At 39.3% G+C, this 144,179-nt stretch overlaps 2 protein-coding genes across 8 annotated transcripts in view; both read right to left on the reverse strand.

Annotated features, from left to right (window-relative positions):
- The window catches only part of SYNJ2 (synaptojanin 2), a 71,374-nt gene extending 26,179 nt beyond the window's left edge, over window positions 1-45,195 (reverse strand). Inside the window, exons 1-11 of one of the 4 annotated variants that reach the window (XM_027634096.1) lie at window positions 44,636-45,195; window positions 33,990-34,076; window positions 22,667-22,937; window positions 19,995-20,220; window positions 11,799-11,882; window positions 8,682-8,743; window positions 5,771-5,867; window positions 2,626-2,798; window positions 2,140-2,221; window positions 1,776-1,925; window positions 1,513-1,678 (exon numbers count right to left, since the gene is read on the reverse strand). In XM_027634096.1, coding sequence (XP_027489897.1) covers window positions 1,513-1,678; window positions 1,776-1,925; window positions 2,140-2,221; window positions 2,626-2,798; window positions 5,771-5,867; window positions 8,682-8,743; window positions 11,799-11,882; window positions 19,995-20,220; window positions 22,667-22,937; window positions 33,990-34,076; window positions 44,636-44,756 — 1,519 coding nt within the window. In that variant the 5' untranslated portion in view covers window positions 44,757-45,195. Of the gene's footprint in view, window positions 1-1,512; window positions 1,679-1,775; window positions 1,926-2,139; window positions 2,222-2,625; window positions 2,799-5,770; window positions 5,868-8,681; window positions 8,744-11,798; window positions 11,883-12,007; window positions 12,678-19,994; window positions 20,221-22,666; window positions 22,938-33,989; window positions 34,077-44,635 lie in introns of those variants that run through there. The other 3 variants (XM_027634097.1, XM_027634098.1, XM_027634099.1) reach the window with 3 other exon arrangements.
- A 12,189-nt stretch (window positions 45,196-57,384) lies between these two features.
- On the reverse strand, window positions 57,385-116,527 carry SNX9 (sorting nexin 9). Of its 4 annotated transcripts, none has more exons than XM_027633861.1 (18): window positions 116,354-116,527; window positions 97,849-97,935; window positions 95,464-95,538; window positions 94,203-94,325; window positions 81,537-81,720; window positions 80,620-80,773; window positions 79,075-79,159; window positions 78,383-78,508; window positions 77,980-78,097; window positions 75,132-75,262; window positions 74,227-74,330; window positions 71,571-71,674; window positions 68,802-68,879; window positions 64,906-64,982; window positions 63,882-63,971; window positions 62,354-62,468; window positions 60,849-60,940; window positions 57,385-59,474 (listed from the first exon to the last, which is right to left on the reverse strand). In XM_027633861.1, the coding sequence occupies exons 1-18, from the start codon at window positions 116,363-116,365 to the stop codon at window positions 59,427-59,429; spliced, it is 1,803 nt and encodes a 600-aa protein (XP_027489662.1). In that variant the 5' UTR covers window positions 116,366-116,527; the 3' UTR covers window positions 57,385-59,426. The 4 variants fall into 4 exon arrangements, with proteins under 4 accessions (XP_027489662.1, XP_027489661.1, XP_027489658.1 ...); XM_027633860.1 differs by lacking the exon at window positions 116,354-116,527 and adding an exon at window positions 115,704-115,801 and having other exon boundaries at window positions 80,620-80,770; XM_027633857.1 differs by lacking the exon at window positions 116,354-116,527 and adding an exon at window positions 115,704-115,801.
- Window positions 116,528-144,179: the final 27,652 nt, after the last annotated feature.

Genomic DNA, 144,179 nt, shown 5'->3' on the forward strand with positions numbered 1-144,179 from the left:
TGGCAACTAGTGCTTAGTAGTGTTTATCCAAGCTGCTCACTGGTTCCCTGCCCCCGCAGTGAAATGGGGGAGAAAATCACAAGAGTAAAAGTGAGTTGAGATAAAGACTTCAGTGGGACAGAAAAGGGGGGAAAAATGATACTGATGATAAAATTAGAATACACAAAACAAGTGATGCACAATGCAATTGTTCACTGCTTCCCAACCAAAGCCCAGCCAGTTCCAAAGCAGTGGCCCCCAGTCAGCTTTCTCCCCCAGTTTATATACTAAGCATGACAGCACATGGTAAGGAATATTCCTTTGGCCAGTTGAAGTCAATTGTCCTGGCTGTGTCCACTCCCAACTTCTTGTAGCCCTCCAGCCTTCTGAATGGGAAAGCATGAGAAGCTGAAAATCCTTGACTTAGTATAAACACTACTTAGCAACAACTAAAAATGTCAGTGTGTTACCAACATGCCATGGTTTAAACCCAGCCAGCAACTAAGTACCACACACTCACTTGCTCGGTCATTAGTTTCATATTAAATCCCAAACACAACAGTATATCAGATAGTAGGAAGATAATGAGCTTTATTCTTGATAACAGGACAAGCAATCAAGAACATCACCAGTTATAAATTAAACTGAAGCCTTGAGAAGTTTAGAACACAGAAGGAAAGGCGGAGAACAGCCCAGAATCTCACCTCAGTCCAAATCTAGCACTATCATGGCTCTCTAGGCTGGTCAGACATCCTCTCAGGAAACTGCCATATTCACTTATTTTTGATGAGTATGGAAATTAGCAGTGTGCTTTTGTTGTGTAAGCAACCAAAGTAAACTACCTGATTTGCATTGGCAGTCAGGCACAGAAAAGCTATCTATATTTTCCTTGTGGTTTGCGTTATGGAACAAGCCCAGGATTGAAGTGGCGCTGAATGATGCTCTGAAAAAAACTGACCACCCAATACTGCTTGTGGGTGAAATTATCCTATGTTTTGCATGTAAATAACTCCTCAGAGAGAGCTGCATTTACTCTAGATTGGTGTAAACAAATGTGTCTATGTTGTGGACTATCAGGGACCTAGAGTAAAGCACGGAATGAATCAAAATACAACTGAAATGTGCTTCTAAAGATCCAAATGGCTAAAAGCATGTGCAAATAGCAAGGAGAAAAAAAAGGAGATAAAAATGCTGAACTCAAGAGACTTCCTCAAGACAAACTCAGGCAGGACCAGACTGGGAATATGGGTATATAGCCCTAAAATCCTTCCCCTCTGATCCAACTCTTCTAAACTGTCAGAGAATATAATCATCAAATAGCAAACAAACATACTCAAAAGTTCAAAAGAAAATATGACAAATAAGCACAGAGTTGTGCTATGGTCATAGTGTTGAAAGCAGTGTTTTAAACAATTGATTTGTGGGAAAGTAGCTTATTTATTGATTTTTTTTTTTCCAAAAGCATACAATTGCTTGTATCTGACAGCTAAAAGCAGACACAAAAGAAAAGTGAAGGATTTACACTGGCCTTACCCAGCAGTGCAGTCTGGTCCATGAGCATCTTGCCTCTGTCTGCATATTCCTCCCTGAAGAAGTCACCCATGAGTAGCAACTCAATAGCTTCCTGCTTTACTGCGTCAAAGAAATTGGACTGAATGGTGCGAGACACAGAGCGGGCACCATCCTTGAGCTTCCCGACCTACATCAGACAGGAATCATCAGTGCAAGTGACACTGAAGAGTAAATATGGCAAACCTGTTTATTCATAAGTAAAGAAAGTTGACTTTTTTCTTTACCTTGTTCTTCCCCTCAAGGGCACGACTGCCACTAAATACCCTGCTCAGATTATGACCATTGAGAGTCCACATCTCTTTGTAGGATTCCACGAAGCGCTCAATTATAGATTTAGAGTTCAAACGAAGGCTCTCTAATTGAGCAAGCAGTATCTGGATTAGGTGCAGGAGACAAAAAAAAAAAACCAAGCAATATTGTTCTTAAATGTGTTTTCGCTCTTTATGCCCAGCCAGCACCATTCTCTATCATAAAGCTGGCAAGACAGACTTGCACAACTTAGACTTAGGCACTCTTTCCTGTCTTTTCTGTGCAACAAACAATGCATGCAGTACAGGTATCCCACGGAAGGTCCTCTGACAAACTCACCTCTAGTGCAACGAAGGACTGTACACTATTAGTACGATCCAGGCAGTCCAAACAATTCATTCGAAAAGTACCTGTCTGCAGGCTTCCGTAACCAAACACAAGAGAAGGGAGGAAAAAATGGTATATTTTAAAATAACATCTAATCATGAGTTGATTGAAGAAGATCATCAAATGTTCAGCCTGAATATACCCACTCACATTTTGACGCTACGAGCATGTTGTGCGCAATGTATTTAACACATCTAATTACTTGACTACATCTACAACACTGTATTAGCAAGTCCGTGGACTGGTGAATTTGCAGATTTGAAACAATGGAGATGCAGTTAAGCCAAATAATCCATTTAGCACCAAGAGTACACTTTGTCTCAAAACTGTATTTCAAGATGGTCATTTACAGTCATGGTACAAACACAGTAAGAAACCTGGAAAGGCCAGGACAAACTGTGCCTGGCTATGCTGGGACAGAGGGGCAGTGACACTTACCGTGGATTTACATGCTCGCCCTTTGTGAAGATTCCAAAGTCTTCCCAATGCAACTTCAGCTGGGGCCCCAGCAAATTTTCCAATTTCTCAGCTTTCCCACCTTTTGCAAATTGGTGGTAGTCAAAGTTTATCATGGGAGTGTCTTCCGCATGGGAAGAAGCCCATAGCAGTTTCTGTTTAGATAAAGAATGAAGGAAACACATCCTGCTCAAGCCACATGTAAGGATTGATACCACCATGCTTTTTTCATTACTAAACCCTGCTAATTACACAATTCATAGGGAATTTTGAAAGGCCAGATGTGAAAAAAGCAATCAAAGTTCCCTGTTTGTTTTCTTCACAAAAGTGAACCTGACTGTTAGATCTCAACTTCTGCAGGGGAACTCAAACTGTAACTGCAAAGTATATATCAGAATTGCACCTTGGCTAGTGGCAGCCCCGCTGCTACCTCTGTGCATGAGGGTGTACAGCAACAGTAACACTCTAGGCAGGCTCAGGGAGAGGAAGTAAGATCGGAATTATGTCCCAGGAAATGTACTATAAAATGTTTGTGGTAAACTGCAAAAGTGAGAGAAGAGGCACAAATAGCCTCATTATTTCATCTCCAATTTCAATGACCTCACATGCATTTCTATAATCACCACAAATTTAATTAAGGTATCTGTAATAGATACAACAATAATGCATCCTGTTCTCCAAAACAAAGCCAGAGAGAACTATTAGATTAACTCTAACAAGCCTTCGTCTATTCCTTTCCCTTCTGCACATTCTCACCCCAAGAGATGGATGCTTTTTTCCACTTAGATTGTGACACACACCAGAAAAAGATAATCTGATACTACATTAAAAGTGTACATGCAGCAGCTACACCAGCATAATTGTATCAAGCAAGCCATTAGGCCTTCCTTGCAGAAGCAAATTTAAAGGTAGTGTTTGGAAACAGATGTGTTAAATGTATTTCATTACTGTTCTGTTGACACCTCAACTTGCCCTTACAGCTGCTGGCACTAGCAATGCACTTGAGGATGACATTTACCCACTGCCTTGGTGTAAATCATTGTCAGAGTATTTGCAACTCTACATTACAGCATTGCTTTTACTGTAAACATAATTACATTTGTTATAGAGAATGCTTATGGGAGGAACAGCGTTACTGGGAACAATATTGATTTTTGGTCTGGTAACAGCTGATTCAGGTAACAGATGCTGCATAAATGCATGGTAATGGTGCCATTCCGATCAGGAGAACCCAGCAGCAGTACTTACAAGAATATTTTTGAACCAATACTTTCAAGATTTACTAAGGTTGAAACAAGAGTTGAGAGAAGAGGAAGGAATAAAAGCAAAAGAAAGGTGGAGAAACAAAGAAATAAACTAATGACAGAAGATAAGCTTGCATTCCTAATCATATCCCTACAAAGAACTTTACTTTTAATTCAAGCCCTTTAAAATCAACAAAGCAAAAATTAACTCTATATTCTTTCCTAACATCAAATTCTTAAAACATGTAGGTAAAAAAATGACCAAGAGGGAGTAATTTTGAATGAGTACAAAACTTTGGTTTTCAGTGCTGTCAATCTAAATTCTTTCAGCTCACAGGGTACTTTCATTTATTTTTTAAACAAGCAAAAAGTTTAACAATTTAAACAAAACAGGTCCTTGTTTAAATTAAATTAACAAATGCAAGGTCTTTATTCTAGAGATGACCTATTTTTGACCTAATTTCTGGTTGCATGATACCGGCCAGAACATGATCTTCAAGAATGTGAGAGTTTGAGAAAATATCAGTATTAAATTTGCAAGAAATGTCGTATTTGCATCTTCCTTCAGAAGTGATTATCTCTTACCCTTCAATCTCAGTGTGTTTTGCAAAACAAGCTAGAAAAACTATTTTAAAGAGCGGGAAAACAAAACATTACAGAGGTTTGACTGCGTCAAGCAGAAATTCAGTAAGAGGCTGAAAACAGAAGCTAGGACCAGACTTCACTTCTGTACCTTTGTCATTGCCTTGCAAGCTTTAGTCATAATCACTTTCTCTTGCCATATTCTGTGTAGGAGGAAACTTTCACTTTGCCACTTTCCGCTGGGGAAGCAGACAGTCCTTCCCAGCTATTTTGCAGGAGGAGGAAATGGCCACACAGAAAAACTGACAAAAAACTTGACACTCCTTTTGTCTCAGGTACATTATTCCAAGAGAGAGGGAAAGAAATCAGGCCCCATTATTTAACTACAATTTTTATTTTGCTTATTTTCACACAGTAAACAATTCAACTCAGAACTATTGGTATCATTCTTTACCAATAATAAATACCCAGCACTTACTACAGGTGTGTACTTAAACCATATCTTATGATTAGTTTTAGGAACATATACTCCGAAGTATCTATGTCAGATTGCTAAAGCAACAGGTACTCAGGAGGCAGATTTCCATCAGAACCCAGCAGATTCAGGCAGCTATTGCACTGCTGCAAATCCCACTCAGTGTCAACCTGTGGCTTTAAGTTCATAACTGTTTTAAAAATCTAGTCATGAGAATAATACAGTAGAACTCAGCACAGCTTTTATTCTACAAGGCCAGACATCCTTGCTTTCAGGTATTAGATGTGCCTAGGGACAATCAGGGGCCAGGAAATTCTCTCTCCATACACCAAACTGTCTTCTGGTGCTCAGGCAGACAAATCCCAACACAGTCAGTGCAAGATAGCTACTTCCCATTACTGTCAGAGGAAGACAGCTTAGTGATGCTAAGTACCTATGCTCAGTGAGCAAGGCTCAGGGCCTGGCCCCCAAGCAGTTCTGGCAAATTCATGAGGCACCTGATTGCATAGGTGGCTACATACTCTGCCAAAGCTGACCAGGATTCATTTTTGCAAAGGTGAACTACTCTTAAGAGTATTAGGACAATTTTTTTTTAAAGTTTGGTTAAAGAGAACGTACATAAATATATGAAGAAGTAAGCAGAAAGGAAGGGCTGGAAATTAAGCCATAAGACTAAGAAGCACTATTCTCTCAGTCTGTAATGTAGTAAAGAGTTAACATAATTTCTTTAGATATAGTATTCATCACCTCCTGGGCCAGAAGGGAAACAGAAGAACATGGAGGCTCAAGGGAAATCAGTGGTTAAAAAGAAAATTATTGCTTTTACCTTAAAAGCTCTGTTGAGCACCTCCTCTCCTCCTCTGCTTCCCAACAGGTTAACGATCACTTGTTTTCCATACTGCTCTTTGAGAAGCATCATATGCCTACAGCAAAAGTAACCATAATAGGTACTAAACAAAACCATGTTATGTTGCCTACTACCATTTTCAAAATACACAAGTAGAGATCACTGGTTGTTTCATCCAGCAGATAATTTCAGCCACATCATCTACAGAAGTCTCCCTCAGTTTCCCTGCAATCAATTATTAAAGTATAAATGTTGAAAGTATGCAATTAAGGGATACAGTATTTTGTACTGTACATAGAGAAAGAAGCATCTTAGGAAAGAGGCCCCAGATCTTTTATGTCACTGTTAGCTTTGACATTGCCCTTTGTACGCTCCCACCTCTTGGATGTCAGCCCGGGAACTACATGGGAAAGACAAGGAGAGGAAACTGTATTACACTTCAATAGGAATTGCCGAGCATCTTGCAGGGCTGAGACTAAGAGTCAGCAGCAGCAATGGGGCCTAGGACTCCAGTGCCAAGGCCAGAGAGGCACAAACACACGTCATAGGTCAAACATCTCTGAGCTACTACAGCATTGAGACATTCACCTCGACTTAATTAAATCAAGCAGGAAGATTAGTAATCGTAAGAATTGCTGCACTGGATCAGACCAAAGATCCTTTTAGCCAAGTTGTGTGGCCCAGATTCTTCAGGAAAAACACAAAATAGGACAAGCAAAATATGGAGTGGTTTTTTAGTCTATGCCACCAAACTCTCAAAGCTGACATCTAGATACTTTAAAATCAAGAGCTTTTAGCCAGATGCAGAGACACCCCTTCTCCCCTCAATACATCATTTTCAAGTCTGCATGCATGTGCTACAAAAGCCATATGCCGGTCCACCAGGAAACAACTAGATCTTAAAGCCAACTTCCATCATGTACAAACAACACTGTAGTAGTACTTAAGAGGCAGTTGGATAGACAAGAAGAATAAAATAAACAGTCACACATACGAAAAGTTACTACATGCTGCAAAATTACGTGTAATGACAAAGTGTCAGAAAAACAGCAAGCACACATCTTTTGGCATGAACTTTTAAATCCTTTAACCAAAAATAAGTCCCACAGAAAACCATGGAAAGGAGAGAAAAGAAAGAAGTTATCAGCATTGCCTTCAAGAAATACAGCTAAACATATTTTCTGGCGCATTTATGTTCTTGGTTCTGCAACCGGTTCGCTGTATGCCAACTCTTCCCATACATTCGCATCCCTCTGATCCCAGCATCAAGATCCTACCTCTCTGCCAAAGTTGCTTCCTTACAAAGAAACTACTGAAGCTCAAGTCACCCATTTGGGTACTGTAAGCAAAGTTTCCTGAGGATTTTTCAGGGAGACAGGATGAAAAAATATCCACTAACAAGATTACCACTCGCTTCTCACAGAGCCTTCTCAACACAATAACCTATCAGATGGTTAAATGTAACAGGCTAAATCCACTCTAACACTCTCAGAAAAGCTGTAGCAGGTTGTTAAATTCCAGTGTATTTTTCCATATAAGCAGTCACTTATTCCTTGCCCATTTTCAAAGGACTATCTTTTGCAAATCAGTAAGCAGAGATATCTCTAACTTCATCTAATCTAAAGGCACAAGGGGAAGAAGGAATAAGCGCAAGTTGATCCTTATGTTCATGTTTCTGACAAGAAAGCTATTCACCAGTTGCATTAGGGTCAGGGCTAAATGGTCTTACGGAGTTGTTCCTTCCTGAGGTACTCTCAATTTCACAGGCAGTACAAGAGGATGATTGTTTTCTTCTTACATGAAATATCTCTGCTGTGGAATGCAAACCTCTAAGATGGAGCTTCAGGGACACTGGCAGGGCAAGTTATCATAGCACCAGATGGCCATGAGACTACGAGTCTCGAAGGCACTTGAAGTCACTAGAATTTAAGAGCTCTAAAAGCTTGGAAAATGTAGGCCAAGAACCTTTGAAAGAGGGACTGCTATGGTGCCCAGTCCCTTAAGATTCTAAACCCTGATTCAGAGTCTTCAGTGCTGCAAAACCAGTAACAGTCACTAATGTCCTGTTTGCTAACAGTTGCAGTAAATGAAATCAAGTAATTAAGAGGCCTTATTCAAAATCAACATACACTCTGATCTGCCAAAACCTAACCAAAACAGAAATTTATCACATGACATGGCACTTACAAGGTGAAAATTTCCCACAGCCCAAATTCTTCGTGTCCTTTTCAGGCACTGTTCCCATGGATTTCAGTGGAAATATGCCCTTAAAGGACAGCACTTCATAGTCAGACAGTCAAAGGAATCAAGGTAATGCATGTCTTTTTCTACAGTTTCCAGCTGACACAGAGTCTTAATGGCTTAAAAAGGTATACAAGCCAGTCCTTGTGTAAAATAGAAAAGCATCAGCATAACAGCATCACACAACACTGGTCATGAATAAGACAGTGCTATTTCTGTATAGGAGTAAAACAATGAGGAGAAAAACAAATCCAGAATGGAGTGGAAGCAGTGTTTACCCTTTAATTACCTGGGTTACAGTGGTAAAGCACACATGATATGTGTACCTTAAGTGTAAATTCACATTTGTTTGCTCACAAAGGGTTACAGAAACCTTTCTTTTGCATATCACTTAGTATTTCTAAGATTTTGCAGAAACAAGCCAGAAGATGAAATTAATTCAATTACCACTGAAAACAAGAAGGAAAAAGCACAAAAGAAAGTGACTAAATTAAATAAACCAATTTAATAATCTGCAAAACCAGGGGGATTGGCCACATCATCTGAAAGATGTTTCACATTATCTCAGGATTTTCTAGGAAGACAAAGCTGTGGAATCTTGGTTAAATACCAGGCTGCTGTGTTACTACCAAAGCAGAACAAAACCTACCTGTCAAAGGCAGGTGCATTAGCTTCCAGACCTCTGTTCAGCCTTAGATGACGAGAACCAACCTAAAATAAAATATTAGAAGAAAAAGAAATAATTTCTTAAACTGCTAGAGTCCTAAATCACTAGATGTCTCTGTTTTTCCTTCAGAGTAAAACATTTTTTTTAACAGCACCAGATACCTCTAGCTCCAACCACCTCCACACAAAATATCCTTAATATAAAAGCCCCAGCTTTTATTAGACAACATTTACAATTACAAGTGAAAACACAATTATCATTAAGCAAAGGGATACCTACACATCTTTTTATGGTCAAACAAATCCCATTTCTTTGCCACCTTAGCACACACTGCCTCACACGAGCGTACTGTGTGCCCATTCCTACTGCTCTTGCCTTGGTAGAAAAGGCTGAAATTACACCAGTTCCATGGGTTGTATGTCCTGACTTCTTTCAAAAGAATCAGAACAGTCATTCAAATATATGAAGGATGAAATCCTGTGCCATCAAACTAATAGGACATTTAATATGGATGTCAACAACAGTAGCCTCAAGATTCTTCTGAATTATAGCTATTGCTATTACAGTATTGTCATGGTTTGAGATTCTCCAAAATCCTAATTCCCTAGTTCTAGCCCCCTTCCCCATCTCAACCTAATGTGGGATGGGCTTTCCAGACAAAACGTGCCAGACTCAGAATGGGGAAAAGGGAATATATTACAATGACTGTACAAATAAATATCATAATACATTATGCACATGATCACAACTCTCTCTACCATGACATATAGTATTTACAATGGATCAGATCTCTTCTCCTCTCCAAATAAAAGCCCAGGAGGGAAGAAGAACAGATCCCTTCCAGTCTCAAAGCAGGAGTCTCTTCTAAGGCAGCAGGTTCTTCTCATCTGTCTTCCGTGCAGCAGTTGCAACTGGATTGTTGCAGCTGGATCCCTTTTCAATATACACAAGGGGGTCTCCAAGCCCCTCGTCTCTCCTTCGGTCCAAGCGAAGGCTTCACCTGTGGGCTGCCAGCAGGGACAAGACTCGCTTCACCACAGGTATATCACGAAATGCAGGGGCATCTTTGTGAAAGTCCCTTCCTCAGGGGTTCACCCCTGAGTCAGAACATCTTGGGCAGCATTCAGTTGCAAGCCTTTGCCTCAAGAGTTCTACCAGAGCTCCTGTGCTCCATCTCAGGCTGCCAGGCTTGTCAGTAGCAGGGGGGGGGGGGCAAGGTCAACTCCCCCCCCACATTCCTTCTCCGTCCCGGTCCAGCTCCAGGACGCCTTGGAGCTTCTTAGCTCCTCTCTCTCTCCAGTGCTGCATGTCCAAAACTCTTCTCCTTAATAGGAGTCCATGTCCCTCCTTTCCAAGAGGGGTCTCAAAGGAGTTTGGGGGTCTGGTACAGTTCTTACCCCAAAAACTCTGTCTCTCTGCTGCCGGCTCTCTATCACGGCTCGAGCAACTCTGAGTCTTCCTTGGTTGCATGCTGTTTACTGTTCCTTCAGTTATCTCTTGGCTCTTAGCCATAACCTCTGGACGCTGCCGCTTCTGCTTCTCTGTCTCTGTTCACTCACGGTGGAAAAACATCCCCCAGCTTAACTACAGACACTTAGTCCAGCTTAACACTGTTCCAAGTCTCTGCAGCCCCCAACTGGGGCTGGGGGGGGACAGAGGCCCCCCAAGAGGGCTCCTGCCCTCTCACCTTGTGGCTCCTACAACATGGCCACTTCTTCTTCTACTACCCAAACTACAACTCTTCTCTTCCGGTCAGCTTGTGGAATGTTTACATTTTGCAGGAGCGCCCATTGGACAAGACTTCAAAACTTCCAGGGGTTTCCACCCCTTGGGGTTTTACCATTTTTTAGCCTCTGGGGGAAAACAAGGTCCAAACCACTACAAGTATGCAGAGGGCTTCTTTCCTCTCCAGAAACTACACTACTAAGTATTTACAGGATCATGCATTGTTTCCTGTACTTCATCATCTTTCTTTGTTTTCATGAGGTTGGTTTCTGCAATTTTTTCTAACACCAGTACCAGTACATTCACATCCAAGGAGAAAGAATACATAATCTAACCCAGATTAGGCAAAAAATCAGACCTACTAAAAAGCTGAAAATTCTGTTTAACTAGAGATATTACCCACTAGCCAAAAATACTTGAGGAAAAGCTCAATGGTTTCATAACATACAGAAAAACAGTGCTGTATACAGCTACTTCATGGGCAGGATGTGCACAATCATACAGTCAGACTTGCTTTATAAAAAGAAATAAGTATTGCACTGGATGGTGCTAACACACAAGAACAATCCTTTAGTAATTTCCTTTTGTGCTAAATCCAGTAGCTCTGAATAGTACGGTGCTTAGATTTAATGATTTTTAAAAATGTATCAAATAACCTTTAAAGCATGTAAAAAAACCCAGCTACATGATGCCTTTTCTGTACTAACATAGATGTGCATACTCATTTCAGTTGCTTATCCCTCTGTTAAGAGAATGCAAAGAGTGATAGGATGATTCTTATTTGGGTTTATAACTGTGTATAAACTGCAAGTCACAGACCATTAAGTCTGACACAATAACCTCCCGATGAAATCCTACATCTCTGCCTTGCAGAAGATCAGGTTAGATCATTATCACCCTTTCGACTGAAATCAACACACCATCCAGATATTTAATTTTGTTTCAAGGCAGCATGCTTCTACAGAGCTCCTGGTATTGGTAGATACTTCAGTTTTATTGTGGGGGTCAGTATCATCAAGCCAAGCAGGCATTTCAGAAGAATAGGTTATTCCAAATCAAACTGAAAATGTTATAAAGATATTGCTGTAAGCTTCAGTTTATAACATTAGGACATAGTCCCTTACAAACAGTCCCCTGTAGAGGCACTCAAACACAGAAAAATATTAAACTTCAGTTACCTGTAGCCATTTGTCTGGTGTAGTTCTGTTTATCTAAACACACAAAACTTCCTAAAATGAAAAAGCTCAGCATTTTCACAGAATAAGCTTTGCAGTTCATTTAATGAAATATAAATAAATTAAATTTTATGTTAATTCTAAATTATAAGTAGCAAGAGAGAGATAAGCAAAGTAGGTTTTTTGATTATTTGTTTACCTGAAGCCCTGTTTGCTCCCAAAACAGTGGAACAGAACCTCTGATCTGCACAAAAGAAGAGACGTCATCATCCAAGTAAATTGTCTGCAAAAATAAAATAAAGGAGTTCTGCAGTTACATCTATCAGTCTGTGACCCCTTCATCAGGTGACAGACACTGAACTCAAAGGGTAAAAAAAGTAAACCATGTATCTCACTGTATCCACTTACTGCTCAGCCCCTTTTCCATAGTGTCACAGGCAGTGGAACAAAGCACAGTGTATTTGCTTTCATGTCATCACAGCAGATTCAATTCACTACTCACCAGAAACAAGAGAAAATTTAAAACATCATCACTGCCAAGAAGGAAGGAATCTTTCATCCACAATGAAGATGGATTTGATCTACTGGTGGAGATATTCAGACCAGCTGTATACTCTCCCGCTGTCTCTCTCACAAAACTTAACCGTGCAAAATGTCATTGCTCCTTGTGACTGATGATGGGTAACGTCAGGTGTGGGATAAGCTTATCTCCTGCTGTATTTACTATTTCTTATTTCACTGCGTGTTGTGCCTTGTCAGAGAGTCCAAATAAAACTCAAACCAGCAGCTTTGCCACTCCCACTCCAAGACACAGTGAACAGCATGCAATCTACTTCTTTTCCAGGAGGCTTACAGTAAGAGGCTCCAAACCCCCCATTTCCTTCCCTAACCAGACCTCAAATTCCCTCTTTACATATGTTCTTATGATCACTGTTAACAAGCTGATTTTGAGTCAAATCTATACGAAGTATTGACTTTTGCCTTCCCTCTCCACCAGCCCCCAATCAAAGCGTTACATTATATGTTAACCTAGCACAAAAGGTGCTATCTTCAGATTCAGTGTGACCACAGAGCAACTGTGCAAAGCCCAGCTCCCTCCCCTAGGCTATACTTAGCAGCGGAATCCTGGCTGTTTTCCACGGGGGATACATGATACACGATACACATCTCCGTTATCCCATGCATGACAATGAGTGTTCTGCAGCCCTTCAGAGGAATGGTATCCAGGTTATCCAGGTAGCTGCTCTCTAACCACATCATATCATTTAGCACAACTGCTGCCAGCTGCCTAGTAGCTCTGAAAATAGAACAGAACATGAAAATGGGTTCCTCTACAGCTTTAATGTGGTTTGTCCTTTTGGAATTTGCCACTAGATGTGGCTCAGGGAAAGTGCCTGACCTTGACCTCTCATCTTCATAAGCACTATCAATGTACAATTTTTAGAGCTACATGTGTGAAAAGAAGTAAAGCTGCACTAGAGAGGTAAGTGTTTAGATAAAACTGCTGACAGAATATTTAAGTAATATTTACCATATTTTTTGAAGAGCACTTAAAACTGTCTCCATTTCACTAAGATGAAAGATTTAAGTGGCTTTGTTATGGACACAATGTCAGTGTTGGAATGATAGCCAGCCCAGATTTGATTTTGATTATGTTTTGATTTTTTTAACCTCTCGCCAACAAACTAAGAACCCCTTCTCTGTTGCATTGCATCCCAGCACAATGTCCTGCAAGAGAGGGGAGTACTCAGAGAAGCTTTCTTGAAAGACCTGTCTCACAGTTTGAGTAATGTCGCTCTAACGTGCTCTCCCATTAAAGTTTTCTGAACATTGCTGGTACCTGAGTGCAGGAGCTAATTATGACGGCAACACATTGGTGCACCTTTTCTTTGCATTTTTATGATCAGAAGAGTTCAAGCCTCCTGCAGCTGGACTACAAGACAAATAAGCAGACCCACCTTCTTCCTCTTTATCACATTCTCTCTGAGACAGGTTGTGCCAAAATGAGCCAATGACTTCTACACACTGAATCATCTTTTCACTCACAGTCATGGGCCCAGAAGAGCTCATTCTAAGGTAAAGCAAATTAATAGCACTACAAATTAATAGACAGTCCCAGCATTATCCTGACTAATATTAAATGAAGATCAGGTCCTGAATCTATACGAAAAAGATTCAGGACTGGCTCACTTAAAAATTTGACAAAAATCATCACCTTAGCAGTGAATGAGTTGAAAGGAATCATCTAACGATGACAAATACAGAAAAAGCTTTACCTAAAGTACAATTTGTCCACTCAAACAGCTTGCTACAGAGGATCAATTTTCTTTACAATCTTCTGGAATGCCCTTGTTTCCACACCTAACTGCAAAACTGACAGCTCAAGTATCTCTTCGACCAGGTCTTCCAGACATCCAGCTGCAAATTCTCTAAACCCACTGATTAACAGATAATAATTCCAATTTAATACCTGCAGTTTGACATCTTCTTGAGCTACAGTTTTAATGGAAAGTATTTCATCAGTTACAGATCATGAATACATAACCTTCTTCATGCCAAATACAGAAGAAAAATACTGACCAAACATTTCTGCCTTTCTGCATTAACAGATGTTCTATTTCCACTTATTAGTGAGTTAACAGATGTTTGTTGCTACTATCACTCACATTTTCTGTTCAGTGGTTTTGACCCATTACCTCTTCTGTTTTCGTCTCTGTCAACCTGTCCATTCAGAACAAACATCAAAATATTCAAACTACTTGGGGATCATTCCTGTGAGCTAAGGAGGATGCCTAAATCTTTAGGCAATGGGTTGGGGGATCCTCTATTGAGCTGAGGTCTAATACATGCGGACCCCCATATGATGACAGAGCAATTCTCTGGGTTTTTGCAATCCTTTCACTCTCATGACCCAGAAGAATTCAACATTATTGTCTTCCAAGCTGCCAGCGAATTGGAAAAAGACCTAGTATTTTTTTAATGAGTGGGAGACTTAGTAAAATTACTTTTCTGCCAGTCATTCCTTCCTAAACAGACTGGAACCATTTCATTAAGCATTACGACTCTGCAAATCTTCCCCCACTACCCTTCATTCACCACTCCAAGGAACATGACCCCTGATCCTGACACTGCTTTTTAGCATGTCCCTTGACCTTACAATATTAGTGGTAACAGACTTCCTACTAGTAGACTTGTTAAGCAAGGAGGTTTAAAGACTGAGACTAAGAGGACTTTTCAGATTGGGAATGGACATAAATAATACCCATATACACTGTAATTTTAACTATTTGTTAAAATCTTAAAAAAGCACTGATAATACATTCAGGTTAAAATTTTACTAATAAATAACAGATTCCAACTTTGTCACTTATGCATGGACAAGTGCAGAATTTCTTTTCTCATATTCTTCACAGCTGTGATAATTTTTTGTGCACAATATCATGTTTTCTACAGCACATATCTGTCCCACTTTTTCGTCGTTCTATTTTTGACTTTATTACCCTGTCCTCTAGCAGATCCATCTCCCTTATTCTAAGGTACTAGACAAAAGATAAAAAGTTGTTTAAGAAAATAAACTTTAAAAAAAAAAATAAACAGCACTTTTTATCCAGAATTTTCCTGTCCTCTGTTTTCCTTAACTCATGGACAAGAAATACCCCAAGAAGATCATACTGGTTTTCCTCTAAAAGTTCAACAAAAACCAGTTACTTTTTCGACAATACTTTGTCATTAGGATTGATATATACTGCTAAATCTCTGTCTTTGGCTTCAAAAACTATTGTGGAGTCATATCTCTTGTCTTAGATCCAAAATGACAGCAAGTTGTTGCCTGCATGCCCCAGGGAGAATTTTCATTCCTATCAAAACCTCAAAACACTTGAAGACTAATTCATTAGTCTCAAAGAGTCTGGCCCGTAGTACAGTCCAATCCAGTCATATGCATGAATTTTCAGACAGGTCTCCTGAAGTGTCCCATCAGACATCATAGTAGCAACTGGATACTCAAACAGTGTGGAAGACCTCTTTGCCTTAATAATAGATTGCTTGTCCTGTGACCCCTGTGTCAGAATTTGTCATGTTTTTCTTTCAATTCCTGTTGTCTTTCTGGCCTCCTTCCCCAGCTCCAGTATCAAGGGTGATGGTACTGACAGTTCAGTAGGACATTTTTCAATTTTTCTCTTCTGTTGCATAGGGCCAGACGTTGCCCCTGTGATCTAAGGATCCTTCCTGGTAACACAACCTTCATACACAGGTACTGCTAGTAAGCTTCTGGGCAAGAAGCAAACATCTATGTCAACCAGTTGGTTCTAATCCCAGCATGCCATGCCCATTCATTGCTTGGAATAATTTATTCAGTAATCTCCATCACTCAGCTTTGTGAGAAAGAAATAATCATTCAATCAAAACTTCAAATGGCAAAATTCATTACAGACTCAGGGGGCACACAGAGACATAGTCCATGATGAAATGGATACTCAGATGGCTTATTCTGGGATCCCCAGCTTTGCCACACAATCCACAAAGAGCATGGACAACAGATGGCCTAAACATACCAATCTGTGTGTCCCTTTAGCTCACACCACAGGATCCAAGGATATACTTGCCAAAATAATTCTTTTTTTGCCTTGCCTGCGGTCATACTAATTTGATCCAGAAAATAAATTAACCACATGATTGCATCCATTCCTCTCTGGAAAGCTCTCCAAAACGATCTAGGAGTTATTGTGAAACGGGGATCATTTTCCTTGATCTATGCCTGACATTTTTTTCTTAAATTGGAAGAAAGGAAAGGTTAATCCAAATTCATGGTATTTCCTTTTAATGCTTTGTCAAGGTTTCCATTTTCTTTACTGAATAGTTCCATGAAGGGGAAAACAAGTGAAACCATTCATTTACCTTTGGTTAATTAGAATTGTTCCCTCTAAGTCACACACTAAGATACACTCTTAAGTGTAGCATGACTGTAGAATAACTGTGGGAGGAGCTGAAAAGTAAACAGTAACAGGCACACAAACTAAATGAAGAATGCATGCCAGTTTCTCAAAGCTATCAGCAGAAAAGAATTAAAAGAATGCAACACAGTCTCAACTTCAAAGGATTACTAGGAGGGGAAGAAAAGGGGAAGGGAAACATTTAAGCTACAGCTGAGAAACAAAGACTGAATTTAAAATTACTTGAGGATTAACTGCAAAGCTGCAATAGAAAGGGCTATCATCCCATTACAAAATACTGTCAGCAAATCTGGAAGTACACATTAGAGAGATTGCCGTCTTTTCCCTTTATTTTGCTTTTCCTTAAGTGTTTCCTCTAATTTTTGTTTTCTTCTTTCTCTGTAAAGACGCATGCCAAATGATCAAATATCTGAAAGACCTACTACTAGCTTTTCTTTTTTTTTTTTTTTAAGCAAAAGTGAAGTAAGATATTTAACTTTTCCCCTCTTCTTCTCAAACACTGTGAGTCACAGCAGTTTAGTGAGCCCACAAAAAAATGACTCATTGCAGAGCTAAAATGCCACAAGGCTAACTCAGTGGGAGACCAAAGCATACCATCTATGCATAAAAGAGCTGCCTGGAGATAAGACTAATTGTTTCTCCCTCTTCTAAAAACAGAAAAATGTTAGAAGCAATGCGAAAAAGTCCTGGGTTTTCAGAATCCTAGGGTGCTATTTATCCATGAAAGTACATAGCCGGCATGCCATTATACTGTACAGGCTGCAGCAAATGGAAACAAAATGTTATTCAGCCAAGATATTACCTCATAGGAGATTAGTCAGTAGTCTACTATGAAAGTAGGAGAGAGTTTATTCTAGGACTCTTCCTTCCTAATGTCAAGGGGATGCCAGCCTGAACTGGATCTCAGGCATCCCAGTGGTTAGCCCAGCTTTGCTTTCTTAGGACATGCAGCTTGGTAAAACTAGCATTTGGCACCAGTAGGAACAGCAACCTTCTTTACTTCTTCTAAAACAAAACCCAAAGAAAAACACACAATCCTTCAGAACTGCAAACCCTTGCTATAACTTAGAACCTACTTGAGCCTTTCATTCTGAAATCATTTCACTCTTTCACTTTTGCCAATCCAATTGAAAAAAACACCCCAAAGCTTTCAGTCCTGCACTTCAGCCTCTGACTGAACAGAAACAAAGCACAGCAGTTCCCATGAAGAGCTCAACCCAGCCCCAGCTAAGGGAAGTATTAGCAATCAAGTACTGTTTGAGGAGCCAAGCCTCATGTTCTCTGCTAGAATGGAAACACTATCTTATTTTTCATGCTAATCATTTGCAACATGATGTACTCCAGGAATATAATTAAATAGAATGAGTTACTTCCGACCCAAGTAGAGAGCAGGATAGCAGAAGTATCTCCCATAATTAGATAACTGCTAAGAGCAGCGCTACGAATGTGAGACTGATCTGAAAGAAAGCTGATAACCCTTTCTAACATTTTCTTTCCTTTGCATTTCAGCAAGAGAACATTCTTCAAATCCTGAGTAACGTGCTCTGCAATAATGCTCATGAGAAAATACTCAACTAAAATAGCAGAATGTACCAAGTTATTACTTAAAGTGGCATATCTCCCTTCTGTTCCCAAGTTCCAGGGGAAGATTTCTCTTTTCAGTAAGTAGTTCCATCTGCATCCCCCAATGCACTGACAGACTTTCTAGAAAGACGTAGATGCTGCAGGACTTGACTTGTAGTTAGTTTGGAGCAGAGGCGCAGAAGAGAATTATTAGCCAGAGAATTCAGAGGGTGGCATTAGAGAATCAAGCACTGCAGGGGAAGAGTTTGGCATCCAATAAGCAGAATTGGAAGCTGGAACACTAAGTGGAAAGCTGTCAGCCTTACTGAAAATGCAGGCAAACCAGGAAAACAAGGGACATGAGCAAAACATCATCCACATCCCCACGAGAACTCTGACCACTGAGCCGAAGTCACACATATAACACTGTCCATGCTTTGAGCATATCTCGGGAATCAAACGTCACAGCAGGTTGGGAAATACCAGTCTGCAGTTCCTCCAGGCATTCTCCTGAGGAACAAAGCACTGTCAAATCTAAGGGTAGCTCTACCTGTGCCTTTTGGCAGAACCAGGTGAAGAAGTTAAAGATGCAACATAAAGGGAACATCTTAGAGGAAATTTGGAAAGTACCCAACCATTGCTGCCTGTCTCATGCAGTGGGATAACAAAAAGGACCATACCAGGTGTGAGCTGCGATATTCATGCACTGCCGTGAGGAAATACTAGTAGCGATGAAGTATGGGCACATATGAGAGGGGATGCCATCCTCAGCTGTGAGGCACAGTCCTGCAGTGACACAGCTTTAACTCTTCTGGAACAAGCAATGACACTGCTTAAGTATCTCTATGCTATACTCACTGTGTCATGCTCCCCTTATGAGCATCACATAAGCAATCTACTTTCACTGTACTTGCACCTAGATACATAGACACATATATACACATATAAAACAATCTGTGCTACATGTGCAGTTGTGTAGATCTGCCCAGAAGATGCTGAAAACAACCAAATTTTAGGAGTAAATCCTTATCCTTTGTTGAAAACTACCAGCCATTTTTCTATTCTGTTTATAAAGTCATCCATTTCAATATGATGGTTCTGACTGCTAGTAATTACTACTTCTGTTCAAAAAGAAAAAGGTGATTGTAATTGAATAAGTAAGCACTCATTTCAGCTGGCACCAAAGGCTTCAGATTCTTCAGGGTCCAGTGCGTTTTACTGACTTTCAAGGTAGCAAGCTAAACCATGTGTAATAAAAACAACTGACTCTGTTATTTTGTTTGGCAGTGCCAATCAAGGGAGCCTGCTGAATGCATTTCACACACGTTTTGTCTCAGCATCAGCTTTTACCATATATGTATAAAACTGTCATACCACCTCACACTGGAGAGAATCCCCCACAAATCAAAGAGGAATATAAAGCAATCTCTTCCAAAACGAGTTGAACTGGAATTTGCTTGACTCTGAGATGATGCTATTTTTTCTACATTTTCTTTAATAGCAAAAGATGATTTGACAGTGAATTTTACTAGCCAAAGATGATTTTCCAGCAAACACAGCACCTTTGTTGGACAGTTTACTGAATAGTTTAAAACCTCATGTCTATACTTCACTACAGTATCAAATGGCCAGACTTTTGCATTCAGGGAAAAAATCAAAAGTATGTGAAAATCGTGTGAATGGAAAAGTTAGAAACACAGAAGAAGAGCGGATCACAATGAAATGCTTAATGGGCAAGAAAATAGATCTGCTGTGCAGTGATATTTTAAATATTCTTGGAAAAAACACTTGCTGAACTCCTTTAATTCTTGTTGGAAATTATGCTCCAATTAAACACGAGTGGACTAAATTATTCGAAGCCATTGGATACATCCACTTACCTGCTCTGTCTCAACAAAGTTAGACACATGTCCATCATCATTGACTCCTCGAACGTGGAACCGGACACCAGCTCGCTCACAGCTGATGCGAGAGATGAGGCAGGCTTTTGCCTTCTTGTGGGAGGCATAAACAGTGCGAATGTCCACTACACCACAGATCACTTTCAGCAACCAGTCAGAGCAGTTCACCTGGTAGTGTTTGAAGGGTACATGCAGTAGCTGGTTCCTGAAAGATTCAACAACATACAGACACATTACTGAATAAAATAAAAAGACAGGCATGGGTGCCTCCTTCCAACAATTACTAATTGAATCAATTAATGCTTTGTGACACCTTTTTTGTTGCACCTTTCCTTTATCCAAAACCAAGAAATATCAGGTAGAAACCCTAGTGAATTGCTACCGTGAACTGAACATGGCAAATTTTAACACCATGACTACCACCAAAGTGCTGCCTTTATATCTTGTACCTGTATTTTAAATTCAGATGCAAATGCCACCTCTTTCAGTTCCAGAAATACATTTCTATTTAGTAAGTTTTTTTAAAAATTACAGCGCTGTCAAGTTAATTATTTTTTTCGAACATTACTGCCTGGACCTTAGCACTCACTACAGGATGAAGAACCAGTTCAAAATCCACTGGGATTTTCAGACAAAAATTTCCAAGCAGAAACTGGAAGTCAATAGAGATACTGCAAAATGTGCTACTAAAATTAATAGGAACGTCTGTTCTAACCTTCAATTTATTTTAAGATCAACAACTCAAGAAACCTATCATGCCTGGTTAACAGTGACTAGTCTCTTCTATTATGATGTTTTTTCTCATTTCACTTTTCAAAATGTGCCTTTAGTCACATAAGAGGGCCAAGAAAATCCCATTTATGATCATTTATTTCTCAACAGCAGATCTGTACAAGAGTTATTACACCTAGCAAAACCTCTGAAGAATCATTCTTCTAAAGTACAGCATTTGTCTGAAAAAGGTGCAAGACATTCCTACATTTTTAATCCAAATATGTAACTGAAAAAGCAGCTCTAAAACAATTATTGCTCTTTCTTTCACCTGTTTCTCCTAGTTCTATTTACAAAGGAAGTCCTCACTCAGACAAATTCCAGCAGAATTTTTTTTGTTGCAGTTCATTTAACAAGCAGTTTGCGTTGCTTATAACTAAAATCCTCTGACACTTTTCATTGTGTTACTATTTTTCTCATTGTTTACTTTTCTCAAGAATCTATTGTTTGGTCTCAAATTTCCCATATCACCTAATTACCTCAAAATAAATTTTCGTTGGAAATCTTTTTGCCCTAAATGTGATGTTGTCACCATTCATCTCTGTTCTAAACACACAGGAGAATGGAACCTCTTCAAGGGCTACATCTAGATTAGCCAGAAGCAGCAAAGAATGAAAGTTCAAATATACTTATCTTCCAAGAGGAAAAGTTTCAAAAGACAGTACAAGGAAAAAAAGTTACTTTAAAGGTTGTTTCTTTGTTAAGGGATATTTCCAACTTAGGAGACTCATCATTGGAACACAGCTCATTTCTGCCATGTGAATGACTTGTCATGCTTGGTGAGATTTTTGAGATGGATGCATAATTATCATAGTTGAAAGCAAATATTATATTTCTCTCTTTGGAGTTAAATTCAAAACACTAGATGTTACCAGGCAAAAATCACATCACAGCTAGAAAGATTATTTAGCCTAACTGAACTGCTCTCTCATGTTAATTTATCATCCATTATGAACTTTTTTACTTATTTAATATTCACCTACTTTGGGCCACGTGACTTATTGCACATTCTAGCAGCACACCCACATTTAACCCTGCCAGTTATTTTCCACCTACATCAAAACCCTCATTTATTTCCATTACAGCTATGCCTCCCGTGTGACTTTTTGTTCAAAAAGAAATGAAAAAAAAAAGAAAAAAAAAGGATATAGAAATTCAAGTATTCTGCCAAAGCTTGTAAAGCAAACCAACCAAATTACATCAATTGCAAACCCACCTAGGGAAGACAAAACCCAGCACTGTGTTTTTTCCTTTCCCCTCAACCAATACTTACCACAATAAGAAATACTTTTTCTGTGCTTTAAAGGCACAAGAAAGTAAAAAGCACAGAACAGTGTACTACAGGACTTTCCTTCCGTGCAACATACACTTGCACTGAACTATAAACATATTAATATTGATGTTTGCAACATAAAAACTAGGGCACATTACTGAAACATTAAGCTACAGACTTTAAACACATAAGCTATTCAGAAATAGAAGATACTTCAGCACAGATTTATGGAAAGAGATTTAGGAAAAGGTCAAGCGCAGGTTTCTATTAGATAACTTTAAACTAAATTATTAGAAAGAACTGAAGGGGAAACTATTAATGACATGTTTCTGTAATGTGAGCAATAAATCTTGTGTTTCCTTCTTTGAAGCGTAAATTGTCATTTTATAATTGCTTTTCATTGTCAGAGTATTTTAATTAACAGAAGTTAATTGTTTGACCCAGGTTTACCACGAATTCACTAAGGCCACGTGCCCTTTAAAATGACACGTCAATGAAATGAAAGAAGGTGCACCTGAAATGCACGTTCGTTTTCCTCTGAAAGTGTCTGACCAGTAAGATAAAGGTGGGGACCACACAAAACACTGGTGTAACATGCAGTACTAACCAGAAGAACGAGTTACCAGATTCATAGTCGTTATCACCCTGCTTCTGAGCCCGCAGAGTCAGGTCAAAGTTTGAGCCTGCATTAGGCCATGAGAAATAGAACATCCCAGAGTTCAGTATTTTCTTCAAGGCAGTAACACGCTCATCTTCCTTAGTTTCTTCCTGGAGAGGACAGAAATCTGTTCCAGTAATTTTATAAACTTCAGTGTCCAGGATTTTTCCCACTGACGTACAGCCTGTCACCAGAACCAGAAAGTGCAGACGAGTGTTCCCTAGAAGGTGACAGATAGTTACAAAAGGGTTACATACAGGTGGACATAGTTTCTCATCAGTGCTGTCACATGCAATGCTGACAAGGCTCCAGCAGAGGCCAGCGTCTTTGCTTCACAAGATAAATATAAGAGACAGTCATGCACGCTGTGCTCTTTACATTTCTGAATTCCTCTTAACTGCGGGTGACTGCAATTGCACAATATTCCACACTACTTATCCATCCACATCCTTTGCTGCATTAGAGTGTTTTTCCCATTGACTTTATGAAAAGCATTTTTTGAAGCTTGCTGTTGGGACATTACTAAAAAAATCAAATGTCACCATCGTAGAAAACAAACAGCATTCAGATTCTCTACTGGCTTCAGCTGAAGCTGGACGTGTTCAGTCATTTAAAAAAATTCAGTATTATCAATTCTTAAGATTTTAGTTCTTATGTCACAAAAGAGTGTACACGATTAGATGACGTCAATTATCACAAAAAGAATTACAGCTGCCATGGCTGTGAAGCAAAACGTGAAATCATGAAGCAGCTGAACTTCAGGGCCCCAAAACTAAAAAGCTAAATTTTGAAGCTTCAGAACACCACTGTAATCTGATCTCTTGTACGCAATCTCTGCTCATTGTCTCTGAAATTATAATTAAGAAACTGTAAAACAAGTGTTCTGAGAACATTGCTTTTGCCAGGAAGAAATTGTTTGATTCACTTAAATTGGCCTGTAATGGAGACAATGTCATCCTGTTCACCCTAGTTAGTAAGAAAAGGTGGAAATTAGCCAAGATTTATTAATTTAGCATAGCACAACCAACATCTGACCTGACAAGAGCAAGTTAATCAGCTAATGGCACAGTGACAATCTGGGACAGTATGGCTTCAGACAGCAAAAGGGAACACATTTTTTAGGATCACTTTTCAACCCTCCAGGGTGACCCATCATCTCAAAACACAGAACAACATTCACACGACTATTTTTTTTCTGAAACACCAACAGAGGAGTCCTTGCTTTGAGATCACAGGCTGGCCACAGAAACTTGAGTTAGGGGTGGTTTTCAGCAGGGACAGAATATTTGTGTAGGCACATGGGACTGGCATGGCAGGACAAGGTGGGAGATTAGATCTTATTCATTCTGTTCTGCTGACTCCAGTTTTGCATAAAGGCCAGTGTAGGTGGTATTTACTAAAAAGCTCTGTTCATCACATTTCTTTCTGTAACAAGAGCATGCTGTGTTCTCCTTCTTGAGTGCTTTCAAGAAGTTCATCTTCTGTGCTTTTGACACTGCAGCAGAGTGCTAGAAATACATAAAACCTGACAGTTTATTCCTCCTTTGCACATGACTGTGCATAACTAAAAAGAATTAAGAATAGGAGACACATCAGCTATCATTATGTAGTTCATAACTGACTAAATACTGTCTTGCAGCCTCCAGAAAGGGTTAGGAGGAGTTAGCTGTCTCTCGGGATAGCAAATAGCTTCCATGACTTAGTTGAAACCGTGCAAAAGTGATCAACTCAAAGTAAACTTCAACCATGACAATTTGGGAGCAATGTAAAGAAACACTACTAATATACCTTACTATCAGTTAGCCTCGGGGACAAGAAAAACAGTAGTGACAGACTCGGAGAGCTGGTTGGTTGGGATGCTGAGACAAAGAGTACAAGTCCTTTCAATGCCTTCAACGAACTTAAAGTTTCCTAGACAGTTCAGAAGAGATCAAATGAGAAAGTCAACATTAAAATAGCCAAAGAGAACAAAAGTTTAATAAGTGAGCTTGGTATATGTGGTTCTGCCCTTTGAGAAGCATGCAACAGGTAGAAAATAACTGAATCTAAACAAAGCAATCCTTTAAGAAGACAATGAGTAGGAATAAGGCATGACAGAAAAGCCAATTAACAGTATAGTTTTGCCTTACCTAGAAACTTGCTATTGCTCAGCAAAGACTCTAGACTCTTTTTACTACCTCCTCCACTCAACCACTCACCCCCCAAATGGAATACACATCTGCATATTCAAAGGTCCAGCATCTCTACTCCCCCAGATCACTAGCTAATAAGTTCAAAAAGAGCAATCATAGCTAGGAAAATATTGAATTGTTCCTGAAGCGTCAGGAGATTGTTTTTTTGAAGCTGTAATACTTTTCTGCCACTGGGCAGTAACTCCACATGAAAGAGTTGGGGTTGTTCAGCCCGAAGAGAAAGGTTCTGAGAAGACCTTATTGCAACCTTTCAATATATAAAGGGAGGCCTATAAAGATGGAGAGAGGCTTTTTACAAGGGCAAGGGGCAACAGTTTAAAACTGAAAGAGGGTAGGTCTAGACTGGATGCAAGGAAAACGTCTTTTACAATGAGAGTGGCAAAACACTGGAACAGGTTGTCCAGAGAAGTTGTGGATGCTCCATCACTGGAAGTGTTCAAGGCCAGGTTGGATGGGGCTTTGAGTAACCTGGTCTAGTGGAAGGTGTCCCTGACTATAGTGGGGGGGGTGGAAGTAGATAGTCTTTAAAGGTCCCTTCCAACCCAAACCATTCTACAATTCTATGTATACACACAATAAGTCTCTTTACAGTACTCCAAATTATGGAGCAGCTGTCATGCACTTCTCATGATACCTTTGGACAGAGACAGGCTGGCAAGGGAGTTGACACTTACAGCCCAGAAAACTGGAGAAAAAGGATGAAAAGAAACAAATAGATTTAAGGTATGACAAAACTATCTTGCTTTGCCATTTTGCCCTCCGAGGTTGCTCTGTGAGCTGAGGTGGTCTTCAGATCAGCTCTAATAGCCTCTCTATTTGCTTAAATCACTCAGGATATGCTACAAAACCAGCCAGAATGCAGAAACCCTACAACATCACAGTCTCAGCTTAACAAAAATCTCTCTGAATCTGCACCTTGGAAAAAAGTCCCAAGCCCCATGCTCTAATATCACTTTCATTCTAGGTGGTATTTGGACAGAGTTCTTGGGAATCAGCTCTGGGCTATCACTGCACTGTCTGTGGGATCCTTACCTGATGCACATGCTGCTCTTGGCACAGGCTAATCACAATATCCCACTGACAGTGCTCAAGGCCTGTGTCCTGCCCCTTTTTATTCACAGCACAGATGTAGCCATGGGGTTCTGAGCAAAGGTAAAGCTCCTGTCAGCATTTCAACCTTTTTGAAACTCATAGAGCAGAATTAATGCTACCAAAACACTACTCCACTATTCAACGTTTAATCATGTCTGCATTAAGGTGTAAGAAATTCCTCAACGTTAAGCTATAGAGCTACACACAGAGAAAGCTTTCCCTTTTTTCTCTTCTTTACCAGCAACATCAGTTTATGCCTGGGAATCAATTCTTTCAATCCCAAACCTTTATTCTCACACTCCTTTCTCTGAACCCAGGCTGCCAATGTTTTTATATGTATTGATAAATACACTGAACAAATTTGTAATGGAAACTATAAATGCGCTATCTCCAATCATGCTTTCACTTAGGCATTTTTTCATATTGCAAATGTTATTTCAAGGAATAAAACAAAAGGGGATACTGAGCAAGTTTGCAGACAACACAAAAATCGGAGGAGCTGCTGACTCCTTCAAAGGCAAGGAGGCCCTGCAGAGAGACCTCAACAAATCAGAGGACTGGGCAATCACCAACCATACGAAGTTCAACAAGTAAAAGTGCTGGATTCTGCACCTGGGATGGGGCAATCCTGGATGCACGTACAGACTAGGGAAGGAGACACTGAAAAGCAGTGCCACAGAAAGGGACCTGGGGGTCCTGGTCGATGGTGAGTTGAATATGAGTCAGCAGTGCCCTGGCAGCCAGGAGGGCCAAACGTGTCCTGGGGGGCATCAGGCAAAGCATCGCCAGCCACTTGAGGGAGAGGATTGTCCCGCTCTGCTCTGCACTAGTACGGCCTCACCTTGAATATTGTGTGCAGGTTTGGGCACCACAATATAAGAAAGACATTAAGCTGTTAGAGAGTGTCCAAAGGAGGGCAACGAAGATGGTGAAGGGCCTTGAGGGGAAGCTGCATGAGGAGCAGCTGAGGTCACTTGGTCTGTTCAGCCTGGAGAAGGGGAGACTGAGGGGAGACCTCATTGCAGTTACAACTTCCTTGTGAGGGGAAGAGGAGGGGCAGGCAATGATCTCTTCTCTGTGGGGACCAGTGACAGGAATCAAGTGAATGACCTGAAGTTGTGTCAGGGGAGGTTTAGGTTGGATATTAGAAAAGGGTTCTTCACCCAGAGGGTGGTTGGGCACTGGAACAGGCTCTCCAGGGCAGTGGTCACAGCACCAAGCCTGAGAGAGTTCAAGAAGTGTTTGCATGATACCCTCAGGCACATGGTGTGACTCTTGGGGATGGTCCTATGCAGGACCAGGAGTTGGACTTGATGATCCTTGTTGATCCCTTCCAACTCAGCATATCCTCTGATTCTGTAATAAGGCAGAAACATAACATTCCCAGCCATAGGAACAATGTTTCTGCTTATTTGCCCATCTCTGAAAGTCTGATTATTATGAACTTACTAAAGAAAAAAAAAAGAAAGACAATAAAAAGAAAAAAATCCATTTATTTCTCAATTTAAACTTCAAAAAGTAATTGTGGTTTCTTTTCTGTTATGTAAGTGTCAACAATCCATAATCTTTCCTCTTGAAAATAGATATGCACATGAAAACTGCTGTAACAACCACAATCTAAATGCACTTAAATTTAAAAGTAGAAATTACTTAAATTGCTTCAATCAGGATGTATGCTGCTACTGGAACAAGTAATTTTTATAAAAAGCATAATTAAAATCAACTTTCTCTATCCTAAAAAATTCAAATACTACATTATTTGGCAACTGTTCAGTCATTGCATGGAAAATAACATTTTTAGCTGACAAGAACTTATTGAAAATTTCTTTTAGTTTCTAAAATACTAATTTTTATTATCCAAGTAAATTTCATAAAAGAATGCACAAAGTTGCACTCCTGGTTTGCACGCCACAAACAAACAAACAAACAATCCTGCTGTGAACACAACATGGAATTTCCTATGGTAAGCGGACTTGCGAGGCCATCATACAAGGAAGAGAAGATTTTTTAAATTGGTTTTGCTGCACAAACTGTTACAATATCACAACTTTAATGAAATATATCAAACTGAAACATCCAGATATTCCTTAAACCCAGAAGGTATTTCCCCTTAAAACAATCAAGACTATTCCTTTAATCCCTGTAGTCTTAACTTTTTAAAACTGCAGTTCACTACCATTTCCAATTCTATAATGAAATTAAAAATACTTCTCCTTTTAAGTTTCCAGTAAAATTGTTTTCTGCAAGTAGCATTTGAAGTACCAGACTAACACAAGAAAAAAACATCAGGTAGTCCAAGCCACCTGGCAGCATCATCAGGAAGCATACTATGGGGTTACAATTTTTAAAAGGAGTTAAACAGTATTCCAGATATTTATGGTTCTTCTGTTCAGAACATGAACAGCAACATTGAAAGAAAAGTGCTAAAGTTATGAAATGAGCAGTCATTCCTTACGTGCAAGCTCAAATAAGACCGAAAGTTGAGTTTTAAACACTGGCAGTACATCCTTGAGATCAAAGGGAGTATTAACACTAAATGAATTCCCTAAAGTTGGTGGCCCTGCCCGTACTACCACTGCAGCCAGTCTACAGAGGCTCCCGGCTCTCAGGAGCTCCCTGTATATCTGGAGCATGGGACAGGCCAAACTCATATCTTGAAACAGGAGCCCAACAGTTCTTACAAAAAAAAAAAGTAATTAATGGAAATACACTGGGTGGAAAATTTATGCTAATTTCCTCTTGATTTCATGTGCAACACAGTAGCAGAAAACATGTTACATTGACCTGAGAGCTTCAATGTGCATCTTGAATGGGACAAGCACTAAGGCCAATAAAACACAATAAAAAAAAAAAATGGAAATTTTTTTCCTGTCAAGTGATCAAGGCTCCAGGTCTGGCTCTTACATTTCATTTTGTACCAACCATCACATCAGCTGCAGACTACTTACTGTCCCCCATCTTGGAAAACAATTTTTTTTTTCCTTTAATTTATACAAACAGTTTTATGTACAATCCTGATTCATATTAATCTTTCTAAACGGTACACACAGGTAAAAGTGATTTAGGAATGTAAGAATTGCAACTGAAGATCACAACAGTAGAAATATCCCTCATGTCCTTGTGATGCAATCTGGAACATTCTAAAGAAATCTCTGAAATAATTTTAGAGCAAAAAATGAAGTGTTCCTTATTGGTCATTCTTTCTACAGCAACACATCCACGAAAAAGTAAGACCCACCTACAGTACTAAAGAAAAAAAATTCTTTCAAAGCTTATTGGTCAAACTTTCACCTCAGATAAATGGGTAGAAATGTTCATGTATTGTGACCAAGATCATTATTTTACCCCTTTATAGCTATAAATCACAATAACCACCTGTAAAGAACACTTTCAAAGAAATTGAGAAATGTTTTGCTCACAGCGATATGTGCCTTTTATTAGGTTGCACAAGAGAGGCAGAGGATGAAGAATATTAGGCACAGAAACAAGACAGTAATTTCCATGCATTTTTTAAAAAGGTCTTGTGAAACCAATTGCCTTTATCCAAGTTGAACAGGAAACGGACTTCTGGAACGTCACACCACACAGTAATAAGCTGCACTTTCTGTATTTAACCTCTTCACATGACTCAAAGCAATTGTTTCCCCTGTAGCTTATGGGATGACTTCAGTGTTGCCTATTATGAGCTGTGGTGAAAGAGGCAATATTCAATTCTTATTTTGTCCTTCTTAACTGTAAATATTTCACTCAAGACTGCATTTTCCTTTTAGAAATGAATTTGCTCCAATTTTTGCTCTTTCTCTATTCCATCACAGTCATGCCACCACCTTATGTTCCCTCAGCCTGTTCCATCTCCACTCCATATATACCTCCACTTCACTTTACAGTCCACTGAAAAACAATTTGCAAGGTATTTTTGGCTCTTGTCTGTCTTCAAAAATAGCAACAGAACACAGCAGAGCAGTAGATTTTAACCACCTAGCTAAAAATTTCTGAGGACATCTATCGCAGAATTATGAAAAAAACCAAGATTTTTCCAAACTACCATTTTAGTCTCAAAGATACTCCTTCTCCCTCTTCTAAATACAATTACATTTTTAGGAAATGTGAAAAAGCAATAGAAGACAGGTACTTAGTTGTCCTTTTTGCCTTTGAAATTTATTCCTCTCAACTACACATTGTATCTATGCAAGAGCGAGAGTATATACACGAATGAATTCAGAATGCCTCCCCACATACGGTAGCTGTATTAAACTAAACAACCTATGTGCTGATGGTGTTAAAATACCACCTTATATATGCATCTCTTCCTGACATTACAGCCTAAACCCAATACTGCAAAGCCAGCTCTTTTAACACTTTGCTTAAGATGTATTTGTCACTGCTAGATCCTCTTTGGCAGCAAAAACTTGGCTAAGATACAGCTCAAAAACACTGTACAATTCATCCTACTGCCATCCATCTCACAAAAGAAAGCAGAAGAACTTAGTGAGTCATGTTAACAGACGTAAGTACATAGAAGTGAATGTTATTACTGGTGGGAAACATTAACTTTGTGAGTCAGTTTCACATATTTCATCTACTTTCTTGTGAAAAGCACGGTCTATTTTGGCAGGCATACAATGTGATTTATTTGGATTCCTAAGTAGAGATATTTACAGATTAATTAAAGTTTTCAGACACATCTTTCATTTCTTGGCAAAGAATCTCCCCTTCTGCTCTACAAAGATACTCTTAATATCCCAGCGGAATGTATTTTCACAAATATTTTCAGTTAATTTAGTACTTACAGTCTGCAAGTTTCCCGTAGTAAGAAAAAAATACTGATGTTCCCTAACAAAGTCTGTATGATCACTGATGCTCATTGAAGAGCTGGCCAATTATGCCTTGTTTGCAGCAGCTACAATACACTATATGAAGAAGAAAAGTTACATTGCATTCCCATGGTGGGTTGACCCTGGCTGGACACCAGGTGCCCGCCAAAGCTGCTCTGTCACTCCCCTCCTCAGTTGGGCAGGGGAGAGAAAAAGTAACAAAAGGCTTGTGGGTCAAGATAAGGACAGGGAGAGATCACTCAACAGTTATGGGCAGAACAGACTCGACTTGGGGAAATTAGTTTAATTTATCACTAATCAAATCAGAGTAGAATAATGAGAAACAAAACCAAATCCTAAAAACACCGTCATCCACCCCTCCCTTCCTCCCAGGTTTAACTGTACTCCCCATTTTCTCTCCCTCCTTCCCCACAGCAGTACAGGGGGATGGGGAATACGGGCTGCAGTCAGTTCATCACACATTGTCTCTGTTGCTTCTTTCTCTTCAGAGGGAGGACTCCTCACACTCTTACCATCCTCCAGCATGGGGTCCCTTTATGGGAGACAGTCCTCCACAAACTTCTCCAATATGAGTCCTTTCCATGGACTGCAGTTTATCAGTAACTGCTCCAGTGTAGGTCCCTTCCATAGGATGCAGTCCTTCAGGAACAGACTGCTCCAGCCTGAGACCCCCACAGGGCGAAAAGTCCTGCCAGCAAACCTGCTCCAGTGTGGGCTCTTCTCTCCACGGGGCCACAGATCCTGCCAGGAGCCTGCTCCAGCATGGGCTTCCCTCAGAGTCACAGCCACCTTCGGGCATCCTTCCGCTGCTGTGTGGGGTCCTCCATAGGCTGCAGCTGAATCTCTGCTCTACCGTGGACCTCCATGGGCTGCAGGGGGACAGCCTGCCTCACCATGGGCAGCACCACAGGTTGCAGGGGAATCTCTGCTCCAGCACCTGACACACCTCCTCCTTCCTCACTGAGCTTGGTGTCTGCAGAGTTGCTTCTCTCACATAACTCTCACTCTGCTCTTTTCCAGCTCCAGTTGTGCAGGTTTTTTTCTCCCTCTTCTTAAACAAGTTAGCCCAGAGGAGCTGATGTGCTTGGCCTTCACCAGTATTGGGTCCACTTTGGAGCCTGCTGGCATTGGCTTCAGGGGACACGGAGGAAGCTTCCGGCAGCTCCTCACAGAAGCCACCCCTGTAGCCCCTCCCACTATCAAAACCTTGCCTCACAAACCCAATACAATTCCTTTGTAGTGTTACTCTGTCATCATCATGGCTGGGCTTCGTGAACGAAGATTTGGAGAGGGCTCTACCCACGTTTGTTACAAGCACACTGGTGGCTAAAAAGGTCAATACGAGATAGGCATGTCCAGTTGCAAAAGGCACAGCAGAAAGACTCCTTAGGTGGTATATTCTGCAAGGCACAATTCTTTCTGCGTTGTCTTTTCTCCTAGAGAGTGATCCTGCGGGCGTTCTCAAAGGCACCAGCAGCGTTATAGATAGTTATTGCTCTCTTATGTAAGCAATAGCTAAAGGGATGGAACTCACTTATTGTAAGATGGAGACCTAAACAAGACTGTGACAAAAACCTGGGCTACCTTTTGAATGGTGAGATAGCAGACAAGCAATCATCTTTGCTTTTTTTATCATGTTCAGCAGCAGAAAACATTTGCTTACCTTTGCTTATGATTGCAGCATGACCCTCCAACTTTTCACACTATCATAATTAGAAGTTTGCCTCTAGTAGTTAACTTTTTATCAGATTACTGATAAAATTTTAACAATATCTTCCAAAGGAAGTCCTGTACCAGAACTTGTAATTTAGAGCAAGACAGAGGTGCAGTGACAATGCTCAGAGAAAAAAACTTAAAGGGCACTGAAGTTAAGCAGATGTTGTTCAAGAAGAAATAAGACATGAGAAAAAGTAAAGCTGAGAATATTTCACCCCATATTTGAAATCGGTCACCTTTTAATATACCTAGATACACTTAGTTCCCATTGTGTACAAGAAACCATCCTTATCTGTAGCTTGAAGAGTTTGAATTCAATAGGTACATTCCTTTATTACTACAACAAGTTTTATTATAGTTCTTTGAAGAAAAGCAGATCCAAGTGCCAAGAAAAACTAACCACAAGCCTTCTATTTATAATTACATTAACAAATTGATATAAATCTCCAGAGAAACGCCTAATTAACTTCACAAGAAACAAAACAAAAAAAAAGTACAAATCCACATTAAAAGACTAGATGGGCCTACATAAGTTAAATTATGACACAGAAATCCTTCAGATTGCAGCTGCCTCTTCAGATCAATCTCAAGTCATACTTCTCAGGCTGCAAAATGGTAAGCAGGCTATAAAAACCCACACATATTATTGGCCTAAATACACCAGTGCTCACACCACCACTGCCTTTGGTAAATTCCTTGACCAAGCATCAAGTTATATGGAAAAGTCTTGTCATTCCTCCAAGTGAAAATTAAAGACGACCTTGAGAAAGATGCATATGATGCTTCTTTTATTCATGCATCTAATTCATCAGTGATTTTTAAGTACCGTGTAAGGTACTATTACCTTCAAATCCATCACTGCAGTTCTGTTCTTCAAACATGTTATTTCCATTAACATTCCTGTAGGCAGTGTAATAGCAAGTCCTTTGCTAAATCAAGATTCCCAAACTGTACAGAGATTTACAGCAATGACAATAAATATTCCTCACTATACTAATGGAAGCTAAAGACATGCTTCTGCAAATCTTTATCCATGTGAATCACCCAATTAAAGGCAACTGGGCATTATAGCAAGAACTGGCAATCTGTAGTACTGTAGTCTCAGGTGACCCAATAATCAGTGTCTAAACATGATCCCTAAAGAAGAGAAAAAGTAAGAAATCATAGCTTGCCTTGGAAGACGTGGTAGGGAAAAAAGAATGACAATTATCTTCAGGCAGCTAATAATGTTAGACAAAACAAATTAAGAAAAAATACCAAACTCTTAGACTATCATTAAGTGATACGCTTTAGGCACAGAATAGAAAAAGAAACAGATCTTTTCCAGACTGTACATGACAAGTGCAATTAGCTTTCACAATTTGGGCAACTTTAGCCACTTGTCATTTATCATAGTCTGGGCATTTTATAATCTCATTCATACAGATGGCCACTTACCACATTTAAGCTGAAGCTCTCCTAAGCAGCCGTAAGCATCTATGAGTTTTTCATACTGTCCTTTAATTGCATCCTTTTCTTCTGGAGCTGAGCAACAAAACAAAAGAGAAACAAAACAGTTGAGAAACAAAAAGAAGGACAGAAAATTTAGTCATCCAATCTTTATAAAATGTTCACATTGCTATTGCCTACACCAATGCTTCCCACAGTTGATTTTGCTCAGTACAAAGCTGGGGGTAAAATGCTTTAAAAAGACAGAGATTAAAAAGTGAAGGGACACAAATGCACAGCCTCTCCACACACCAGCCTAGAAGAAAGAAGAACACTCATTAAATTTTCAAGCAACATGTTTGATTCTTATTCTATGGTACAGATGTCACATCAGTTCCAGAATAAATAAAGAAATATACGGGCACGTGTAAACTTTACACTGTTCTAAAATAAGAACAAAAAACCCAATTTGTCTGGCCATAAGCTAAAATATACTACCTTTTCTTGATGCACAAAAAGAGAGGGTTTACGCTTCCAGATTCTCAGTGTAATTTCAGACAGAACTGAAAATTTTTAATGCAAGATAATATAATTTGATGTAGACACAATATCAGATGTTGATTTCCAGAGGAATTAAACATAATTGTAAGAATTGTAAGTAAGAATTACCTAATTAAATCAACAAAGGGTGAGATACTGATGTTATATTTGCATATTTCTGCAACAAGTGACTTCAACAGGCATACAATGAACATCTAGATATTAAGCCAGAACACAGATCAAACTTGTCACTGGCTACTTTAATGTAAAACCAGCATACTTTCTGAATGAGTAAGTCTGCATTTTGTATATATTTCCCAATGAAGAGAAAGGTTAGCTTCCCAAATGAGGAAAACAGCCTGTAACTCTCAAATATCCTTTTACTTCTTGAACTACGGATAAACAGCAACATGGTAATTTGAGAGATTTTCTAATAATTTGCAATCTTATGCTCCTAATAAACTTTAGCAGTTAAAAAACCCTGAAGCCTCTGGGCATAAAAAGTATAAACCGAACCACTTGCAATGGATGCTAGAACAGAAGAGACTTCTCTTTATAAATCTCAAGAGGCAAGGAGCCCAATGAGAAGCATGGAAAACAAATAAATATCCCATATATTGCTTACATTTTGAAGTGAAAGAAAGGACAATTCCTCTCACAAAATTCCTTAGCAGGGGTAATCCTTAAAGGAAATTAAAACGTGTCTCAATTTTTGCACCGATGACAAAAAAGGAAGACTGGTTAATTTTTTCTTAATTTTGTTTTTACTACTGTACTTTCACAACTTACCTATTCCGTTTTCTTAGAATCCTGAGTAAATCAGGAGTAACTTGTAAAATGTTGATACCACACACCAGTGAAACAAAACATAAGCAACAGACAGAGGATAAAGTGATTTTTATCAGGTAACCTAAATCTCTGGACAGTAACAATTTAAATATTTAGTATTAGCACACCTTAAGAGCTGAGACTATGCAAGCTCAGTTCTCAGGCACTTCAAAAAAAAAAAGCTTCACAAAACCAGTTTAAAAGACTATAACATTTCCTTTTTTGAAAAAAAAGTATTAAAAAAGTACACCGATACTCTTCAAAATAGAACTACAAGTTAGAAAGCTGTTAAAAGTGTCTGGTAAGGGCATGATCCAAAAGAATAGAATTTATTTCAGCATGGAAATAAGCAACACACAACTCATGCCACTACTGTCAAGAAGCACCTGACACTGCCATGTATGGAAGCCACTAAAGTTTCCCAGGTCAAGCCAGTGGTATCACACACACATCAGCTCCTGGCACAGGACTTCTCCAACCACACAGACAAATAGCTGTGTTTTGCCAGTACTGGTACAGAAATATGCTGCCGTTCTGGGCAGGCCAGTTGTCAGAACAATGCCTGCACAGTAGCATCAGTCGGGGCATCGGCACCGGCACAGCTGCTTAGAAAGAAGGAGCAGGCTCCCAGCACAGAGCTCCAGGAGGACTCTGAGCTGCATTGCCACTCTTTCTGGCTGACTAACAACTTGCCAGTAACTTCTACCACATGGTAAATTGTGTTATTTATTCTAGGGTTCATTTTGCTCCCTGAAGCAATTTAAATTCAGAAACCAAAAAACTGACCAAGTGATCTTTCCTTGACACCTCCATGCACTCTCTAAAGACATGGTATGCACCAAGACCTCACCTGGGGTTAGTTCAAGAGGAAAGGAACATGTCAAATAGACACAGCTACGTCCATGGGTCATGCAAATGGAGAGGTCAGAATGTTTTAGTGCATATGGATCAAATTTATTTGTGTGTGTGCGTGCGTGTGTGTGTGTGTAAATTCCCTTAGTTAAAGATACTGCTGGAATTTGAAGTCTCCTGTCCCATTACACTCCTCGGTGTTGCACAAAATCCTGAGAGGCACCATGACCATCGTCATTTTGTATGGGTGAGAGCAGGGACCTCAGGCAGCAGAGGTCAGGCAGCAGCTTCAGCACGCTGCACCTCCTCCACAAGCCCTCACGACTGGGGGGATGACTCCTTCATGCCTCACAGCCTCCAGCCTCCATGGCACCGCCTTGCTCCACACCCTGCAGGTGTGCAAGCAAGGATACAGGCATCACCCCTCCAGCACTGTGAGATCCTAACTGGATTCTGACACACCCCAGACAATTTTTTCATTATTTTGGAGGGGCAGAAGGAGAAGGAATTCCCAACAGCCATTATAAAAAGTAATTTATAGAAAGGATGACTAAAGGGTGACATTATTGCAGAAGTCTTGAGCCAGGTTCATATCTTACTGTTAAAAAGAAATATTCATAAATCCCAAAATCTTATTGAAATCAGAAATAACTGTCATCAAAACCTGGTCTGAAACATTTCCTACAGCATTTGCAAACAGTGCTAGGACACAAGAGCCAGAATCAGAAAGAGAGTGACTAGACAATAAACTAAACTAACTGATGTGCTACTGCCTTTGCTGGATGAACAGAGTTATATGGAAAAATTACTATGAAACTCTAAAGGATTGTGATGAACAGGGAAAATATATACCAATATCTGACAAGTTTCAACAATACAGAAAATACAATTTTACCACCATTTGGCAGCTATATGTGCTCAAAGACATAGCACTTTTCAGTGCATCTCATTAACGTATATAAATATCTCAAAGGCAAGTGCCAAGAGGATGGCGCCAGACTCTCCTCAGTGGTGCCCTGCAACAAGATGAGGAGCAACGGTCATAAACTAAAACACAAGAAGTTCCACTTCAACACAAGAAAGAACTTCTTTCCATTGAGAGTAGAGCATTGGAACAGGCTGCCCAGGGAGGTCGTGGAGTCTCCCTCTCTGAAGACATTCAAAATCCACCTGGACACATTCCTGTGTCACCTGTTCTAGGGGACCTGCCTTGGCAAGGGGGTTGGACTGGGTGATCTCCAGGGGTCCCTCCCAACCCTAACAATTCTGTCATTCTGTGGTAACATGAAAATTATTTCCATGTTCCTCTGTTAAATGTTCCAAAGTCATGGGGTTTATTCTGTAACAGCTTTCATAAAATCTCTAAAATGCAGAGACCATGAGAGTGGTCTGCTTGAAAACCCAGGATGAGGATTCCATGTTTAACTATACTCTGCTCACATGTAAAATCCTTCCTCTTTCAAGTCAGTCAACTTGAGATACCAACATACATACATAGTTAACGCACAATACAGCTACACAAGGTGATGAAACAAAAAAGTTTTCTACTTAGAGAACAAGCTGAGTTTGAAATAATGTAGTGCATTTGTTTACTAGTTAATAATAACTCAGGTAACTTAACAGTATATATAGTAATCACCAAAATCCACTAAAGCTTCCCATTAATACTTTTTTAGTAGTATTTCCTTCCACTAAGCACATAATTGAGTATCAACCCTTCTGCAATAATTACCACAGCTGTACTGTGTTCATAACAGCTTTATGGATCTGCACATGGTCTGCATTCCTTAAGCATTTTCTTAATTATGAATAAGCTCCTGATATAAATTATACGTAAGATTGGCACATCAGGTCAACATTTTAACCCTTACAAAACATGAGGCACACAACAATTCAGTGAGACTAAGCTGCAATAAACTCAATTAAAAGTGAATTTTTCCATGCATTAAATATTTCAGAGCGAAAAAAAACCCCACACCATGAGAGGACATACAAATACAAATACCATATGGCTTATCCAAGTGCAACTTCCTGCTTGTAAAACCTGCAAATTCAATTTAGCCAGCAGGAACTGGTCAAACACACACAGTTTCCTTTATTCAAGCCCTCCTTAGGGCTGATCACCCAGACTTCAGCAGGAATCAGCACAGCTCTCACACATATGGAGCCCAGAAAGGTCAGTGATCAGAGGAAGAGAGTAGAAAGGTACTACAGTTCCAAGTCCAACACCAGGGGCAGACACACTACTACCTGTAACTTAAAGATAAAAATGAAGAAAGAGCTCTTGAAAAAGAGTCTGGGACTGGGTTATGGATGCTGTATCTCTCCTGTGATTCTTAAGCCTGATTCTTGAAATAAGACACCTGCTTAGCTGTCGGTGCTGCTATACATATATAATCTGAAGCATATTTCTAAGTACTTTTAGAAACATCAGTTTGATGCAATGGGGGGCTCTATTTGTGTCATTTAGCATTTTGGGGAAAAAGATGTGAATTTTCCCCAGAAACAGGGGAAATCTACAATCAAACAGAAATTTCATGCCAAACCCCCCATATATACACTACCATAACCATCTTACCAAGAAATAAGTCCAGTGTCTGGTATTATATGAGTTTAGACAAGTTATTTGCCTCCAAATCTTCAGACAGATTTAAAGTTGTATTTTCAATATCTTTCATCACTAAAATCTTCCTATTCACATTCAATCCAAGCTACATAGGCACTATGCAAGTCAGCCTGTGTTCTGAAATATCATATAGGTAAAGCAGTACAGACCTGGGAAGAAGTCTGTGGTCGGAGTCACATTTTAGAGAATCCAAATATTTCAAACACTAAGCAATGTATTTACCAATTATCTGGTAAGAGGTATTTCTGGTTGAAAAGAACAAACAAAACAGTGAAGTGGCATTTTGGAAAGATCAGTTCACTGGCGTTCTACATTAGATTGAGAACATTCTGCTTCTAGTAACCGATTATGTTTTCATACTTGCATGTGCATATATAAATATATTAATTCACAACCAAGGAAGGATGGATTCATAAAACCACTAGGTTTCTACGGGCCAGCTCAGTGGACTACAGGCAATCAAGAAAATAAAAATAAAAGAGAAGTCCCTAAGTTACTTGTCTGAAGCTTGGCCATTATATTTACGTGGTTCCTGACATATATTACACATATTTACACAGAAACTTGCAGTCACTACAGACATACCCACAACATTTATCCCTCACAACCACTACCAGTTTCCATAGAAAACAAGTCTTGTAATCTATAATATACTTTTACACCAATACCTCTTCCCTCTTCTCTTACTAGATTTGCATTTTGACAGTAGTGAAAGAACTGTAACACACTTTTCCCTATAATCTATAGCAGTGAATTTCAGCCTGAGAAACCACAGGTTCCAAGTGCCCACTGCCAGCAAAACTAAGGAAGGCAAGGCTTCTGCTATGTAGATTACTCCCTACAAGTTCTGTAGGGATCCACAAATGGAAAAGCCTGAACACTACCAAATCACAGAAAACTTTGTAAAAATTTGTACTAGCTTTATGAATATTCTAATGTAGGAGTAGAATGAGCCACGCTGTAGGGCTCATTGTTTTGGATAGCGTGTAGCACTTAGAAATACATTCACAGTATTCTTACACAGGTATTGGTGTTTGATATCCATACCCCACTCAGTGGGATAGTTGCCCACATAATACAAAACTAAACCTAATTGTAAACAGTGAATGTACATATAGCACAAAAACTGCACTCTGTAGAAAAAGATAGAAGGGTAAATATGGTTTTGCAAGACTGTACCCTGATTTCAGTAAGCCACATCAGGGAACGACACAGAAACAGACCTGCAAGTGAAGCTGCAGTGCAGGCACAGAGCTGCTCCACAGAGCATACACACACCTTAACTCTGCGTAAAGTTTCTCTCTATTAAAGGCCAACTTCCAAGATATGTGGGTGAAAGTCTGGAAGAAAAACTTCAGCCTTATTTGCAAAAACAGGCATTGTATCAGCTTTGAAGTTCTGTACTTTCAAAATACCGTGGTCATTTAAGATCCACCATAACAGGTGTTATAACATCCTTTACAAAAACAGTTGCAGAATCAAAGAGCTTGTGGAAAAGAAAGAAAATCTGTGCACCCTTTGGCTCTGCCCTTGAAAAAACATTATTATGCTGAATTTCAATAGCAGAGCACTTCTGTTGACAGCCTTTCACTGAAATTACCTGTTATAATAAGGTTAAATAATCATATTTTCAGCACTATAGCCTTAGTCTAGTTTAGCAACTGCCTTGACAGCAGTCCAGAACTACCGTGTGCAGTTCACTTCATCTGTAAACCATTGAAACTGTAATGTGTTTCAAGCAGAAACAGTATCTGTATTTATACTCCCTGTTGTATTAAACAAAAACTTCTAAATCAATGCCAATTTTTCTTCATCCCTCGTGACTCTAGGTTTCTTCCACAGAATCTATTGATGTTCTAGTTCAGAGAATTCCTGGAAGAATTGTTTCAAGTTGTCACCCATCCTTCTGGAGGTGACCGAAGCTTGAGGACTGACAGTGGCAAAAAAAAAAAAAAAGCCTCTTGGAAAATGTGCTATTAAACTCAAAACAGTGAGTTTTACCCTCCACCCTACAGTGACATCATGAGAAGAAGAAGAAAAACTCTCACCTTCAAAAACACTACTTAACTTATGATAGAACAGAAAACTGTACTGCTGATATTACATCACTATACAGATTAAGTTAATGGATTCAGGGATATGTAACTAGGTTTTCTGCAGTGATTTTTGATTGTGATTTTTCCAAAAGTTTCTTAGGTTAGGTTGCCATTACAGGCCAAATGTTCTCATTTTATAAATTGCTGACATCAAAGACAACTAGAGATCTCTATAATACTTTCTCACTACTGATATAAAGGTGTAAATATTTTTCAACTATTAAATCTCCATATGCAGTAAGGAAATTCTGAAATATAACCAATTTACAACTAGAACTGCCATCATAATCTTTACAACATATTGAGAGAAGAAAAAATCATCTATTCACAAGACATCATCAAATTGTTAGTTTACATATTTGAAAGTGTTTCTTTTCATTATGAGTTTGCCAGAGATTTATGGCCTGTATAGACACTGTGTTTATACAAGTGTGTGGTTTTTTCAGATTTCATTTTTTTGGAACACCACTTCTTCTAGGACAGTTCTCACTCCCTTCTGCCACTTGAACTAGGTTAAATTCCACATTTATTTCTTCTAGTACAAAATTATTATAGAAGCAATTAAACTTTGAAAAAGTGTAGATGTCGTGCCTGTTCAAGGGCAGAGATACTTGGTAATTATGGAAAAAAAATAATGAACAATGACTAAAAATTGTTCTCAGGCCTTCACTGTCCATCTGTCATTATTCTTCTCTACAATTCTATTGAAAGGAGGCTGCTACTGAAAAACTGCATAAACTATTGTACAACCTAAGTGCTCCAGGTATACGTATCTGCTTTTATTTAGTGTGGAGGTTCGCACAAGGCATAGTTGCACAATTCCTCCTCACAACAGGTATGCAATTTTTTAAAAACTTTATTTTAGAAATGGAAAATTAGACAGAGAAGCCAAACCTAACACAATCCTTGGACGAATATGTCTGAAACCACACATATGCAAAGTTTATGTTAATCTCCTACTGTAGTGTTCTACGGTTAATAACAACCTAAAGGCAAGCCAAACAAAACAGAATTAATGTTGTTTCTATTACCCCCCTGCTGTCGAGCTTCCTCTTCACAATTTTTCTAAATTTACCATCACAATACCTACTACTGGTTTTCCCTCCTTTTCTTATACTCTGCTGCATAAAAAGAAGAAATGAACTGAACAAGTTTCACTGGATAAACTCGCTTTTCTTACAGTACAGGAACCGACCCAGGCAGGAACAGAGAAACCAAATGAAACAAAATTATGAAGTTATTAACACGGAGCGGGCTGAATGCCAATGCATGCATGATCACAGTTATCTCAAGAGGTGATATTGGTCTTCCAAAAGGCATGGCAAACCAGTCTTTTACACTAGGCACTATACAAATCACTACTTCAAAAATTCTTCTAACACACATTTTAAGAAAGATTATATAAATTCTCTATTCATAGAATCACAAAATCATTCAGATTAGAAAAGATCTCTAAGACCATTGAGTCCGACTATTAACCTAGTACCACTGTGTTCATCATTAAACCATGTTTCCCAAATTCCAAATCAACTGGATCACTTTCAGGGACTGTGATTCCACCACCTCCCTGTGCAGCCTGTTACAATATGCCTGACCACTGTTTCCATGAAGAATTTTTTCCTAATATCCAATCTAAACCTACCCTGGTGCAACTTGAGGTCATTTCCTCTTGTTCTATCACTTCTTACCTGGGAGAAGATACTGACTCCCACCTGGCTACAATCTCCTCCCAGGCAGTTATAGAGAGCAATAAGGTCTCCCTTGAGCCTCCTCCAGGCTAAGTAACCTCAGCTGCCCCAGCCACTCCTCATAGGACTTGTGCCCCAGACCCTTTGCCAGCTTCTCTGGACATGCTGCAGCACCTCAATGGCTTTTTTGTAGTAAGGGACACAAAACTGAACACAGGATTCAAAATGCAGCCTTCTGAGTAAACAGGAAAAACCACTTCCCTGGTCCTGCTGGCCAGACTATACAGCCCAGGATGCCACTGGCCTTCTTGACCACCTGGGCACTGCTGGCTCACGCTCGACTGGATGTTGGCCAGCACCACAGGTCCTTTTCCACTGGGCAGCTTTCCAGCCACTAAATCATTTTAGTTATAGCAATTCAAATGGGGAATGGCAACACTGGGGAAGAAAAATCTACTTTAGGTTGATGATTCCTTTAATTAGTGAGACTACAAATCATTCCACTGGTCATACAAATGGCTCAGGGCCAGCTAGATGAATACTGGTCTCTCTATTTTATTCGTGCACACTGGCTTTAGGAAGTGGAGCTGCTTTAGATTTGTATCAGAATAATGAAATACAAACCAAAAGCCATTGATATCAATATAGAGTTCCAATGTCAACAGATTCTAGAATCAGGGAAAGTGAGTAAAGTGCTGCTCAGTACTGAGACTTTTCACTGTCAGTTCATTGAAAACTGATACAAAAAAAAAAACCCCTATAAAAACGTAACACATTCATGTCCACTATTACCAGAGAATTTAACAAGAAACTCCAATAAAATAAAGTAACAAAACCAACAACAACAACAAAACCCCACAGTGTGGCAATAACATCTTTTTCATGACAGGTCAAAATTTTTCCATTATCAGAAATATTCTCATGAAAATCAGTTGCTACCTGATGCCATTTTTGGCTTTCTTCATTCATGAAGTCCCCAACACCTGATGTGGTATTAAGCACCTTAGTCTGGATGTCCTGCCACTGTACATCATGGAAGATTCAGTTCAGTGGACCCAGATCCTGAGCTGATGTTGTGATGGACATTGTACAAACCACAATGTACATGCAGTTCACCAGCAACATGATTGCAGGCACAAGTTAGTATTACACAGAAAACAATTTAAGAAGACAGTACAAGCATGTATTCCCTTGTGTTGCTTTTTGCATCTTACACTCACAGTCACCTCATTTTTTTATCTGTCTCAACACTAGCAACATTAGCATTGTGTCATGCTCATGAGTGACAAGTACCAAAACACAAGGTGAGACTCCTCCAGCAAGAGCCAGACACTTAAGGAACCATATACCTTGAAAATCACAGGGGCAGGTTTGGCACCACAACAAGAAGCCAGTTGTTTGTTTGTTTTTTTAAAGGGCACAAATCTCAAGTCAGTTATCCAAAACAATTCCTACTGCGAGCTGGCTGTCTGCACTGGTGGTGAGAACCCGATGCAGCTGACTAGAAACTTCAAAAGGCAGTGGGCCTCATCCCTTTAACCGGGACTCTTCTCTGCTGTCAAGGCTACAGAGGATGTCGTGCACAGTAAAGGTGCCCTGCGTCAAGACCCCACCAGGTGGGCGGGTGGCTTCTCCTGCTTCTTCCACCCCGGCTGCTGGTGAGGAGGATAAAGACGTCCAGAGCAGCGAACGGGCCGGTCGGACGTGGATCGGGAGGAGACGCTGGCCAACCCTCCATGCGTGGCAGGGCACGGGGGGTCACCCAAACGCGACAGCACGTGGCCAGGCCTGGGGGGCCGTGCTGGAGGTCGGGGTGTAAAGCGAGGAGCTTTCCTCGGCCAGCGGTCCCACCGGGCCCGAGGCTGCGCTCTCCCCTTCCTCTGTCCATGCCACGGGGGAAAGTGCCCCGAACCTCCAGGGAATCAGCCGCTGCCACCGCACCTCGGCGCCCCTTCGCAGGCACCGGGCGCGCACCCACCGACACGGCACCTCCCCGGCACCCGCAGCCCCCCCGCACGCACTTACTGAGCGCCGCCACCGTGCCGGCCTCCAGCAACAGGCAGTCCTGGCGGGAGCGCGCCTCCAGCAGGGCGCTCGGCCCCGGCTCCTGCTTCCAGAGCAGCCGCAACCCTTTGCTCAGAGCCATGAGAGCCGCCGGCCGCGGGGAGGAAGGCGCAGCGGTGCGGGCGGAGGGGGTGGCGGAGCAGCCTCCGTCCCCTCGAGGGTGCGGCGCTCGGGGCCCGCTGGCAGCCCCAGGGAGCAACTCCGAGCGCCGGACCCGGGTCCTGCCCGCCCGCTTCTCCCAGGGAGGCGGGTCAAGGGGGACGGCCGTACCCCGCTCCCGATCACCTCAGGAAGCCTCCCAGCGCCTCCAGTGCGGGGACGCCCAGCGGTGAAGGGAGCGGAGCGTTTGCGGCTGCAGCTCTTCCGTGTCCCCCACGGCTCCGCTGCTGCCTCCTCCTCCTCTTCTCCCTCTCTCTCTCCCTCCACCTCCTCCTCGGGGAGCCCCCGTCTGCGGCCAGGGGGGCGGGAGCAACTTTCCCCTTTGCCCTCTGCTTTATCCCTTCCCACCCGCGGTAAACTTTCCACAGTTAACTTTGTCCCTGCGGCTCCGCGGCTGCGGCTCCTCCTCCGGGACAGGTACCAGCCGCCGGCGGGGCGCTGCCACCCGCCCTACCCGCGAGGGAAGGGAGGAGGGGAGGAGGGGAGGAGGGGCGACCGCCACGGCACTGCCGAACCCGGCGGGGTGCTGTGGGTCCCGGCCCGGCTATTCCCGGCCCGGCCCGGCCCGGCCTGGCTCGGTGGCGCCGCTCCCCACCCCCGCGGGGGCGCGTCCGGGCCGCGGCGGCTGAGGCGAAGGTCACCGTCGAGTCCCTGGCAGCGGGGCGGGCCCAGCAATGCCTTGGATGCCGGCGTTGCTCCCGCCGCTGGCGTGGCAGGCGGAGGCTGCTCTGCTGGCTCTGCCCGGGGAGAGGCCGCGCTCTTTCCCGCTTCCTGCGGGGAGCGGCCGCCCGGGCTCCGCGTCTCTCCCCAACAGAGCCGGCAGGGAGCTCCTGCCGGGGGGAGCCGACTATGCCCTGTCCCACGGGCTGTGTATAAGGAGTCTCGGTTAAAAGGCACAGTGCACATTGTAGGTTCGCTAGTAATTCAAAAGAGGTGTTCTCCCCTCCCTCCCCCCCACCCCGGTATTACAGGATTCCCATCACAATTCCCTGTTGAGTCTACAGAATGAGTGCTACTTTTTTTCCAGAGTTCAGCCATAAGGAATGGATCGAGGAGATAGATACAGGTACACAAATGTGTTCAGAGGAGAGAAAACTCGCTTTAATTTCTAGCAGAGAATGTAGTCGTATGCATACACGGGTAAACCAAGCAGAATTCTAATTTTTAGACATTATTAATTATACCTTATATGTAGAGAAAACCGTGAAATTCAAAACCACACAAACTACCAACTGTTACTGTTGTCTCACATTTACGTTGAGAACATCGGTCACAGTTGTGCTCTGCCAGATGGAATGTAACAGTCCCTGCTCCCTTTGAACTTGATGGAAACAAACTGAAAGGCAAGTACTATCTTCCTGTCACAGACCTCTGGTTTATTTATCTTATAACCAGTAGTAATTTGGAAAGGAGAATAATTTTAGTTTATGGTGCCTCCTGAAAACAGCATTTTGAAAGGATCTGATAGGAAAAGTTGAATTGGTATTTGTGTAGGCCTTTTTCCCCATATGATTCTAAACTTTAGCTACAGTACATTGGGTGAGAATAAAAGTGTTGGGTAAAGTAAAGTAAAGGATCCAGAAACTGTAAAAACTAAGTGACCAGGATGAAAAATTGAGACAGCACGTAGTTCAGAGTCTGGGGAGTTTAGAGGATATAAAAATGTAAATTAACCATGTTCTATTTTAAACAGCAAAGGTATGCCTTTCTTACAGCTCTCCTTTGTGAATGGCAGACCAAGAATCAGTTTATGTCTTTGACATCTTTCACTGTGACCTCCTTCCCTAGAGAAAAGTGCTCACTTGAGATGATATATTTGAAGTATCACTTAATCAGAGGTGCCTAAGACAGTTATATCACATTATTTTAAAGAAGTTGCCCCTGCATTATACACTTATATATTTAAAAATAACAGCAAGAGAAAACACTTTTTTTTTTTTTGAGTGTGTGTCTGCCTCTGAGGAATAGTTCTTCATTTTGCCCTTTAGACTCCATCATGAGAGTAAACTTTCACTTAAAGGACACTAGTATGTCACTCTCTATTGCCTGTGCTTGTAACTTGTAAGTAATTTTTGTCATCAGTGCCTTTCACTGCAAATTCCAAGAACACACAATTTAGGATGGCTAATAAAAAACTTACTGTCAGATTTCTTGGGTAAAACACTAGAGAAAGGACTGTTGCACCTGGGATAGTATTTTTCAGCACCTCACTTAATTATGAGGAGATCAGGGTGTGAGAGGAAAACTCAGAGGAAGGTGGAAAGCTGGAACCCTTAAGTGATGGGTGTGACAAAGCACTGCATCCACAGCTGGCTCTGTGACTGTGTCCTTTCTAATCTGTTATGAGCTGATCTCTCCAGTGTGTTCTGGTTGCAAAACATCCACGGCATAAAAAGATGCATTTTTAACAGTGTGTTGTCGTGATTACTGAAGAAGCAGTAAGCCAGTTAATTAGACTTTGTGTCATGGATCAGTTACCTTAGACAGAGAAGCCTGAGAAAGCACTGAAAAACTATCAGAATATGGTGGAGTGCTGAATAAAACCATTCAATTTACAAACCTCTTTCACACACAGAATGACGTCCAAAGTGAGAGCTCAGATAGGAACTGTCCTAGTTAGGACAGCTGAGACCAGTTCATCACTGGATGGGTGTAACCCAAAACTGTATTCTATAACCTTCCATGCCATTTCCCAGAAACTGTTTTCAATATTTACACCCTCTGCCCAGAGCAGCCTGACTCCTCAGGCTACAGAGTAGGTGTTAAGAGGCCTGCGATACAGAAGGGTGCCTCCCTGTTCCTCACACCCTTTTTGTGAAACTCCCCGCCCTAAAGAAAGTACTGAGCACTCCTGCCTGAACTGGAGAATATATAATCTTGGGGTCTTGGAACCTTTTTTAACCACTCATGGGATCCAGAGGAAGACTGCAGATCACTGCTCTCAACCAAACTGCAGACCACCACTCTCGATCGGACTGCAACCACCACCCTGGACCGGACTGCAATCACCACTCTTGACCAGACTGCAACAGCACTCTCACCAACAGGTTTTCCCCCTCTCCCTTTACTTTGGATTCAGGGGGCCCAACAAACACCACTCTGTTCATGCCCCAGGGTGCTGGGTTATACGTTTGGGTTTTGTGGGTTAAAACCAATTGTTTGTCTGTATAATCGTACTTATTGTATTATTTGATTAAATTGTTATTCTGACTTATAATCTCTCTTTTGGGTTGAGTTCATTTTCCCCTGCTGGTTTACCTTTAAACCAGCACAGGAACCTTGCTTTATGTATTAGGAGTGTGTGCAAAGGTTTCCCTTTGATAAGATCTTTTCATCTAACCAAACTGTCTGTGTTTCAATGCATGGAATTCCATTTTTCAGGGAAAATGTTGAGATTGGCAGATCATCTTTTAGCTAATATTCGGAGCTGTCTTACTCTGGAGCTTATGTATATGAGTATCATGGAAATGGATTAATTCCTGTAGTCATTTGAGGAGTCCCTCAGGTGAACTCTCTCTTTTCCACAGCACCTGTTTTCACCCAGGCCATATGCCCTCATTAACTCCTCAGCAATTTTCCATTTCATCCTTCTTTCTATGTGGATTTTTCCCTTCGTTTAATCTTCTGCATTTCCAATCCCATCTCCTACCCAATCCCTTGTTTAGCTCTGAAGCCTGCTATGCACTGTAATGACTCCTGCTCCTAGATCTTTATGGTAGTGGATGTTTCCAGGGTCTGGATAACTGCCTCACTGAAAAACAGTTCTGTGTGCTGATTTTGGCAGGTGGCATTGTGTGTTTGTTTGGAGACCATCAGAAGAGGAAGAACAAGGGTGTTGCAAAACAGAGTTAGCAGAACTGGATAGAGGAGGGGAGTATAGATAGCTGTTTGGTATCTGTCTGAAAGACATGGATCAATGTTCCTGTAGTACTACTTGTCTTACTACTGAGTGAACTTTGCAGTCTGGGACTCTACAAAAAACTTTGGTGATACACAGTAGTAACAAACAAAATATACTTGTCTGTGTTCAATATTCTGCTACTGGAATAAGTGGTAATTTTTTGAAGCTCTGAGGTTAAATATAAATTTCACTTATGACAGCATTTCCTGGAGATTTCTGGCCACTTGCACATAGCCTCAGTGGTCACAGATTCCTCAGGAAGTGTGTGCGCCCACAAGGTCATTGAAAACAGTTTGGATTTTGCCTTTTATGAGAAGCTTTTGACTTCGGCAAGTACAGAAGAAATAGAGGAAATATCTCAGCAAAGTTTTTCCTGCACATGACATTTGAAACAACTAGTAACTGCTGCTAATATGCAAAAGCTTTTATTGTTTTCAAATTTTCCAGTTAATATTAGAATAAATTTTATTTAAAGCTGAATTTGACACAGAGAAGCATTTACAACACTGGTAGGCTAAAGTGCTCAAAATGTTGATCTTAAAGTAGCTGTGAGGTATTAATGTCGCCTCTTACACTGTCAGTGAAATTGAGAGAACAGCTTTCATTTCTAGTTGGTTACACTTCTCTTGACCTAGTAAAGAACTTCGTGTGCAAAAATATCTGGTACTTTGTTACAGAGACAGTCTGATATACTTTGAGCTAGGTCACTATTTCTCAACAAAATCAACAGCATTTCCTTAAAAATAGCTCTGAAGAGCGTAAGAAGCACGAGTAACAAATTAGTATGTTTTATTTGTGTGTTTAGATTTTGACTAAGATAGTCTGACCTTGCCATGAGTGTAAAAGGAGTGACGGAGAGACATTTTCTTTGCTTCAGTCAGTGACAATATTTTGAAATTTCCACTCCTATGTACAACCTTTCCTGACAAGCTCCCCTTATTCCTTTCCCTTGGGGTCTGTGATCCTTACAACACAAAGAAAAACTTTTAATACTAATAATTCTGTATCATATTACACTTTAACCAATTATTTGGAAGGGAGAGGAGTGGGTTAACAAAGCAGACCTGAGCTTCTGGTTCAGCAGGACGCTAAAATATATGCCTCACTTTAAGTATATCAGTAGCCTAAATCTCACAGCTCCTTGCTTGGGTGACTTCTCCAGTGAATAAACAGTGCAGGTTCTGCTGCTAAAGGTGGTTGGACTGGAAGCAAACTAGCTTTACCTCTGACTGAGTTAGGGCCTATCTGGCTGCAGAGAGTAGCTCCAGATTGGCGGAAGATTGGGTTGTAAATTCAAGCTCTGAAGATGTACCAGAAGTGGCTGAGAGATGCTCTGGTGGGGTGCTAACAGTTTTAGAAATGCTGCTAATGAAAAAGTGTGTTTGAAGTGTTGCCGAGAGGTCAGTGGAATTTCTCACCTCCTCTTCCACTTATATTTTAACCCTGTGTGTGCTAAATGAAAGAGATCTCTCTAGAGAGGCAGATTGACTGCATTCACAGACATTAGGCTTTTCTTATTAAGAAACTATTTTCAGTAACAGCAGCTGTTTTAAAGCTTAACATTCTTCATCCTAAAACTATGTGCAGATGAGCAGCATTAGTCAGATGGCATTTATTTAGGCACTAATAGTGACCAGACAACCAGATAAAATTCTTATTCTTTCTTCCAGACTGACATGCTTATGATTAGTTGTAGGTATCACTCTCTCATGTTCAAAGGACTAGGAAGCCACAGAGTTTTCCACTGCTTCTTACCTAATTTTTTGGAACTCCTGACAGGAAAACCAAAATGCTTAATAAAATAGAAAATTTGAGTTTAAAGTGAGCTGCTTAATATGTGCACAGGAATAGCTGCAGAATGTATGTTGGCAGTTTTTCTCAGTGAGCATATGCCTCTTCCTATTGTCTTAAAAATTATGCACACCTCTGTTGGACATCAACAGTGAAAGTGGAGTTTGTTGTTTACCCCATATTAAGGGATATGGTTTTGAGGGGGCAAAAAAAAGGCATTCCTTTTGTCCATGCATCAGCTATGAGAACTCCAGAAAGAGGCAATCTCAGATTACCTGTTGTGGCATTTCACTGGTATATAGCGGCCATCATTGTCACAGACAGAGTACTGGAAAAGACTGCCTAATACAAAGTGATTCCTAACTTCATTCTTAAATAAGATGGATTTTTAGAAGATATGTGCTTACCTTCAGAAACAGGAATTTGTCAAAAAAGCACATTAAATCAATGCTTTCCAAAAGAAAAAATGTCATTAACTTCAGAGAACACAAGGGGTAACAGTCTATTGCTATTGTTTGACACTTAGTTCATCCTGTGAAAATGAATATATTATCAGTATTTTACTGTTTCATACTTTTCTTCAGAAAGATCTCACAAGTCTTTAAAACTGCTTTAAACACAGTGTGTGGAAGCAGTGATCTGTGCAACACAACAGCTATCTAGCAACCAGTACCACCACCCTACAACTACTCAGAAAAGAAGCCTTTTATCTCTATAATGAGTAGGTTACACTCTCCCAAATCTTAAATATAATCCAGAACCCCAATTCTTATGTAAAAATTCAATGGGAAACATTCCCCAGGTGTAAGGTTAAGGATTTGTTTTCTGCGTCTTCCTTAAGATACAGAATTTCTAGATAATGCCTTTGATAATGGACTACTGGTTGTATGCCAGATACTAAACCCATGTAGAAAAAAAAGCCATGTATTCAGTCACTATCTCAAAGCAATGCAATATGTCTTGCATGCATAGATTTGCTCTTCCATGATCATATGTTCAACATTTTTTCCATTTTAGTTGTTTCCAGTATAGCATATGTGGTGCTTTTAAATTGAAGTTAGACTTCTTTCTCTCATTTAATTTTATAAACAGATGCTTTGTGATATTATGCTTCCTCATGCTTTAGAAAGCCTTGTCCATTAATTTTCATATTTAGAAGGGGTTCCAGACCAAAGAACAAGGGGAGCAAGAGGCAGTGTAATAACACATTCCCACGAAGGAAAGAGAACATATTTGCTTACCTGGAAGAATGGAGGTTTGGGGTTTTTTCAACTGCTTTTGGTAAAGTTTGAAAAATCTTGTAGAAATGTCACTGAGCAATAAATCTCAGGTGTTCCTCTCCTTCTCAGCAGTTCTATGACAAGATGACTTAGACTAACTAGTTTGAAAAGACAGTGATATGAACTAGTTCAAATAAGAATAGTTAATGGAGTTCCTCAGTACAACACCAGCCACAAACTGGAAAAGGTAAACAAAAGCTATAACAGTAAAATAGCACAAACTGGATAAGAAGTGAAGCTATTTCGCAGCCCCATTTGTGGTGAAGATGGAGCGAATAACATATGTTTTCCTTGAAAGGAGAGGAGGACTGTAGAATGAGGTCTTATCTCTGTCAGTGCTGCTGTAAAGGGGTAGCTGACAAAGCACAGTGTGTGAATGAGGGGAAGAGACCAGAAAAGAGAACTGAAGTAATGCCACGATGGTTTGAAGTTATTTGAACAACTGTTTTGGTATATTACATTATTCTTAATGCACCGGTTAAATCCACAGGCTTTGTGCAGGTGCAAGTAAACATAGGTAGGTTTCACTCCCCTTGCTAGTCAGTGTTTGTTTTTTGACAATTTGACTTGTTTACTTAGGTGTGCCGTTCTGTTCTGCTTCACTAAAACAAGATTTTGTATTGCTTTTACAAAAAGAATTATCTGTACTTCTTATTTGTGCCACCTTCACTATTAACATATAAACCATTATGGGAGTTTGAGGTTGACTAGGAATGATAGATTCCACCCCCAGGGTGCAGGTGATTTAGATTTCACCTATGCCTGTAGCTCACATGCAATCCCAGTTAGCCTGATGATTGGTCACGGCACACATAGCAAAAATGATTATTCCACAGAGTTGAGTAGGCCAGTCTAGGCCTTGCTGGCCTGGCTGATTGAAAACAGAGGGAACTAGAGCTAAACTCATTTGCGGGCTTCTATCCTTTTTTTTTTTCTCTAAATATGCCTGTGTATGTGTGTGTGTGTTTGTATGTTTGCACACACCTTGAAAATTAACCAGGGTGAAAGGGAGGTGATAAATCATCTTTGCTCGTAATCTGCACTCTATTCCTAGGTCATCTCCTTGCTTTTGGTACCAGCCAGGACCACAAGCACCCCCATAGTACCAGTGACCTGGGAAGGCTGGTGGGTGTGGGAAGGGGTAAGCTCAGATTGTGGGCAAGCCAAAATAATTTCAGCAACTTGGTAAAGCAGGGAGGTGGTGGTGGGGGAATGGGGTGGAATGGAAAGACATTGTGTGGGTGCGGCTGGAAAAGCTCAGCAAAGCTGTGGGTTTGGGGGGAAGCCAGCTCTTGGGATGTGAGAATTACTGTGCCATGTAAAACTAACTTTGGAGGGCAGGGGAAGCTGGAGCATGACAACAGTGCTCATGTCAACCCTCTGAAGCCAGAAGTATCAGCCTTTCTTCTGTTGCACACCCAGTCCACTACCGTTCACCTTGTGGAACGTCTGTTTGCTGCTGTTTTCATTATTTCTACTTCAGTAACTCTTTGGATTGCCTTCCTTGTTGCTCTCATCACCAGCTTTATTTTCCTTATTGTCCCATTACCTTTTCTCTTCTTTGTCCCTCCCCCTGCTTTGTTCTCTGATGCTTTTTGCCCAGTTGGTCCCCAATGGTTAGATTCTGTTATTAGCAACCCTCCTACAAAGAGAGTTATTGCAATCAGTTCCTCTGTCTTTTTAAAAGATGGGTGCAGTGACAGTTTTCCTGTGCTGCTCTTATGGAGTAGCTATCTTGAATAACGTTCCCTGTATATTTTGGTAGCAGTTCAGCGGAATACTCTCTTTAGTTCTTCCAGAAATTTGAAATAGACTGTGTCTGGTCCTGGAGATTTATTGCAAACTACATGGAAGGGCCAGAACTGGTGCAGATCCTTTCCACGTGGAAACACTGATGCGGAGAGTTCATAGTATGCTTGAATAAAATCAGAGATGTTCTGTGAGCTTAAAACTGCCTCTGAGAAGACAGAGTTACTAAATTCAGTTTAATCCTAGAAGCTGCTGGTAAAAATACCTGTCTGTTCATCCCCACACTAATATTTCCTGCAAGGAAGCCTATAGGAAAAATCACATTCCAAGCAGGTTAATTTACTGAAACTAGTAACTGGAGAGCTCGCCTGGTACTTGCTTGCATATTGCTCCAATCTTTCCTAGTTCAGGGCAGATAATGTTTGTGGGCAGGAAGAAGTCTGAAGAAACAGAGCAAAATACTGAAACAGCAGACAACAGTGTGCTCCCTCGGCCAGACACCCATTTAGCTTATGTTTCAGTCCCAGGGCACTTGACCTGCTTTGTTTTAGATAATGTGCAGTGCTCTTCCTCCCTAATGTGGTCATGTTTACAGACATAGCCTTTATGTCAGTGGCCCCTTCAGGGGAGTGTACAGCTGACCAATTCCACAATACTGGAGCATCAGGACCAACCTTTCACTGACCCTAAACTCACCCTTTCTAGGTAGTCCAGCATGGAGGTGTTTTCCCAAGAGATATGTAATGGCTGAAAGTGTAGTTATTTCTGGCAGAGACCCAACAGCTAAACAAAATTAACTGTGCCGCTTCTCTCATTGCTTCTAATCTTTGGGCAATTTTTTTCAGGAAACCCTGAAGAGAATTCAAAACCCTAAAGGAGACCTTTAACTTTTTTTTTATTAATCCCCCTCTCCAGTCTCACGGACTCTCTCTGCCTTTCCAAAGTCTTCAGGGAATGCTCTTGCACTTTCCAAGCAAAGCCTCTTCTAAGCTGGCCCATGACAAATGCTCTCTTCTGTATCCCACCCTCCTCCCTTCTCAACTCTGTTAGATGGTCAAAGGACCTGCCTGGTTACCGACCCACTTGGCAGATCAGTTTTCTCAGTTTGATGCCTTTCTTTGCAGACTTGCCAGCCCCCAGGGATTGGCTCAGCAATCTTAACTAGCATAAACACTACACATTCCTGCATGCACATGCGTACACATGGATCATTTGTCCCCTACTCCTTGCTCTTGGTGAGTGTCTTTGGGGACAGGTTAATAACTAAGGTCAAATAACTAGGATACAATTCAAAAGAAACCAAACCACTTAATACAATTTTTAAAGAAGCAATCTGTCTGTATTTTCTATTATTTTTATACTTTCAACTGTTTGTCATTATTGTGCTGAGATAACCTCTAACAAACCTCTTGGAGCTAGCAACTTTAAACATCTTTAAAATTAAGTATTTTTAAAGAAAACTGTTCCTTGGAATAACACTTCTTCACAGTATTTGGGTTTTTTGGGAATGACATCTCAGAAGATTTAAAAAAAACCAGCGAAGAGTAACAATTTTAGATTTTGATCCACAGAGATTTAATTGGAATGGAAGGCAATGTGAATTAAAAGTGACCTTGCATTGACAATTGTGTGGGAAGACAAAATTAGTTTAATAGCAAATATTTTTAAAAAATGAATAGTCTTTAAAGATGCTAGGTATAAAAGGAAAACTAAGGGTAGCAAAGGTCTGCTGTTAACAGAAAATAGTACGATATGTCGCCTTGCTTCAGCCCTGACAGAAAAATGTGATGTACAAAAATCTACTTTAACAGGAGAATACAGCCACAAGTAAGAATAAGGGAACAACAGTGTTCAGTAAACATGAGAAAGCTGGTTTCAGATTGACAGGACCAGTTCAAAGAAGCTAATCAATTCTATCATGAAGCAAACAGTTTTTAACTCTGTATATGACAAGAACCTAAAGTTCAGAAAGTTCAGCAGGAAGGCGGTAGGCATACTAGCTGGAATCTGAAGGAAGGCAAAAAAATTAGGATAGTTTAAGAAAATCTGACCAATTAGGAAAGACTAAAAGGCTCAGACAATTAAAAACAGGTAAACACATTTTTTAACTTTATAAAACAAGGATATTAAGTCAGTTTAAATCCAGTATCCCAAAGTTATTGCAAAGATCCCAGAGTCACAACTCATGTGCAGAGAGCCACAGGAGAAAAAAAAAACCCAAAACCAAACCCAGCTAATCCAAGTCTGTGTATTTGTGACTCAGATATTCTTTAAAATAGCATGGGTGTAACTGATACTACCACGCTACAGGATGGATGGATTGGTCACCAGCCAGTCCATATATTTCTAATTCTGTAAAGTTGTTCTTTTTAGGGGTTCTTTAGATAGAAAAAAACCCCGCTTTTTTTCTGCTCAAGTGATTACCTCTCCTGTTCCGTACTTGTTTGTTATACCAGTTATTAGCATTAATTTTATCAGAAGAGTTATAGAAAAATATGGAAAATATGTAGAGTGAAAAAAACAACTGACCAAAGACCCCCACACACAACTAAGTGGCCTCTCCGTGGTGCATGCTCACAGGCCTCAGTGTGAAGCACTAAGAAAAGCAGAAGCAGCAGTAGCAGGACACTTGCCTAGTGAATGCTTTCCTTGCTGTGGGACAACTACACACCATGAAGCTGTGGAGGGAGTAATTTTGGCCAGCCTAACTGGCAGAGTGTTTGGTGTATGTCAAACTAAGCCATAGCACAAAAGCTGCATCTCTCTCTTTACAAGGCTGTAAGTTTGAATTACTCTTTTAACAGACTGAACTAGACTAGTTTTGGTAGCAATAAAATTGATGTATATTAATCAGGATTTACAGAATGAAGTGTATGTTATGACCATACTTTCTCAACTACCTTGTCACAGAAAAAAGAAATTGCTCAGTAATGTAAAAATTTCAGTACTCATGCAAAGTTAGGCCTCATTAAAGAATACTCTTTCTTACTGCAGTAGACAGTACTCCTCCAAAACTGTACCACTGCAGCAAAATCTGCTGCTGCAGTCTAATCCCATGTCAGATTAACTGCAAACAAGAAATACAGGTAGCACTTCCCTCTGTAGAGCTACATTTTTATTGGTTTAAAATTGAATGTAGTAGCAGTAATGGAATAAGCAATTAAAATGTAAAGTTAAACCCAAGAGCTAGGGCATTTGATGTGTTTTATGGAGTCACTGAGCTAATGCTAGTGTTTGCCTCAGCCTGGAAGGAAAACATAAGCCAGGAAATAGTATTTATGCTTTTTGATGCTCCAGACACTAATTATTCACCTATGACAAACAAAATACAGGAGGGCATCACTCAAGTCTTATGCTACCTTGTTATCCCTGTTTAATGACTGCATCTTCAGTGTGCAGATTTTCTGTTGCCCCCAACCCACTAAACCTAACTATGCTACTATTCATGTCTGATTTAAAAAACAAATATCAAAGACAATCAAATTTCTATTCTGGGTCAACACCATGCCAACACAAAGCCAGGAATACACAAAGCCAGGAATACACAGTAGCACTGTGCTCTACTACTTATTTGCAGTCAGGAGGGTTCCATCAACCACGAGCTGGACTGACCTGAATAATGAAAGCTTAAAACATATGCGTAGCCTTTGCTGGTTTGCAGTCACTAGCACTATTACACCATCCAGTTGTGATGCCTGATTTATGGAAGACACATGGATGCTTTCTCATTCCTCAGCTGACCAGTATGTGTATGCTGGTGAAAATTGCCTCATACTGCATTCACCCTGTTAAAAACCAACACGATGATTCCAAACAAAAAGATAAAATAGTCTGGTGGATATACATAAATATTTATTATCAGTTTAACTTCATTTTACTAGAAGTCTTTAAACAGTTTTTCTTTTTTTTTTTTTGCCAAAATGTTGCATCTGTCTGACAGAGTTGCTACTGTCATAGCTTCCCTGCACTGGGAATGCACAGCTTACACTTAGATTCCAAAACAGTCTATTCAAGATAAAGAACCTTCAACTTTAGTGCATATGGAGCTATTTAAAGATTGGTAAGAAGAACTCCCCTTCCCCCTCCCAAAGTAAGAGTCTGTTACAAAGATTTCATTATCAAAAAGTGAATATACAAATACTAAAAAAATGCTGGCTTGAAAAAGTGATTTCAGAATTTACTGTACACATTGTAACAATTTATTATATAAGCTGCTTCTACATGCAAGCAGATCTTACATTTGGTGTAAAACATTTATACACATTCTTTACAATTTGTACATATTTAAATGGCTGTATCAAACAACACCGCGCTATGGAATTTTGGAAGCAAACAACTAAAATTGGGAGGAGAAAAAGACAAGGTTTATAAAATGTGAACAAAACTCGTGACACTGAAAAGCATCCAGACTTAGGCTTAGTCTCGTTTGGTTTGGTTTCAGGTTATTCAGGCAGACCCAGATTTTACTTCTAGCACACAAAAGTAACACCAACGCAAAACAGAGTAAGGCAACTATTGAACCAGCAGACTGTACCCATCACTTAGAATGGCTTATAGGTAAAATGCCTGTTTTAGGATTTTTCTTTCCTAAAATGTTTATTTTCTAGGCACATTTTAGCAAAAACTGCATTTTGGCTTTCCTGCTTGCCTATGGCAAGAATTACTGTAGTTGGTGCCCATTGTGAACACAGGTGGTGGTGGCTTTTTTGGTTTGATCCTGTGAAAAGCCAAGGCCTCAAATGGTATTTCAGTAGTATGAAAGAGGACACTGATAAAGGATGATGATCAAAGCACAGAGTTTGTGTGATAACTAATGTGATTATTCGGTACTTTTGCCACCTTGTAGTTTGCATTAGAGGGCAACGAAAAGTTAACCCGGCCCAATAGCATACCATACCACTACACAAAGACCTGAGCTTAGTTGGAATCTGGGGACTTCTACTATTTGGGGTTAGATGTGGCAGTGTCCCCTCTGCTGAAACACTTCAAACTCTCAGAGGGGAAGCTGGCCCTGTACAGCACTAAGGAACACCAGTGCCTTATGACATAACATTGGGGGTGTCAAAGTGCTGGTATGGGAAACTGTTTTTCACATCTTCCTGAATGGCTCGTTCCTTGTTTGTACTTTGTCTTCTTACAGAGTGCATAGCGAGAAAGAGTGAGCCTGACATAAGCTCTGAGTTGGTGTGCCACAAGTACAAGATTTAGTTAGAAGGAAAAAGAAGAAAGGGAAGAATGAATTATATTCACCAGAAGTCATAATGGGAACGATGTGCCATGGCTGCATATGGGAAGCAAAACTTAAGAACAAAACATTCATTCAGGAGATTATCATGAACATGTGCCAGAAACATACATGAATATAATTCCTCCTGGTTAGTGAATTGCTAGAGGTCAATTGAATATAATAGTATTAGTTCATTTTCTCAAGTTTGTCCACTTTCCCACTTAAAAAAAAGGATACAAATGCATAACTCTGATGTTGATTACAAGATTTTGGAAGAACATCTGATAGACACAAGTCTTCAGTAAGTCCATGGCAACACATCAGTTTGATAATTTAGATCCCTATAACTGACAGCATTATCTAGCTGTTTTTATTTAAATGATGATACACATGGGACAGCATTCAAGATAAGAAAACCTTATCTTATGATTTAGACTGATAAAGTAAAATTTAAGTAACACTTTTTTTCTACAACTGATTCTTCTTCTTCTTCTTGGGTTGTTTGTTTGGGGTTTGCTTCTTTTTTTTTTTTCAAGTTTGGGGTTTTTTTTAATTTTCTTTTTAGCAAAGGCTTTTTATTAGCATTGCCCCCACATCAGAAAAGCACTTTGGAGTTGTTCTTTATTGTTGACTACTCCTTATCCTCTACATCACAGGAAAGCGGCTGAGTGCCTGCCTCAGCTTCTGTGCAATCTGAAACAAAGAAACACAACATATTTAATATGTAGTTACTTTACACTGTGCAGAAATATGATTGCAGAGTAAGAAATTGTTTCCTCATTTGATGAAAAACTGCAGGTTTTACTGCAGGTTTTGTGTATGTAATGAATGTGGATAGAGCCTTTCCCAAATCTTCATTTGCGAAGCCTAGCCATGATGATGATGTGTATGTAGGACTCTCAAAACATTCCATTATAAAACTTTCCTTTTCATATATACATTTTCTGCCTTGCTCATTTGGCACTTTCACTACTAAGGTTGTGTTGGAGAAAGCATTGTAGGCAGGGCTGTCATCCTGCCTATTTGCTTAACTAGCACTGCACTACACAGGAGAGCTACAGGAACAAAGCCAGATTTTTCAGGAAACTCACTTCCCCACTGAAACAAGGCTGAAATATCAGAACAGAGCTTCTGTGCACTTCCCACAGCTCTCATGGTAGCCAGTATCCCACATATGAAGAGGAACTGGGGGAGAGAGGAGCGGTACAAGGAAACTGGTGAGGCTGCAACCAGGAGGGTCAGAACAGACTGGACAAGAGTCTGAATGAAGGTAAGGGGAAACCTATGCCTAACCTCCATCAGATGTGTCAGAGAAAGTAAGCAAAGTGACCTCATGGGGACCTAAAGTTGTCATACACTAAAGATACCTCGGAAGTCCCACTGACAAATTTTACTGCTGTGAAGGGCAACCAGTTATTTACGAGACTCCTTTAAGTGATAGAAGTCAGTTTCCAGCACACTTAGACTTGCATGTTTTACCAGTATACCACATCAGAAAATTTGTTTTCTGGTTTAATTATAAAAGCACAAGGAATGAGAAGAGTTGTAGGCAGAGTGCTCCATGTTAACATATTGAATGTCACCTAAACCCCTCCTGTCTCTTGTGCCCCACACTTGTGTACATTAGGTTTTAAATCACAGAAGCTTCCCTTCTCGCTCCCATCCTATGGGAGGAAAGTTCTGTTCAAATGTTTTTTGTTGTTATATTCAGTGCAGTAGGCCTTGTTTACTGCACATCAGAGAACTAAAATTCTTTATCCTAGTAATGGCATTGAAAAAAAACCCTTAAGCTGTCAACAATAATTTTTCTGAACACTGTTTTTTAGTTCTAATAGGTATGATAGTAATGTACCTAGGACAGTATCTATAGGAAAATATTATTTTAACTCATTCTTTGGGATGTGGTTTTTTTAACAATTCTTTTTACAATTTTTTGTACAATTCTTCAAATATCTGCTCTATGGGAGAGGCTCATACAAAAAGATGGATGAAGTACTGTGAGTATTTCTTATAAAAGTAGCAGCACAGCACATTCCAAGAAAACAGCACTGAAATATTGCACCTTACCGTTTCATAAAACTGTGCCTGCTGCTCCAGATAGAGACGAATGACGCTGTTGTAGTCATAAATCCGGTTACTGTGGAAGTGATTCATCTCAGCTGCAATTAGACCCAGGAGAAAAATTATTTTAGAGAAGCATTTGTAATTAGGAACAGTTGCACTCAGTTCAGGTTGGTAACTGTGCAACAGACTCAGTGTCCAGCCCTGCCAGCACAGTTCCTGTTCTCATGCTTCCACAACCTGTTTTGCCTGCAGCAATCAAGTTATGATGGAACTGTTTGTAAAATTGGTAGGGTGTCAGTTACACACTGATAAAATCTGGACACTTCCTGGACAAAGACAGGTTCTTTTATTACAGTACTCAGGTGTACAAAGATTCAACAAAAAACACAAGCAGAATTTTCTCCTACTGAGGTAACTGCTCTTTCCTGAAGTGTTTCCAACAGATTTTGGCTAGGACATTCAGATTTCCAAGGGTATGGATATCAAGTCATAAGCCACAGCTGTAAATATTTAGCTCAAAATAACAATAATAAAAAAAGATACAGCCAGTAGTGTCTGACCCATTCTTGAATGAGGCTATTTCAACAGATACCTGAGAACCAGCATTACTGAATCCGTAACACCTTACATCACTTTCTACATCTCTTGTCAGATCACAGCTTAGGGCTGAAAGAAAAAGTTAAAATATATTTTGAGATATCAATAGAGGGAGTAGAAATATTCTAGATTGCAAAAGTCATCCTAGAAGCTTCTTCCACAATTGCCAGGTATACAGCACAATCTTCTTCTGTTGCTGTGACCAGGAAGAAGGGGGTGGGGGATTTTCTTCATTGTTTTTAAAATCAATTTTGTGTGCTACTCTGCCACATAAAATATTGAGTACTCTTGGCTTTAAGCCAGCTAAAAAAGATGCAACTCCCTCAGCAATGAGTAGTCTCACTGAAGTCAATAAAAGGATGCACTTAAGGGTTTGATATCCTGCAGGACTGAACCCTGACTCCTCACTTCCCTGGTTTTTCAAGTGCGGTGTCCTGCATCTCATATTTACAACACTTCTAACCTAAAGAGGAAAAAATTCATTCAATGAACATCCAGGAAATAAAATCTTATTCACAAGAACACGAATCTCAACTGAATCACCTGACTAAACCATGAGTCAGAAAAACACCTCTGCACATGATGAACTGCTTCTTGTAGCAGGGTCAATGCTTTTAATTTGAGACATTATCACTTCAAAATCAAAGAATCAGCCTAGGGTAGTTGTTTTGGGATTTTTAATTGCATTTTCAAAACATTTATCTTTTGCTATAGTAATGTGACATTTAAGGGGGAGGGGTGCAAAATAACTGCAATTCAAGAAAATACAAGCAGGTCACAAAAAAACCCCACTACAAACAACCCATGCCTAGCTCTTATTCCAGTATAAAGATTTTCTTTCAAAGTATGTTACTTAACAGATGTCTTTCAGAGGTCTATAACTTTGCCATTTAGCTCAAAATTTGGTTTACCTTGTAGTGCATAAGCCATGGTGCTCACACGTTTCACCATATTCTGTTTGTCTTGTGGTGTTATTTTACTGGTTGCAACTAACTTATCACTTTCCTTCACTCTTTCTATTGCTCCCTGTAGAAACCAAATGCAGAAAAAATTAAAACAGTAGTCAACTTAGAGGCCTCTATAGTAACCTAAAACACCACTAGCCACATTTTGAGTTTGCATGCTATACACATACATACACACACAATGACTGATTCTGCCTTCTCACATTTTCATCCGAAGTTTGTTATTTCACTTCATTGCCTTCAAGAGTCCTTGCAAAAAGTGAATTCGAACACAGGCATGAATAGAGTCACCAGCAAACTGAGTTTGGTTCAGGCAGTAACGCACAAGGGTATATACAAAAAGGACAAAATGACCAAGTTTCAAAATACAGCTGACCAATATAAATGACATCCAAAAGCCTCAAATTATCAAGTTTGGTTCCTGTAGAACCTTATTTACACATTGTACAAGATGAGGCAACATAAACTATTTTTCAAGAGACTACAACTCATTGCAATGCATAATCATCAATTCAGGAAAAGCCTTGTGTCACATCAATAGCAAGCATAAAAAGATACACCTCCCCTACACAACGTATTTTGCCAAAAAACATTCAGCAGAATCTGTTTACATGTCTCTTGGCTGTAAGTTTATGTTTCAAGCTTTAAAAACATTTCTCCTCTTTTTATGGTATTTTTCCCCGATGATTCTGTGGGATGAGGGACTGTAAATGTCTTGAAGAAAGAATACACAATCTGATATGCATTTTTCTTTGTTGCTCTCAGAAGTATGTTCTTATGTTTTAGTTTTATACATTTAACATTTCAAGTGATAAAAAAACCACAAGCACATACTTGTGTACTTGATTAATACTTCACAATTTTTAGTCTCCTGAAATACATTACAGCAGGCACATGACCATAAGGAGATCTCTAAGACCAAAACTAGACAGCATCGTTTTTTTATTAGAGAGAAACAAGTGGTTGTTTTTTGTTGCTGGTGTCTTGTTTTGTTTGTTTGTTTTTTCTTCCTCCAGAAATGTTAGCCCTAGTCTGGTTTTTTGATATTAAGAAACTTCCAGGCAGTGTGTGATTGTTTATCACATATCAGTAAGCCAGCCATGTAAGTGTACACAAGTTTTCCTACAATACTGGTATGGTTTTAGTATCAACCATCACATAAGACTCAAATATTACAAATTTACACTACTGCTATTCACTACACTGGGACATGAAGTTAACCTGAAGAAAGTCATGAACTTTCTACTGCTCTCTTATAGCAGAAAGTCATAATATTCTCAAATCTCGAAAGAAGTTCTAGTTTCCTTCCCCCCTAAGTACTTCTTATTTTAAAAATCAACACATCAGTTTCACAGAATCTTTTAGTGTTTCTAGAAACAGGGGCCAGGCTGCAGCACAAATGCAGTGTACTAGACCACCACTTTTGCTGCTGTCCCTACTGCCCAACCCTTGAAAAGAAAGGCTCTTCACATACCTTATGAGCTGCTATGATGTCAGGGAAGCAACCAAGAAATCCCTTATATTCATGATTCGTTTCCATCAAAAAGTGAAGATCTTTCTTTGGCTAATAAACAAAGTATAAGCATTAGTAAAACTGTCTGTGGCATATTAACAATCACAGAAGAGAAGCTATGATGCCAAAAAAGGGTGAAGGGGAAAAAAAGGAAGGAAAGAATACAAAAAAACCAAACCAAAATATTAATTGTTTATTGAAAGTTTTTCATATATGAAAAGGTTTTTATTAAAATATAAGCTTTTTAGAGAAAGGCAGTGAGCATGAGTGAGCAGATACCTCTGTTCCTTGTTTTACTCAACACTAACTTATGAAGTGAGGGGTTTTGCCTTAAATTTTCAAGCAAGATGACTTACCAGTACAACCTCATTACATGTACAATCTCATTACATATACAAATATGTACAGGCAAAGGTGCACCAGGAAAGCTGTTTTAAGAATCTTGTCTCAACCTTGAGATAAACAGGATCTGCATTTTGGATACTTTAAGCTTAACAGACTAAAGATCGATTTATTACCTGAACACCAATCAAGGTTTATTTAAGCTAGATTTGTACCGAAGCAAGCAACTGCATGTCAAAGCAATGAAACACAGCCAAGATCTGGATCCTGTAGACATCTGGAGAGTGCACAGGGAAGGCAGAAACCCTATCCTCTGTTAATCATTGTTTTGTATCAGTAACAAAGGCAGCTCACTGACATCAGAAAACAAATATATTTGAAAAGGAAGTAAACATTTTAGTATTTTAGAAACCAGAATGTGGCTTTCTGATCCAACTGAAATACCCTCACATCACATCCCCTCTAAGCTGAAGCAGTGAAGAAAAGAAGATGAAAGTGCATTGGAAAGTGTTAACAGCAATTTCATTTAACTGGCCTACAGCACTAGCAGTTATGTTTTAACAGAAGAGAAAAAAAAAGTCAGAAGCATCCAAAAGGTGACATGTTTGTACACAGTATGCCAATGCATTCATAATACTCCTACCTGATCTGCTACAAGACTGGCAATTTCTTCATAGGTTTTCCCTGCTTCTGTTATTGCTCCATTGAGATCAGATTCTCCTAAAAGTAAACATAAACGTTCAAATTACAGTAAGTCAATTACAACAAGAAACTTGCCTTGATTCAAGGCAAGAAAAATATTAAAAGAGGAATAAACTGAAGATCTTGCAGAAAATGAAAGTTCTAACACAGTATTATCACTATTTACTTTGACATTTCATACTTTTTGTAGTTTAAGAACATAGGTAATCCCCCATATGTGGCAACAGAAGTGTACCAGAATGGAAAGGAAGGAAGAATAAGGAGGGTGACAAGAGAAGATCAGCTAACAAAACTGAAGAACAACTGATGTTCTGATTTTTAGTAAATGATTTTCATACCTTATAAGCAGTCAATTCTGCACAGTGCCCTACAGGGGTGATAGTGATGCTATCCCTGAGCTCTCCAAGAGTCCTGGACCATAGGTCAATGGGCAGATAAGCAGAAGGAGGCTAAAGTAACTCTTTTTCCTTGCCAACAAGATTTCTGACCCTTTAGGGAACTCTCAGATAAAATTTTCAAGCTCTGTAAAAATCACTGGCTTTCAGAGTGAGTTTCTAACTTTCATTATCATACAAAAGAGATCAAAGGGCCCAACAATCTACACTTAACAATACAGACATCACCACAAATCCTAAGCTAGACAACATCACAAGCACTCATAACACTGTATTACTAACAGGACAATACTACGTGGGACAAAGATGGAAACGAGCCTTACATTCTTGTATTTTTCGTGCCACTTCACTTTCCCAAAAGACCACAGACTTTTTCCATCCTTTTTAGCTTGTCCAAAGCATGTAGTCAATGGTACAGAAAGCAAATTGAAGTAGAGAGTAGAAAGGGGAAGGTATAGTTTGCAGATATCAAACTTCAGTTTAAGAAAAAAAATATGTCTTGATATTAGGCAGGGGTCAGTCTTTTATGAACTATTGTTTTTATTCTATAGATATTAGTCAGTGACTTCATTGAAAATTACCATTGATTTCATTAGCAATTAATCTGAACATTAGTATCTTCTTTTACTACAACATACGGTTTAATCTATGTTAGAGATTTATTATATAGGATCCCTTCATTTTAGTATGTCCTAAAGGAAACAATGACTGAATGTTGCTTCGGGTCTATCAATCGATTCTTACTTTCCATTAGACTGGTTTCATACAGTTCAAAACCTTTGAGGGAAAGTGACTGATCCTAAAAACTAATAAGTCCAGTAACAAAACACTGCTAAAGAAATAATTTTTTTTCTCCTATTTGAGCCTATTTAAGGCTGTGCTGACCTAAGAGCATCATACGATACAGTAAGATAGGCAACATACTGCAAGGCTGAAAGACACTTCCAGGCATGTTCTGGTGCTGTCCAATATGCATTTTTAGACAAGGATCATACTTGCCAAACACACACACATTCTTAAAACCAATTGGACAGTATATAGGCCCATGGACAATTTAAATCAGAACCTCTCAATGTGTCCTTAATAGTTTTGCCTCTGCAAATACTGGGGACAGATTGCTAATATGCACCGTGGCTGGCAACTAATTGATAAGGCTCATTCTGTAGCACAAGAAAAAGAGCTTGTGTGAGTCAGATTAACAAGTGCATCTTGCCTGGTGCAATCTTAAACATTTTAGGCTGGAAATCAGAAAAGGCAGTAGACGACATTTGCAGAGCAAACAGGCAGCACTGATAAAACTGATAAGGACAGTAGATACATCCCATCCTAACCATGCAAATGAACCAACTAACAGTGTATTCAGTATGTCAGAAGTCAGCTACCAGTAGCTGGAAGTGTTTGTGTCATCAAATCAGTCGCTGCAATCTTCAGTATGCTTGAACTTCTGGAACTCTAGTATTTAAACAAACCAACCAACCCCTCAAAACAAACAAACAAACCCGCAAACAAACAAAACCCTCAAAACAAACAAACAAACCAAAACCAAAAGGCAAGGATGAAGAGATTCAGTTCTCAACAGAAAGTGAACTGAATGCCTTTAAGCATAGCTGAATGAGCTGTTCCTCTTTACTGATGGTCCAGAAAAATCATACCTCATACTCAGCCTAGATACTACTTCTTCATTTAAAGGAATGTGCCCTCTTTTAAATACTGAGATCAGGAAAGCTGCATCCTATCGGTTTAAATCCAGGCACTTACATCTCTTGCACAGAATCTGCTTAATCCACAGACCTGTACCACATGGAATGATCAAGTGAAATTGTACATGAACAGCAGGCAGGACAAAGTGAAGGCAGCAGTGATGAAGATATTTAAAAGCCACATGTCCATTGTACTTGCTCTCTCTTCCTGGGAACTCCAATTAAAAAATAAAGAATCCTATATATTATTAATTCAGAAAAAATACACTGGTATACCAGTTATTGAAAAGAGCAAAATATATGGAATCAGAGCAAAGGCATGTGTTGGAAGGGAACTTTCTGCAACAAGATACCAGGGTGCAACCAGACACAACTGGGCAAACGGCAAAGAGACATCCTTGCCTTGTTCTCAAGCATCATGGGATCTATTTTTTCACACCATTCAAAGATGCTGGAAATCAAATTGAAGCTTTCCTTCACTTGCTGATCTGCAATTTTGTATCCTTGCTTTAAGCCATATTGTTTTCCCTTTACCCTGGCAAAAAATGTGTGTCATAGCTCAAGCAATTTTCAGTCCTTTTTCAAGAATTCTTGCTGCAGATTCTATCCAGCTAGGATTTACAGTTTTCTAACCCATGCTAAGAGTACATAACCATGTAAATCCTCTACTTCATTCTCACATCCAAAAGTAACTTTTTAGGCAATATGCTGTGCTCCAATTCTAACTAAGCAGTCATCCTGTTGAAGTACAGGACACAGATGAGAGCAAACTACAGGGACTATGGCTATTTCCAATGCTTCCAGCCACAGAGAGTCTGAATATCAGAAGGTTGTACTTTAATACATGGTTTATGGGGCAAAATGTTCTAAGAGTACAAAGCAAGAGAGAAATGAGTAATCAAAGTACTGGTCAACTAATAGTTCAAAGACAGAAACATTTCAGGAAGCCTCTACGCTATAACATATAAGGTTTTAGAACAGAGCAAATTTGCTATCAAGTCTAGAAAAAAACCCCAAAAGTCAAACACATTTGAAAGGAGAAATCCAGAGGAAACTGACTCAATAGGCTTCCTCTATATATGAGGAAATATTTTCCAGTTATCTGGAAAACATCAGCAAAGCTTAACATATCAAAGCAGGATTTGAAGTTTGATCTAAAGATTACATTTTAGGAGAACTTTGAGCAATTGATGCCCTCCTTTTCCCTCCCACAACTTTCATACCTAAGATGACAGGCTCTGTTTTAGGGCTCTTGAAGAGAAGCAAGGGTGAAGGACAAGAAAAGGCTACAGTAGCCAACCCTCCAGCCCACATAATCCATTACAAAATACTGTAATAAGTTTTCCATCCTCATGTGGAGTTGTATCATGAAGTCACAATAGTTCTGTGACAACTATTTTCAGTGCCACATTTTCTTCCCTTTCCTTTTGAAATCACAAAAAATGCTACAGCAGGTTTTGTCAGTGAGGTCAGTGACCAGATTATACATTAAAAGATCAAGCTAAACTCCTCCACCACCACTAACACACCACATGATTATACAGTGAGAGAAAACAAGACTGCAAACTAGAATATGAAAACCCTATAATATATACAGTGAAACAAGTTTTCAATATGTTTTCCAGAATCATGTTTGACATCTAAAGCTCAAAGAGGAAAGCATTAAGATCTTCAGAAAAAAAAAAGTAGCATAATATAATTAAAATACCTCTTTTAAAGTACAAATGAAGCTATAGAAGTACCTTGGTATCCACTAGTGCTGAAGACCAGTGCCAGGGTCTGCAATGCTTTTCCTATCTTCTGGTATTCCTTGGGTAGTGCTGAAAGTGGGAAAAGGATAAGGAAAAGAGGGGAAACAGAAGCAAAAAACCCATAAGGGTAAGTGAGATTAAATCTGCAGCATTTCCAAAACTTAATAGAAGCAGATGTCAAAACCAAGTTTCATGTTTCCTCTAGTGACACATTTACCATCATGTTCTTACCCCCTCCCCTGCTACACATGTTACAAAACTGGATAAAGAAATTGCAATCTGTACTCTTGAAAGGTACAGTTAGGGGAACAGTGTGGGAATGCTATTAGAAAACAAAAAAAATTCACTGCACTCCTAGCTCAGTCCTCCTAAGCAATTGGTGAGATTTTTTTTCCCCTCCCCCTCATGGGGGAAGAGGGGAAGTGCAGGAGCATGATACGGAGATTTTAAGAGAAGAGATTATTATACAGACCTATAATGTCTAAACTCTCCTCAAATCATGAATTTTATATTTAAAGGCACCAGAAATGAAGATTACCTAGGGATAAAAATTAATGCAAGTATCTGAATAATAAAATTGTTTTTATAATCTATTTATTGAACACGCATGCATAAATTGCTTCATCACAATTAACTCAATCAGCTGTGATTTATGAATGCATTCATTATTAACACTTTGAACAGCACCACTCCAGAAGCTTAAAAAGCAATCTGAAAAGCGAAAGCAATTTTTTATAAGCTACCTATGCTAGCAGAAAAAAACCCAAGTAGATGTGGATTTTCTTATTAAATATTTGTATTCAGAGGGTACACTGTTCAAGTAAATAGAAGGTTTTTAACTGCCCTAGCATTAATTACAACCTGATTTTTACAGAAGAACCCCTTTGTGTGGTATAAAAAACACCACAAAAACCAAAACCAAAAACCAAGCCCCCCAAACTACACAATTTTATTGATTATCTTTGATCAAGCTCTTGTCCAGAAGTTAGACTATTTATGAGAACTGGTATGTCTTATACAACAAGTAAAATTCAGACTACTAGAATTCTCTTATCGGCCATTAAATTGTTACTGAATTCCCAGCGTAAACTTCAGTGAAGATTGGTTTCTTTTCACTTGCATTTAAGAAGTTTCCACTGCAAGTAATTTTAAATATCATTGAATGGAAGGTACGTAATTATTGCTCAGGAAGTGCCAAAAATACTTCTGATTAAGAGTCAGGACTAGAGCTGACAGGGAACTTAAAATCTAAGAGACTAATAAAATTCTTCAGTTTTGCATGTCCCAATTTACTTGTCTCTTTTTTTGTATTCAGTATGAATGTCTGGAAATTAAAAGTTAATTTTTTTGACACAATCATAATTGTATTACTGCATTTATGCTAACTAATTAATAGCTGTAAGTATTAGAAGAGTCATTCAATATCTTAAGCACTAGTGTCATAAGTGTAGGAAGATTTTAGTGGTTAAAATAATACTGAATTTCTACTGTAAGCACAAGTCACAGCCAGCCCTTTGTTTGATCATTGCTTCTATAACTGCAAAGCAATGCCATTTTTCTAGTCTCATCTGAGGAACCTTATTCCTTCCCTGCTCTCCACTTTCCTCTCAGTATAATTTCCTAATGAAGCAAGATCTGTACCATGTTAGAGCTCTGTAATGTGTTAGACTATTTTTGACCAGCAGGAATGTCAGTGACATGTAGAAGGAAACCCTCTCATTCAAAGTGGGGAAACATAAATAATTTAAAGTTAACATCCTATAGATGCTCAAGTCTAGTGTAATCACTGCCACAAGAGATGGGGCTTCTATACTTCCCATCCTTTCTGGTCAGCCCCAGATATTCAACTGCAGTGTTAGATTAGAAAGAGGCAAAAAGATAACTCAGGAGATGTACTTACTCCAAAGTCTGGGGACAATGTTTTTTTGTGGGAGTTAAAAGGAGGGGAAAAAACTTAAGGAGATTTGAGGAGATTTATGTGATAGATCTTTGGTTGCCAGACACTACAGCCTGCCCTGAAGTGTTTCTTATTATGATCCTCAGCTGTAGTACCTGCTTCCTTTCAATAGCTGCCTTGTGGTGGCCACAAACACTGAACACTGCTGTGGACTAGGAAATTAGAGCCCAGGCAGAGTCATAGGGACTTGGTGTGAAGTTCTGCAACCCTAAATATCTGTGGGAAGGAAGAGACAAGATAGGAAAAAAAAAGAATTGGGCTAAAGATTAAGTTAGAATCAAGTTGGTTTTTCTTTTCTTTTTCTCTTAAACTCATTTCATCTTTAAATCACTCCTCCTGGCATGCAATAATCCTAAATAAGGGGTTAATAAGATGCAATTATTTATGATTTCATCAGATAGACAGTCTACTTTGCCCATGTCACTAAAATGTAGATAAATGACAAATATATGTGGACACATCCTACAAGGGCTTTAGCTACATTGCTAGAATTATTTAACTTTGAATATTTTTAAACCTATGGGCAGGGACCAGATATTTCTCTTATGAGATAAAGAAAAAAAAAAGCAACCCAACAAAAAAACCCATATCAAACATACCAACAAAAAACTTGCACAATTTATACTCTCAGACACTGAAAGCAGCCAGAATGCTGCACAATTCCCATTATAATTTAGGATTTCCTTTAGTTTTAAGATGTGCCTTGAATTATAGACATCAAACCCAACAATAACAACAAAAAACCAAACCAACCAGAGAAAAATCAAGACAGAAATGACTGCTGAGTTCAGAAGGACACTTACGCCCTGTACACCTCTTCCAGTGCTCTTGTCCCACGGTCAGCAGCTCTTTAACTCCATCATCCATTGCTTTGGTGAACCTACCCACTGCATCACATTTCTGTTCTCTGTGGCATTTTAAGGAAGCAGAAACAAAAAACAGTTTAATAGATGCATAATGCTAACTTTAAACACAATACTGAAATGTTTAGTAGTGTCAACTAGGTCTTAAAAACATATCGGAGAAATAAATAAATTCCTTCAAATCTCTGCCATTTCACTGAGTTCAGAATTCCCCTCTTTAGATAGAGGCATTGTTCATTTTATTTTTCACCCTCTGCTAGAGACAAGGTACTGGACTATCATTCCTGTTATGGTTAGGCACCTTCCAAAAAAAAAAAAAAAAAGAAAAGCTGCTGCCTAAATACCTAAATATCCTCCCCAGTGAGATCAAATCATAACAGAACAGCAAAATCTGAGGATGATGCATGCCTAGAGCACTCAACAATTAAATATAAGGACCCCACATTGTTGGGATTTACATGTTAGAGTAACAGAAGTAGTAAAATTCATACAACAATGAAAAAACATTAAGAAAGTAACTGTTCCAGATGTTTTACTGAAAGTCTACTATAGGTGAATAACAGTAATGTAGCAGTTCTCCCAGGGAAACATATAAGCATAGTTTGATATTATATTGACAATACCATTGTGCTGAGTTGTATTATAGGGAGCAAAAAAAAAAAAATCAGTGATGCTCAAAAGAGAATTCTGAACTAGTACGTGCCTTTTTACTCTTCTTTAGGCATATTTTCATGCAGCTATCAAAGTTTTCCATTAACACAGCTCTGTGTACACAGTAACGATCTGTGAACTCTACAGAAGAAAACTAAGCATTTATAATTTTCAATGATAGTTATTTAAACTGCATGAGATCTTACAAATACTCTCAGCCAAATGCAGCATGAGACAGCTTTCATAGCAAGGTGACACTGAGCAACTCCCTAGAGCCTCGGCAGCAGCTCCAGTGGCCCAACCAACTAAGAGGTTCCCACCTCCCCACCAGCACATCTTTCCTCAGCTGGAAACCCTACACAAAGAGTTATTTGCACAGAAACAGTACCTGGGCTTTCCAAGAGACTCTTGTTTTACTCCCCTTATCCCAATAGCAAAACATCTTTTAATTTTCTGTACTTCATACTTTATGGTATCATGATCACAGAAAGAGCTCATGAACCAGCACAGGGTTATCACCCTTCAATCAAAACCAGGATGACACAGGACTGTCAAAGTATTAACAAAATTGTTTCAGTAAATAATATCTTTGCACTGAAGAACCTAAGAACTATTGAACAAGACGGTTTGTCCACTTACAGGAGTAATGGCTTTCAACTGCACTCATCCTTGTGGACATTTGAGATGTTACAGCCACCCCTGCAATTGCTTGGAAATAGGTCTTCAGAACCAATCCAGGCTGCCAGCCCCAGCCAGGAACCCACACCCTCTGGTGAGCATTCCCCATAGGCTGCTTGTCTCCCCTCCCTATTTGAGGACAAACTGTTTAGCAGACCATATGCTGGTTGCTCTCTGCCAGGGTTCTGTATGTAGTACATACTCTCTTCTAAACCCTATGCATGAAATCTTCCTTCTCGTTCACCCCTTCAGCTTTTATGCCACTGGGATATACATAAACCACACCACTTAGGAAAAGTAAAGTTTGAAATCCTCATGTTCAAAGTGGAAGTGACCTAAAAATGTCCATGTTTTTAGCTAGTACAGATCTGCTACCACACAGCTATTATACCTGTCTTAATATGCACTGAATTACTTGGATAAAGCCTATGCTGTGATATTTCCAGTTGTAGGTACATTACTGCTTTGCTACTATAAAAACTTCTATCTAGTTTATCGACACAAAGGTTTTGTGTTCTACAACAGCAAGCAATGTGTGTCATGCATACTACAGATCTTATAAGAAAAATTATTAAGCCTAAAGGAGTGAAATAAAGGCTGCAGAATAAATCCGATCTTTCGCACTATGAAACCCAAAGGTCTATCACCAAGAGAACTATACATTAAGAAATGTACAACATATACATATATAAAATAAATATATCCATTTGAACTTCCAGAAGGATATCTCAAAAAATGTATTAACCCATTTAAAATGAAATTTGGTAATTTAAATCACTTTTAATTTTTAATAGCTTTCCATGGATTACAGATATTAGAATCATACTGTGAGTGCAATATATACAACTATTTTACAGAAACACTGTTTTCCTTATTGGTCCACCTACAGTTATCCTAAGCTACTTGGTAAGTCTAGCACTTTTTTCTATTGTTGGAGGATTAGAGATCAAAATATTCTTTGATGGCAATATAAAACATAACTCTGTAGGATTTGATAGTACACTATTCCATCGACTAGGTTTACATAAATTGTTTTAGGATCAGTATTCTGACACTGAAGTCAAAGAGACATCACACGGAGTTCCACCAAGCTTTGGAGGGCTTGATATGAAAATCTCATATTTAAACAATTTCTCAACTCTGCCTTGATGAATATCTCTTCAAATCCATGGATATGTGTGCACACTTACTATTTGAGTTTTGTTTTAGCTCAGTATCAGTTGTATACCCAGATACATAATGCCCATGCAAAAATAAACCGCCTTACATTTCTACCATATCCAAGTCAGGAGCTTCTGGTTCCATTGTAGAAAAGATCAGGACTCCTACAGTTTCATCTTTTTCTGCCTTCCGCTTTCCAGTTTTCCACTCCTTAAGAAAAAAAAAAAAAGAGACAAAAGAGGTTTTTAAGACCAGATTGGATAATTTACTCTTTCAGCAAGATCTATGTGTATTTAGAAGTGTGATTATTTTGAGGAGAAAGAAGCAGAGTTTTCCTGTTTATTTCCTCATTTATAACAGAGCTGGAGCTCAACCATAAAGAAACCGTTATTTACTGAAGGTTTATTTACTTTATTTATTATTTAGTGAAGATATTAAAACCTCTTTCTCAAAAAAAGTATAAAATAAAATATGTGTATGTGTAATAAAAAAATGGCTCTTTATATCAGACTGCAGCATAATGCTTTGACAACCCATTTCAGTGAAAAATTGTGGTTTTGAGGGAGGGGTTTTTTTTTAGATACAATATAGGATCAGACACAACCTAGATCTACTATGAAGTAGCTTTTGTTAGCAGAGCAGTACCACTCAGAGGATCACAGTGATTAGTAAATCCAGCAGAGACAGAGCAAGGCAACAGTCAAAAGAGTATTTATGTATTATTCTGTCCTCTGATGGAGGACACAAACTGTCCCTTAAAAGACTGGCAATAAAGCTACTTTGAAGAGCACAGCTCTGTTGGAATGGTATATAGAATTTCACATGAGCAACTTTATGCCTTGTTTTGATCACTCAGCTGAGTTGGGAAACGCAGCAGTTTCCAGCCTGTCACTACTGCCCACAGGGGCAGTATGAGGCAAACAAGGCGACTACAGAGCTGAACTCTTGGTTTGAAGGGAAATTTGAGGGGGACAGCACTGCCTCAGTCTGTGTATGAACTTTATCTCCCACCTTCTCATCTCGGAAATTGAGGAATTGCTGGAAAACTTCACTTTCTGAGACAACAGGATGGCGACACATTCTCGTCATCCAAGCTTGCAGTCTCTCCATACGCATTTTGATAAATTCTTCTTCAAAGCGCCCTGTTATATATTGAGCAATTATTATTACATTTCTACTCTAGCACCCTCAATTTTTTTTCTTTAATTTAAACTGAAACGGAACCTGTAATTCATCTGGTGAGTTATTAACCATTTAATGACTCAGAACTTACAAGAAGGATATATTGCTGACAAATCAGAACAACCTTAAATTACAGTATAGTCATTACTGACCAAGAGTCCTCCTTTTTAAGACTGCCATGAAATATAAAAAAAACCATAACATCCACCCACAATTCAAATACACTTTTGGGTAAAAAAACCCAATAAACTTTTGGATGGAAAAATTAGGTATTCAGATGACCAAGAGGGAAACTAGCCACAGGCTTGGAATGCAGATATTTTTCTGATACAGTCTGATAAACTCATGGCCAATGTAAGGCTCAAACATTGCAGAAAAAGGAGCTAATTACTTTACAAGTTGTCATGTACTAGCTAACAAAGCACTGAAATTAGACTGTTCAAATCAAATCACAGATTTAAAAAAGCAGCACGTCCTATAAATATATTTCCCTATAGGTAAATTGGGGAAAAAGTAAAAAAATCTCAATAAATCATATGCATAAACTGTCTACATACATGTAAGTGTGTAACTGAGTTTTTTGTAAAGATATTTTTAACACAAACTAAAAAAGTAACCACTTTTTTAAAAACCAGTAGTGCATCATCACTGTGTATTTGTAAGAACCTTCTAGTTTTAACAAAAACTGTCTTCTTGAGAGAATCCTTTATAATTTTAAAAAATTCATGACATCAGACTTCTAAAGCATACAGTGAATAGGATGTATTTGAAAGGAATGAGAGGATCCCCCAGCACCCAACTCTTCTAATTTCCATAGCAGCACAGATAACAAGCCTTGAACGCATGTACTCTTTCAATATAATTCTACTGTATAGTTACTATGGCAGCAGTTCTACAAGGGTGGGTTGTTTGTGGTTTGGTTTTATTTATTTATTTATATTTATTGCAAATATGGAAACTAGCAACACTAGCAAATAAAGAACACAACTAATGAAAAATGAATTTTGGGTATGGGTCCTTTTCCTGCAAACTAGCAAAAAAAAAAAAAAAATCATCATTATATACCCTTCAGTAATACTTTATTTCATCTTTAACCTATACAGAAATCTCCACAGCATTCCTGCAAGGAATGCAAAGCAACAGAACAGTAACATTTGGAAATTACATGCTGGTCATTCAGTAAATCATCAGCAGCAAAAACAGGACACTAACAAAGTCAGTCTGTAAAGAGTCTTGTTTCCTCAAGACCAACAGACAGAAATATTTCTCTAGACAATCTTCGGAAAGAAGCCTCCTAAACACAGAGAAAGATAAGCACCATTTTCCCCCAGAGTATCCCTGTAGTATTTCAGAAAAAGGGACATGCTTTTCTTTTCATTTTTAGCGCGAGGGAAGTTACTCTCTCCCACGGACTCCAAAAGACGGAAATCCACAGGCAACATTTAACTGTGATGCCAAACTCTTGAGTCTCTTAAGTTACAGTAACAACGAAATCTAGAGACCCCATCAGGTCTTCTGGTTTCCTTTTAGTCCACATGCACATGTTTAAATAAAAATGCTGGTCAATTCTAAACACGAGGCTAAGGGGAAGAAGTCACTTCCTCACTTTTCAGTTTCCTCGGCATTTATCCCAGCAACTTCATCAATGCTTAGCTTTCTTTAAACACAGCAGAGCTGCTGCATTTTCAGTGATGCCCACAGCCACGTGGTTGGCAACTTGCCAGCACTTGTATGTTTGTTTTTGGCTGGTCGTCTTACAGACTGTATAAAAACTCTTACCAGAAAACATACAAGAGGAAATAGGCAAAAGTAATGCAATTCCATCCTATACAGGTGTCCATTCTTTTCTTGCATTCTAGAATGTCCTTGTAGAAAGTAAGCCAGAGACTTCTGAAAATCATAGGCATTGCCATATTCTATTGCAATGACTGAACTTCTGTGCATTTAAAGGGTCCAATCCCACTTTTCTTGAAGTCAGAACAAAGGACTTCCAGAAGCTTCAGAGAGTTTGGTCAAGCTGAACTGACATCAAACCAGAGCAGAATGCTATACAAATGAAAGATGCTTTCTAAATCAAGTGTGAAATCAAGCAAGAGGAGAAACACTGCAACATTTCACTTCTGAGTGAAAAAGCCAGTGTGTGTGGGGATGCTCCCTTTCTTCTGGGAGCTTTGCTTCAAAGCTCTGACAATGTAACATATGTGCAATCAAATGTAAAAGAAAAAAACCCAAACAATATAAAACACAATGTACCCCTTCCCCTCCCCCCCAAAAAAAAAGAACCAAACCAAAAGAACAGACCAAAAAACTCCACTTAAAAACATTTGTCCAGACAATCAGCAAATATGCAGCATAAATAGTTATCTCTTCTCTCCAATAATAAATATTATCTTATGTAGTATTTAGGGAGGGTTGTTTTGTTTTGCTTTTAATTACCTTTTTTTTTAATCACTGGACTAGATAATTAAACCTGACTTCTGAAATTATTCTCTTAGTACTGATCTTTTATGATCAATTGGCCATAACAATTCATCATAAGTCTTGAATGATGAAAGGTTGGGGTTTTGGACACCTTCTTTAAAAGTAATGGGAAAAACAAACAGTAAGAAATAACTGAACTTTAAAAAAAGTGATCTCCTTATTTCCCATTCCATGAATTCACAACCATGAATATTACCTGTTACTTGCTTGTCTGGAAGAGAAGGGATTGGAATGGCTAATCCAAATTTAACCAGGAGCCGCTCATACAACCAGTCAAAGTGCTTGTATCTGTGGTTGACAGACCGATTAGTGTTCTGTAAGAGAAACACAGCTCTGAACTTTGACAGACATCTACAGATGGTGACATGAAACATGACCAGAATGGTAACTACGTGGAATGTAAATACAATTTATGATTTAGAGCCTTATTACAGATGAACTTGAAATGCTAGAACAAAGCACTACTCTTTGTGGAAAAAAAGTATGACAACTACCACTTACTCTTATGATGCTCTTACCAAGTCACACAAACTGTATTATTTATGTGTAAAAATGACACATATTTGCAAGACAAAAGATCCTGTTTGAGATACACTTACAGTGCAGGTCAGCTGGTATTCAATGTAGCTCTTGAGACCATACATTTTAGAACCTTTTTTGGGATCTGCCACCACACAGTCAAATGTAGAGGTAGGATACACCCACATGGGGCCATAATCACCAATCTGTAAGAAATAGCAAATATTATCTTTAAATATATCATGTTGCACAAGCTGCAAACAAGGAGACAAATATCTTCTCTCTTCATTTGACAGTTGCCATTGACTTCAGCGAGAGACTGAGAGTCCAGAAATAGAGGAGTTTCTTGCAACCAGGGATGATCGACCACAGTTGAGTTTATCTTGTGTATTTTACAATTCTTCCCAAATAGCAAAGGAGTGATGAGTTCCAGGGCTATTTCAACCACATTTCACAAAACAGCATATATCCAGAAGAGTTTGTTTTTTAGATCAGAAAACGACCTGACCATAGTACTGAAAATAATAAACATCATCATCATCATCACACTTACCTGTTTTATTATGACAGTTCTATTTCTAATTATATATTCAATGTCAGTTTCTTCTGACCCAAATACATATAGCAACCCTGAGTCTAAAAGTTCAGTTGGAAAAAAAGGGAAGGATGAGGAGGATTAAAAAACCCAAACAAACAAACAAATAAAAAACCCCAGCCCCAAAACAAAGCACACCACCCACACAGAAAAATTACACACATGTCCCCAACTTACAATTATGGGAATTTTCTCTTTGGGTTTTGCTAGCTGCTTTGCCAACAGATACTGTTCCATTCCAGGTTTTGCAAATCCAGGAAATCTAACAATAAAATAAAGTGAAAAGTTTATTCCATATTATCTTTCATTTGACATATGCAGAATTACCAGCCATTATGGGAAAAAAAAACCCTAAGTATTTCTCAGGTATAGAAAAGAATTAATGTGAATTACTTTAACAACCAACAATTTACCCTGAAAAAAGCAGAAAACTTTTAGCTACTGACATGCAGCTTTTTCTTTTGTGTGTGTGTGTGTGTGTGTGTGTGTGTGTGTAATACGGGCCCCTTCTTGCAGAGCAAAGTGCTATTTGAGCTCTGCAGTCCATCAGAGCAAACATAATAGGAAGACACACAGTAACATCTGTCACTCCCCTGCAGCCCACCGTCTCTGAAAATACACACACACACACACACACACAGATGCTCATGCATCTGAGATTTCATATTATGACAAGTAAAACCTCTGAAAGAATGATAAACAGCAGATTTATCAACGAGTTATCTCAAATCATTTATCCACCGATTAGAAAGAAATCTGCACAAAAATCACTGTAATGTCCTTGAAGTCTCATAAAAAGCTTTATAAAAAGCAAATTGTAGTGCTCTTTCTAATTAGGAAGATAATTAGCCCTCCAAGTATTGCCAACCTACTGCCTGCTTGCAGAAACATGAGGAGTAAAACGGGACTTACTTCACAGAAAAATAACACTCTTAAATAAGGCATTTTTGTGAGTTTACAAGTAGATGCCACAATGATGCAGAGTTACGCTTGCAACATTGGACAAAAAATCCACTGATGAACAAAATTAACAAATAGTCATGAAGAGACAGTTGATATTCGTTACACACCCAGGGAACCATTATTCTAAGATTTTTTCCACTCTGCTTTTATCCACTTAGAGATTACTACACAGTAGCTCTAAGAGTAACAGTAGTTTTAGAAAACAAAAATTAAGTTGTAACATAAAATAATGCTAGTATAGCCCTGACAAAGCTTGATGCTACTGGAAGATTTTTATATAATAATCAAACTTTCTATGGCTGAGGAATCAACTTGGATGATACACAGTAGAGCAGAACCTTTTCCCACTGGAAACTCAAATTGCTCAGGAACTCTGGGGCAGCATCTCTGATCAGTCTCTACTGCATGGATAAGACATCCATCACCTTTCCTTTTCATTAAGAACACAAACTGTCAAAGACAGTTACATTTTAGAGACCAGTAGGTCCAGAAGTTCAGACATTGTGAAAGCGTCCTTTGCCTGTATAACACCTTTAAAAATTATACAACTTTGTCATGTACTTTCAAGCTTTCATGGATCTGTCGTGTCCTCTGATCGCTCATGGAGTACGCGGAACTACAAATTCATCTTCTTTTCTAACCCAAAATTTAAACATTTACGTTGCATATTTCAAGAAGGTTGAATGTCACACATTCACACATCTTGACAAATTCCAGTCCTCTTCAATATATACACATTCCCCCTGCGTTTTCAATTACTTGTTAAGTGGTAACTTCATAGCAGCTGCACGAGAATTTCCACGCTGGACCCCCCCAGCCTCTGATGCCTCAGTTTCCTTGTAACCAAGGTAAGACGGTGAAGCTGATTTTGGGTCATCCCAGTCATCATCCCAATCATCATCATCAGCAGCTGCTGAAGTACAGGAGGGGGCAAGGGGATAGGGAAAAGGAGAAAGTTAAATAATTTCTCTTCATAAGAAGAACCAGGTACTTCAGCACTCAAATAAATAATCAACGAGGTAAATATATTAAGATCTAGTTCAGCCTTCCGTTTTATGATTCCTCCTCGATTACCACTGTCCCCACCAAATACAACCTGCAAAGCAGTACACTAGAAATCCATTGAGGGAGAGCAAAAGGAAAAAGAAAATAAGAAAGAAAAGATGATGGTGTTTTAAGATTAATTCAATGGGTTCCATACTCACAGAATCCAAGTTAGCATTCCCCAGTTACGGGTTCACCTCTTAATTTAGGCTTTTACTACAAAAAGTAGAGAAGCCTTCTGAAAGGTTAGTCACTTATTCAAATTAAGTATTTAAGAGACTACTTCTTCACAAGCCTGAGGGCAAATATTCAAGGATGTTTAAAAGTTCCAGTTATGCAAGATGAACTGCATGCCTGAGAATAGATCATGTACACATAAGACTTTGGTTTGCCAGATTTCCATACAAGTTTCATGTGTCTGTTTTGATCTGATTTTAAAAAAATTTATTTCATTTTCAAAAACACTATTATTTTAGTGTTCAGATTACCCATGTGGCAATGTGCTACTAGGAAACTGGTTTCGTTGTTTTTTTAATAAACCATGTTCTGTAGTTATGAAAGATTAAATAATTCTTACCTCTACTGTCCACCTACTCTAATTTATTAAAAAAATAAGAGCATTATTAGCACACCTGGTCCTTGATAAGCCTGTGGATGACCAAATGCTGTTGCTGCCTCCCAGTTATTTGAAGCACTGTTTCTCTGGCCAGCTGCACTTTCAGGTTTCGTCGCCCAGCTGTCAATAGCATTTCCATTATCCCAGTTCCCAGACTTCCCAACATTCCAGCTGGACCAAGGATCATTGGCAATGCTTGCCTACATAGTATAAAGACAAAAGTAAAGAAGCAATTGCTGAAGAAATGAGCAAAAACCATGTACTTTCCTCTTGAAGTCTTTGATCTCCTGCTAATAGGCCATGAGTTTGCATTTAGCACCTCACTTGTTGATTTACGAGCAGCTGTCAAATCTTATGTTTCCAGCTACACAACTCTTACATGCAGCAAGCACCTGGAAAAACTGACCAGCTTTCCATCAGTGTAACACCAATACATACTAATAAGAGTGTTTCTCCTCAGGGAAATTACCCTGTCTGTTGCAACAGTGTTAGGAAGCAATCTCACATGGTAATTATTTTACTCTGACACCATAAGTATGGTGCATGTGAACTATTAATTACCTAAAGCCATGGACTAATTAGAACATTTAAAACAGGAACTCAGAAGTCAAGGATTCGGTTTTTGCAAATACTTATTTAACAAACTCAGATTAGTTGCTTTTACTAAAAGCAAATAATAAACTGCCCACTCACATCATCACTATTGATATGACAATTAGGGAGTTAAGGCCAGCAATCTGCTGAGCTACCCTGTCAGAGCTTAACTCATTCACAGTGAAGATGAGAGAAGGAAACAAACATCTGCCAGGGAACAGTCTGGCATCTCCCTGGAGACCTACTCTCTCAGCATAAGCTTGTGGTGAAGGTAATCACATATACCCTTCTGCTGATGCTGTTGTGGAGGTGGAAACCTCAGTGAAAGAGTGTAGAGCACACATGCCTCTAACTACTGCATCAATTTGTCAAGTTCATCTGCCAGTTAATCCTGCTCAGCTCCTTGATTTTAACACTACACTTTGAAAAAACATTGACTAGTTAAGTGCAGTCTGCTTTAGACACTTAGTACAGAGACTTGCTGGCAGAAAGAAAAGATTGCACACATATCAAAACCCATATACCCAAAATGTAAGAGGAAGAAAGAGGAGAAGGGGAAAGAAGGCAAACAAAGCCAAGAAGGCTTGTCTTGTTCAGCAGAGAGTGAAACTGGGTTTTGTAAAAGGAAGACTCAAATCCCAAAGAAGTTAGTGCATTATTTTTATCATGAAGCAGCATATCAAAGAAGAGATTCCTAATATAAATTAATTGCTACTAGACTATAACATTTACATATATCTCAGAACATTTGCGGGAACAGAAAATTTAATAGAACTCCCACTAAAAGCCAAATTATTATTTGCAAAAATATTGGATAATTTTCTCTTACAGAAAATAGGTACAGCTACTCCACATCCCATTTTTCTCCACTAAACATTCTCTCCTCTCATTTCAGCTTTGATATACTACTTAGGAATAAGAACTCTCACTTCAGTTTTTCAGATTTCACAGACACTACCTAACCTTAAAGACTTGAAAATGATGCTGGTATCATATAACACCTGTCCTTTAGGTTCACAATCCCCAGGATCTGGAAATTAAGACCAAGCCCCTGGGGAAAAAATCACCATTCAGAAGACTCATAAGAGACAGTGGGTCTCTAGGAACTGATGGAGAGAGACAGATTATGTGGACAGTTTGTATATTGACAGTTTGGGGGCTTTTTTTTTTTTTTAAGGATGAAACTGATGCAAGAACACTACCCTGTAGTGGAGCGATATCATTGAGGTCTACCTAATTCTTAGATAGTTGATACACAGTGTTACTCTCAGCAAATTACAAAGAAGTTGCTGGTAGCTTATACCAGTCTTCTCTCTTCCTGTGATGTTCACCTGACATGAGTTTATGTAAAGTGAAATAATCATACATGGCATTAGTTAGAGTTCACTATCTTTGCTAAATGAAAACACATACACTGGGACCCAACCACACGGAAAAGCATGCTTGCTTCTAACATAACTTAGAGTACCTAGAAGAGAATAGTTTGCATAATATTAATTTGCCTATACTTCCACAATATGTGGTGTGCTGATCACCAGCAAATCAACGCCCAGAAGTGGGATGATTGCCAGAAGACTGAGTAAAGTTTTCCTCTTCTCTGTAGCAGTTCATGTGAAATCTGGTACATGAGTAGGCAGCAAAGAAACCTCAAAATCTGCTGCAAAACAAGGAGGAGGCAATAATATTAACACTGGGTACACTACTAAAGAATGACTGTCAAGAGCAATCATCAAACTTGCAGATAGTTGCTGATATACAGTAGATTCTGTACAGCAATGGGAATTGTATTACTTAAATTGCACTCTCAGATGTCTTATCTCTGTGTACCTATATGGAAACACTATTTAAATCAGAAAATTTTACTTCTGAGGTGTCCAAGAAAGCTCTGGGATAAGCTGTTGCCCTTAGGTGTATTGCCCACAAGCTATAAAAGGGGTGGAATAGGCTACTCCCCCTCAGTTCCTTTCAGCCAGAGGGTTCACATCTCTTTCTGAGGCACTGGGGAAGAGGGCAAGAGGTGGGTTAGGAATCTATATATACAGACAACAATTTTCAAAGAGCACTTGCAGGACTCTTTGCAACTTTCTTGAGATGTTTGCCTACACACTGCGGACACTCCTAACTGGTGGTCAACAATCAGTAAACATGGAGAAGGGTTCAGGAATCAGGCTTGTCATCCTCAAGGTTCCAGGGCATCATGGAAGACCAAATAAAGACACATCAATTATTAAAAGGTTAATCTCAGCTCCAGTCAGCAGTTCTGTGGATTTCAGCAGCTGACAAATGCTATACAAGAAGGCACTGGCATGGCCTGGCTCTGGTTGAATACCCTAATTAAACCAGCAAGTATTTTGCAAGTGATTAAATTACATGTTCTTACACCTTTAGTTTTCCATAACTGAAATTGATAACCCTCTGATCTCTTCTTAGGCATCACAAAAAATGTGAACAGTCCTTGCAAGAAACTGATATTTAGTCAATATTATTTGATACAACGCACCTAATATCCAAGTATGCAAGCAATCTCAAATGCAAGCACACACAAAAAAATGCCGTACCACACAACTAAGAAACTAATCAACCTTCAAATTAAGCATTGCATCTCTTCGCTCCCAAAGGTAACATGAAACAAGTACATTGAGATCGAATTCAAGGACAGACCCCTAAAAGGCAGCTGATTTTCCTTTTTGGAGGTACTATGGACTTGCTCACTTCTACTGTTCTAGGAGAAAAAACAAGACAGAAAGACTATGTGGGGAACGGACAACAGAGGGAACCATTACTGAATATTTTAAGAGTCTTCCACTAAGGGCAGATTCAAAACCACTACAGAAGCAGATCGTTACTGGCAGGGGGCTAGGAGATGGGAAGAGAAATCTATATCTAATAATAGTTGAATGAGAAAAAATTCCACCAAACAGAAAAATACTCAGCTTGGGAGTGGAATATCAGTATCTTTACCAAATAAATCATTAATTAAATAGGAAAAGTGACACATTTGCTATTTTCCAGAGAATCCAAAGCTATAGACAGTAAAACTAAGGTAAAGCACTGAGTTTTCCCTCTGCCCTGGCTAAAAATCTTTATTTGATCTCATAGCCAACTAAGTTGCTCCTGGCAGACTCCTTCCTCATATTAATGCACGCTCCTAAGAGACAAATCATCCATTCTACCCCTGAGGGACAAAAGCCAAAATAAAAACAATGCTCAGATGCTAAAACTAATTTAAGTAACTAAAAATACCTAGGTAACTGTGTCATCAAAAATAATGACCTCCAACTGTAAGAAATACACCTTGAAATCTACTCTGAGAGACAGAAGCCATGCTGAAGCAGTGAATAGAGAAAGTAAGTCTGATCAGATCAAGGGAAGTTCAGGACAGTCAAAGCTTATGCTCTTGAAGGAGGATTTAAAAGAGACAGACAGTACAGAGCAGTGGTAGAAAACACAAGAAAAGTCATGGTGGCTCAGCCGAATAGAATAGCTCAGGGGAATGAACATAACTCTCCAGTTTTATAGCTGCCTTAGTTACCTGCATGGAAACAAAGCCTTAGGCATACTCAGACATTACACTAAACTTCAGTTCTTTGGCTAACAGTCTCTGACAGACACATTAAAAAAAAAAAGTAAGCGAATTCATAGATAGTCACCCTAAAAATCAAGTGTTTTGCTCCAGGAAGAAAGACAGAGGGCTGAAAGCCTATATTAGCAGATAACTGAAGTAGCTGCCATACCCATGATATTTTATGGCTAAGCTTTCTTAAAGGTAAATCATAAGCTTAGCATTGTGGTGCAGGACATTTTTTCAATTCTGAAGGAAGGCCCTCTTTCCTATAGTACAACTTAAAAACTTACGCATCCTTAAAGAAATGCTCTAGGAAAAGCAAAAATGGAGATGGGCTAGACTTTAGCGGATAATCAACCTAAAAGAATCATACTAGAATGTTCCTGTGGATAAATACATGAAAGCAACATGAGGACCTCCAGAAGCAGCTGACAAGGAGGCAGCGGCAATGCTGTCCTAGGAATCTATTTGTTCCTCAGCCACTCCTGTCGCCCTATCAACTCCTGATTCAGTTTAAAAAAGAAAAAATCCATATTTGAAGTACAAAATGTTCTTTTAGAAAAATACATAATTTAGACTTGAGAAAATAATACTCAGTGATGGGACAAGGGGAGGTAAAACACGTTGTCACCCTCATTGGCTAAAGGAAATGCCTTTTTTTTTAAAATTAAAGTCTGCTTAGTTTCAAATTTCAGACACTAAAAATCCTATACACATTTATTCAATGGAACTCCGTCAAGCTTATTTTTTTGTTACTCTAAATGGCAATCAAGTCATTTCTTTATATCCTTGTCTTCTCTTGAGCTGATTTCAATCCCTAATGGCTCCTTCTTGAAACACCGATGAGAAATTTCAGAGTTTTTCAAGTACCAATCACAGCAATGCCAGAAAGAGAAGAAAGGCTCCCTGTTTCTCTCTGATGTTCTCTAGACATCCCAGGATCAGGCTACAAAAACTAAATAAGGCATTATCCTTCCTTTTTTTTGGGAAAAGCACTCCCTATTTCTGTTTGGAAACAGAGGACAGGGGTTACCCTTGTTGCCTTCTTTTTGGAGGAGGAGAAGTTGGAGAGTATTATTGGCTAAGGTTTTTTAGCTTACCACTTTCAATTGCAAATGCCCATGATTCCACTTTAAAATAAGTGCTCAGTGAACAATAAAAATTAAAATCAGGAAGGAAACTATATACTGCAGTAAGCCCCCTGCTGAGCTGAAGGGGACTGTGCAACACATGCATGCCATCTGCCACTGTGAGTGTGCAAGCAAGCAGAAATGCTCATAGGAGGGCTGACAAAATTGTCAGCATTATCAAGTTAAAACATTCTTTATATAGTCAGTGACAAACTGCTAGATCACAAGTTATGATCTCATGAAATAAGAAGTCAAATGAAAAAAGAAAGGGTAATGCAGGGTCCTGGGGAAGAATAACTGGATACCAGTACAGGCTGGGGGTTGACCTGCCAGAAAGCAGGAGAGGGACCTGGGGGTCCTCTTGGTGGACAATGAGTTGTCTCAGTTACAAGGAAAGGCTGAGGGAGCTGGGCCTGTTCAGTCCTGAGAAGAGACAATGGAGAGGGGACCTCATCAATGCCTGTAAGTATCTGAAAGGAGGAGTGTCAGAAGGATGGAGCCAGGCTCTTCTCAGTGATGCCAAGCAATAGGACAAGAGGCAACAGGCAGGAACTGATGCACAAGAAGTTCCATCTAAGCATGCAAAAGAAATTCGTTACTGCTCAGGTGACTGAGCACAGGAACAGGTTGCCCCGAGAGGCTGTGGAGTCTCTCTCACTAGAGGTATTCAAGAATCATCTAGATACAATCCTGTGCCATGTGCTCTAGGATGACCCTGTTTGAGCAGGGAGGTTGGACCAGATGACCCACTGTGGTCCCTTCCAAACTGACCCATTCTGTGATTCCGTGAATCGCACAAGAAAAAAAAGCATGCCAACACTCTAAATTGTGGAAAACTATTTCAATAATCAGATTTTGCCTCAGGGTATGGTGCAGTTGAAGGTGGGGAGTGATCACAGTACTACAGCAGTTTAACAGCTTCCTGCCTGAGCCTTTGCATTTCACTGGGTCATCCACAAAAAAGCCCAAGACAACTCTATAATTGGAATTGGTACAATCACTGTCATGTGTTGGATGGTTATTTTTAAATATGTGAATGTGATTCATTTCAAAGCAAGCAAGCCACTATTTGCAATACTGTAGAGAAGCCATTGCCTTGTACTTAAACAAGAATTGGTCACAAATTCCTGTTACAGGTCTGAATGCAATATTGCGATTGAGATGAGGGAGGGGGGAAAATTGCTTTCAAATTACACGTTTCAATAGAGGATGTTACACTGTCATTATCTGTAACAGGAACTAGAAGTTACGATTGTAATTGTAACTCTCATAGTTAACCTACCCACATATTTTTAAAGATAATTTAACATACTGGTTTAACAAGATAAACAGGACTAAACCAAATAGAAGTGAGTTACATTTCCCATGGCGATACTTCTACTTTACTACACACACAGAATCGTCAGAGAATGGAAATGCTGTTAAAGGAATGCAATAACATACATTTCAAAATTTGCACGAAAGGAGAACAGTGAGTTCTTAATAGCAGTGCTATGTCTATTTTCTTCAATCTTAGCATTTACCTCTACTCATAGCAGTTCCGGGAAGGGGAGAGGGGAGGGGGTGTTACAGTATGCAAATTTAACAATGTCAATTTGCCTTTTCAGCACTAAGTTGCAAAAAATATGAGGTAAAATTATGGGAATAGCTTCCTTAGTGTTCTCCTTATGCATGTTCAGCAACTTGTGTCTACACACCAGGTAACTTCAGTTGCCTCAACTCCTGCACATCAAATTATGTGCTTCCACTACTATTTATTCATCCTGTCTGTACATAAGTCCCACAGTTTTCTGAAGGGAAAGGGTTTTCTACACATAGGAGTGCATTTATCTTATTTTTCTTCTGAGAGAAACTAACCCCAGTGATTTCACACTTACAACTGGATAAAACAAAACAAACATGAGAGGTTTCTGTTAGTTGCTTCCTGTATCTACTCATGGGGCCTTACTGCTCTGCCCACAATGTAACTAAGAACACAAAACGTGGATTCTCTAAGGTCAACAGCAATTAACTGAAAAATCTGCAATTCACAAAACCATGAACTCTCAGGATACTTATTTTATCCTGAACTAAGAAGAGCTGTACAGCCATCTTCATACAGAAACAAACTTGGTGGTGATTAGAGAATCAGCATCAAGAAAAGGGAACAAACTCCTCTAGAAACGCAACTTAGAGTTAGCTACATGAACTATTTTTGTATCTTAAAATATAAGGAAGCCACATCTACAGCTCTTACGTCAACATAGCTGATGATCCACTTCCACCCTGAAACAGACAGGCAGTACTCCAATCTATTTTCATTTATAAGTTTTTAATACTAACTTTCTATTCTGCAGAGAGGGGGAAAAAAAGAAAAAAAAAGGCTAGACTGAGCCCTAGAGGGAAGGGAGAAGAAACCACACAAACTAAAATATACAATATATTAAAATTTATAGTATTTCTATCCTATGTTCAAACCTGTATGTTACTTAGATTGTAAACAGCCGGACTACATTATGGTTAATTATACATACAGTCTGCTTACAGACCACTAATGAGATTACTGTACAGATAGCATTTTAACTTCTTAATAAGAAGAACTAGCTTGGGCCAATATGGCTGTAGCAAAATCTAAATAATTCAGATAAACACTACTGTTAAAACAGAAAGCTGATACTTGCTCACAACTTTTAAAGCATTTTAAGTTAGATAAATTAAAAACCACCACAGGTTGTGGTACAGAATGGGGAGAGAAATAATTGCTGTTAAAACAGCAGCTTCTGAACTTGCAACATGAGCAAAATAAATGCAAGTACATCAATGACTTGAGAAGATGTACTAGTCTTGACCACAACAAAAAAACCCCAAACCAACCCAGCTGGAGGAGACAATTCAGAATAAATTTTACATTAATGATTGTATTTCCATACATAGTAAAATTATGAAGTATTCAAATGCCACCAAGCTAATAACCTCTTGGTCAACTGCAATGAGAAGCACCATGCAAAAGTGTGGATATCCATTATTGCTACTGCCCCTTGGCATCAAAGAAATACTACAAAAGAAAAAATCTCCATTCATTTTTCATCAAAACTGAGAACTTTTGTACTCATTGTATTTTTCAGGTTCATTTGGTTTAACCTGACAAAATTTATATTTATTTCAGTGCCAGTATTATTCCAATACCAGAAAAGTTTAGAGGTAAATTACTTTACTATTTATATGCAATTCTAAAAAACAGAAAAAACATAGTGCTGATATACTTACTCACTGGCTGTTCCAGATGACAGTCTAAAATTAGCACCCTGCATTGCTGCTCAGAGGAACAGTGGATTGATAGAGAGGAAAGATTTCTCATTCCCTCTGCTTCCTCTACTTGAGGGTTACCAGGTCAAAACACGACAAGACCCACACAAAAGCCTAGAACAGCCTCCATCCTTGGCAACTAAGGCTTCCTTAACTTGTATTTTCTTGAATCATTTCTAAAGCTTTTTGGACAATAAACCATAAATGTTATGGGCAGATGCAACATTAAATTCTCCTATCTGCTTATCTTCTGTTGAGTGTAAAAATAGTCACCTTGAGTAAATTTTTTTCCTCATTTTGTGTTTGATTAGCTTCATTGCTTCCTCTGATTGCTTTCCTGTCCCAAGTATCTTTTACAGATATCTTTCTTCAAAAGAGCAGCTGCAAGCTTTACCGAAGCACCCATTGCTGGGACACCACTGATGCAAGAAATGAGCTGGAGAGAGTGAACTGCCAAGGGTCAGGTAGAATTGTTCTCCTTAGAATGTATCTGTGCCACTTTTCTACTGCCACTTTACATCTGCGGCAAACCCAGGTAAGGTACACTACTATAGTGTTGCTGTGGTTATTAAGGCTTTACCCATGAAGAAAAGAAAGGAAAAACAACTGCTTTTCATTATTGCTTATTAATTACTTTTCAGGAGATTATTTACTGAACAACGCCAAAAACCTTCTTAGGAAAAGATAGTCAGGGAGTAGGGCAGTGTTTGAGTCAATGATGTTTTCTTAACATCAAAAAGTTACAGTTTCCAGAGCAGGAAATCAAAAGCCTCTTGTTTGCCTGGAAAGCAAAAAGGAATGGGGGACAAAGGAGGAAGAGATAGTCAAGTGATGGTATTTGTCTTCCCAAGTAATACTTAAGCATGATGGAACCCTGCTTTCCTGGTGATGGCTGAACACCTGCCTGCCCATGGGAAGTAGTGAATGAATTTCTTATTTTGCTTTGTTTGCGTGCACAGTTTTTGCTTTACCTATTAAGCTGCCATTATCTCAACCCTTGAGTTCCCACATTTTTATCCTTCTCCCCATTCCGTTGAGGGGGGAATAAGCAAGCTGATGAGGGGGTTGAGATGACTACCAGGGTTAAAGCACACCACTGTGGCTTAACTGGTCTCTTAAAAATAGAAAATGAATAAGCACCACACTCACATTTCAAATCAGCCAGATCTGTTATTTTTAATAAAGCTTGGTACTGAAAGACTACACAACAACCTGTGGGGTTTTTTTACTTATTGTTAGAAGAATGGAAGGAATTCTAAGAATTAAAACATTTGGCTTATTGAAATTGGGGAGTTGGGGCATTGTGTAACTACGTCTATGTTAGAGTGACTTAATGTTTACAGAAAGGAATTTCTTCAATGCAGTAGTAGTAAGAAAAATCCTAAATCATCCTATTTATTTAGAATTGCTTTTATAAAGATTTCTTGGAATAAGCTTTCAACCCCTGATGTTATTATAAAATATAAGATACCATAAAATATCAGCATTTAGGAATACTGCTATTTCTTACATAGTCTACCAGACTAATCTATTTGCAAACATTTTAGTTTCCACTACTGTGCCACCTCCAGCATCAATTCCCTTTACATTGACACATAATTTGTCAGTTTTTTTTCACTCTCCATAGCCTGAATAAGAGTTTCATTTAAAATTAAAAGCTTTGTATATTGACCTAGTCAGTTATTAAAGCACTTGAAAAGGCTATGGCAATTGCTTACAACTGAGCATCTGAACACAAAACAATCCCAAGTGTCTCAGGAACTCTTGTAACACAATATAAATGTTATCATAACCAAATGCAGCGTAATACATCTAGGAAGAAGGGTCATACCAACAAAGTAGAAGATCGTATTCTCATTAGCAGTGGCACTAAAAGAGATGCCAGTATGCAGGGGGTGAGGAACTCAGTATAACCTGCTGACATAGTATCAGAGGAACCAATGCAATCTTTATATATCGGGTGTTTCCACACCTGCAAAGCAATGTCACATCTGTTTGACACCATGCGAAGTACACAGGAGCAATGCACCTGTTTTACAGACAAGTCACAAGATCAAAGTGGTTGCAGAAGAAAGCTTGCTTTTTTCCTGAGAGAAGGAAAAAAGTGTCTTACATGAGACAGACAGGATAAACAGATAGAATTTCTTCATTAAGAAGACAATTGGTCATAGAATTTTTGCAAGGAAAAAATACCTTGCACTAGAGAGCTCTCTGACCTGGGAGAAACGCATAAGAGCCAAAAGTGGAAGCCCAAATGCCTAGTGTACAAATTAAATTCCCATTAGCAATAAGCCACTGGAAAAAACTACCAGATATATGTCAAAATCCGAAGAGACCAGTCTTTAAATCAAGATCTAGGTTTCTTAGAAAATATATATAACCATACAGCAGTTATTGAACTCAGTTAAAGAAAAAAAGACTTGAGAAAAGAAAATAACTTGTGACATAAAATCCTGACCACACAACAGGATGGTTCATGCTATTTAAAAAAAAAAAAAAAAAAAAAAAAAGGGCATGGCCTTGGCTGCATCCAGGTGCACACTCTCCTCCTCTCTCTCTCCTATTAATCTCAGCAATACAGTTTTACTATAATGCACTGTGGTACACTGGTTTTTCCAGCTGTTTCACATAGCATTTGAAAGGAATAGGAGACTTATAAGAGTAGGGCACTGATGCAGATGAGACAAGCTGTTTGCCTGAAGTTGCTCCTTTCCAAAACTTACTATGGAAATACCTGCAATTTGTATGTATTATAGGCACAGTATACTGCTGACCCTGTGTTAACAACATTGCAAAGTGACCATATCTTCAAGCTTTTTGTTCCTCCAGAAACGTAACTTCCAAGACTATATTGCCATAGTAATTCTCTATTATTTGGAATATTATAAATACCTCTATTTTAACCTTTCCCTCTACACAGGCAAGAGCTTTTTTCTCCCATTCTACAAGCACAAGTACCTTGTGTTAAGCACAGAATAAGCTGTCACAGATACCTCTAGCACCATTCAAAATATTCTTCTTATTATATTAGTAAGTAATCCTTCCTAGATCAAATTAAGTTATATGTTTCTCTTCTGAGAAACAGTACTCAGATTTGACAAAAGCAAATATTTGACTGCAAATATCTCAAGCTTCACCGAAAGTAAAGTTTTGCTAGAAACTTTATAGCAGGAAGAAATGGGGCAAGGATAACAGACAGCACAGAAGAAAAGAGGTTTCTCCACTCTACCTTCAAATTACTGTAAGTTTTTCTGAGGGAAAACTAACCTATAATCAATACTTTTGGCTCAGTCTGACATGAGAAATTTATGAGGTATTTCAAAGTTCTGTGTTTAGCCTTACATATTAAGTGGGCATAAATTAAAAAAAAAGTTATAAATGTTGAGACAGTCACAGTGAGTTTTGGAGTTCTCTAGTGAGAACATGTGATCACAGAATAACAATCCTGGCATTGCCCAGCTGAATACAAGGTAGCACAAATCAAACATTATACTGTCAATGAACTGTTACATTCACTGTCATACAAAAATGCCCCATGTACAGTTTTCAAAAGATCTCACTTCATGTCAAAGTCCTGTGGTGCAATTTAGAAAAGTAACTGATATTTAACTGACCTACAAACCAGGTGCGTCCCCCCAGCTGTTACAATAAGTAAAGCATTTACTTTCAAACACAAAAGACCTTTATGCATTGCTGTTGGAAAAAAGCAGATTTTGTTCTTCCGTTGACCTATGGACTTCAGAATGTTTAACTTCCTACATGTGGGACATCCACTCTGGCTGATGATGTATAGACCATCCAATTGTATTAGAGATGAATTTGCTCAGAGTGCACTTACAGAGACTGCAGTAGGCACAGATTTATATCATTGCAGACTGGAAAGAATGAAAACGCTCCACTTCTGAAAGTGTTAAGACTACTGAATTTTCCAGCAGTGACAGTATGTGAGCAGTCAGACATATCATCAATATTCAACAAATTGTTCCCTAATGAAAACACAATTACTTTATTGAGTACTTTTATGAGGGTTCACAAATATGGTACTGCAAGCAATTACATCAAAAAAAACTTTCCATGCCCACTGTCTCTGAAAAACTGTGAGACATACCTGATTAGTGCTTTTTGCAGCAGAGTTGGTCTGAGCTGTATTTGAAGAAAGGGAATCAAAAAAGGCTTGGTCAGCTAACGAGTTACCGCAGCTAATGCCGTCTTTTGCACCTTCAGTTATAATCTGAAATGGAAAAGGTTGCAAAAGATTTTTCATGCTTCCATTAATCAAATTATGCTTTATCATATATAATCATCCTAACATTCATATCACTAGATTTTAAGATGATTGCATATAACATTTTTTAATTCAAATTCAATAGAACTTTATACAAGAAACTGATGTGATGTTCTGGAAGATTTACTTCCACAACAGATCGAACTGGTTTGCATTGTAACTGTAACACACAAGATTGTTGTGGCAGTGGACACCTATCTATAAATTCCTTAGGGATTAAAAAGTTTGTTAACATTACTGCTTGGAGACTGGGAACTCAATACTCAGAGGATGAATTTGGGACAGTAAGTTTGGAGAGCCAAAATCTACTAGACCATGAGCTAATCAAATGAATAAAAACACAAGGCCACGTGAGCCAGCATAGTCCTGCTTTTCCCTTCCCTCCCCCCCATTTTTTTTTAAATAACACAGCACTGGTGAAGGAAGGGAGGCATGTGCCTTAAGAGGCTGCCAGAGTCTTCACCTAACCGGCAACCTGCAGACATACAGACACAGGCCCTCCGAGTGTGAACCAGGTTCCGGTCTTTGCATTGAGATCCTCATTCCATCCCCAACCCAATACCACTAGTCTTCAAACAAAAAACAGATCAACACACACTGAAGAGACAGCAAAGGCCCTCAGTAAGAAAATAAGCTGAGTAGTCTCTGGGCTTGGGATCCCATATCCTGAGCCCTAGAACTGCGACTCCATTCCAGAGATTTATGAGAGTGTGATGAATCTGCCACAGCAACACCAGTGCAAACTTGTATTACTCCTTTCACTTCCATATTTGTATCTTCAGATAGGAAAAGAAAACAATTATTGGATTATGATTCAAAACAGCTCATGTTCTGCAGATCACTAGTATTTACTACAGACAACTTCCTGTTGCATTTCTTGGGAAACTACTAAGAGGCACAGCAGCTTTGCATGGTATGTTTGCACTGGTCTCCAAAGCCAGCTACAGTTGCAAAAATATGATTATATATCCCAGGCTGTATCACTGATAGTTTTATGTTTGAGCATTTCAGTCTGATCAGCAAACCAGAGGATGGCCTTTTTAGTAGTTCTACTTTCCTAGTGCAGAGCAGTGTAGTTACTTACCTCAACATAATCTGTTGGAACAAGTCCTCTCTCACCTTGGCTGTTTTTTCCTTCTAACCAGCCTCCACCAACATCCTAGAAGAAGTAATTTAGAAATAATTTTGCTAGATGGATCCCACAGCTTGCTTCAAACAGCTCAGAAGAAAGCACTGTCTCGCTGTCAAATGCAATGTTCAAAACACAGTTATGGCTGTATAACCGTGAACAAACTCACTTAAAGCTGCTGAAGCAGCAGATACTCATTTAAACAGAACATAGACTGTGCCAGTTTCACACAGCTATTGTGGACTTTAGATTTTAGCAAGCATGAGAGGAAAAGAAGGTTGGTTTTTCAGCACTTTTCATCATTTATGAAACCACAGTCAATTGTCTGAACAGACTGCATAAAAACAGAGCTATTATCATGCCCATTTCAAAGGATTAGTTTTAATCAATAGACTATAAAGAAACAAGACACAAAGAATTAAGCTATTGGTAATATCTGTAAAAGTCTCTGCTTCATTTATTGAAGATGCAGAGATGTGTGATGAGTGAGAGCTATTACCTGCAAAAATGTTAAGGGTATTCTCAAGATTAAAAGAGTCACATGCCATACAAGATCTGGAAACACTCTTTCTACTTCACATTTATTTTCAGAGGCAGATCTCATGCTATTAGTTGAAAAAGAACTAACACAGTTCAGCTCTGATCTCAGTGGGGTATCCTGATACTGTTTGTTTTTTTAAAACATATGTTCTACATACACTAAGAAACCTCTGCAGACCTTTTCAGTTAAGCATGGTTAATTCCAGGACAACATTACCTGGAATAACTCAGTTCTGTTTTAAATCAAACTGTTTATGGAACACATGTCAAGCTAGCTCACAGGTGAAAATTGGAACCACACATGCTAGACAGCAATTACTGAATTTTAGGTTTTCTTAATTTGCTTTTTAATGGATATATTTGTTTATTCACAATTTTGTTCTTTCATTTGGAAATTTTATGTAATCCTGCACTTAGCAGAACTCTGTTTATGTATTCAAGATTTTAAACAGTAAAGATCAGTTATTGAAACAACTTTCATTTACTTTTCACTCAAGAATACAGAAATAATTAGACATCTCAGATTATAAATTCAACTAACTTGGTTAAACTGCAAGAGCAATGACATCTAAAGCCATAAGTCATATTTACACTTCTACACTTAAAAGCAATCTTCAATGGACTTGCATGCTGTCTAAATTTATCGTATCAAAAAAGATCAAGAGCCTTTGTGGAAATCTGTCATGGACAGCATAAAATAAAGTGTAACTTAGTTTTAAGTATACTGCCTTAATCCACAGATGTCTTTTCAGTGAGAACTAGCTTAAAAGTTGTGAACTATTTATTTATATTTAGTCCTACTTTTGTGACATGTCATTAAACTCCTGAACTCGTTTAAAATGTAACCTCTGCTACAGCACGGTACAGTATCAAAGAGGGTTCTGGTTCTACCGAATATCTCCTTCAAGTATTTAAGATCAGTGGAACTAAAAATTATAAGAATTACACATGACTAGGCTCTCCAAAGAACTAGTTTATTCTGCAGAACCTATGCTTCCTATACAATTAAATAAATAAAACCTGACTTTAAAATCAGGTGGGTTCTGTTTGTATATGTTTTAAAAGCAAAATCTATTTGCTAAGCCATATCACTAAATGAAAATCAAAAGCAGAATGAATCAACACCTTGTTATCAAGGGTAAGAATTACATAGAATAAAAGTACACTCAAATTCAAAATGTCCACATAAAAATACCAGTGTTCAAAACTACTGTTCATTTAACAAGTGCCTGACAGTATTAGCAATAGTATTTTCACCACTTCTTCCCTGTACCTTATTCATATTTCTTTAATTATGAAAGAACACACAAATGTAGTAAGAAATATTTGGACTGAGTTCTTCAACAACCTTGGAATGTTGCAGTAATTGATTAAGAAACTCAAAATCTAGAAGGGAGTTGGCATGTCACATTTAAATGCAAGTGGCAAGCACCTGAAAGATTAATACACGCAAAATGTGGAACATTAGGCACACAAAAAGAGATTAATTCAGCTGTAAAGGTTATCACCATCATTAGCTCTTTCCTCTTCCTTGGCACTTTGCTCTGTTTAGAAGGAAACAAAGCTGAGCACATTCTTAAGTGTGTGGACACAATTTGAGAATCCCCTCTCCTCCAAAACTTCTCACTGCATTTTTTTCCACAAAACTATTAGAAAATTCTTTGTATTCAGTTTATTTGCTCATTCTTCAAGGAAGGGTAGCCATGGCTTCAGATGTCATCTAGCACCATTTTTCTTCCATCTGCTAGAAGTAGGTCAGGAAAGTGCACTGAAGCCCTGATTCTGTCTCGGTTTTCTTACCGGGTTGGTAATTGTGATGATCTCCCCTTCACTGACTGTCAGCTCGTTGTTTCCAGGCTCAGCAGCAAAATCATACATAACACGAGCCTGTATGTGAGAAAGAATATAACAATGAGCCTTCCAGCTTACTTAGAGGATTTCACAAAGGAAGTATCAGCACAACTTATTCTTAACTAACAGAAATAGTAAGTGGGGTCAGGTTGAAAGTACAAAGAGCAACTCAGCACGCAAGATGCTACCATTTCCTAGATTTGAACTCAAATGGAACAGTAACAAAAACTTTACAAGATAAAAATCTCATGTGGAGCTTGTTGGAGATAATTTACCAGAAGGATTCACAGTTCAAGGCTGGCTGCCATGTCCAGAACTATTCATATGACATTTTCCAGGGGAAGAAGGAAAGGATTCTAACTTTAACAAACAATACAATTTTTTTCCCTACAAGACATATTCTAGCTCCAATTTGGGTAAAGGGAACTGTTTCATAGAGCAAGCAACTCAGAAAAAGAAAAACAAATAACTGCAGATGTAAGTAACCACTGCTGTACATAAAAAGTAATATGTAAAATTACGTTTTGAGACTATATGGGAGGAACTATGCAAACACACAAGCAATCAGTGAGAGTAGGCCTGTTACATATTGGCATGTTGGGGAAGGAAAAACAAAACCAACATAATTTTTAAGTGTTTAGATGCACAAAGGCTTTGCTATGTACTGACTCTGCTACTACACTACATAAAGAAATGTTACTTTTGAAACACTGACAAAGTTGTCTAACATTTAAAGAATATTTTTGCTTCTTTATACCAAGAACTGTGACATGACCTAAGATTATATTTATAAAGATCTTTTCATTGTCTTCTATTAAATTCCTTTCTGATCTAAAAAGTAGAGGAATTACAAAGGGACTATATTTACTTTCTCAGAAATTGTTGTAATGGATGCATAGAGAAACTGTATATATTTTCCCCATAGAAAAGGAAGATCTAGAATCAGATTTTTAGCTTTCCATTTAAACTGGCATATTAGAAAACTTTTAAACCTGATCCTTTATCTGAGCTTCTCTTCCCTTTAAATAAAACTCATCACAGTAGTAGAATTTATAAAAGTCTTATTATTTACACCTCAAGTCTTTACATTAGCCAGGTATCCAAGAAGTGATTAATACATTATTTTATCTGATTGATGCCAATGCTGGGGTATTTAAGAGCAGCAAAAAGGGAAAGCTAGACTATTGGTCAGGAAAGGCAAACAGAAAAAGTACAGATTTTCCCAGACAGTGCTGACACAGAAGAAAAATATCAAACTCAGTGTATATTGCATCACAGCCCTTATTTCTACAGGTCATATAGGATTTAATGTAGCAGAAAGTTTACTTCAGGAAACACACCAACTTCCCTAGCACATTTTGAAATGCACATTTGCTAAAGCACATGCTTTAGCTACCTCAGCTCTTACAGAAGTGAGGTTTGTTCCTGCAGGTTAAAATATTAAATTTAAGACAAATAAAAATTTTATATTGGTGTTTCTAATAACATCAGACACTGTACAGCAAAGAGTTCCTTCTTGTACTTGGAGATTAAGAGGAAGGAAAAAAAGCACTAAACAAAAAGTAATTGTTTCTGATAGAGATGACAATGCAATAATGATTTCTGTTGAAAGCAAATTATGTGATAGGAAAAAAAAATACCATTCACCATCAAGTCTTGCCTGTCTCAAAACTACAAGTTGTTATGATTCCCACCTAGACACCCCTTTTTCTGACATAAAACCATAAAAAGCAGAACTTCCCACCCCCACATTTTAATTTCATGAGTATTATGCGGAAATATTTCTGGCTGGTCAAGTGATACTTTACTTCAGTGTAAATAAAAACAGAACTGAGAAAAAACACATATGTTGTAGCTCAGGTGACAAAGCTTATCCCAAACCATGTGCACAATAAATCAAACACTTGGTCTTCTCCACTAGAGCAGCACAACATTGCAGAAAACCATGTGTCCCAAACACTCTGAATGCTTCCTTGCATGAAGGCTTTTCCCTTAAAACGGAGGGTTTCAACACTTTCAGATTATGTCACACAAAACCGAGACGAAGAGGAGAAAACTGTGTTCAATAATAACACTTACTGCTTTCTTCCCAGCAGCACATCAGGTCTCTATGCAAATATAAGAAAAAGCAGCATACCTTTTGAAATACAAGAACATTTTAAGTAAGGGTGTAAAAAGCACCACTCTCCAGACCTCTTTTCTCAGCAGTAGTAGATGAAGGTATTGAACATGTCCTTTTTACATCGGGTTACTAATATTTATCCAGTTACTAACATTTATCTGCAAGTCCACAATGCCCAGATGCTATGTATCTGAATCATGGGGAAAGCAGCTTTCTTAACCAAGGAGTCTTCTTAGCCTTATTCAATAGTACACCGTAGCATTAAGTTCTTGCTGCTATTCACAGGAATGATCAAAGTTTACCAGGACAAAGGCAACAGGCAAATTTTACCAGCCTTCAGAGAAACTGGCAAAACACCTCACAGTAATGACCAGACTGGAAATATAAGACATATTTCTGTCTAATAAAAGAACAGCTGCAAATACTAGATTTCCTGAATATAGCAGGGAAATAAAGTTACTCAGAAAAATCTGGAAGTATTCAGCTTGTAGGGAAGGAAAGGCCAAGGGAGATAAATAGAATTTAATAAAGTCCTTGTGCCAAAGTCCATCTATTCACCTGCTCTAGATGGTTGCTAAAGTTGTTAAAAAAAGTAGAAGAGGGGAAAAAATTACAAACAAACTTTGCTTACTGCAGTTTAAGAAATTGAAAATTAAAAAAGATTTGCAATATTACATAACTGTATTATTACAGAGCATTAAGAATTGAGGTACCTGTAACCTGCTGGAGGTAATCTGCAACCTGATCCATATACTGATGTCTCAAATACATTCCCCAGCTTTTTCTGCCAGTACTCTCCATTCCACTTGCATTTCTAGGCTCACTTGCCTAGGCTGGGAACTAAGTCCTTAAGAACTTCCTGTAAGCTTTAACACTACCCCCTTACTGTTGGGATTTAATGGGGAAAATAGTATAAACTCAACCAACTCTAAAGTAAGTAAAACTAAGTGACTAAATGTTTTCTCTCAATTAATAAGTGCACTGTTAACAATGGAAACCCCCTGGCCCTTCTCTGGGCAGAGGCTTCAGCCCAAACCCTATTTAAATTTCTAACAATCAGTTCCAAAGTACTACAAAATGGAAAATGGTTTGGTTTTGCAATGAGCTTTTTCCTTCTTACTGGCCACAAATATTGCATCCAAGCAGCAGTTAAGGCTTAGAGATAGATCTTTGCAACTTATGCAAAATAGCAAGTGGGCATGGAGAAAAGCATCTAACAAGAAAAGCATTTTAGCTCCTAGGCACTGCAACACATGCACTGAATATTAGGTCTAAGCTGCAAGACACTTTGAATATTTATAAAATGAGAATTTCTGATGAATTCCAGATCACAGAACTAACACCACGAAGACAACTTCTTCAAAACAGAGGTTTAAAAAAATATAAATAAAATACTTGCTACAGTAACTATTGTGCTTCATATTTACTTCTGATAATATATGAAAGGATCAAACAATCCAAGAACTACAGAAACTTCACAGATTCAAACATTTTGTTACTGGAAATAGAAAGGAAAGCAGTAATTCTCATTGTTATATCAATATTCTTTGGAGCTGGTTCTAACTGTTGTAGTTACAAGACTGGACTGCATTTTCCCAATTTACAGATTTACTGAACTTATTACAGTCTGAAGCTTCTTAACATTGAGAAGTTCTAAGCATTGCAATCAATCCCTATTACTGTCTTTTTAGAATTATAATAGTAATCATGCCTAAGCATATTAAACCACAACAGATTCTCCACACTAGAAAGCAGTATCTAGATTAGTAAAAGTATTATTCCTCTGCAGACCTGGAGCAGACTTAGCTTTCCTCTATTACTTCTGTCTCAGTTGAGTACCTCACCCTTCTTTCCATAATACTAAAAACTAAGAGGAATAAAAGCAACAAAACAAACAACAAAAAACTAAGAGCATATGCCAACTTATTTCTGAAAGCAGACCTAAGACTGTGCAACTATACCTGTCAGTGTGTCAAGACTAGTAAGCGTAAATTAAGAGGGAAGGAAGTTGTCTAGCAAAAGTCACTAAAAAAAAATTCCAATGAAGGGTTACACTGTCTCTACACTAAGTTACTAGATAAGTATCCAAGATCTCTGCAGACATCCTGATCCACTGGCTCTTCTGTGTGTCCCCCAGAATCTTGAAAGAGATGACAAAGCAACAGAAGCACCTATTTCTCATAAGAATCTTTCTGCCTTTTCCAAGGTGTTTCACTCAAGACTAGGCTCAGATGGAAAAGCAACTTACCCCCAAGCTGGACAACCCTGATGTGCACAGGCACACATCTGCAATACAGTTCCCCTGCAGCAGACTAGCTGTGCACAGAGAAGGACAAGGAAAGCTGTGCATTCCTTTCTATCCATAAGCATACAGGCTAACAGCAAATGCACAACATTTGTGCTCAGAGAAGCTTTCCTAATAGCTTCCTTGTCTAAGCCTTTCTTGATAAGAATGACTAATGACCCATATGAAGCGATTACTGGATTTTCTGTAAGGTCAACCTTCTGAACCAAAATGTTTTTGTAATGCTGGACCTCCTGATTGTAACACAACACTTCTGCATCAAAGTATGCCTTATAGCACCAAAGTTGGAGAAGTCACTCAAAAATTGGACACACCTTTGAAAATGCTTTCCCTATGGACATAGGTATTAGAAAGAGCTCTTGTGTTATGCTGTAGGTTCATCTGTTTCGGCCATGTGTTAGAGTTTGGGAAACTTGGACCACAACTGCTTCACTTGGTCAGCTGGCAGTGGCAGATAGTACAACGGAAATATCCATAAAAGTTTCATAGCATGAAGTTCTCATAATAACTGCATGCCTTCCTTTTCGTAGTTAGCCCTTCAGCAGTTCAGTGCTTCAGGCACCCAGCAGTGCTGTTGTCAAGAGACAGGGATTCACAGGTTTAAGTTGCTTGGTGCCACTGTCAGAAATTCATCTGCTGTATCACAGCAGCAAGATGGCAACACCTTACAGGTTCATGCTGGTGGCAACAGTTCCCATATTCACAGAAAGAAGGTCAAATTCCATACTTCTGATTTGGAAAGTATATGGGGCAGATAAGTGTGGGTTTAAGAGAAATCTGCATCCAGTGGAAAAGCAGAAACCATAATTTGGGAAGCCTGGTAAAATGTCAAAAATCAGATTAAAAACATTTTTAAAAGAAAGAAAAGTCCATTATTAGTGCTTTTCCCCCCTCTTTCTTTACCTAGGACTCTTCTTAGCAAGTCAAGTCCTTAAATTTTAAATAGCCTTGTTAGTAAGACCTGAACTTTTCTTCTAGGATGGCAGTTTAAGCTTTTAGCTGGAATGAACAACAAAGGGCTTTTGATCACCTCAAGTAACTCCAGTAACATTTCTATTACAAATAAACTTCAGAAAGGTTTGCTACAAAAACTGCTTCAGTTAGTAAAAATATTCTTTGGTAGGTCTAGTAAGCACAAGCCTTTGAAATCCGCTGCTTGTGAAAAACTGATAAGCAATAAGTTGATCACACCTGGAAACACAGAACAGCAAAATGCATTTCTGTCTGCCCAGACTTTGTTTTATTCATTCTCTGCTACAAGTTTTTTGGATGTGAGTTTGGTTTTGGGGTTTTTGAATACATTTTTGGCAAGGTTTCTTTGGTTAGGTTTTTTTTTTCAGAATTATTTTTTCCCCAACAGTATTGTTTGTAGAAGGAAAATATTCATTCTGAAGGGCAGTTCCAAGAGAACAAAATAGAAATACCATATGTGGGATACAGGTTGGGATCCCAGGATCAGAGAAATTGAGGAAGTAGACAGAAAATAAAAGAGATGAAAACCTAGCTGCAAATAAATTACTTCAGAAATTGGTAGTTTATTTTAATTACATCCAAAAGAATGGTTCAAAATTAAGCAATTAATCTATAAAGTGGCAATACTCTGCAAACAAAAAGCAATTAACTTAAAATTATTTTTGTATTTTCTTTTCTGTACTGTTTGATCATTCATGGCAACTTGCCCTGTGATTACTGTCTAACATTGTTTTTGATGTATTTTACTGCTTAGAACAACTGCAAGACATCTGACTTGCCATCAACTGAAGTGGCAGCATCAAATCCCTCGCTGTCTTCACTGTAGCAGTGAAGCTACAGAAATGACATAGGATAGGCACGGATCTAAATGGCAGTTTAACCATTGTTTTGTTTCACCATTCTCAAACAGACTAGTTAAGTTGCCATATTTTAATCAATGCACCTTTGAAAAAACTCTCTCCAAGTCAAAACACATGCCAAGTCTCACTGTGGATATTATTAAGGGTACTGCAAGAAGTTTAAAATACCTGGTGTCCAAAGAGCTCAGAAAAACAGTAAGGAAAATGCTTCAGAAATACAGACAGGAGTCCCTCACCTCTTTCCCACCTCAGAGGACTGAGGACACTAACATTCTTCCAACAGTGGCTAACATTTAGGCAGATTTAACCATTTCCCTACCCTTTATCCTGAAACCTAAGCTCATTCCAAAAGCTAAGTTATCCAAGTCTGAAGAGATTTTCACTGCAGCATCTGCAACATTGAATCATGGAATCATAGAACAGTTTGGATTGGGAGAGACCTTAAAGTTCTTCTAGTTCCAACCTCCCTGCCATGGGCAGGGACAACTTCAATGAGACCGGGCTGCTCAAAGTTGCATCCAACCTGGCCTCGAAAGTATAAAAAAAAATTTATAATAATAATAAGGGAAACACCTGGGGCTATGATTTGACAAAAAATGCCTTTTCATTTTAGTCTATCACAACTGTATCAGACTGCTAGGCAAAGTGTGCATTTGAATAGTCTATACAGAAATATCAAGTGGCTCTCCGAGTGCCTATGACTCAGCCTGAAAAGGCAGCTACCTTCTGTCTTGCCACAGTAAAGAAATCTCCACATGTTTCTCTCACAAGCTTTCCCTAAGAGACAAGAAGCAAACAAAAAACTCACGATGGAAGCATTAGAGGACACTAGAGATATTGTCTTCTGCAACAAACTCCTACAGAAACCTTACCTTAGGAATACAAGAGATTATATATTACAGTTGAAACTGCCGGTTAAAATGACAAGATTTATTATAAAGAAAAAAAGACACTAATGTTTATCTTTTTAACTAATACAGAGCAAATGGAGAAAATGTATATTCCTTCTATAATGCTAGAATCACTTTTCTTGTGTATGTGCTCAATATCTGCTTAGGAAAAAACCTACTAGCCTGAAAAAACAGACACATTTGATACTATGATTTTATTAAACAACATGCAAAAAATAAAATTCACCTGTTTAATTAAAACTTCTAGTATTACATTTCTTTTCTAATACAATTATGTTTTGCTCTCAGCAACATCAGCATTAAAGCAAACTCATCCAAAACGTGAAACTAAGTTCAGTCTGGACTAAGAGAGGTCACACTTGTGGACTAAGAGAGGTCACAATATTCACGTATTATTACACTGAATTCCCTCACCAGCTGTAACTGCTGGATCCTCACACTACTCTAGAAATTCACATTAAAAATGTCTCTTTATCTGCTGGCTCACTTTCCTCTGAACAATTTTTCAACACTAAAATAAGTTCAATAGCCTGAAGCTAGTCATTTGAAATCAACACCACTGACTATAAGCACATTAGAAGCAAATTAAATACAGACAAAATGCTAAGAAATAAGGACTTGCATCATTTCTTCCTGCTAATAAAACATGCTTGCAGACAGAGGAGACACAGAACAGGGAGCTTCCCTTCAGCCTCAGAAGCTGCATGTGCCTACAATACTTCAGTCAGGTACTTAATTAAGTATTCGCACTGGATTAAAAGGTCCATCTCATATTGGAAGTAAATTGATAACAAAACATGAAGAGTTTCCAAAAAGCACAAAACACAAAGCACAAAAGCACAAAACCACTGGCACTTTCAGAATTAGAATAAAAGTGTAATAAGCTTCTCTTGAAACCATTTCTGTATGGTTTTGTCTAAGAAAGAAGTGAATAGGCAAGTTTTCAAGTGTTAAAAAGACTTGGAAATGTTTTCTATAGTATTAATAACTAACTAGCCTCTTCAGAAATTTGAGTTTTCCTCAGTGAGGACAGGTTAGCTCTTTAGGTCTACCACACAGTACTGTCTTGCTGAAAATCACTTCTTGGTCAGGAAAGAAGATCTGAACTCTGTTCGGGCTAGTCTAACTCATTTTTGGTTACATATCTTATTTTTGATTCACAGAATGTGAACTTCTTTATAGCTGTCTACCTGCAAGCAAGCATCAGCACATCCCAAAGCCCACTGAAATGTGCTCCTGGCCAGCATTACAGGCAGCATGCACACCAAGAACTTGCATTCAAGTGAATTCCAACACAGGAGGCCCTTTCTTCATCTCAAGCATCTAGGACTAAAAGTTATCGATGCAGTATGAGGGCTCAAGTGACTGAGATTTCTTAAAAAGTGTTAGAAAGTAACAGATCTTAAAATCTCAAGGTGTTAAAACAAATTACAGCTTCTGTTCATGCAGTTATATAAGTCGGGTGGGTAGATAACCACTGCCACACAGCATGAAAAAAAGCAAAGAGAAACTGCAATATTTTCCAGATTTACAACAGTACTTAAGAATGTTAAAGTCTGAGGATTATCTATAAGCAGTTCAGTGGTTTTAAAAAGCAGCATTCAAATTCTGATATGTTCAAAATAACCATCACAAACTCTTAAAAGATGTGCTTGGTTACCTTTTCTAGTGTTCCTACAGGCTTATTTAGGGGTACTGTCAAACCCAGTAACAGAATCCCCCGGCACCCAAGCAATACAGAAGCAAGGGAAATTCACTTGCAGAAATACATGCACAACACCCATGTGATTTAGAGATTTTTCCACATACTGACTCAGATACTCCTCTGAATCACATCTGAGCTTTCAGTTGGGTTAAGCACCTGAAGGTTTTTTTCTTGTTTAAAACATTACTTATAAACAAGTTATCAGTTATTAAAAATGTACAGCAAATCTTTTACTGTAAGGAGTTCCAGTGATACCAGCTCTTTTTCAGAATCAATTACCTACACTGCTCTAAGTGCCCAGGCTTCCTCATATTTTCCTGTCTGGATACCAACCTATTCCAGATCTCCAAATAGACTGAGGACTAAACAGTTTTAAATTTGAGAACATGAATTCCAGTTTCACTAGGACATACAATTGCAGCAAATACAGAATGGGTTTGTATTTAGGGATGTTAGGCAGGATGTATTTATCTCAAGTGTGATTAAAATCTCTGCCTAGATTAATCATTACTGCGTTTCTGAAATCAAACTGCAACATTTGCAATTGTTTGCTGAACCAATGTTTAACAGTGTGTTTTAGAAGTCTGTTGTGTCAAGTCCCCTGATGTTTGCCTGAAACTTGAGGGCCATCAGTATCGTACCCTGGCTGTTCTGTCCCCAGAAAACAAAGCCACTAGGAGGTGAAGGTTTCAGAAAAAGCCTGCAGCATTCACCAGAAAAACTGCCACATTGTGACCTACTCATTAAGACAGCTTGTAGACACACAATAGCATCGCCTCTATGAGAGCAGAGATTAGAAAAAACAGTAATTATCCTAATAACTAGAGGCACAAAGTTTCACTAAGGTTATCTAACGAACTTCAAGCCTTTTCAGACTCAGCACACTATTACACACTGTGCATCACAATGTACCAGTTACACAGGCCAGTCTATGAGCAAATGAATACTGAGCAAAGCAAACTATCTGCATGTTAAAATGATGCTACTTCAAATACCACCTAACCCATAAAATACAGGATGGAATAGCTGTACTACTTTGAAGTCCCAAATACTGGTAAATACTAATAGGAAAACAAGTATTATTGCATGTTCACTGAAGGCAGCTGGGAAGGAATCTGAAATGCAGCAGAACAAATTCTCAACATAGAATTTTGCTAAATTCGCTGTTACTTGAGTAACCAACATTAATCAATATACTAATGTTTTGGTATGTCTTAGCTCCTATTAGAAACACCTCTTTATGAAAGCCTGTGTTTACTTTTATGAACAAGTGAGGAAACTGTTATACCAACATCAATGCACTACCATTCTATCAGAAGAAGCTTCTTTATTCCAGAAACGAACAAAGTTCACATTTTTGGGGTTCTAATGTATCCAAGCCTAGAGCTGTTTTAAGCTTTTCTATCAGCAGCGTTGAAAAGTACAGGACCCTGTAAAGTTACAAACTCGTCATGATAAATGGCAGCTCAAATAAGCAAAGCTCAGTCAATGACCTGGCTTGAGAACACCCGGCACTTGAACTGGACATTAATTACCTGCAATTTAATGACGTGCACACTAGCAGTGATGGCCTATCACACTTTAAAACAAGGAGAAAAAAAAAAGAGAAACAATTCCTGAACAGATGCAATAACAAAAAAAAGGAGATATATCTCTGATATATGAATGACAGAAGTGGATTAAGTCATAAAATACTTAAAAGTTTAATAGGACAGCACACAAACTTTTCTTGTACCTGCAACCTTTACAGTGACAGAAAGCATCAAAGAAGTCTGAAAAGTAAGTTTGAAGTTCTGCTTCCTTACGAATTACTACAAAATTTGGCAGCTTGACAGAATGTTACAGAGCTGCCGATAAAAAAACTGTAATTCAACAACCTTCATACAAACTTCCAAGACTATGGTCTAGTTATTTGCAGAAAGGAAGACGTTTAATTTTGTATTCCATAAGCAATCATTTTCAGAGGACAAATACAGGGCTATTAAGGGAGGAAATTACAGTACTGCTGAAAGAACTGTGCTGTAACTAGGTAAGGACTAATTACATTATGTTAGCATATGTTATTGCAATATTCAATTACTGAATTAAACCTTGACCCCCAAAAAAAGAATTAATGCAGTGGAGGAAATAAAACATTTAGGTTTGACTCTCAAATCTGATGAAGCTGTAGGGTGAAATGAAGCACCTCATCTGACATGACCTTACTGCCAAAGAAATGTGAACTGTATAAGCTCTCCAGGCAATATTAGGATTTAAATCAGAACTAGAAGGAACAATAAATGTAATAGTCTTATATCAATTGTATTTCTTCTGGAAACCACTCACATAATCATTGTAAAGAAAAAAAATCCTCATACAGAAGAGAGAAACAGTTTAAAGCTATTCTAAGGGAATTTTTATAGCAGTTCTTGAAAATTAGCCATTTTGTTCTATCAACCAAGAAAGAAAACCCTTTGTTTGAACTGAGAGGACAACTTATTTTGCTCTGAACATTAAGTACTGCAGTCTCCTAAGGCTGGGAAAAGGAAAGCAAGTCCAAAACCTACTGTGTATAAACAGAGATACCATATGAATACACAAAATAAAAGCACAACAGTTCCCTTGCCAAGGAGGAGCAGATGGCAACTCAGAGTAGAAGTCAGTAACTCAATGACAAGTCAGAAGAAACCAGTACAGCAGTCCCACTTTTTCCAAGAGCTAAACTGAATGATTGGGCAAGTCCCACTTGCAGAAACCCCAGGTCAGACATGGCTACCCCTCCTCAGAAGCAGCTGTTTTGCCTGGGCTCCCCAGAGACCTCCCACAAGCTGCACTGCCTCCTTACCGCCTCCTCCTCCTTCCAGCCACCTATTTTGCACATTGGAAACCCCTCCTGTAAAGCGGTTTCCTTTAAGGGGCAGGGCCTGGGGGGGAAGAGCTGCACCAAAATACAAGAGGAAACAGAGCTTTTACCCACAAAAAACACGTTCACACGCAGAGTCGCTGGTTTGACTTTACCAGCACACTCACTGTGAGCACGCACCCTGTCATTAGCAGCGCCCAGGACGGCTCCTGTGCCCTTCGTATCGAGTCATGTCCCGAATGTTTCCTTGAGACTACACAACAGCTGGATCAGCCTGCGTGATGGCAGCTCCCTACAGGAAGAGCTGTCCCTCGTGCCACTCTCCCTTTACTATGGGTCTCACAGAAGACTAACTGTCAAAGTTAAATGATTCTGGTCTTAAAAGTTTTTTGGGTTTTTTTTTTTTGGGGGGGGGGGGGGGGGGGTTTTGTTTGGTTGGTTGGTTTCTGGGTTTTTTGTTTGTTTGGTTTTGTTTTTTTCGACAGAGGTTTCTTATCCATATGAAGCTCAAAGAGAAAGAGTGCTTTGGAAAAAAAAGGATAAGGCTCAGAAGCTTAAATTAATTTTTCCAGTAAGCAATATCCATATATTTGCTTCTCTTCAGCAGCACTTAAATTTTGCTTATTGGACTATTACAAGATTGCTCTGGTTTTTGAACTTCGTGTTACTTGGGAAGCTCTTTTCCAATCATAAATTGCTGAGAAAGCAGAAATACAACTAAAGAAAGTAAAAGCACAAGTTCTGATTTTCAGCTCTCAGAGAAGTGTAAAGTGACTTTGAATGAAATTGTGATACAATCTTTGAAATAGAAGAAGTTCAGCTTTAAATGTTGAGCATTGCAATACCTATTTATTTAAAATAATTCTAGATAACTAAATGTTGATCTGTCCTTTTGCAGGCTGGTTGAAACAAATCACTCCCACTATTTTGGTCTCTATTACCTGCTTTTGTAATGTTTTGCAAGACTGCTTCCAACACCATCCATGTTGCAATTGCTTGTCAGTTTAATACAGGAAGGAATTCATATATTTAAAATGGCAAAATTCTCATATTATTTTTCCCTTGGTGGTCTCTGTAAACTATGAAATTTCCAAGTACCCTAATTAAAGGAGGAGTTTATTGAATATCCACACATTCTTCTGTTTATATTCTAGGAATTTTTTCCTGACCTGAAAATCTGAGGTTCTAAGGGGAAGATAATTCACAGAGGAAGACTTTTAAAGAATGGAGTAAAATAAAGCTTTTTCCAAAGCTGCAGTTAACTGTAAAGCCTTCTTGCTGAAATAATACCAATGTATGGAGAAATTCTACCAGAGTGAAAATCTGAATCACTGAATCTATAAACCAGAAGAAGCTTATGACATCTGATACCAGACTTCCTTCTCTCATGTTTTTAAATGACGACCTCTGGTAATGAGTCTCTGATGACTCAATGCCTAGGTGCTTAAAATAACAACTTTGAAAAACTGAGTCAGAGGAATCATCATCCAAGCACAGCATCACATAGAATCTCACCAGCTCTCCAGCACAGAAATGAGAAGCCTTGCACTAGTAACTGCTGCAATGTAACATAACCCACTTATCACTGAACCTTTGAAAAAGTCGTAAGGCCTGATAAAAGAACAGAAAACCTGTGTCTTCATAAAATTAGACAGTATCAGTTCTCATGCTCATCCTAACACCTCACCCCTTTGATAGGTCAGGAATCTGTGGTAAATTTGCATAACCAAATATTTTCACCTTTTATAGTCATTTTGTTGCCCTTTAGAAAACAAACCACCAAACCAAAATACTCAGAAAAGCCCAGGAAGTATTTTCACATCTACTTAATCACAGCCTAAAAACCCAAACATTTTGCACATGATTAAGACCAAAAAATCAAAATTATTACTTTACCTAATTAGTTTTGTTCCATCACATCTTACATATATAAATCAACTGTGATCTCATTCTTTGCCTTATGTCTTAAATAAATTTAAATAATTTAAATTGAAATAATGAATTTAAATAATGGAACATGTTGAAAGGATTATGAAGTGATCTGCATAGTAGAAGTTCATCCCAATTCACAGATGAATTAAGATTTATTAACTGAATATTCTTTTAAGATGAGATTTCCTAGAGGAGTTTACTTCCAAAGTTATGACAATACAGAAGGCAGACTTGCAGAACACAAAGCCTGGGTATTTTAAAGGGTTTAGCACAGAGAGATGCTTCAATTCCCAGCTGCAAATCAGAACAAAGAATTGTTTCTGACCAATTCATAATGCAAACATACAGATTCGTGATATGGGACTTCTTTGGGGAAGCCTTACACTAGTGAGAGCAACAGAGAATCAAAAAGAAAGATGGAAGGAAGGAAGGAAACACACTAAAGGATAATAATCTTTATTTTAAGTCTAATGTGTTGTTACCTTTTCCTACCTGAAATTTTCATATGTAAGTCATGACCTTCCCTCACCACAACTACAAAATCCTGCTAAATTCAACTATACTTGGTAAGTGGCATTCACAAGAGAAAACATGATTAGATGGACAAGAGAGCCTTAAACAGCATTTCCATGTTGTAGAAGTATCATTAAGTTATATCTTCTTTAAAGAATATTCAGTCTAAGCTTTCATCTCAAGCGACATCTTCCCACAAAAAGGGCCCAGTCCTACAAACAGAATCACCTAAATGAGTTCTCAAAGCAGACAAACCATTGAACAATCAAGAACACAATGGTGAGATACAAGTGCCCCTAAAGTCCCAAAATAAAAACTGTTGGTATTGACACTGAGTGGCTTTAACCTCATGAAGCTTATCAATAGCTGCCTTGTGAAATACCTTGCTTGTGAAAGTGATGTCACCAACTTCAATGGTGTTACTCCTATAAATCAGCTTCTAGTTCCAACTTCAACTTTTAAATTAAAATTCTCACTGTATGTTAGCAGCACAGGTTCCAGAAGAACTGTCTTGCCCATCAGTGTGCCATAACTTATCCAGTTCTTGTAATAACATCACACTTCCTACTGAAATCAGGACTTAACAAATAGCAAAACATCAGCCTTTTCAAGAAAAGGACTTGACTACATTTTAAAATAAGTCTAAAAATAGACTGAGGTAGGGAGCACATTATTTAAAAGCCAGCATATCACTTCCTGGCATTTCTAGCTCTCCCTATTGAATGAAGCTCAAAAATGAAAGAAAGGGCATGAGTAAAGCTGGGGCTTTGCAAACTCTATTGGGGAAAGAAGAGGAATAGCCAAAGAAATCAAGAAAGAATAAAGAGAAAAGTAAGAATCTCATCTGCAGCTTTTGTAAGCAACTATCACAGAAACACATTTACAATACTGCATTTTCTTTGCGACCAAGTTTTGAAAATTTTTTAGGCTCAGACACTTTCTGCCATCATTTGTGATGCACAGTTAAAAATAAGGAATTAGTAAGGTTAACTCTGTTTCTGAAGGAAACATCCAAAATAAAGTATCTGGATTAAAGAATCAGTTCTTAAATGCGGATATGAAATTGCTTACCTCTGAAGTCAGGTTCAGTTAAATTACTGTAAAACTTTGGAAATTAGCTTCTCCTAAACCATCTATTTTTTTTCTTATTTTGATTAGGTTTTTTTACACTTGCTTCAGTTTTTAGAGCACATAACCTTGAGCAAACCACAAAATCCACTGCCAGGTTATAGTAAGGATCTAGCCAATCAAAGAACTGCCTCCAGAAGCCTCAGATCATCCATTTCCCAGTTATATTTCTATCCCTCATTATATTTCTACCCCTTCACCATGAAAGTCTCCCCCCAGCCAACTATGTATCAGCTCTAAGCAAATTTTCAGCTACTGTAACTCCCCAGAACTTGAGAAAATGGCCCCGCTGCTTCCGTTCAGTGAATTTTTTGCTATTTCAGCAATTTGCTGTAGCTCAAAAGGCAGGCCTGACTCCTGGCATGTACATCAGCACAGGATGAGGAGCGAGAAAGGAGAAGGAGCAATGGAAACTGGGTTTAGCTCGTGGCATCAGAGACAGCCTCCACAGCCTTCAGAGTGCCACGACAACCCCTTTCAACAATAGACTCCAAGTTGCCAGTTAACAAATATGCAAGGAAAGTATCGGTAAAAGCCTCTTGGTATGAAAATAATAGTCCTTTCCCCTGAAAGTTTTTATTATTTCAGTAAGAAATGCATTGAGTTTGAATGGTACAGGGAAGAGCCAGCACATTACACAATTGTAGATCATGTCTTCACACTGGAAAACTCCAGGAACTTAATTGCTGTGGTTTATCAAAGCGGGCAGCAAGAAAACAGACCAGGGTTTACAAGCTAGTTGTGGATCCTCCATCCCCAGGAAATCTAACACTTTCATACAAACATTTGTAAATGTTGTAGACAAAAGTATAAAAATGAAAACAGACACTGGGCAAATTTCAATTCAAAACAAAGAAGCATCCAGCAGCAAGAGAGTGGATGGTTTAAAAAAAAAAAAAAAAGACAGACTGAATTTTCCATCACTGAAAGCATTCAAATCAAGACTGAATTTTCCCACAGCCTTCCTTGGAAAGTATATTTTAGTTTAAATAGGAATTAATTCAGAAAGTGCTAATAGCCCAAGCAGCATAGGCCAGGCTGGACTGTCAGTCATCCCTACCAGCCATATAGGATTTGATATCATTAAAGTTCAAAAAATTCATACTCCAGATAACTAATTACAGTTTAGGTTTTTTAGCATTTCACTTACAAAACAAATACACCTTGCATATTTCTTTTTAAAATAGGTCATTTTAGAAAGAACACAAGCAGAAGGTGAGAAGTTTGTTTCCAATTTAAAAAACAAAATTTACTTTCCAAGTGAAATCGTGACTGGTTAGTAGGCCAATTTCCTAAAAACTGTTTTTTGAGCCAGTTACTCCCTTATGCAGCTCAAAAAATGATGTATGCTTTACTATCACTGATGTTTTCACAAACCGAAAAAATTAAAATCCAAATCAGGGCCATTTGCAGAGAGGGACCCATCTCCTGGGTAGAGCTCACAGAAAATAAAGTAAGCTTCTCTTCACTACTGCTCTCAGTTACCAGCATAACAAAATAATAACAATAAAATACCAAGTCTTTACTGACTACCACTTCCCAATTTTAGCCCCCGAGTTAAAGCACATTACCATAACTTGCAATGTGTAGAATGAAAAAAACCTGCACCACCTGATTTCAAGCCAATCCTAGTTAGGAAGTTAGAAATTATACACCCTTCAGTGTGGGGCCATAACAGTTCCAAAAAAATATTTAAAGAAAAGCAAAGTGAAAATTTCCAAATGTATGAATAAAAGGGCTTTGTGTGTTCACCACAGAACACAGGATCCCATGAGGATACTGCACCTCAAAGTGAGGAGAGAAACAGTAAACTGCCTTAGTACAATATCTGCCTAACATGCTGTGTATCGTGTAGTGTATGTGCACCAAAAGTCATGTTCTTGCTACATACAATAGTTAGGCTGATTACAAATCAGCCTAAAATACATGCATCTCACAAATCAGTGGAAATCACCCATACTAAAATCAAGTCTATCAAAAATATTCTAAAAGCTCAGCAGAACATAAGTTCACTATATTGACACTTTTTAAACTGCCTAAGTGGTTTTGAAACGTAGAATCAATTTCCCTGTGCTACTGAAAAAGTTTACTAAACACCAGTAAACATCAACGTACATGGTTACAGAGACAGCTACTTTTTGACAAGTTCAAGATGTGGAATTTTTTCAGCACTGAGAAGTACAACACAAATAGTGCACTTCCTCAGTAGAAGGAAGTTTTAAAACTGCTAGCCAAGCTAATGGAGTCAGGTGACTCAAAATAATACTTCAAATACCAAAAAAGTCTTCCTGAGATACTTAGACAAGTCACAGATGAGTTGCTGGTGGATGTTAACTCACACCTACACAAGCAGAGACGCTTTCATCAACCAGTGTAGTAAACAAATATTTTTTACTTAGAAAGTTTCAGACAGGATAAGCTAATTTTGAGTGTTGCATTAATAGCAGATACTGTTGAAGAACAGTATAATTTAACTTCCTGCCTCCTGTGTGTGTGTATAAAATCAGAGCTTACTATTAAGAGGTCGCACAGTGCAGACCCTGGGCTCCCACAAGAGATACAGCACACCCTTCCCCCGGATCCACCCGAGGGGGTCAGCATCAGCTGCCCTGACGCGACGCGAGGGCCAGGAGGGCGAGGCGGTCGGGCCGGCCCGTCCCAGCCCCGAGGGGCAGCCGGGACACCCGGGACCGGGGCCCGCCGCTGGCCGAGGCCTCTCCCCGCCCCCGCCCGGTTCTCCGGCTCGGTGGGAGCAGGGCAGGGGCGCCCGCGCTGCAGGAGCAGCACCCTCGGCCTCCGCCAGCTTTTCGGCCCTGCGGCCGCCCCGAGCGAGCGGGGGGCGGCTGGGCGAGGAGCGGGGCCAGCGGGGCACAAACACACCAGAAAACAACTTTCCCCCGCCCCGGGATCGGTGCTGCCCCGCTGAGCCCCGCGCAGGGACCGGGCGGCGGCGGCGAGGCCCGAGCGCGGCGCTCCCCTCCCTGCCTCCCTCCTGCCTCCCGCTGCCGCCGGCGAGGGGCAGGCTCCGAGCAGGGCAGCGGCTCCCGCGGCCCCCACACGCCGCCCGTCCCCCGCGGGACCCCCGCCCGCCCGGCCGCTCCGCCGGGCCCGCTCGGCGCAGGGGGCGCCCCGGAGCCGCCTCCCGACCCCCGCGCTCTGCTCACCTTGGTGGCCATGGCGCTGCCGGCGCGGGCTGCGCTGCCGCTCTGCCCTCCCTCCGTCCGTCCGTGCCGCGGCTGCTCTGTCGGTCGGTGTGTCCGGCCCGCCCGCCGCCGCCGCTGGGCCGCGCAGGCGGCTCCTCCTCAGCGTCCCCCGGCCGCTGCCGCCGCCGCCGCCTCCTGGGGGCCGCTGGGCAGCTCAGCAGCCAAGCCCCGGCGCTGGGCCGGCGAGGGCTGATGAAGCCGCACGGCAGTGCCCCCGCCCCGACCGCCCTGTCCCTCGGCTCGGCACCCGGGGGCAGTGGCGGGGCTGTTTGTCCGCCGCCTCTCCGTCAGGGCCGCAGGAGGGAGGGAGGCACCCACGGCGCTCGGTGATCCCCGGAGGAGCCGCCCCGCCAGTCCCCGGAGTGCGGGGGTAGGCGGACGTGCCCCCCACACCCGGTGCCCTCAGCGGCTTCACCGTGTAGTCAGTGTTTGCCCCTAAATCGTCGTTCGCGTTGGGGAGAGGGCCCGCAGACAGGCGTTATCGGCCCCTCGTTTGCTTTTGAACGGAAATTTTGAAGCGACTGTACAGTAAGGAAAGCGATTTTTCCCCCGGCCAGGCTCCATCCGCAGCTGTCAGTGGGCTGTGCGTTGTCCCTGACTTGTTGCAGCCGGGCCTTGGTGTATAGCAGTTAGCAGCAGCAATAAATAGCCCCAAGGAGCTGCTCAAGGTCGGTAGCGTTCCTGTTGTTGGGTGCTCTACAACCGTCTTATAAAAACTGTGACCCCACTTGATTTCCAGCCTGCAGGAGAGATGAGATGGGAGGGTAAAACAAGGGGAATATGAAAATCCAGTGGCAGTGATCATGCAGAGTACTGCACCATCCAAAAAGTGCAGCTTCTCATTTGTATATGTATAGTGGTTGGCCTGGAATCAGGAGACGCTTCCTTTCCATAGAAGGAAATACATGGTGTAATTGTCACGGATGCCAAGGAGAGCCCTAAGAGGCAGGTAGGCAGTTGGGAAACTGCATAGAACTCTTCATCTGCATTTCTTTGTCCACAGAACTTATAAGCCTCTCTTCTGATATTGGTATATTTTCTCAGCGAGAGAGCTTTATTAAAAGAGAAAAATACGTTCACAGCAGATTTTTTTTTAAGTTGGAGATAGGGAAATAATTTCTATGAAGAGTGAGAATGAGGAAGTAAGAGGAAGCTGGCTATTGAGTTGCCACCGCTTTCTGAGTGATTGAACTGATTAACTTCAGATGTTTTCAATCGCCTTTGCTGGAGTTTTTAACTTTTCCAGAATTCCATTAAATACAACGATTCCAAGTTTTTATTCTTTATAACAGCAGTACCTAAAGGGAAACTTTTGTGTGTGGCCCACAAATGACACCACCTTTAATTTGAAGTGTTGTATTAAGGATCAGTTTTGCCATGTGGTCCCTCATATATTGGTATTTCACCCACCTTACTAGCAAAACTCCCTGAAGCTGGCTTCATCTCTGTACTAGTGGACCCTGCTCTTCCACTTTCTTACTAACAATCTTGCTATCATTCTATGTTTTGACCCAGTCATCTGGTAAACATCCTATAAAAAGGATAGAGGTATGAAACCCAGAGAACCAGTGCTGTCTCGTTTAGGAATTGCCAACTGATAGGTATGTAAAGCACTCTCTATCCCTCCTCCAGATGCTATGTTTTGCTATGTGAAATATAATAAACTTATGGCTTTAGCATAAGCTCGAGTCTGTGTCATTTTTTACCTGTGGTCAGAACAACTGCCAGAAAAGTTTAGTCTACCACTGCTAACCACTATGCTTTAACAGAGCTCTGCTTGCCATCTGGGGAATGAAGAACACAGTCATGATTTATTCAGCCTCTCTGTGTGCTTGAGGTTTCCAGTTTACAGTTTTCCACTGTGAGGTACTCCTAAAAATAAGCCTTGCTTGACTTGTTTGAGGGATGAAGGAAATGTTAACGTTTCTTTCAGCATGAGAGAATGTTCTGGGAAAATATTTTTTATGGGATCTTTCCAATACTATTTGCAATTAATTGCCATTAATTCTTGTGTTAAGAAAGGTATTCTTAGGAATCACTCTGGATTGCAAGTGAACATATCTCTTCTTAGCTGTAAGCTTTATTCCTGCTTAATGCAAAGGGCCAAATACACACAAATTGCTAACGAAATCATCTAAAATTTCCAAAACTTCCTAAATTAGTTGCTTTTCTGCTGCCAAGCTGTGTTGTAGTTAATTAAGACTAGATGTTTGTTTAGTACTAGGCATGAAAGAAATCTCAGCGGCTTCAGTGGGGTTGTTTACGTACTTAAGCATAGGTTGGAAGTGTAGTGCTCTGTGTAGAGCTTATCAGTTTTCAGAGTTGGCTCATTATTAACTTTGTACTAAAGCCCAAATGTATGCTATAATAAATATCTCCACCTCAGAAGAAAACAATCAATAACAGAAGAAAATCCATTACAGTCACATAAGTCACATAAGTGACTTCTCTCTACAGATTTCTACTAGGTAAGTATTTTTTGCAGTTAGCTTGTCTGCAGTACATCCCAGGAACAACTGCTGCCACAGAATTCAGTGAGAAGTGATCTATTGCAGAGCTTCATCAAATGAAAAGCTCCTGCCAACAGTGCTATGCAAATTTTTTAATTAAAGATGGGCTCTGAGAAAGGACATGGAGAACATTTGCTGAATACTGTTCTCTGCTTGGCAAGGCCTGCCTGTAGCTTCAAGATCACAGAAAGTCAGTGACCTTGTATGTTCCGATTTACACAAACTTGGTGGGTAATGATAAAGAAAAAATGTTATTCAGATAGGCTTCAAACTGAAACCCATCTGGAGAAAGAACTATGGTTTGTGTTTGTAAGCTACTGTTCTCAGGAGCTCCTTGAGGTGATGCACTTTGGATTTCTCCCTGCTAGCAGACTGTGCCCTTAGCATTACCTAGGCGATGCACTGGGGTGACTGAGGTGGCCCTGAGGCATTTACCACAGCTGTGGAGGAATTTTGAGCAACGGTTATTATCTTCAGTGGCAACAACTTTGCAAATGACACAGGTGTCAAATACATATATTTCTGAAGTCTCTGCAGGAGGTGTACAGAGGGCATATTGTCCTGGGTCTTTATTTTCAAAGGTGTTTTATAAAGTAAGAAATTATTTGTTTTCTTGTTGAAAGTATAACAATGTGGTGTGCACGATAACATCAGTTCCACACTACGTGCTTTTAGCTCAAGATTTCTAACCCCATTAGTCAGGAAAGCCTAACAATGACTAGGGAGTAATTACAAAAACATTTCAACTATTCCTTTTAATTATCATGTTTACCTTAGTCACCTGATACAGACCTTTTGTTTTAAGAACAGCTATAGATTTCACATTTCCAAAGCCTTAAAATTAACTGTACTGAGCAATTACTTAGTTTCTTAATCAAAAATAGTAATAATGTATTCTTCATCTCAAGGCATATCTGCACACCTTTACCTACCTTTCCTCAAGAGGTTCTTTGGGTGTCATGTTTCCTCTCAGCTGACCAGCATTTCTCTTTCAGTGTTGGGTTAACACCATTTCTTTGGTGTTTCTGAGAAGTGTACCTTCCTCCTATTTTCTGTCTCCTTCCCTGCCCCAAAATTGGACAAAAAATGATAGGAGCTACCACAGGCATGAAACCTAATGTTATCTGCACAGAGCAACAAGGAGCAGCTGCTGAATCCCATTTGTGCATTGCTCTGTACAGTGTGGCATCATTTGCAAATCCTATTTGAAAAATACCTTTAACAAAATGAGTTCTGAGGAAAAAAATATTAATATTTTCCTTTTGTGTTAGGAGTATTTGGACAGAAAGGACATGAAATCTTGAATCATATGGCATTTGCAGCAAAGCACAATTTTACCTCTCATTTACCCGGAACGTTACGTGGCAGTTTAAAATTGTGCTCAAGAAATTACAGACATGCTTTCCAATTTTTTTCTGCACCTGGTGCTGGAGGATCACTATCAAAACAGTAAGGCAGCCAGTCCTGAAATATTGTTGGAATTTAGGTACAGATTTTCCTAGTTCATAAAAGCTGCTTTAGAAAATTGTACTCAAAATTGCACCCAGATTCCTGTGAGTTTTTTAGTCTCTGAATTTATCTCTGAATAAACAGTTCTGAGAAAAACTGTGCTTCATACATTTGCTTTTGACTTAAGTGTTTTGTCTCCTTAGCTGGTAATTGAATGCCATTATAATCTGAACTGTGGCATATAATGTGGGCCTTTTTTGAGGTAAGTTCTCATTTTACATGGTTACATTTTTAATAAACACATAGCTAATACTGGTTTTGTGCTACATATGAATATGTTGCTTTCTTTACACTGTGGGGAAAGTGCAATGCTATGCTATGCTGAATTCTGTACTCTGAGGGTGTTGGGGTGTTTTTAACACATCCTTGTGAAGCCAACAGTTTTAAGTCATGGTGGACTCTCTGGACTCAATTTTCTCTTTAAAAATCAAAAAAACCAGCTGTTGACCATTGAGGATGTGAAAAAGCTACACACACAAAAAAAAAGTTTAAAAAAAAAAAGAAAAAAGTTTCGGTGTTTGAGAGACAAGATGTTGCTGCAGTATGCTTTTGGACATAGTCAATTTTTCAAAAGCGCTTTTTTTTTTTTCTTATATTTTGTGAAGCTGATTACAGAGGTCATGTTTTGGTGCAAATTTGATCACACTCCAGGCAGAGTGAGATGTGTGGATTAAACACCTACTACAGATACTTATGGATGAGCACAGTGGCTGCAACAGTTAGGAGCTTGCTTGGTCATGATGATCTGTTCTTTCTTTAGATAATAGTGTATAAAACAATTATTTTCTCCCTTTGTTTCTTAAATGTAAATAATATTTGACCAATTCTGGTATTCCTTTTTTGACTTTTCAGCAGTATAATCATTGATAGGTGTGTGTAATTTTTTTAGCAGTATAAGCTTTGAAAGAAATTATACAAAGAATCATGCTTTCATGTGCAAGGGATAAAACATTTGTCAAAACACGTAACACTAATATCATTCTTACTTTTTACATTCTCTTCTGAGCTGTACACTGTTTGGCAGTATAATAAGGTATACATATATATTTGGGTATATGCTTATATCTGAGCTAGGATACTTGTGCATGTATATATGTCATGCAGTTTAGTTGGTTTGCATTTAGATTTTTAAAAATAATTTATGTTCATTTGTGTTTCAATGCAAGGGCTGCTGAGATCAATAGGTTTTGAACTCAGCTTTCCTGAAAAATAGAATATAGTTTAGTAAAAAGTACATTTTAAAAGGGATAGATGTTTCCATTTTGATGTTTGCTAGCTTTAGTAAAAGTGACATACCATTAGCACTATTGATTCTTACCACTACTGACCCTTCCCATCTGGAGTGCTGACTGCCTGTGGCTTATTTCCATTTTTCCCGTTATGGTGCTGTACCCTCATATCCCAGGGAACTACAGTCTCAACAAGCAAGGCAACAGGAGTGTGATCTACTATGTTCTTCACCTAAATGTACAGGTTCACAAATTATGAGATCCTGTCAACTTTAAGGGGCTTTTGCTTCTTAAGCTTGCACCCAAATTGTGTTCCAACACACAAGATTGGGGATTGTACTAAAGATGTAATTAATTTTTCTTTGCTGACATGTCTAGATGAAGGTCCAGTTATTCATCCTCATGAGTAGCTCATTGAGAAGAAAGGTACAGAAGGCTGCAGAACTAACCTGATCTGAGCCATCTTGTGCCGGTCTCTGAGTTTCTTTGGAGCGTAGCAGTGGCACACTGTGTTTGCCAGTGTAGCACCAGGCTGTGTTTTTTTGAGACAGCTTAATGAAAGTAGGATCAAATCTATGGCACTTGGTATATATCACATTTACATCCAAATTCAAAGGGCAGCCACTATCAAACCTCTGTAAGGCAAGCTTTGCTCTGCATTGTGATAGTGAGCATGCAAAACTATAGACTCTATGAATAAATGCTGTGTGTCATGAGCATATGCTTTTTACTGCAAATAAACTAATTTTGGTGCTCTCTTTATAAAAATAAGAATTATCGTTTTACTAACCTGACCAACAGAGATTGCAGATGTGTTTTATCCCTGGTTTACTGTTCGCTCTCCAGTGTATGCTCGTTCACTCACACTTTTTCCCCCATGACACAGACAGATGTTTTGGAGTAGTGTAATTCTGAGTTTTCAAACTGCTTGTGATTTTCCATTTCTAACAATTCATTACTTCGTTACATTTTTTTCTGTTTTCATCATGGAAATGTTGGGGATTTCAGGGTCTCTAGTTTGCTGTGTTTCCATATACGAGAAATTGAGTCCCGAAGCATTCGTATTATGAGATCACCAAAAGACTAAACCAGGCCTTAGCGTCCTTTACCCTTAAATCTTGTTTTGAGTCACCAATTCCACTAGAAATAATTGACAATGAAATTACTTCACAGACAGAAGCTGCTAATCAGCAGCCCCTGCCACATTCATAAGCCTATTTTTAATGAGTGCAGGTCAATGTGATGAGAACTGTTCCAAAGCAAACACAAACAATATTAATTTCCAGGAGCTGTTGTTCATCTGCATTTTCTCTACTAGGGTTAAGGTGTTCTGCAGCTAAAGAGAGTTCTGAAGCCTCTTTCTAGTGAGTATATGTTTCTCATTCGTGTCAACCCATGTTAGATCTCTAGTGCATAATCTGTCTTGTAGCCCAGACAAGCCCAAAAGGGGATAAAGGGAGAAAGTAAACGCTTTGCTGAATTTCATTGTGCTATAACCAGATTTAGTCTTTTTATAAATTTCTCCTGTGTTAAAGAAGGATCTTGGAATCTTAAGGTCCCTTTGACCCTACTGTTTGTGATTTGTTTCTGCACATTGTAGCCAATAAAGATCAGGCTATGCTAGTACAGAGATAATAACATACAACAGAAGAAAAAGGAAACCCTGTGGCTAGATGATGGGCTACAAAAGAGGCTTTGTAGGCTGCATACCTTACATTTTTGCTGAGCAAATTATGTGACTGTGGGCAGGTCAGAAAATTTCAAGTATCTATGATTTTTTTTTTTGTAATCGCTACCTTGGATTAGGTTTCACAGAAAGCATTTTTCTTTGGTTGCAAGGCACAGGATCATTCATTAGTATGAGTCTTAAATAGTTGGCAGTTCTAAGATATTTTATAGAAATAAATATTCAAATCTTTTTGAAAAATCCAGTGTTACTAGCAAGACTAGCGATAAGTCTACTCGAGCATTTAATTTATTACCAGTGTTAAAATAAAAATGATACCTTAGGGATTTAAGTGCTTCATATCTTTCTGCATGTGAATATTAAGATATTCAAACTAGCTGACTCTTCTTTTCTTCAAACTACCAGAAACAGCCCTAGGGGTAGCAATAACTACCCAGGAAAGACAGATGTAAAAAATCTAAAAATATTTCCTAGAAATCTGACTCTTGCACTGAGGTTAAAGAGAGAAGACAGAGGGGAGCAAATTCTGTAGCTCCCTTTTCTAGAGTACAGATTTTCTTAAATTTTTGTTTGGCGGAAAAGTTTGAAGCTTGCTTCAAAGAGGAGCTCTAAACACATTCTGAAAATTGAGAGTTCCCCTTTAGGTTTACAGAATATTTTTGTTCAAACTGTTTTAACTGAAGGGGAATGTAGCAAATGCAGCACACAGTCATGTGTCCTGTTTGTGGTTAGTCACACAAAGCCAATTTTTTCAGATGCTAAGCTCTACTCTTTTTTTTTTTTTTTTTAAGAAAAGAGACAGAACACAGCTGCTTTTGACATCAAAAACAGTCACTGAAGAAATAAAAAAGTACTATGCTATCAAACTAAAAGCTAACATTTAGAAATGACTGTAGTGAGTTTACTTAAGAGATGCTGAGGACAAGAAAAAGACCTGCTATATCACAAAGCACCTTTTCTCAATTGCTTGAACTCAGCCTGTGCCTTTTTTCAGCATATGACATCATTCAGTTTGTCTCTGGTGATATGTTTACCCAAAAGGTCTTCTTTATCAGGAGGTTGCTGGTGTTTGCTTGTCATTGCTACATCAGTCCAAGGATTTTATAAGAATAAAATACTATTGCTACAGACAGTGTTGTCGCAAAATTAAATTGAAGTTACATTAAAAGGATATCCCTTAAAGTTATGGTAACAAATGGAAGAGGAAATGTGACTGTAGTATGACATTTAAAAACTCTAAATGAACAAATACTCCTTAAGCACTGCAGTGAGTCATGAAACCTGCTAATATTTTTAGTTTTCTTTTGTGAATCTTCTATTTCCAGGCTTTGTTTTCCACCATAAACATGCAGCATCCACCCTGCACCTTTGTGAGGTAAGACTGTATTATACCTTTATAATTTTATCATGGTATGGTGGCAGTCCCTGTCCATCCTAATTATGATATGGTCTTCTATGTGAAGGGCTGTACCCACATTGAACATTTGGCCACATTTCCAAATAGTCGAACCTGTCTGTCATGTTTCCTAGATGCCTCCTTCTTTGGCTTGCAAGGCAAATTCAAAGCTTTAATTCCAAATCAGACCCAGGGGTTTCTTTTCCCTTAAATGTTTAATGGCAAAGAAATTGAATAGTAGAGTTTCCTAGCACTTTTTGAGGTCCACAGTGCCTCGGCAGAGAAGCAAGTCCTGGGCACCACAGACCATATCGAGCTAACAAGGCAGTTGCAACACAGATAAAAATCCCTCATCCTGGTGCCTACAGAGGGTTCCTAACCTGCTGACTTGTTTTTCCCAGCTCACAGAAACTCACTTTTGATTGCACCCTCCGGGCCACTTCTCCAATTGCTAATCTCTTCACTACTCCTTAGCACTCTCCAGCCAAACCGTGATGAGCTTCTGCTTTGACCCCAGCTGGCAACAGCAATTTGATGGTTTTTTTTTTTTCTAGGGCTACAGCTGCTCAGCAGCTTCCTCCCACGAAGCAGTTTTAACTGCAGACTTCTCCTCAAGGACAGATGATTTATAGGCTTAAATTCTCTAGACTCTCAGTCACATGATTTGGGGAAGAATGGGAACAGGCAAGGAGGAACTTCTGGGAAAAGATTGTTCACCTGGAGCTAAGAGATGTTCCCTGACACAGGCAAATCCATTCATGTGTATCCTATGCCCAATGAGATAGCCAGATGTGCTTTCTTTAAACAAAGAGGACTGTTCCTTTAACTCACCCATTGAAATATCCAGATCTGATCCAGCAGGGATATCTCCCATCCCTGTAGACGTCGTTATTCCCATTGCACCAGCTGACTGCCTGGAAACATCTCTGCAGCCAAATCTACAGCGGTTTCTCCTGCAGCAATTGCTGCTGGCTCACTGTCCTCAGCCAAATGCCTCTGGCTGTGTTATAGCCTTGGATTTTGTATTCTGAAGTAATTTTCTCTCATTTCCTTTTATGGAAGATGTTAAGTCCCCCTTAGGAGTCTTTTATCTGAAGGGAAATCTTCTCTTATGTTTAATTACAAGGTATGTGAGAAGGGACACTTCAGGTTGTTTTCAGCTGAGTTCCTCTGACACCATACCTCTTTCAGGTATCCCCATTAACCAGCAGTTTTTGCTCCAAGTGTCTTTCCAGTATAACTGACTCTGATAGCTGTTATTCCTACCAGTTGGCTTCTGGGACAGTTCAGAGTAACATAATAGCATTTATTATTTTTCCTATCTGCTTAGCAAAGTCCAGGTTTCACAGTATCAAAATAATTGGAATGTTACAATCCTGTGGAAAAGTTAAACCAGCAGATTTTGCTGTGGACTTTCAGTAAGCCAGTCAAATATATCTACCAAATCTATTGGTAGATATATTGCTGTGTATTGACGATCTTTGTTGGCTCAGTGATGACCTGAATCAGCAGAGGCCTGGCAGGGATGATACTGCTGCACTTTGCTCTCTAAGGCTTATTCTCTGCCACCAGTGGCAGAAGTGCCTGGGGAAGTGCCCTGCTTGTATTAGGGGCTGAGGGCCATTTTAAAATAAAAGCTGGAGGTGTAATATCTTTTCTGTGTGCTCATGTCAGCTTTGTGTTTTCGTACCATTATTTGGCCATTCTTTCTCTTAAGTAGAAAGTTTTCTCTACAGATGAAGGATGTCACAGTATTCCTGCTTAAATCAACTTGGTGTCTTACTGGTCAAACAAGAAGAGAACCATATCCTTATGGCAGAACAGCACGTGGGGTTCTCCATAAATTCAGCATAAGTGCTCCCAGCGACAGTTACTGATTCCACTTTCTAATACCACACAGTCACAAAATCTCTGGAACTGGCACACTGCTGTTGCTCTGAACATCAGTCCATGCAGAATATACCTGTGCTAATACCAACAAAACAGAACCAAGAGTCAACAGTATTCCTTTGATCACCAGAAATCCCAGACATTTGCCAGTCTTCTGTGACTGCCTATATTGGTAGGTTAAATGCAATCACTGACCTTAGTAAACCAGCAGATTTTTCTCTGGCTTCATTTTGGCCCATGCTAACTAGTGCCCTCTGAAACCACTCTTGGCATATTTTAAGGACAATAATATCATAGAGACCATTCTCGTTTATGGCAGCCACTCTGTCTTGGAGGCTGAGTGTTTACCAGCACGGACATGAACTGTGCCATCCTGATCATCCTCAGTGCCTGGGGACATTCCTACACACACATTGGAATTCCTAAGGCATACACTTAGTTTCCTAGCTTATACTAGTATATACAACCTACAGTAGCAGAGATCCTAACTGTGAAAACGCAGCAATAAGCCTGGGTTTAGACGAGAAGGATAAAGTTCTTGGATAGTCTCAGTTTTGCAAAGCTGCTCACATTTTAGATGTTTTCCTGTTTTACCTACCACATTTTGACTACCAGAAATTCCTCTAGATAATACTAATTAATAAAGACTTCAGCAGAAGAGCTGTAATGATGTTTTATGTAGAGCAGTAAAGAGGGAATAAGTGAGATTTGTCTAGCATGTAATCTTCTGTGTAGTTCGAAAGACAAAACTTAAATGGGTGCTTATTCCGTAGATCTGACAGGGTATTTAACTTGAAAGTTAGTGTGTAAAGACATGCAGAAGCCTTTTGGACTGAGTGGACATTCTGGATTCAGCAGCTTAGACTTTTGATTTATGAACTGATGGATACAACCAACAGGAACAAAGTATGGAAATGAAAAACAGGATTTAGGGTTTCTTAAGGCCGAGACTGATACAAGACTCTAATTGGCAAAGAGAATATGTGTCCTACAAAATGTCCTAGGCTAGAAAGCTAAAAAGAAATACACACTAACAGCTATGCTTCCATAATTATTCAGGGTAGCTATTTGAAGTACTGTATATCTATTTTCAAACACATACAGTTCAGTAGATAACAGTGTACTTGCCAAAGCCTATAGAAAAAGCTAGAAAATTATATTTTAAAGTTATCTTCCTTTGCAATAAATTACAAAGGAATAAATTTGTATTAAATTACAAAGGAATGCTAATTGTCACATTTTTATTACAAAGCTTGACTTGGATAAACTAACCCATGAAATAACTTGAAATAGCTTTTCAGTCATTTCTTTGGTGATCTGAGCTTTGAGACCTGCATAATTGGGTAGGAAAAATCTGAAAAGCTGATATGTAATTTGTTTTAACTAAGAGGAGTTTCATAAATTTGCAGAGCCAGTTTTTAGAAGACGCTGGAGGGTTGGGTTTTTTCTTTTTGGAAAAGCTTAGACGTATTGACACTAAATTCTGCTAAATAAATAATGATGTCTGACACTGACCTGATAATTTCTGTAAGAAAATGTGTGTGCTTACAGGATTTTGGAGACTTCTCAGTTTCAAATCACTTATAAACCAAGAATTTTTCCCTAACATTCCTTCAAAACACATTCTTAGCTGAAATCTTGGAATCTGTGACTACTGCTGCTGCATTTACATTTTCAAAAGCTATTCTGCTGATGGAAATGGACAGAAAATCTTATTATGCAGCTACTTAGATATAGGGGAGAATAACATACTAGAGCAATAAAGGAAATCTTAATGTTTGGGCTACTGAAATAAACAGGGTAATAATAAAATCTAGCATAAAGGGGGAGGAAGTCATAGTTGAGAAACAAGCAGGTAGTATCTATTTTGGGTAATGGACAAGCCACAGCCTAATGAGAAAGGAAGAAAATATCAATTCTTTACTATAAAACTTGGCATTTTGTCTTTATTAAACAATGTGCCTACACTCCCATAGCGTAGCGTTTCCTTTTACATATGTTGAAAGAAGAACAGGATGGGGGATGAGGTTTCAGAAGATAGGAAGAAAGGCTGTATAATGCCAATTTTAAACAGCGGAAAACAGAGGAAGGAGCTAATTATAGTCCTTTCAGTAGGAAACCACTTGGAAGAGTCTTGGCCCTTTGGGAGAGACTGGGAAGCGAGGTAGCTGTAGGGATGGCTTTACAGAGTGGTCCCAGCAGACAAAGAGCATCTGTCTAGGCAAGGAAAGGAGGTCACATTTAAAAGCAAACTAGCTAGGATAGAGACAAAGACTGATCCTAATCTCTTAGATATGTTAAATCTGTTTTAAGTAGCATTTACCATTGGTTTGTTTGGGAGTGGGGGTGTTAAGAGCATGTTAGCCCACATCTTTTTAAACATGACCTGTTTTCCTCATCTGGGCAGACAACATGGATTTTTTAATTCTTTTGAAGGGAAAAAAACAAACAAATTCCTATCAGGCAAACTGGTAATTTATATGGGAAAGATATGCTCTGAGTGGATTTCAGTCAGGTTTTTAGTAACATATTTCAAAGAAGATTAAAGATTAAATATTTAAATGTGGTCATGATGCTTGATCTGAGAGAGAAGTTCTGCAGGAGGCCAGGTGGGAGCACAGCTCAGAGATAGTAATTGAGCCCTGACCTAGAATATTTCTCCTGTTTGGGGCTTTTGAGAGCACATTATCAAGGCTACTGAATATCACAACGTAGGATGGGGAGCCTAATAACTTCATACTGACATTCCACTACCCTTCTGCTGTATCTTTCTTCTCAAGTTGCTAAGTATTTTAGCTTGCACGGCTCATCAAGGAAATGGAATAATACTGTTTTCTAGTAGTTAACCCAGGTGCAGAGATGTACAAGATTTTGTAACCTTTGGTCAGGTTAGTGATTGCTTACTCATGTCTTACCTGTAGCAGTCAGTTGGACTGCTCATGTGTTTTAAACACTCATCAACATGAGTAAGGAAGATACCACCCAGCCCAAATGCCTGGTACACAAGGTTGCATGCGAAGTAGGTGGAAGAGCTGGCAGTAAACTCCTGATTCCACAACCTCTGCTGATCAAATAGGGAAAAGTTCAACAGTATTATAATATGAAGTCATATACTGCAGTAAAACCAAATTGCAAGAGGTAACATATGAATATATAAAAGAAGGAAAAAGGGACCCATGGATAAGCATCGCCCAAAAGTGTAGACCCTGTGTAGGGCAACAGAATTCAGTCCACTATGTCCTCTCTGTGACATTAGCAGTTTTATTGAGTGGAGGAGCTGGTCCCACAAATTATTCTGTGCCATCCAACAGCCAGAACAAGACTTTTAGGGGAAGATGTCACTGGACCAGAAGAAGAGAAACCAGATGTCTGCCTGGATTTAATGAGTTAAAATGTAGGTGGGTGGAATCTACCTCTGAATAAAAGTTCTTGGTTCTGGCCTCATTAATCAAGTCTATGAAGTAAACATAGGCTAATACACAGTGTTAATCATGTAATATTTTATGATAATATTGGATTAATGTAATTCCCAAACAAAAAGTTTCTATAGGACTTAAAATTCTCAGGAACTGCAGAATTTTTAAGTGGGAGGAAAATACTGTAAAAGTGACCATATGTAAATTCAAAGTGCTAACAGATTGAGAATGGTTTAACCATAGGGTTGTATGTACCTCACAAAATGCCTGGTATCAGCTCCACCCTGGACTTGTGGCAGATAATTTGTCCCCACAAAAGACAATGCTCCTGGACAAGATCTGCTCCTTGCTTGCCATTGAAAATGCTAGACCAGATGTTGGCATGGGAGGCAGCCATCTCCAAGGGGAGAATTAAGGGAGGACATAGCTTGCTAATTTCCATTTTCCCTGTTTTCAAGTGCAAAGTGTGTTTCTAAGTTTATGGTAATGATTTCTCGAGGAGGCTTTTAAAACTCAGATGCTTTTGTCCTATGTGAGTCTGAAACAATATTATTTGTGAGATAAATGCTAATTGTTCATTATAAAAACTTTTTGCCCATTTCCAAACTCTTCTGGCTTTGCCTGAGTTGATGAATTGTGTATATTTGGATTTATAAAAACGAGAGAGTTTTTGACTACAGAAAATTTCTTTTTGCAGTTAAATAGCGGTTCAATACAAAACAAAGCATTTTACATTCTTACGAACTTCAGGAAATTGAAAACATCTTAATTCCCCCCCCCCCCCCCCCCCATTTTTCAGCTTTTCATAATAGCATAAATAAAGCTGAAGGTTTGTTTGCTTTTTTTGTTTTGTTTGTTTTGGGGGTTTGGTTTGGTTTTTTGGTTTGGTTTGGGTTTTTTGTGTTTTGTTTTTTGTTTTTTTTTTTTTTTTATATGGAGACTTTACAGCCGGGGGAGCAAAGGAATTCTTGAATTAACTCTTGAATTAACAGCAATCTACTGGCACAGACACTTCTCAAATACCACACTCTGCTGAAGTCTACACTCTTCATGTTGATTCTTAAAACTAGACATTATGTGTTACTTTTTGTAGCCAAAGAGGCCTTGCACAGATTTATCTCGACACTGGGAACCTTCACATAGTTTTAGTCTCACCCAAGCTGACACTCCTTTACTCACCATGGACAAGCTTTGGATCAAGCCTTATGTGGGGCACAAATCAGAACTGTTGTTGGGCAGACAGATTAACCTCTTTTTGTTGAAGGGAGCATGACTCAGTACAATGAGCAGGCAGTTGTTGCCTGCCAACAGGCAGAGCTGTCTTTTTATAAAATTTAAATTGATTGCCCTTTAAACCCACTAGTTTTGCAGAAGGATGTAGAGTTAGGTTATTGCTGTCCCTGGACTCTCCTATGTGGCAATTAGGGAGATGTAGTGGGATAAGTCCTGTATTTCCTGACTTCTTACAGTTCCTAAAACAGTGAGTAACAGCAGTGATTTGTCAAGTTTTAATGCATTGCCCTCCTCACTCAGTCCTCTGGGGGGGGGGGTTGGGGGGGGGGGGGGGGGGGGGAGAGCTGGCATGCCACAGCAACAGCAGTTCTGCCCAGACAACAGAAACTTCTGTGAACAAGGAGGTCATGGAAGCTCGTGACAGCCAAACCCTCATTTACAGCAGCACTGATGCCTAGAAGGTGCTGGCCACCACTACAATTATAGTGATGTCTGTTCTCCAGGAGCATAGGAGTCCTGTTTATGCAGGGACAGGTAGTTTTGCTTGCTGTGCTTTCTTGTCTGTACTTTGTCTGTACTTCTTCGCTTTTTTGATAACTTATTTGTGAAGGTACTTACAGTGTTACAAGATAATCTATTTTACAGAATATCACAGAGAGCTATTGTATAAATAAACACAGTTACCCATACTTACTGTGGTAAAAACTTCATATGCACTTTAAAAACTCTGGAGCATGTTAAGGTTTCTTAGGCATTTTGTTCAAATACTATATTTTTAAGAGGGATACACCATTCTGTGGTCACAGAAATATGACTGAATCCATCCTTAAGGTAACTTAAGGATGGATTTGATAGATCTGCAGCAACATTATATTCGATCACAAGTTTTCAAAACCAAAATCTGAATGTCTTGCCATCTTTCCAGTGGCAAAGACGGGAAAAATCCCTCATGGTTTTTGTACAGTTACTGCTGCCTTTAGAACTGAATTTCACTGCAGTTTGAATTACTTTTCTTTTGAAGGTAGCATGTATAATTATCATTTGTTGAGCTAGATGCTAATAGCATCTATCTGGCCTCAGACATGTAATGGAGTTGTGCTCCTAAGCCTTGACAAATTGCTATTTAATCCTAATCTTACAATTAAACTCTAGCTGTGTGCTCTGTGTTGCTGACCCACTGCCTTTCACTTTAGAAAAGCCTCTGAGCTGTGCCAGTGAGCTTGTTGTCAAGGTCTCTTCCACTCTGGCCAACATCTTCTCTTTATCTGAGGGCTCACACCCAGAAAAACACTCAGTGATTCATCACTGCAGCCTGGAGAGATTCCTAAGCCATGAGTTTGCTGCTATTTCATCACGTGCTTTGCTCTGGATTATAGGCTATTTCCTTTTCCCAGCCCTTTAACTCTGATGCGTCAGCAGGAATTTAATCCACTCTCTGCTACTCATTATTTACATATCCTCCCTAGATATGGCTGCATTGTGTGCATGGGTGTGTGTGCACATGCGCATGTTTTAATAACTTGCTGGCAAAATTTCTTCATGAACTGAATCACACTCTTCTGCCAATCATTCCTCCACCCGTCAGCCAATGGAACCTATTCATGCTATTCTGATGCAATGATCACAAATAAGGACCATGTGATAAGGAATTCAGGAGGATCTTGAAAAACATAGTGACAAGATCATGCCTCCAAGAAGCAATCTATACTGGAGTAATGCAAATACACAGGGCTGGTGTCCTGTGTGGTTGCTAGTGCTGAACTTCATCCACAAAACAATGTTGGCTGTCCCCTATTTTTTCTCTAAGTTCCTTGTACTCTCATCCCTACAGAGGGACATGCTGAATAAAATGACCCAGTAAACACAATTAAACACAGAACTGGCTCCATATAAATTGCCTGTATAGAAAATCTGACTACTTTTTCCAACGTCATATAAATTCTCCAAATACGCATATTGTTTCATTTTCAAATAAGCTCATCTTACATGTAGGCATTAAATGAAACATTTTTCAGATGAATCTTGCACTCAGCGCATCATCATCATGGCTGGGCTTTGCGAACAAAGATTTAGGGAGGGCTCTACCCATGTTTGTTGCAAGTACACTGGTGGCTAAAAAGGCCAATAAGAGCTAGACGTGTCCGGTTGCAAAAGGCACAGCAGAAAGACTCCTTAGATGGTATATTCTGCAAGGCACGATTCTTTCTGCATTGTCTTTTCTCCTTGAGAGTGATCCTGCGTGCTTTCTCAAAAGCATCAGCAGCATTATAGATGGTGTGTTTCCAGACCTCCCAATTGGAGGCCAGAGTAGACCAGTTATGTTGATCAATATGGCCAAGGCTGAGATGTTGTTTCAGGGAGTCCTTGTATCTTCTCTTCGGGGCTCCTCTCATGTGGCAGCCGGTGGCAAGTTCACCATAAAGCAAGATCTTAGGGAGGCGGCGGTCCTTCATCCTGGAGACGTGTCCTGCCCAGCACAGCTGTGTTCTCAGCAACATGGCCTCAATACTTGTGACTGCTGCTTGTTCTAGAACAGATGTATTGGTCACATAATCTGACCAGTGAATGGTTTAGGATTGTACGGAGGCAGCGTTGATGGAAGCGTTCTAGGAGACGCAGGTGGTGGCGGTAGATGACCCATGATTCAGATCCATATAAGAGTGTAGACAGCACAATGGCTCTGTAAACACTGATCTTTGTACTTTTCTTCAAGTGTTTATTTCATCAAACTCTTTTATGAAGCTTTCCGAAGGTGCTGTATCCCTTTGCTAACCTGTTGTCTATCTCTCTGTCAATCTTACCATCCGAGGAGATGAGGCTACCTAGGTAATTAAACTGCTGGACTGATTTGAGCACTGATTCGCCAGTGGTGATATGGGGATGATGGAAGACTTCCGCACATAGAAATCTTGGAAAAGCCAGCCCTTGACAGCTGCTGTGATGCCTGTCACAAATACCTTGGAGGAAGCAGCAATTATTATACAAAATAAGAATTGATACAATTTAGATTATAATTAGATTTAGATCAGGAGAAACAGTTTTGACACAGATCCTTAGGCAAAAGTCAACATTTCTTTTCCATGAATCATATAGCAACTTTCAAGGTTACATCCAGTAGAGGCAGTGAGAATGTAAACACAAATCTTGAATTTCACTCTAATGACCTACACAGCTTTAATCAACCTTCACTGCTATATCTGTATGCATCTATTTCAGACTGGGTTTATGCATAATTACAAAATATATTACAAAAAGACCTTCAAAGAACTTCATAGTATCTTTGCATATTTAAGTATCTCATAATCGTCCTGACTAGCAAATGACATAATTAGATCCAAACAGGAGCAAAATTCAGGATGTTTGATAAAATATTTCTTTTTCACAAGCCAGCAGAGGAACTTCAATGTCAGACACATCCTGAGAAGATGGATGGTATCCTGCAACTAAGAGGCCTCTATTCCACAAAAAAGGCATTTCCCTTTCCTACCTTCTCCACTCATCAGAACTATATTGCTTACTTGGGGAAAAAGAACTGAGAGATGGGGCTATTTTTTGAACAATATCATGCTAAACTTAGGTTAACTCCTTGTTTGCCTTGGGGCAATATGCCAGAGGGATCAGGAACTAACTGTTAGCACCACATTGTTACAGGGATGGCAGAACATACTGTGGAGACAGATGGATTCACTCTGAGGCACCTTTTATTTTGCCATCCTCTGAAAGAACAGAGGACATTCCCTTGGACTGTGTGCAGTCGACTAGCTCATCCTTTCCACAAAAAAATTGGGCACACGTAAGGGCTGCTGAACTGAAGCAGCTCCTCTTGTTTCATTGGGAGCATTGTGAAACCACTTCATGCTGGATCCCAGAACAATCCTCTTTGCTGTCCCACTACTGTTTCTGTCTAATATAAATTATTAAAAAACACACATGGGCATTAACATACATCATCTCATACAGCTTTTATTTCCTGTACTTTTCTGCCCTGTATCCCAAACTGTTCACTGGAGACTGAATTTCCTGAAAACTAGTCCTTAAATCCAAATTTTTATGTTGCCTTTTATGTTGCCCTAGTGCATTGTAACTAGAAGGCATATCAGCACCTTGCACGCTATGCACCATACCCTGTCAAGCCACCTGCCCAAATCTCATCAGATCGGAGTAGTTCAAGCAGCCCGGCACCCTGAAAATATGCTATTAATATTGCTATTTACTTTATTTGTGAAAGAATTACAGAATCACATAGAATCAACTAGATTGGAAAAGACCTCTGAGATCATCAAGTCCAACTTATGACCTAACACCACCTCGTCAACTAGACCATGGCAGTAAGTGCCACATCCAGTGCCATATCTTCTCTGAAGTAATTCTTGCCACCACTGTCACCACTTGCTAGGTCCACTAGAGTTTGGCTGTAATTACTAAATTAATTTGTAGAAGCAGATGATTATGACTATTGATATGTAAATGGTAAGAATTAGATTTCCTTTTCAACTGAAGAACTGAGCTTTTTTTTTTTTTTGACAGAAAGTACAGAAGTATTTCATGGCTGGGCTTTGCAAACAAAGATTTAGGGAGGGCTCTACCCACGTTTGTTACAAGTGCGTTGGTGGCTAAAAAGGCCAATACAAGATAGACACATCCAGTTGCAAAAGGCGCAGCAGAAAGACTCCTTAGGTGGTATATTCTGCAAGACACGATTCTTTCTGCGTTGTCTTTTCTCCTCAAAGATTATAGATGGTGTGTCTCCAGACCTCCCAATTGGAGGCCAGAGTAGACCAGTTATGGTGATCAACATGGCCAAGGCTGAGATGTTGTTTCAGGGAGTCCTTGTATCTTCTCTTTGGGGCTCCCCTCATGTGGCAGCCGGTGGCAAGTTCACCATAAAGCAAGATCTTATTGAGGCGGTGGTCCTTCATCCTTGAGACGTGTCCTGCCCAGCTCAGCTGTGTTCTCAGCAACATACAAAATATTTAGGATACTAGAATTAAGTTCTTAGGTATTCTAAGAATTAAGAAGAATGGTACCCTATATGCTAAGAAGCTTCAGCTTCTTCCCAAAGTTGTATGCCTATGCTGACATGAATTTGTTTTAATTAAGCTACACTGATGATTACATTTTGTGTTTGAAGCAACATAATTTTCCTCATCTTGACTCTTACCCTTCTAGCTGAGTTCTTAGATTTCATCAGATTTTATACTTTGTTATACACTTGAAAGTTTTGGAGAACCATTTTCCTGTGATTATGTAGAGTACAGATTGTAGTGAAAACACTCCAGACAGACCTATACAGGGTCTGAAAAAAACCCAGTTGCGCAGAAGGCCAGCTGGAAAGAAGCAGCTGACTTACAGGAAAAACAGCTGTATTTGATCTTGAAATGGATCACCAAGGGGGACAAGAATTTCCATCTTGTGTGCGAGGAAACAAAAGTAATTTGGGGTAAAAGTTACAGCATATATTGTCTGTATGTTGGAGTCCCTTTAAATAGATACCAAAAGTATCAGTATAAGAGATAATAGATATTGACACATTTAAACACATCCTAAAAATTGTAAGTTTCCTGGTTTTGTTTAATCAAAATGTGTCATATTTTATTTGGTTTAAATGTCTAGTAATTGATGTTTTTAATCAGATGCATGCAGCTGGATCAGACTTGTTTCAGATGAGTGCTTTCCATTTGCCTCACATTAGTCACTTTTGGGAAAGATCAGCTTTCTGAGACTTCAGACCATTTGTTCCAGGGTCATCTCTTACTGACATAGAGTCTGTTTAAACAGAGGTTTTTTAGACACAAATATTGCATAAAGCATAAATATAGCATGACACCCTTAGTGACTGTCAGCTCAGTGGCAGAACTGAGTGCTTCTGCTAAACAAAGCCAGGAAACAGTCAAAAGTATCTTGGAATAAAAAGGCAGGAGGACAATGAAGGTGACCTTTCAGTCACCTCATATTGTCAGGGCCAGGAATACAAGCCTCCTCACTTTATTTAATTCAAGTATCATACTGTCCTCTGGCAAGTTCATTAGATTTAAAAAAGTCACACATTAAAAATGTAAAGCAGTAAATCTTTTAAATTTTATATGCACATCAAGTGGCACTGTAAGAAAATGATTTCTAATATTGCCATTCACTACATTTTAAGGTATATTGTTCTTTCCATGAGCAACTCCCTCATGGAGAGGATGTATTTCATCTGTGTAAGTTCCAGTCTGGACTGAAATCTGGCACCAAACCATCTGGACTCATAACATTAATAATACTGATCAAAAGTATGCAATGCTTTCAGAAGAGCTATTTTCATCTATTGCATTAACACTGTAACACATTTTCCTTGTCATCTTGCAAAGTATGGCCAAAGATAGTGCCCAGAACTTGGACGTGAAGTGGATCTTGGTGTCTTGTGGGTTCCCATGTGCTCCAAATTATGGAGGCTGGAGGAGCACCCTTGTGTGCTTCCTTGCCAGCCTTCTGCAGGTGCACGAAAGTCCTCTGTCCCAAGATATGAGCCCTCCAGCAGACCCAGAGAAAGCTGTCATGGCACAGCACACTAAGCCTGAGGTAGTCCTTTCCTGCCAAGCTGTGCCAGTCTTGGGGGCACTCTCCTCCGGGCAGCACAAAGCAGCTGCAGTGCAGGAGAGGATCTGACTCTCCACTTTATGGCAGGAGCACACACTAAACTCCTTCTCAGGGCACCAGGAGTGAACAGACGAGGTTGTGTTCACTCACATATAAGTGAGTATTTATTCAGTCCTCTGCAGACTGCCTCTCTCACAGGCGCCCACCTCTCAGCTTCCTGTCTCCTCGAGCAGGAGAGAAAACACAGGAGCAGAAGCCAAGGACTCATGAGCTTCAGTTTAACTGCTGGTATTGACTCACTGTTTGGCCTTACTTAGTCGTTTAACCTCTCTGTCTTTAGTTCCCTCATGGAAAAAGGACGATGCATCTGGATTCAACTAGGCAAGACAGCTCTCCCAAGGAAAAAAACAGAGGGGCTATTTCAGAGAGCAGAGGCAGCAGCTCTCTCCCCAGGACAGCCAACTTGCAGAAGGGACGGGGCAAAGTACAAGGGGCAGAGTTGTGCTGTGATTCGAGGTATACTGCTGCTAATCTTTAACCTCTGAAAGCAATTTTCCTGAGCTCCAGCAGCACAGCTCCCTGCAGCTGGTATAACATAGACACCAAGCTATTCTCTGTTTTTCTGTTGTAACGAAAGAAATCATGGCTTACCAGTGCTTACCAACAGTGTGATCCCCCCAGTTCAGAGATGGTGGCTGGCTGCCACATTCCGCTTGGAAAGAAGTCACAGAAAGGGCAGCAGGTAGGACTAATAGACCAAACCTTGGACACTGAGAGGCATTTGAAGGAAGGGAACTGCTCTGCCTTGGAAAATACCCATGTGTCCTTGCTGATAGCAAGGGACCTTGTACATACCAATCGTTATACCAACAAGCATGAAAGGCAAGTAGTGCTGCCCAAATGGCTGAACAAATACAGAATGAAGATTCGTGTCACAGTGCTGTGGCCTGGAGAATTTCCTCCTAGAAAAATCTCAAAATTCTGTGACCTTTGGTATGGGTTCTTCACTGCCACATGTGTCTCACAATGTGACTAGCAGTATAACATCATGGTTTTAATACTATTAACAACAATGAATAGTCAGTTCTTTTTTTTTTCTTAGTTTCTAGATTTTAAAATTCTGATATGGTGGCATTTCTTTCTCGGCCATAAAAAACCCCCAAGGATAGAGGTTGTCATTTATCATTTGGCTGCAGGAGCCAAAGGAAGCTTAACAGACCAACCCAATGGCTTTTCACAAAAGCAGGAAAGCTGCCAACACAGGCACTTGCCAATATTAACAGATAAAAGAGATAGGAAAATATTTCAAAGCACCAGTGAAGACACTGAAATGCTCTTTAACTGTGGGGTGTCTTTCTGCATTTTTTTAGCCAGGATAAAGGCAGAAAGAGCTGTGCAGTTCTGGCCAACATAGCTGCTCTAAGCAGAGCTTGAATACTTGCCAGGGCACAAGCTGGCTGGCTGCTTTATAATTCCTATTTCTCTTGCAGGGATGCAGCAATGAAGTGTCGAGCAAGGGCAGAAATCAGAACTTGGCCATGTGTGCACCCTACACATTCTACTCTCACAGGGCACCATCTGTAGGCAGGAGCGCTGATGGGCTACCATCCACAAGGCTAAAGACTGTGCTGGGGGCTTGCCCTGGAGAGGAAATGCAGTTGGGGTGGGCCAAGAACAGACTTGACCTCTTTTTTTTTATCTCCAAAAGAGGTCAGAAGGAGAAAGTCAATTTGGTTGGCCTTGGAAGGCGTACTTCAACTCCCTGCTCCAACATGGCCTTACTCAGATGCTTCACAGGAAGTCTGCAAAGTAATTTAAGCACTAGTCACCTATTTATGCACTTGCACTCCTACCAAAATTTCCAAGGCAGCTGTAAGGTACCCATTATCTTTGCAGAGTTGGTCTTTATTAGCTGGGTGTGACTGCGCTGATGTAGAATCAAAGGCACAAAAGTCCATCTCCAAGACTTGAAGGGAGGTAATGGAGGAGCCCAACCATACTTACCACCTTAGCACAGAAGCACAGGCAGACTGAGCAGGGGTAAGGTGGAGTTTGCTATCAGAGCTACCAGCAGTGTGCCAGCACACATCCTGGGCTCATCATAAGAACAAGTGTGAACCATTCAGATGTGACAGTGACAGGTACTGAACCAGCAACTCAGACAACAGTGATATCCCCATACTACTGGCTGAATATCCCAAAGCAGCTGCAGCTCAGGGTGTTGAAATGGGAGAAAGCTCCCACACAGAAGCATAGAGTCCTTTACTAGGTCATGTAAAGTCCCAGGTTTTGCCACCCCTTGGGGAGGTTACAAAAATACATCATACCATAGTATCCCCAGCAAGGGACTGTGGTGCAGTCTGCTGGCAGAAATTCTTGTCCCTCAGCTTCCCCTAGGCCTCTTTTTGCAGAAAGAATGAGCTAGTCTTAGGTAATGTTTCAGATCTCACATTTAGAGAAGGAAAGCCAAAGCATGCTGCTTAAAAACCTGATAAAAGATATTTCAATGACTAATATGTCACATGGGGAGATACCCACTGTCTGTTTCAGAAGTAGGTTTGGGCAAGCTGTTCTTCACAGAAGCTACACTTCAATAAAAGGATTTCACCAACACTGTGTCCACAGTATTGGATTATGTGCATTAAATCCCATGAATTCATAGTATGAAAATATGTACTAAAAACTACTGCATAAATTCATGTGCTCATATCAAATACATGGATAATTATGTGAAAAAAATCTGCAATCTGCAATATGAATGTTGTCCAGCCTCATGCAGAAGGACATTCTGCTTCACAGTGGGTTTGCAATCTGTTAGGACTCAGGTTGGCTCTCAAGTGCTAGTTACTTAACAGTTTAACATTTGGGAAGGTAGGAATTGCAGCAAGAGAGGACAGCAGAAAGTTTGGCAGAAAGAAAACTGAAACTCCAGGCTCAAAAATAAAGTAAAAGTGGGATATACTAATGATCCTACTTTGTTAATCTGAAGTTCTCTCTTGCAAATGCATCCTGAACAGAGAAGACACAATATAGATCAACTGCACCTTGAGAAGACAGAATACATAATATTATAAAACCCTTTTTAGCATCTACAGCTTGTCAGCTACAGAAGGTGGATTCAAAATACTTTCACCATTAGATAAGTAAGCATGGCTTTCTTTACTGTGTTTTATAAGAACCCAGAGGGAGTTTTACTAAGACAGAAAAAACACTTTAGGCATGACTTATTGAGCACAGCAAAATGGTAAGGAAAAGGTCACAAATAACACCTGGTAAAAGTAAAGCTGTTTCAGAGCACAAGGTTTTGGGTGCTTTGCTGAGGGAACATCTTCTGCAGAGACTCTTGATTGAGCCTCAAACTCCCTAATTTGGGAAAAAATGGTTATATAGCACCACTAGTGCTGTACACAATCTAAACCAATGACCTCTGCTGAGAATACCTTGGGAGAACTCATTTATGCTGCTTCTATTCACTGGGGAAATTACTTGTTCAACCAAAACTATTTAGTTCACTGGAGTAGTGATGGAGTTACTCCAGCTGGATATCCATGCAGCAGGCAGCAGAATGCACTCCTTTCAAAAAAATGCTATATGAAGAAGGTGACAAGTGTCACGTGCGAAGGCTATGAAAACGCTGACATTCAGGCAATCTCTCTTTGCTTTCTAAGAACTGCTTTGAGAGATAACAACACAAGCAACCACAAGGTAGCCAAACCCTTCTTGCCCTTCTTTCCTCTTGCTGCCTGAGGAAAGCCTGAGGATTTCTCCCAGAGCCTCTCAACCGCAGTGGTCAGCCTTTCCTGCCCTTCGAATCACAAGGTCGTATTTGACTAAAAGGAGGCACAAGAGGAGAGGAAAGGAAAAGCATGGGCACAATTAAAACTCTCTGGAATACAACTGCATTAGCTGAAACCCCTGTGGGTTTATAGAAATGTACTCTCAGAGCAAATAACACTTCATAGGCTGAGCACAAGGCTTGGGTGACAGATACTGGCTGTTGCCGCCACCGCACAAATATCAGGGGGCAGAAGTGAAAATGACATGTACAGTGTTTGTAGGCCCTAATTAACAGTGCAGCTTCCCATGCAGACACTGTGAAAGTGCCACATAAACAGTCATCTGTCCACATTATGGTGGAAGATGCTCTATGGAGAAACTAATGTATGCTCTCTCAGTCTCTGCTGAAGAACATTTTGTACATTTCTACATTTAAATGAACACTTTCATGGTTAAAACTCCGCAGTTTCTTCCACTTGCACAAAAGGAGGTACTCCAGTTCAGGTCCAAAGCCCGGGTAGCCTAAAAGGAATTCCCGTAGTGTTTGCCTAGGGGCAAACCTCAAGAATAGATTGAGGCTGAACACATTTTTCTTAAGTGATTTAACTGGATGCAAATCCTGGAGAAGGCTGGAGACAGCCATGGAGGTCCTGAACTTTGCTCCTGAAGAGGAACCTGTATACAATCTGCAGGGAGTGCTGCTCTCAAGAACTGGCTCTGCATCTGTCTCTATGTGTAAGAAGATGCAGTAAACCTAAATTAAGTGATGACCTAGTACCATAGACAGGCAATCCACCTTTCTGCTTTGCCTCAGAAGGCCATGGAGAAAACAAAACAAAACCAAATCCAAACCCAACAAAAAAGACAGAAAGCTAATATGGAGATCAAAAGTAAGAAAAAATGTTTGAAAAATTATTTTTGGAGAGGAAACATGTATTGACTAATTAGGGAAACATACTACTACATGTATCACAAATGCCAGGATCTTAGTAGGAATGAAAAGCACTGGGAATTTCCAGGGAAACAGAAATCCACCTTTTTTATTTGTTTTTTTAAACAAAAAGTGAACACCATCATCCTGGATGTTATGAAATGGCTAAAAGTCATCAGGCTTCATATCTTGGGCCTGCCCTTCCTCTGAGAGATTATTTCCTCACTGCTCATGCCAGGATATAGTGCATCTTCCTTCTAGCCATTGCAATCAAATATGATCACACTAAACAGATCAATGACCTGATAACTGCTCTGGTTCTATGTTGTATTTGTAATTAAGTTTAAAGAAGAAGTCAAGTTTAAATTTGCAGCTTATAGTAACACATCATTCTACTTCTGAAACTTGCTCTAACTTTCTATTTTATTAATTGTACAGAGACATCTCAAAATGATTACAAGTATCCTGAATAACAAGGAAATAAATAAATTAACTAGTCGCAGGAACCTTTTCACATGAAACCAGACCTGATCAAATTAATCTAAATGATTTATTAGGACACCACAGATGTCATTCCTCCTTCTCTAACTAAATTAAATAAAAAGAAATAAATGCTTAAATTCAATTTATTTTGAATAGATTTGATCTAGTAGTTGATTTTTAGAGAACAAAACCATGATATTTGTCAAGACTTTTCTACATAACAGTTTTTTACTTTTACACTAGTGCTAGTGAAAAATAGAGATAAAACCAAATTTTTTCCTGAAGTTTGCTGAGATGAGCTTAATTTAGAAAAGTTCTTTACAGTTTTCTGACCTTTTCAGTAGGAAAGAACTTATCCATATTCATTTCAGCAAGATCATTTGTACAGAGCAAATGCTTCAGAATGAAATAAAATTCACTGAGCTCTTGGCATTTTTTCTTGTTCCTTTGGGCATTGGGAGAGCAGTTGCAAGCCAAGCAGATACAGCTGGTCCTCATTCCCCTTATATCACTGCCATTGGCTGACTGAAGTCACAATCCCTCCTCTCTTTGCAATATGTTTGCTTATTAAAGTAACCAAAACATTAAAACCCAACCAACCAATCAACCCCCCCCCCAACTACAATCTGGAAAACTGGTCATTCAAATTCCAATACGATTTAATGATAGGCTGCAAATAACATATCTACCTTTCAAAGGTGTGGTCATTTTAGCCAACATGAAGACATCTGAATCATCTTGAAATGTCGGTTAAAAGGACAAGATGTGCAGAAATAAGACTGTGGTACGGATATAGGCCTATGCACCATGCAGAAACCCAGATTACAGAAAATACTGGATTACACATTTTTAGGAGGTAATAAAAGGCATCCAAAAGGGTAATAAATAACAAGGATAGCTACAGCACGGGCACATGTTCAGCTCTGGATAACCATGAAGGTATGGAAGGAGTCATAGCTATTGGCACACGTGGCATACTTGAAAACTTGCTGTCCACATGGGAGATAGCTCTAGATCGCAAGGGAAGGAAGTCGGAAGGACATTTGTCTTCCCTTTCCTATTTTGCATCCACTAAGGACAGCCCTAGCATTAGGACAATACCATTTCATCACTGCTTCTCAACTCTCTCAGCACAAAATTCTGCCAG

Source organism: Corapipo altera, unplaced genomic scaffold, assembly GCF_003945725.1.
Source record: "Corapipo altera isolate COAL_440 unplaced genomic scaffold, ASM394572v1 2b, whole genome shotgun sequence".
Classification (NCBI taxonomy): Eukaryota; Metazoa; Chordata; class Aves; order Passeriformes; family Pipridae; genus Corapipo; species Corapipo altera.

What these genes read in the sequence shown, in the direction of transcription:
- SNX9 (XM_027633857.1), bottom strand. Translation starts at nt 115,790, where the DNA reads ATGCTGACCCCCTCGGGTGGATCCGGGGGAAGGGTGTGCTGTATCTCT. An exon ending in AAGAGAAAATTCCCATAATT is followed by an intron (nt 78,509 to 79,074) that starts GTAAGTTGGGGA and finishes TATTTCTTACAG; the next exon opens with ATTGGTGATTATGGCCCCAT. An exon ending in AATACCAGCTGACCTGCACT is followed by an intron (nt 78,098 to 78,382) that starts GTAAGTGTATCT and finishes TTTCTCTTACAG; the next exon opens with AACACTAATCGGTCTGTCAA.